Source organism: Hyperolius riggenbachi, chromosome 7 (assembly GCF_040937935.1).
Source record: "Hyperolius riggenbachi isolate aHypRig1 chromosome 7, aHypRig1.pri, whole genome shotgun sequence".
Classification (NCBI taxonomy): Eukaryota; Metazoa; Chordata; class Amphibia; order Anura; family Hyperoliidae; genus Hyperolius; species Hyperolius riggenbachi.
The window spans coordinates 111,437,100-111,581,278 of NC_090652.1; the positions used below are offsets into that span (position 1 = coordinate 111,437,100).

The following is a 144,179-nucleotide window of genomic DNA, read 5'->3' on the forward strand; positions in this document are numbered from 1 at the left end:
CGGGGCCCTAAACGTTGGATTTCAAGCACCATAGAGCGCTTCTCTTTCCTACCAAATCTTTCGCAATAGGTACTGTACCTGCATTAAGGGCCCATTCACACTTATGATTGCAAAACGCTAGCGATCAGCGCTAGCGTTTTGCGCTGAGATTTTTACACAATAAACGCGTATTTTTTCCTGTAATTTCACGATTTTTGAGCAATCGCGATTTAGCATTTTCTTAACATAATCACGAATCGCTGGTGATCGTGGCACTGAGATCACTGCTATATACTTTTATTGCACCAGTGCTTTAAAAAGCGCTAGTGATCGCCAGTGATTAGCAGTAACACCCGCTAATCACCCCACCCGAGTGTGAATGGGCCCTAACTTGTGATACCTATGCTTCCTGTGCAAACTGTTGCATGACAACTGCATGCAAATCCCTGCATATTGAGCGCTGTGCGTTTTGATCTAGCATAGACACTGTCGCTTGCTGAAACATTGAAAAGAAAAAAATGACTCCCAATTATTGACTGAATGAAGATACAATCATTTCACATATAATAAAACTTCTGATAAAGTCAACTTTGCCCAGTCCCTTAAAGAGTTTACTATAAATAGATTATACTGTACAAGCAGATTTCATTTAAAAACTTTTCCAAACACTGATTGTTACTTTTATTTACCGTATCCAGGAGCTCTGCTTTAAAGTGTACCCGAGGTGGGTTTAAATCTAAAAATAGGAACACATAGGCATGTCCCCATCTGAAGGACATGCCTCTGTGTGCCCTGCTCGCCACTCTCAGTCTCCCCTGCACCCCGCTAGCCCCCTCCCCCAAAATCTTCTGATTGTCAACTACCTAATGGGGAAGGGGCGTCCTTCTGCAGCAGAGGAACTCCTGCATAACACCCCTTCCCTGCCTATTAGAGCCGTCGAACTGTCTCTCTACTGTCTGCTCCCTGCCCCCTTCACGCCAATAAGCCCTCTGTGCTCTCAGAGGAGAGCACAGAGCTGCTTCTGCAATGTTGTGACCCCAAAGGTCACAAAAGTGAAGCTAAAAGATTGCAGGAGACAGGAGCGTCGGGGAGAGGAGGTAATGGACACTACCTGATCCAGCCACCCCCGGATCAGGTAGCATGTGCCCAAAATGGCTACTCACCTTGGGAGAGATAAACCTCTGGGTCCTCCACGGCCGCAATCAGAAATCCAACCAGTTCTTGTCGGATTTCTTTCAGGGGGTCCTTGTGTGGGGGCCAGAAAGATGTGGGGAGCCTCTGCATCATCCAAAGGCTTCCTCCTTCTTAGGTATGTATCTGTTTTATAACCCTAGGGTACACTTTAAGCTGTTGGTCACAGTCAGTGTGGCCTGACACTGGCCCTAATCAAGTAGCCTAATGTAATGCCTGGGCGAAGCACAGGATATTTAGGAATAATAATAATAATGTAATTTTTTTTGTTTTTAATGACCGAAGGGCTTATTAACAAAAGAAGTGTGAAGGGTAACGCCCTCCTATTTTACCCTTGCTAAATCCCACGACAAGCCACTGCAACCTTAACAGTAAAAAAAAACGGGCCCAACACCCACCATTCTGCTCATCTATGGCCAACATAAAGTGGCCCGCACACATCAGAAGGTGTTGGAGAACGCAAGCATAATTCAGAGCACTTTATGTACAAATTGTCATTTACGCATCAATCCACTACACAGAGAGCAGCACAAGTCTCAGCAGCACCACACTATGTTATTGCTTCCAACAGAATCTCACACAGGAGTTTGACCAGTTCCCAGAGACACGGAGAAAGGCTTAGGCTGTGGGTGTCCCAGTCTGGCAAACACGTGTGAAAGTTTCCCCGTAACTGTGTGATTACGACATCAGTGGGAGTGGAAGTCTGTCTGTGGTTGCAGCTGATGAAAGAGGTGTTTTAACAGAGCCATCTGAGCAACCGGAATTGAGTTTTAGGATTGATAACCCCTTTTAAGAATTACAGATTACCCAGCAAGCTCATGGTGAACCAGGAGTGTGTAAGGGGCTACAAAGGACCAAAAAGCCCTGTTACTACAATGCTATGCAAAACAAAAAAAATTGCGTTCTTAAAACAGAAGGTATTTGTCATTATTCAGGTTGAAGTAAGCATATAAGGGTCTCCCACGATGCACCACTGCTGAATATGCAAATCATTATTTGTTGTCCCTGTAACTTAACCACACCTCCAGAACAGATGGAGTTGCTGGATTATTGTGGCTCTGTACAATTAACAAGCTGACACATCATTGCATTCCAGCGGTTCTGGAGGTGTGGTTAGCTTACAGGGGCAACAAATGATGATTTGCATACTCAGCAGTGACGCATCATGGGAGACATCATATGCTCACTCCAGCCTGAATAATCACAAATATTTTGTGTTTTAAGAAGGCTAACTTTTCCTTTGCATCCCTTTTAAGAAACAATTCTTGTATGGTACAACCTATGTAGCACACCAATTCCAAGTCACATAAAAATATGTCCATGTTTGCTGCAAAAGGTAGCAGAACTGATCTGTTTAAAAAAAGGGTTTTGGTCTGAAATTCTGTGTATATATAAACAAAACACATATATATCATTTAAAAATTTGCATTATACACAAGGTCTGTTGCACATACAGTAAAAAGCTGGTCTTAAACAAACGTCTGCCTTCACATAAATGATTCTTATCCCCCCATTAGTCTGGCTCAGTAGGAAGATTGAGGCTATTTTCCTTTTCCAAGCACGTGTGTTCAGTCTACAGAGGCCGCAAAACGAACACGGCATCATCCAGGACGTAATAGTCATTGTACATGTCTCCTTCACATAAATAGGGGAGGCGGGTGAAAGTCTCTACAGCAAACCCAGCTTCCTTAAAGATGTCTGCAAGGCTGTTCACTTGCTCTTCCCAAGCCGTTCCAGTAACGTCCATAGCTTCTGCTGGCTTCTCCCACTTCCCACCTGTAAGGCAATAGGACAAAAATAAAAATCATCAAGAGTCAATTATGGGTGCTGGGATTTGTATTGCCCATTTTATTTAGTAATTAGGGATGATCAATGATATGCAAATTGATGTACATTTTTATGCATATCTATGCAGCTTGAAATTGGACCAATCAATTGAAACCTGGGTGGGATTTGATTGGTCCATTTTTAAGCTACATAGATTTGCATAAAAATGTACATATATTTGCATAAACTAAGAATTATTTGCACATGATTGATAATCCCTATTAGTAATGTATTTAACCTCCTGAGCGTTACGCCGCCGTTAAACAGACTGTACTGTTGGACAATGGTGCAGTGCATGATGGCATGTCTTCTGGTGGGCATAGTGAGGGCGGAAGCTTTCATTTGTTGCGGTTTAACCCAATGGCAGCATCAAATGAAATGCTTAGTTTGAAAGCTGCTTGTGCAGTGACAGCCTCTGTCGGCATAGCTCATGGGCTGCCTAGTAAAGCCAAACCAGTGTGCGGCAGTAAGCAGTTATACTTACCTGTTGCGGGCGGCATCTCCTCCTCCTCCACTGACGGCTCTGAAATTCCGGCAGGTCTTCTGGGTCCTGATCACATGTGACGTGAGACTGTGAGACTCATGAGACTGTGTCAGCATTACAGCGCCAGCCGGTCGTGGAAGAGTGGTGATGGAAGAGACTCATCACCCCTCTTCCACCACCGGATGGTGCTGTAACACTGACACGGTCTCCTGGATCCTGATCACGTAGTGATCTGAACCGAGTAGACCTGCAGGGAGTACGTCACTGTGTCTGCGGAGGAAGAAGCCGCCCGGACAGGTATGTATGAGAGGTCCCTGCCACCACCCCTATCGTGCCGCCACATACTCTGAGCCTCCAGAGAAGCAGCGGAGACTGCAAGCGCGTAGGGCTGTCTCCCTCTCCTCCCAACTTGGATACGGGTAACGTTCTTTTCTTATTCACACTAGCACCTTACTTTTTGCACGGCTGACACTTTACTGACTTGCACTAGCTCACTTTACTACAGGTTGCTACCGGCGAGCGCACGATTGTGGTTGATCATCAACAATTTTGATAGTGGTTATTATTGTTGTTGTTTTCTTTGTATTTTTTCATATTTCATATTGGGTAATTTTACAGATTTTGTATTGTGGATGTTTTTTCACAGTGTACCTATATCAGCACAATTTTTTTTTGTATTAGGGAACCCCCGTTATAGGCATCTATCATTGGCCATTTGTTGGGAGGGGATTGCTTATCAGCAACATTGGGGGGGGGGGGGGGGGGGATTTGTCTGGACAGATTATTGATGGATTCATTTGCACATAGGGTTGCTGAGACCCTCAAAGAGTGATAGGCAGTCTTTTGTTGTATGGTGTTCTGAATCTTGCCTAGGTTGTCTACCTTCCTACTTTCTTTGATGACAATAGTCTTGCTCTTTTTAGCCTTGTATATAAACATACTCTGCCGAGTCTGCCAGGATGGGAAAGGCACACTTCCCCAACGGCAGCAAAAATATGGCCCTGCAGCCATTTTTGGCTGTTAAAGGGTTGAAGATCCGGTGTGTTGGATATTTTTCAGAGGGCAGCTGTACACATCTTCATTATCAACACGGGATTATAAAAATACAGACATTAATACAAAATGTTGGTAGACAACATAATTGTTACAGTGGCTCATATATTGTGATGAACAAAACTTACAAGACAAGAGAGGGAGAGAGCCCTGCCCTTGTAAGCTTACTATCTCCAGTTAACTTCCATTTATGGGAATAAAATACCATTAAAATACTATGCAGTTGGCTAGTAGGCAGGTCGCAAGCTTACAGAACCAGTGTCCTTCCCAGTATATGTTTTTTCTGCTGTACTTCTAAGTTTCCAGCAGTACACATTGCACAGCATATCAGGCATAAGCAGGCAAGAGCAAGATTCAGTTTCACCTGCTATAAAACTGCATCAGTGCATTGGCGGGCACTGCCACAGCAGGGAGGGTCTACAAATCTTGCAGCCATTCGCCGATGCGTTGCACTCTGCTCTGCATCTTCCTGGTGATTCCGCCTTCACAGTCACAAGTTTGGCTATGAAAACAGACGTGCCGGGAAGGTGGAGAGTAGCATGCAGCACATTGGCGAGAGGTGGCAACACAAGTAAGCTGACCCTCTCTGCAGTGGCCTACACACTCTGGGACACTTCTACTTTTTGCAGAACTTTCTCACTCATCCTAAGTTTTTATGGCACAGATGAACTATGTATGTACCTTGTACTTTTGTTACTGGATGTTGGCTTGTACTATGTGTAAACTATTTATGCATCTATGGTCCCCACTATTGTCTGCTTTGTACCCTTACCCCACTATCTATTCCTGCAGTGAAAACAGCCTAGAAGGAGGTGATGTGCAGTCAATAGTTTAAAGCAAACCTGAGGCAGTTTTAAAATAATACGTTTGATACTTTGTCTAAGAAGAGGTTAGCCTCTGGATTCTACAGAGGCTTTCCACATCCTCCTTGAGACCACTGCTGGTGCTCGGGACCCTCAGAACATTCCTCTTCCTGCATGAGCGCGGGCGTGCTGTGTGAGTAGTGCCACGTCTGCGCAGTAGCACTGAGCAGCTTGGAGCCAGAGCTTCCTGTCATGCTGCTCCTACCCTGTGGAATGCCCTGCCAAACTTAATCAAGACAGCTCCAACCCTGGACACGTTTAAATCAAAACTGAAAAGCCACCTGTTTAGTCTGGCATTTATGATCACGTAATTTTCCCCCCTGCACACACCACTATATAATGATCTGAGACAAGCTTATGTGCTTTGGGTGCTACATGAGAAAAGCACTTTACAAATGTTTTGATGTTGTTGTCGAACAAGAAGATTCTGCTCTCTGCTCAGGCGTACTCATGCAGTACGGTCACACTCATACATGGAGGGAAGCATGGCCATGAGAACATATCCAACAAGAAGATTCTGCTCTCTGCTCAGGCGTACTCATGCAGTACGGTCACGCTCATACATGGAGGGAAGCATGGCCATGAGAACATATCCAACAAGATCTTGTCGAATATGCTCAGAGGGTCCATGCATGGCAATGGTGGGAGTGAGGAGGACACGGGAAACCACTGGTCTATCCAGAGGCTTTTCACCACCAAATTAACTTTTTTTTGTTTTGTTTTAAACCCTCTCAGGTTCAATTTCAAAACAGAAATCTTACACAGCACCAAAAGATGTTAATGTGGCAATAAAACAGTCACAGACCACATCACCATCGTAAAAGCATCGAATGCCTAAATCTGTTCACGTGTTTGCTATATATAAATACATATTCTTTTTATTCTATTTCAGTAGAAATACATTTCTATAGAACTAAAGTCTACTTATATTGAGATAATGCCTCAAATTCCGTCTCCCTGCCTACAACAGAGAAGTAGGACGTTAAAAATAACATTTAGGTTCTAAATGTAACCAGGAAGTTTCCCAACACCAAGACCAGGGTCTACTGTCCTGGCTGCTCTTCACATTTACTTCCCTTTCTAACAGAGAAGAATCAAGTCAGATGAGAAATGGACATGCAAGGCTTAGGAGCAGTCCTGTTCCTCCAGCTTGTGCTACACTACCAGGGTGGTGAGTACCATCAACATACAATAAACATCAAGAATTTGTTACCTTTTGTAATCTTAAATGTCTAAGACTGCTATGTGCTGATATCTTACAGTCTTTACACTTTGCATTTGATCACTCAGAATGCTATCTCTCCAGCAATCCGTTTGCTTTTTCCCATATTGCTCTGTAAGCACTACCAGGATATTTAGGTAGGTAGCCAAACAAGACTTCTGGAGACAACTGTCCAGTCTTCCATGTCCCCACCCTGCTATTTAAAAAGTGTAGCTGAGGATATGTGACGCGATGAGGTAAACATGTATGTACAATACAAAACCTATTAACCACTTGAAGACCGTGGGCTTACAACCCCCCCAGTGACCAGGCTATTTTTCAGTTATTAGGCCACTGCAGTTTTAAGGCCTCGCTGCAGGGCCGTACAACTCAGCACACAAGTGAGCCCCCCCCCTCTTCTGCCCACCAACAGAGCTTTCTGTTGGTGGGCTGTGATCGCTCCCAGGAGGTTTATTTTTTTATTTTTTATACAAATATTTAGTGTATTATTTTTTTTTAATAAAGATGTATTTTACTTTCATTTTTAAACCCCCCCCCCCCCCCCTGCCAGCCTACGATAGCGATCGGCCGTCATAGGCATCAGCCTATGACAGCGGATCGCTCCTGTCTCCGGCTGTCCCCAGTACAGCACTGCTACTGCAAAACCCTGCCCCAGGACTTGACACCAATAGGCGTTAGGCGGTCCTGGGCCATCGGCGTGACGCGGTCGTCCAGTAGTTAATAACCAGGCTGTTTTACTAGTTTTATTTTGCTGCCTGAAAGAGTTAGTTTCTACGCATAGAAGTGACAGCTTCTGGCTTGTCGGTGCCTTGTTAGGAGATTAGTAAACACTGCCATAAAAGTTTCCCTGGCAGAATACAACACATGAACTATTGACTTTTTTTCTAACTCTGGGACACTTAATAGGCTGCCACTGACTAGAGACAGTAAAATATTCAACCTACTTTGTAAATGTTTAAATATAATATAAAACCCTGGGATACTTGAAAATGTCATTTTTAGGAAGAGGAGAATAAATATAAATTGTTTATCTCATCAGTTTATTTTCACCTCGGGTTCACTTTAACTGCCCCATAGTAATTCCCCTTAGTTTATCTATTATTTTCTTCTCCCTCAACACTTGGGACCTATAATTGAGTTGATCTGGGACCTGAAGACAATATATTGTATACCGGAGGGCGGGACAAGACCATGGGCATTGGGAACAACTAAAGCAGACCATTGCAAAAAATTGGTTTCTTACACAAAGAGTTTTTGTTCTAATGATGGTTGCCTTAAATTTTAGCATCAGAATAGCTTATACAGTTATATACTATGTGGTAAAGGGCGTAAATAATGACTACTTTGTTTGCACTGTTACTACCATAAAAATGTTTTCCAGCATATGTCTACAGCTATGTCATTACTATGTTTCTTCCATTTATCCTCCATATACTGTAACTGTATGTGACAATATTTACCACCCCTCTGGTTGTTGATTAAGCTATACACTTTTACTGGACACAAGGAAAACATAACAAAAATGCTCCCTGTATGTAGTTAGAGTTTAGCCTGTGTAATTTCCACTAATTTGTGTCTAATCACTAGTTGTAATTTGATCTCCTCCCTGTGTCACATGACTGCCTATGGCAGATAAGGAGATAAGCCCATTTGAAAGTACAGGCTGTAAACAATATGTCTGCTTCTATGAATCAGGAAGTAGAAACTGTGCAGATTTAGTTTAGGATTTGTATCAGCTGTAACAAAGAAATGTTTTTTGTTTAAAGGTTATTATGCAGTTGTGTATCTTTTAGCGCAGAGAGGAATTCTGAGTTCAGGTCCACTTTAAAGGAGTTATCAGTAACTAGTAAGCAGGGGATTCTAGGAGACAGAAGTTTGTAACCTAGAACAGTGTCGGCCATATTCATGTGATGCAGGGACCAGGGCTGTGGAGTCAGTACAAAAATCCACCGACTCCTCTAATTTGCATATTACAATCTTGTTGATTGAAAGTATGTAACATGAAATGTGTCTCTTAACTGCCAACGCTTAGGAATTTTAAGACAACTGAAGCGAGAAGGATATGGAGACTGCCATATTTATTCCCTTTAGTCATAGACTAAAACTAGTCCTTGGTAAGAGTACTTGTAAAAAGGTACAGACCGGAAGAAAGAACATCTATCAGGCCCTAGGCAATGTGACTGTGGTTACATGTAAGAATGATGTGCAGGTACTCTGCAGGAGAATGAGGGGATTCTTTCTCTATTACACATTCTTCATGTACAATCTGAACAAGGTTTATGGGTGATAGACAACACCTCTGTGTTCAATGTGCACAACATTCTCAGTGGATTCCCTGCAGCTCTGCATATGTAGAGTACTACTGTGTAACAAAGTAAACCTGTGTAACGTCCTTAGCTTCCAGGGGCAGGTCCCGCGGCGTCTCCGGCGTGGTCCGGAGGCCAGAGATTGCATTCACTCACTGGCCTTGATACTAATCAGTTCGCTGGCTCTTGGCCTAGCTAGCTATTCTTGAGTTACATTAATATATTGTGTAGACGCACAATATATATGTACTCCAGTTAGTCAGTCGTTTATTAGTTTCGTATTTGATTATTATTATTATAATTCATTTGTAATATCCTCCTGATATTATTGAAGTACCATCTTACTGTATATTATTATGTGTACCAACCTCTCACTTGCATTTTGACCTTGCTCCTGTCTAATCCTTCTGTACCGCTGCCATCTGATTTACGTTACCGACACGGCCTGTCCCTGACTCTGCTACCGCTTAATCCTTGCAATACGACTGACATCTGATACATGTGTATGACCCTGCTTGAATTTGACTACGATTTTGTTTAAACGACTCTGTATTTTGACTTTTACTTGTGAACAAGTTTTGACTGATCTAGACGGTACCTTGTACTATTGTTGTGTATTATCCGTACTTTACCTCGTCACGCACTAGCGTGATAACCTGAGACAGATGAAATTAAAAAGTTTTATACATACCTGGGGCTTCCTCCAGCCCCCTTTAGGCTAATCAGTCCCTCGCTGTCCTCCTCCGCCACCTGGATTCTTCTGCTATGAATTCTTAATTACAGGGGCTCATAGCAGAAGATCCAGGTTGCGGAGGAGGACAGCGAGGGACTGATTGGCCTGAAGGAGGCTGGAGGAAGCCCCAGGTATGTATAAAACTTTTCTTTTTATCCGTCTCAGGTACACTTTAATTCGTGGTCACCAAACCAAATTTTAACAACATATCAAATTATTTGATTTAATGAGCATAGAGAAGGCATACATTTGCATAAATCAGCATCAACGCAGAATTATTTCCATCTCATTGACCATCTCTATTAGTGACACGGCTACACATCAGGCTTTATTCTTACAGCGTAGATGTTATTTAGTATATATAAGAGATTCCTGTGTACACATCATATATACTGTACAGTCACAATCAGACATGTATATCTGACTTTTAGGCTACTTGCACACCAAGACGTTGCGTTAGGTGCTACGTTAAGGTCGCATAACGTGCACCTAACGCAGGGCCTGGTGCTCTTCGATGTGGACGTCAGAGTGAGCCGCGTTGTGCAGCTCACTCTGCGTACGTGATGCGTACTCTTGGACGCGTGCGGCATCACGTGGTCCTGCCGGCCAATCGCCGCACAGAGCGGCCGCACCAGGAAGTAAACACTGCACGTCACAACATGCAGTGAATATTAATTAGCCATGTGCCTGGCCGCTCTCCGCTCCTCCCCAACATGACTGAGCATGTGCAAACAGTCTTAACGCGGCTTAAGCCGCTGTAACGCTATAGTATGCTGCACTTTCGGAAGAACGTGCAGCGTTACATGTAACGCAACGTGGGCAGTGTGAACAGCCCACTTGTGTTACATTGCTGTGCGTTGGGGGAGCGTTACAGGCTGCACTAACGTGCGCCTGTAACGTCCCTGTGTGTAAGCAGCCTAAAAATACGGGGACTGCTTTATTGAAGCAGCACAAGTAACTAATTTTGATTGGTTTATTTCATTTTTGTGGACTAAGCACAGCTATTGTTGTATATATACATTATTTATGATGATGACTATTATCTGAGAAATAGAGCATTTTATCATATTTTCTATTTTAATTACAGTTTAAATTCACCAGGAGTCGGAGTATTTTTCCCCGACTCCAGGCACCCAAAATTGCTCCGACTACACAGCCCTGGCAGGGACCACTACTTTAAGTATACAAAATCAATATTTGTGTGTCTTATAAAATCACCTGAACGTATCAGATTGAGCTAGAAAAAAAATAATTTAAATTCTTACGTCCGCAGTGGCAGCTGCTACAGCCGCAGGGATGCAATAGTCACGTCCCTGCAGCTTGGGGAGCTGTGTGTGCAATCGTGCGGGCAGATGCCCGCCATCGCAGTGTTGCCAGCAACAGAGGGGATTTGCTGCTGGGGACAAAAGTCCCATGATCAAATCCATACATGTCCGCCGAGAATGAACACTGTTTTAGTTGAAAACAGTGTTCATTCTTAAATAGACCCGCTTCCTCCCACTTGCCGATTTCCGCCACCGATCGTTAGATTTATGAATGGGAACAATGTTCCCATTCATTAAAGAGGAGCTGTTAGGTATAAGGTCTCAGAGAAAATAAACACATATATCAGTAGCTAAACATTGGCTGTACTTACATTACATATGCATTTCACTGTCCACGTTTGGATTTCACAGAATTTGTATATAGTATATGCAGAGATAGATGCTCCTGACAGCTCATGGCAGGCTTCATGTTTTTCTGTCAAATGTGTCGTCATGTCCTGCCTGCCTCCTGATCACAGATAAGCTGGTACTAAATAACACAGTGTGCAGTGAATATTAATGAGCCATGTGGCTAGGAACAATAGCTGACTCCTGCAGTGTACTCTGCCCGAGATTTATCAGTGCTACAGGATTACAAGTTGCTGTAACGTCTCATTAGCAGCCGAGGGGAGAGCCCCAGAATGCTTTGCAGTATGGTATGCGGCTTGCGTCTTCTTAAAAATAACAGACTTGCTGATAAGCACACATCAAAGGTAACTGAGATTTTTATCTTCACTAATTGCTTTTGGGCTTCCTTCTAAACTGTTTAACACAGGAGAATAGAGGTTTAAATTAGCTTCTGCAGCCTGACAGTTACTCTTTAATCTCCCCTCTAGGCCACCGTGAACGCAGGCATCGATTGATACCTGCGTCACTTCCCTAGTTACAATGTAGCAATATATTACTTCCTATAACGTACTTATTGTACGCGAATAGGAAGTACTGAGCAGGGACATCTTGTGGTCAAATAGTAAAATTACACCTACTGACTTTATGGAATTTATTTTTTAATATGTCAAGAGGGCATATTATTATTAAATTATGGGCTAAAAATTAGTAATGGATGTAAAACTGAAAAATGCACCTTTCCAAATAAAATATGGTCACCATAAATTATACTAGGGATATCATTTTAACGTTGCACTAACCGGGCCAAATGGCCGAATAAAATGTGTGGATTTTAATTACGGTAGCATGAATTATTTTAAAACTATAATGACTGAAAACTGAGAAATAATGTTTTTCCATTTTTTTCTTATTATTCCCATTAGAATGCATTTAGAATAAAATAATTCTTAGCATAATGTACCACCCAAAGAAAGCCTAATTGGTGGCGGAAAATATTACAGTTAGACTTACCGGTAACTGTATTTCTAGACGTCATACGGGACACTGGAGATGAGGCTCCGCCCATCCAATCAGTGGAAACCACCTGAAAGAGTAAAAAGAGTATTAATAGCCCCCACCCTCCCCTGGCTCCTCAGTGTAATGCAAGTAACTTCCAACTAAAACACAGAGAAGAGGAGAGGAAATAAGACACCTCAAAAGAAGTGTAACCCATAAACCCCCAATGCAATAGCCGTAAGAGAGTGCGACAGGAATAGAGGTGGGTTGGTGTCCCGTATGACGTCTAGAAATACAGTTACCGGTAAGTCTAACTGTAATATTCTCTAGCCGTCATACGGGACACTGGAGATGATAAACAAGTAGTCTGAAAAGACATAACTAGGGAGGGCCACAACCCTGGAGCACTACTCTGCCAAAACAACACCGTACTATGCATAGGTCCACAGAACCTTATGGGCAGTAAATTCCCATGCAGAACAGTTCTGCCACACAACCGCACTGGCCCTCAGAGCAGGATTGTCAACTCTGCTCTCCCTCTCTACAAGATTTTCAATCTCCACAGCCAGCATAGATAAAGTGCCGGCCTGTATATCAGACCAATTCGAAACAGGTTTGCAGACCAATTCGAAAGAGGCTCAAAGTTAAAATCAAACCAGACGAAGTCAAAACCGATAGTAAGTCATCCTCGAAAGACTGAAAGTCATAATCGAAAGACTGAAAGTCATAATCGAAAGACTGAAAGTCAAAATCGAAAGACTCGAAGTCATAATCGAAAGACTCGAAGTCATAATCGAAACAGACTCGAAGTCAAAATCGAAACAGACTCGAAGTCATAATCGAAAGACTGAAAGTCATAATCGAAAGACTGAAAGTCATAATCGAAAGACTGAAAGTCATAATCGAAAGACTGAAAGTCATAATCGAAAGACTGAAAGTCAAAATCGAAAGACTGAAAGTCAAAATCGAAAGACTGAAAGTCAAAATCGAAAGACTGAAAGTCAAAATCGAAAGACTGAAAGTCATAATCGAAAGACTGAAAGTCATAATCGAAAGACTGAAAGTCAAAATCGAAACAGAGTCGAAGTCAAAATCGAAACAGAGTCGAAGTCAAAATCGAAACAGACTCGAAGTCAAAATCGAAACAGACTCGAAGTCAAAATCGAAACAGACTCGAAGTCAAAATCGAAACAAGACTCGAAGTCAAAATCGAAACAGACTCGAAGTCAAAATCGAAACAGACTCGAAGTCAAAATCGAAACAGACTCGAAGTCAAAATCGAAACAGACTCGAAGTCAAAATCGAAACAGACTCGAAGTCAAAATCGAAACAGACTCGAAGTCAAAATCGAAACAGACTCGAAGTCAAAATCGAAACAGACTCGAAGTCAAAATCGAAACAGACTCGAAGTCAAAATCGAAACAGACTCGAAGTCAAAATCGAAACAGACTCGAAGTCAAAATCGAAACAGACTCGAAGTCAAAATCGAAACAGACTCGAAGTCAAAATCGAAACAGACTCGAAGTCAAAATCGAAAGACTCGAAGTCAAAATCGAAAGACTCGAAGTCAAAATCGAAAGACTCAAAGTCATAGTCGAAAGACTCGAAGTCATAGTCGAAAGACTCGAAGTCATAGTCGAAAGACTCGAAGTCATAGTCGAAAGACTCGATCGAAAGACTCGAAGTCATAGTCGAAAGACTCGAAGTCATAATCGAAAAAACTCGAAGTCATAATTGAAAGACTCGAAGTCATAATCGAAAGACTCGAAGTCATAATCGAAAGACTCGAAGTCATAATCGAAAGACTCGAAGTCATAATCGAAAGACTCGAAGTCATAATCGAAAGACTCGAAGTCATAATCGAAAGACTCGAAGTCATAATCGAAACATACTAAAAATCATAATCACAATATACTAAAAGTCATAATCGCAACATACTGAAAGTCATAACGTACTGACAGTTATAATCGAAACCGACTGAAAGTCGTAATCGCAACAGAATCGAAGTAAAATTCGAAACAAGGGACTCCCTGAAAACTAACCAGAGATTCATTTCTTGAAAGTTTCCATTACTCCTTAATTGTCAATCACCATCGCTTCAGTGCAGGTTTGACAAATCATCATGTTCTAATATTGGGGAAGCCAATTGCTGCCCCACCTGCTGCTTAACATTCACAGCTAGATCACATGGACACAGAGGATAGGAGAAAAGAAAAAAATATATACAGGGAAAATCACTCTCTAATACTAAACATATGAGTGCACATCCCTGTAAAATGTTAGTTTCTGCATCTAGCATAGGAAACAAATGATTCCTTAAAACTGCTCAGGGCTTTCCTTACTCATCTCGTTATAATACTGGGGAAGCTTAATGTTGCAATAGCAAATTTTCGTTTTTAGCTTCTCCAAACATTATCCTATACCTCCCCCGCTTTTACTTTCAGCTTGCTATGATATAGATAGCGGGAAAGGATAAAACACAGGTGAAATCACACTCTAAACTGCATAATATGAGTGTATATCCCTGCAAAAAAACACTATCAGTGCACACACCTCATCTGCTGGAACAGACAAGGAAGCCTCATGCCTGTTATCCCATCTCTCCAGCATGGTCAATGCACTCACCTCTGCTGCTGGAACAGACTGGGAAGCCTCTTGCCTGTGATCCCATCTTTCCAGCCTGGTTAATGCACTTACCTCTGCTGCTGGACAGACTGGGAAGCCTCTTGCCTGTGATCCCATCTTTCCAGCATGGGGGAGAACAACAGGAGCAGTTCCATTTCTTATGCTGCCTAGTTCTCCTATATTAGACTCCCCCACCAGCGCCAGCTTCCCAACCATCGCTTGTGGCCCAGGGATTTCCTGCATGCGCAGTGCTGCCAAGAGGATGCCAAGCAGCTGGGGGAGAGTCCCACGATCCTTGCCCGCACAAATGCATACGGAGGGCAGAGGGATCGACATCCGAACACCGCGTTCGGCAGAAAACCGGGTGCATAAAGAGACGCCACTTAGCGTTCACAACGATCACCCAACACCCGGTCTTCTCTTGGCCTCACCACCTAGTGAAGCTAAAAAATAATAAAAACTAAGGGAGCTATTCCTCTTCGGTGTTTCCGGGACGGAAACCAAATTAAACTGAGGAGCCAGGGGAGGGTGGGGGCTATTAATACTCTTTTTACTCTTTCAGGTGGTTTCCACTGATTGGATGGGCGGAGCCTCATCTCCAGTGTCCCGTATGACGGCTAGAGAAAACAAGGTATAGATCATTTCATTGTGATAAGTAGTAATAAAGTTATTGGGGAATGAAAGTGAGGAGCGCTGAAATGAGAACATTCCTCTTGTTCATAAGGTGAAAAATACCCGCGGGCTGACATGGTTAAAGTACTTATTAAAAGTTGAAAAAATGAATGAAAAAAATTGCAATTGTGATTAGATAGCACTTTGACAGGTGTGCTGGCAGTTGCTCATGCAGAACAACTGTCAGCACAGTACACCTGTCATTAGAAAGCTGTTGAAGCTAGATTCTGAGGCAGGGAACGCACTTGACAGTTTTCGTACGCGTTTTCTGCACAGAAAAACTGAGAACTCATGTTAATCAATGTGCTAGTTCACACTTACTGTGTTGGTCGTACGCAGAAAAAAAACTGACATTCTGCATGATGACTCTGCACATTTTGGCAGTTTTCTCTATCAATTACATTAGCTGCTGTGAAAAAACGCACACGTTTTCCTGCATGGAAACACACTTGGTGTGCAGAAAAAGTATGCAGAAAAACGCGCGCGGAAAACTGAAAGTCAAGTGTGTTCCCTGCCTGAAGAATACGCCATTATACTGACGAGGATCAGAACATACAGACAAGTACAGCAATACAGTAAATGTGCTGCATAAGGATTGACTTACTACAGGTTCACATAAAGAAGTACAGTAGTAAATAAGCCTGCTTAAATTTGCTTTTGTTCTATACAGCTCAGATTCAGTTCCCTTTACTCAGAACTGCACACGTAAAAAAAAAGCCAGTTTGTTAACGTGCTGGAAAAGGGAATTTTCCACCTTGCATCACCCTGGAATGGAGCACAGAAGATGGACTGCCGCTAATCATTCCGAATTCTGCTGTTCAACAAGTTTTATTTACCATTCTGCTGAATGACCATTTATGCAGCAAAAACTCCCGAGACTGCTCTGTTAAGGTTGTAAATGTCAAAACACAGATATAAAAATGCTACGATAGATAAAACTAAAGAAAATAGCAAAATAGTGTCCCTGCGTAACATTTTGAGATAAACGTGTTGAAAAACCTGATTCCACTGTAAACACCACTCCCCCGTGTGACATCATGCACGCGCCGCTTAGTCATCCCTCCGGCCCCCTGCATAGCAACAGTGCACAGCTATAGCTTTACAGCTGACTTTGAGTCTGTGCAGATCAGCCTATCAATGTCGCACGAAGCATTGGGGCCCGATCCCCGATGGGCAACATAAGTCACAGGTGTGAAGCAGTGTCCCCTTTTCAGAAGCTAAAGGAGCCATTGTTTAAAGTAAAGTGCTTTTGGTTTGGACGTTTCCCCCCAGATAAGCATGTATTTCTATACTCTAATGTCATTAGCCATTTCACTGCCACTTATGTAACAGCTAATCCATCGCTTTCCATTCTTAGATTTACAGATTACCCAGCAAGCTTATGGTGAACCTGAACTCCTAGGAGTGGGTAAAGGTGGCCATACACTTATAGATTTTCAGCAGATTTGACCATCAGATAAATTTCGGTCAGATGCCTGTCAAGTCTAATCTGACAGGAATCTGATGTGTGCCACACACTAGGAACAGATTTCCAATAGATTTCAGAATGAAATCTATTGGAAATCTGTCTAAATGCATTATTGGACCATTAGATCCAATGCAACTCTATGGGCCATCTTGCTACTGCCAGCAGCAGATAGACCTAGATTTTCCATCATGTCAGATAGATCAAAATCGGATGCAAATCGGTCAATCGATTTGATAGAATCGATCGCTGAAATCGGCCAGTGTATGGGCCCCTTTAGTGGCTGAAAGATTAAAAAGCCTCCTTACTAAAATGCTATGCAAAACAGAAGTTTGTCTTCTTAGAACAGAATTTATTCGTGATTGTTCAGAGTGGAGTGAGCTCTGAGGTGTCCCACAATGCATCACTGCTGAATATACAAATTATCTCTTTGTTGCCCCTGATAGCTAAGCACACCTCCAGGACCGCTGGAATGGACTGAGGTGTCAACTTGTTAATATTACAGAGCCAAACTAATCCAACATATACAGGGCCGAACAGAAAAAAAAAACTTTTAGAGGATGGCGCTGGTGTACAGATTAATGAACTTCTTTATTAAAAATTAAAATATAGGATATAAAATAGAAAATATATACTGTGTGACCCAGGTAGAGTATAGTCCAATATGGACATTAGATCATCTGTCTATCTTCAGTTGTCATAAGAACAGGAAGTGGAGAAGATGGATAGAAAGAGTTTACTGGAGAAGAGACAGAAGGGGGATGTGGGAGATTTCTCAATGAGACTAAAGCCCCATCTACACGAGGCGATCCGGCGACTCGATTAGCCGCTGGATCGCCTCTTCCGCATCCCCGCGCGTCGGATTCGATCCCCTGCTCGTACCCGCTTATTTTCCGCTCGATTCCCTGCCATTTTCCCCTCGTGGGGAACGAGCAGTGAATCGGCAGTGGCGAAATCCGACCTGATGGATCTTATCAATCGAGCCGCATCAGCGGCTCGATTGATAAATAACATTGCTGTAACATCGCTCCGTGTAGACGGAGCTTAAACCCGAGATATAATCATCAGGTGGGACGAGTGAAAGCAATTATTAGGAAGCATTGGGATATCTTAATGGGAGACAAAATACTCAGGGAGATTATCCCAGAATACCCCTCCTTTATACACAGGAAAGTGAGTAATATTGGGATGAAAATAGCGACAGCCACCAATGGGGTTGGACATCCCGGAAGAAGAACAGGGGGAGGTTTTGTGAGATGTGGGAAGTGTCACAATTGTCAAAGAACGAAAGGTTATAGTAAGATTATGTAGGTGAATGAAGGAAAATATATAAAATAAATGAACTGATAACATGTGATACCAGGGGTGTTATGTATAGCCTCATATGCCCATGTGGCAAGAGATGTGTGGGACGTACCAAGCGGGAACTGCGCAGACGAATAGGTGAACACCTGAATAATATTCTTAAGGGTTGGGAGGAACATCCCCTCTCCAGGCATTTTAAACGTAATCATGGGTGCAAGATAGAGAACGTCATATTTTGGACTTGAGGTTATTCGGAGAGATCCAAGGGGTGGGGATTACATAGCTAGAATGTCCAGGAAAGAGAGTCAATGGATTTTTAATTTAAACTCCATGGCACCAAAAGGTTTAGATGAAGAATGGGAGAGGTTTGGTTTTCTGAGAGATAGGTTGTATGGGAGCCACCTGACAGGGGGCCACCTGTATCCCTGAAAGTAAAGGTGATGAATAAGGAACGCTGATATAGGACGGAGGAGTAATGGAATTGATGGATTTTGGAATGACAAGATTAGTGAAGTTATGGAAAAGTCCTACCACTTGGTACTCTCCATTGGTTTTGTTATTCTTTATTTTTCTATCTATCTATCTATCTATCTATCTATCTATCTATCTATCTATCTATCTCCATCTTTATTATATTTATTTTCATTATATTTTTTATTTATTTTTATTTTAGTTTTCATTTATTTGTAATTTATTTTTACTTTTATATTTTTTCATATTCATGAACTAATTGAGGGGAGTAACCTTTGAGTAAAAAGAATAAGAACATTTTATGGAAGGAATAATAACAGTTCCCCTTTAAGAAAAGGGAGGCACTCCACAAACTGGATGGGTATATAAGGCAGGAAGTGGGGGCTAGTGGGAAACTTGATCCTGAGGAAGATAGCCGTCAGCTATCGAAACATGTCGGATCAAGAGGGGTTCCTGGCATGTTAACCGTTGTTCCCACCAACTATAGCACTGTGCGCAATCCACAGCTTTGCTGCACAGGCCTGGAGAAAAGCAGCTGTGTTGAGATGCAAGGTGGAACGCAGGAACGCCGTGGGAAGCGACGTCACTCCCAGCTAGTCACCTGCCCAAAAGCCATATACCCGAGGTGGATCAAGCCACCGTAACACTGCTGGAACTACAAGACAGACGCCGTAGAGGAAACGGCTCTAGTGCGCCCAGAGAGGGGATTCAATTGCGAGGCTACCGGCCAGAGCCTGCATAAAGGGATTTCCAACAGCGGATAGATCCGTGAGTGACTGTATGGAGGTCTGCATAGAAGGACTGTAAACAGCTGCAAGTTCCGTCAGTGACTTGTATGGAACTATAGAGATCTGATTATAGGAACGTTTTTTGCTATAATATATGGAAGCTATCTGCAAGTTTATTGCTGAACAACCATTTGAACTTCAGCACTTTATGAATTATGCAATTATGGAAAAAAAAAACCTTTTTAGTTTTTGAGGGATCGGGTGGCTCCATTGTGAGAGTGCTGTATGATGTTTGTGTGTATGTGACCAGGATAGGTATAGCCTACACATCCATATCCTAAGCGAGAGGAGACTACATCCTATACATTGAGCGCATTAGAAAGATTGTGTGTGATACAATTGGATAATATTTCTATATGCTACAATTTATATCGTGTGACAACTGAAGATAGAAAGATGATCTAATGTCCATATTGGACTATACTCTACCTGGGTCACACAGTATATTTTATATCCTAGATTTTAATTTTTAATAAAGAAGTTCATTAATCTGTACACCAGCTCCATCCTCAAAGTTTTTTCTGTTTGGCTCAATATTTGGTGGGGGTTAAGGAGATACCCCCGACCGTGAGGAATAGGCAGCGGGAAGCAACAGCAACGTAGTTACAATAGTAGCGCCCTTCAATAACTACCGTATTTTTCGGACCATAAGACGCTCCGGACCATAAGACGCACCAAGGTTTAGAGGACAAAAATCAGGAAAAACAAATTTACATACTTATCCTGGTGCATCCATGGCACAGGGGCGTCTTATGAACCTTTTCCTCTAATTCCCCTACATTTTTGTGTCTCCTTTGTACTGTCTGGGTCCCCCTTGTACCTTTTCTGTCCCTCTGTGTCCTCCTCAGTCCTTTCTATGTCTAGCGATGTCCATTCTGTGTCCCCATGTCCTTTCTTTGTTACTCCTGTGTCCCCCTCTCTCTGTCCAGGTCACCGTCCAGCGCATCACTTGCTCTTCTTCCACATGTCCCTTTCAGATGCCCGCCGGCCAATCACGTGATGGCGCTGTCAATCATGGCCGCTGCAGCAGCCAGACACGCTTTCCCCTGCTGTCCACTGCATCACTTTTCTGCCCAGCCTCTGCCTTCATATGTTTCATACAGATGCCTGCTGGTCAATCCACCTGGGGATGCTGTCAATCACAGCCGCTGCAGTGGCCAGACACGCTAACTCCCGCCGTCCATCGCATCATTTTACTGTTTTTGTTGGCCTCGATCTTCATATATTGCTATCAGATGTCTCCGCCCGCCGTCTAATAATGTGGGGACGCTGTCAATCATGGCCTCTGCACCGGCCAAGCACACTGATCCCTGCCGTCCATCACACCAGCACTCGCCGCTCTTCCTGTATATTCCCATTCAGACTCCCGCTGGTCAATCAGGCGGGGGCCGATGGTCTTGAGGGCGGGACAAGGCTCTGCCATATTAGCCAATCACTGCACTCGCTCTGAGATCAGCGAGTTCAGTGATTGGCTAATATGGCAGAGCCTTGTCCCGCCCTCAAGACCATCGGCCCCCGCCTGATTGGCCAGCGGGAGACTGAATGAAACATACAAAAAGAATGGCGAGTGCTGGTGTGATGGACGGCGGGGGTCAGTGTGTTTGGCTGGTGCAGCAGCCATGATTGACAGCGTCCCCATATTATTAGACGGCGGGCCGGGGCAACGGATCGCAATATATGAAGATCGAGGCCAACGAAAACAGTAAAATGATGCGGTGGATGGCGGGAGTTAGCGTGTCTGGCCACTGCAGCGGCTGTGATTGACAGCGTCCCCAGGTGGATTGGCAAGCAGGCATCTGATAGGGATCATTTGATGTATGGAGGAAGAGCAAGCTGCGGTGGATGCAGGGGTCAGCTGCTGGGTATGTGTGGGCTCCTGGTGCTGGTCTCATTTGTTACATTCGGACCATAAGACGCAGGTACTTCCCCCCCCCCCCCACTTTTGGGGGAGAAAAAGTGCCGGTTTATGGTCCGAAAAATACAGTACCTTTTGGCATATATACAGGGCCGGTTTTCTCATTAAAGCAGATCTGAGATGAAAAACTAACTATAACAAGTAACTTGTCTATATAACTTATCTAAAGTTTAGATAGTTTACACAGCATGTCTAGCTGCCAACTGCTTCAAGCGTATTATTATTTATTCCTGTGGTACAAGGGCAGCCATGTTCTGTTTGTCACATTGTCACAGGCTGAGGGCTGGATATGCTATCAGCTTGCCTGTGTGTAAATTCAGTTCTCTCTCCTCCTCCCCTCTGTAATCTCTGGCTAGTAACCTCTTCCTCTTCCTGCCCAGTCTGAGCTCCCATAAGCCCTTGCTACAGTGCCAAGGCACTGTGAAAAAGCTGTGGGTGAGGCTTGTTTAGTTTATAGGGAATTAGAGTATTAAAACAAAACAATTTGGCTTGAGGAATGCCCTATAAACTATATGAAAGTAACAATTAAAAGTTTGTCTGGGATCCACTTTAAGAAAGGTAAAACATTTGCATCAGGTGGCAAAGATTACAGGGGCAGCATGTTTGTACTGAGTTTACATTAACAGTAGGAGTAGGAGAAGAGCGAGGTGAAGAGGTCATCATTGTGGAAAAGCAGCTTGTTGCTGTGTGAGGAGTCTGACAGTGAGTGAGGAGGGGGGAGGCCAGAGAGCAGCAGTGTTTCATTTGACTTGCACAGCAGAAGGGAGGTGGTGGCACTGCTGTGCTGACTGTGGAGGAATGGAGTGGCTGAGGGTGAGCATTTTGTTTGTCACAGACTCACAGCCAGCCAGTGTGCCATTGTGTTGAGCTGCAGCACGTCATGTGAGAACATTAAATGAAGCAGAGTAAATTGTCGGGTGCTGTGCGATCATCCTTATAAGTTTGCCTCGGGCAGCAAAAAGTCTAGAACCGGCCCTGCATGCATACAGACAGACATATGTTTCGGATTGATGCTCAGAACTCACTCCATCCTGAATTATTGCAAATACCTTCTGTTTTAAGGAGGAAAACTCCTGTTTGGCATTCCTAGATTGTGATGCATGTACAATACATACAAGCTTATGCAATAACAATTTTAGCGGTTTTGCCCCTAAAAATATTACTATGATAAAAATCAAAGCTGCCCTCATGTAACATCAAAAATAAACAAGATATATATGGAAGTTTAGCTACTAAATACACAAAATAAAAGTCAGCCCCACCCCAGCAGCATATGAGTTAAAGGACATATGAAGCAAATACATCTACTTTTGCTTACTTGGGGCTTCTTCCAGCCCCTCGAAGTCACGTGTGTCCCACTGGCAGCCTCTTCAGTATCACCCACCTCCGATGGGTCAGAGACTTCTGTGCATGCGCCCATGTCACCAGGAGTGTACTGCCCCGATGAAGTGGGCACGTTCGCACGCCCACGCAGAAGACGGCATTGTTGATAATGCAGATGCTGCCAGCGGGAACCGGAGAAGGACGGAGCTGCGGTGAGGGACACGTGTGACTTCTAGGTGCTGGAAGAAGCCCCAGGTAAGTAAAAATAGATTTCTTTGCCTCGTATATGTGCTCTAAAGACAGATCGTTCAGAAATTATATCACCATCAAAAAGTTTTCTATGAAGAACACTTAACAGCATTATGTTTCTTTTGATTATCAGGTATCGAGGCCTGTGTGGTGACTGTAGAACAAGAACCTCAGCAAGTGGCAGTGTCCTCCAAAGCGACTAACATTTCATGTTCCTTTCATTCAAACTGCACGGAGCCTCCAAAGATTTTCTGGTTTCGATTCCTTGACAAGGATCGTGAAGTACTAAATCCTGACAGGGTCAAATTTGTTTTCAAAACAGAAGGGTCTAGCCCTACATTTCTGCAGATTGATAATCTAAACATCCAGGACAGTGGAGTATACATTTGCGGCATAGCATACAGCCGTCAGGAACCAACATCAAAGAGGACCGGAAGTGGAACCACCCTTGTGGTACGAGGTAACTGCTTTTAATGAGGGCACACTTTGGTTAAAATATAAGGGCCCGTTTCCACTAGTGCGGTGCGAATCGCTGGGATTCCACCGCTGACAAAATAACATGCGGATGCGATTCCGCATGCGATTTTTGCCGCGATTTCGCATAGGCAGGCTATCAGCGATTTTAACCATGTCACTGCCTGGCTCAATGTACATTAGTTTTAGTGCAAAAAACGCATGTGCGTTTTCCCCTATTAAATACATTGCCTGCGAATCGCCTGCATTCCACACGCAGGCGAATTCTGCAGGCCCTACCGTGCAGAAATATCCTGCACAGAAAAACGCACCAAAAAACTGACAAGTGGAAACAGTCTCATCCACTTGTATTAGTTATGCGAATCCGCATGCAGACAACGCATGCGGATTCGCTCTAGTGGAAACGGGCCCTTACAGACTTCCAGAAAAAAAAAAAAAAAAAAGAGCCATCACACATAGCCTTGAGAAAAGGGGGTTTGTTGGGTTAGCAAGCAAACTCCAGCTGTCATTTTAGCACAGAAATTTATAAAAAGGGAACGAAGTATCTTGTTCTTTGGACATGGAACAGCTCTTAACCTCATTTATTTTTCTTCCACAATCTCCACCCTTTACCAGAATACCTAGCACCAAGGAGGCCCCTGAACTTACATAAGCCCCCTGAAATTCCAGTACGGATATCACAGGAGAATTCATCTATGGCTCCTTTAGCTTCTGGAAATGGGTTACTGCTTCACCTTGCAGTTATTCAAAGGAATGAAGACAGGGCATGATCCTCAACCTATCTCCGCTTCTTTCGTACTCAAGGGATCAGCATGTTCCATGTTCCCCGCACTAGGGGACAGAGTATCATGGCAATCTACTCAGAGGGTAGGGTTATGTGATCCCTAAAAGAAAGTATCAAGGGGGGGGGGGGGGGGGGGGGGAGGGATGGGATTAATATCCATAAACTACATGGGAAGGAAGGACTAAAAAGTTGGATACTTAGCTCAGTAGTAGGAAGCCTCTGGATGGCTTCCCGATCCCTCCTACAACACAATGTTCCAGTGCATGGTTGCTTTATACTTATTTGACAAAAACTTGTTGAATATGTTTCTTCTAGCCAAGCTCCCAATTGTGGACAATTGCATCTGGACTGGGCATGCATGAGTAGTGTACAAATGCCCAGTCAAGATGTGCTCGTCTACAGCCAAAAGCATGTCCAGAAGATGCAGAAGGACCCTGCACTTTATCTCATACAAGATGGCGCCTGAGTAGGACGCCTCGGCACACAGGGCTCCGGCTCTTCTGGTTCTTTCCTCCCTTTCCCTTGGTGGCTCACCTGCGCCGGGAGGTCAGAGATGTCCCCCCTGCTCTCCTCATCCTGGGGAGTTTGGGCACGCTGCGCTCCGGAACATGGATCGCCAGGACCATCGATGCAATGGACAGCACATGGGGCCGCTCCATCGCCGGAGGTCAGACGCTAGTGCAGCCGCTCTGAGTTGTCGCTGCTGGCTGCTGCCGGGGAACAGGCCGCCTCGCTCCACTGCCAGCCGGGGCACGTTTGCGGCTCTTCTCCCACTACCAACACTCATGTGTCCACCACGTGGGTGGCCACACCGCCGCTGCCGGGGGAACCAAGAGACGCCGCCCGCTTTTGAGGGGATGGAGACTGTGCGGCACCACCGCGGATCCTGTCCTGCCCCATTCGGAGCCTGTGCGCTCTGCGACGGGGGGAGATGCTGCTGCGGATGGAGGGAGCTGGGACGTTCTCCGGGTCTGCCTTGCTGCTTGCTGCGGGGCCTCTGCCCATCCCCACCGACGCTGGTCCGCTCTCCCGGGCCCAGGGGTGACCTCCGGGCACTGCTGGCTGCTCCAACACCCGCTGCACTGCCACATATCTCTGCTCGGCCACCCACGTGGAGGAGATTCCCAGTGCGAGAGTGGCTCTGCTGGTCACTCCAGAGGCAGTCTCCGCCGACTCCAGCCTGGTAAGCCACCCACGTGGAGGAGCTCCTCTCCTCTGAGCTCTCCCGCAGGCCAGACCTCCCTTGATGAGGCCACTGCCAAGAAGATCACCCCCACATCCAGCCCTCAATTTGCGGCCATATCTGATCACCCCACCAGGTCCCCTCTGCCTGCAACCATCATCTAATGGACTCTGGACCTGACCAGCCCAGCACCAAGCCTTTTCCTTTACACTCTTTTACTTTACACAGCTCTCTCAGTTTCTTTCTCTCTACTTTCGCGGACAAATCGGTGCACCTGTCTAGTTGGGAGCGTGTCGCTGTGTAGCGTCCAGTGCCGAAAATGGCAGCGCTCATATCAGCTCTCAGGCTGCTCCTCCAGTCCCACTCTTTTCTGTTCCTGCTATCAATGTATGCTTTGCTGTGTTTGTATTTACGTTAAATGTACGTGTATGCTGTAATGCTCTGTTTTGCTTTTTATTTTTGCTTTTATATTTTATACGTATGACCCATGCTTGACTGCATGTGATGCTGCACTCTGCTTAATTGTACGCACAAGCTGTAATGTTTTTTTTGTCCTATGTATGCTTGTCCTATGTATGTGCCATGCTTAACTGTATGCTATTTCTTGTCTCTTCACCAATGACCCTGTATGTGCTAAAACCAATTCCGGGTACGATCCACCGGTTGTACTTGGCGATAATAAATTCTGATTCTGATTCACTGGAACACTGAGCTCTACAATGATATGGGAAGCCTCTGGGCCATCCTGAAGCAACCAACTTCATCCAAAATACTTATTAGTTCTTATCAGAGAAGTGAAAACCTCAGATTTATGTTGGTGTTTAAATTCTAGAGATAGAAAATCTTCACTTAAAGTGGATCTGAGATAAACTTTTACTCATTGCATAATTGTGTTCCCTTCATATAGTTTATAGGGCATTCCTCAAGCCAAATACGTTTTTGTTTTGTTTTAAACTAATTCCCTTTTAAACTAAACAAGCCTTGCCCACAGCTTTTCACAGTGCCTTGGCATTTTCAGACAGTAGCAAGGGCTTACAGGAGCTCAGTCTGGGCAGGAGGAGGTGTTACTAGCCATTGATTTCAGAGGCAGAGAGGAGAGGGGACTGAATTTACACAGAGGCAAGCTGATAGCATCTCCTGATAGCAGCCTGTAACAAACAGAACATGGCTGCCCTCATTGTATCACAGGAAGAAATAATCATTCTGTTGAAGCTGTTTACAGATAGATATGCTGTGCAAACTATCTAAACAAGTTACTTGTTATAGTTAGTTTTTCATCTCGGATCTGCTTTAAGAAAGGTTAGGTGAATCCTTCTGATGTACACAGAAAAAGCAAAGCATTTCTATGATGTAGAGTAGACTGTGGTGCTTGAAAGTTGTTGAAGACTGTTGAATTTCCTATAATTCCTGCATAAACAGAATCTAAGAAATGGGATTTTTCATTCTAGACGTTTTTAAAGGGACTCCAAGCTCTAAATATAAACAAAATTGGTACTTACCTGGGGCTTTCTGCAGCCCACCGTAGGTCGGGAGGTCCCCCAGCATGGTCCTGGCTCCTCTCCCGGTCCCCCTGCCGCATACCACCCCGCAGTTCTGATTTCCGATAACTTTCCGATAAATTTTCGACCGTTTTCCGTTTGCTTCAATAGGAAATCGATCAGAAAATGCTCAGAAATCAGATCGGACATGCTGGAAGTAATCGATCTGTCAGAAAATCTCATAGTGTGTACCTAGCATAAGACCCCCCGCTCCCGGTGGTGCCTAACACTAACCACCCACCCTGCACAAACATTCATCAAATATGTTACGGATCTTACATTTGTAAAACATGAAATCTGTAAATACAAACAAAATAATGTGACAAAACTATAAAACGTTGCAAGTTTCTAAAACGATAACATATTTCAAAAACGAATGTTGAAAATGAGATATATAGGGCTTTTGGAGCTGAATTATCGATAAATGCATTAGAGTCTATGGCAGCGCCCAAATCGTCCATTAGCCGCCGGCGCCCTTTTTTCCTGCTACCTTAGTAACTGGTGTTCCCCTCTAGGGCAGGATTAACTTATTCTGTTTATCCGCTTAGAGAACTTTGATCCCTTTTCGTACAGAATAGCCTCCACCCAGGAATGGAAATGGCCATAGGGCAGTTCATACAACATTTCTATGGCATTAGGGTTAAAGATCTTGGCTCAGCCATTTAAAAAAAAAAAAAGTGAGAGCCCTAGTTCAGCCTCCAATTTTTCAATGCATAAGATGGTGCAATGCAAATGTATTAAAGTGGCCCTGTTCTCTTGCACAGGACAGAAGGAAAACAGAAATAAATGCACTGTGTGTGTATTTAGAGAGTTTAGCCTGTCTAATTCCCCCTCATCTGTCATTAAGCACATTGTAATTTGATCCCTCGACTGTGTCAGCTGACTGCCACAGCAGAGAGCTAATTTGTAAACACATGATGTTAACAATATGTCTGCTTCCATGATAGCTGGAAGAACACACACTACAGATTTATTGCGGAGGGAAAAAAAGCAATCCAGTTTTTTCCATATATTCTTATTTTTTTGAGGTGCACTGAAGTGAAAGACCTGGATAGAAAAGCAGCACATGGTTGCCTTTCGTGGACTGATACTAGTGGACTGTGAGGCAGCGCATTTTTTTTGAAGTAACTACAGATTTATTGCCGGATTTGTATCAGCTGTAACAAATACATTTTTTAAAGGTTGTTATTCTGTTAACTTTTAGAGCAGAGAGGAAGTTCTGAATTCAGATCTGCTTTTGTGCATTGTATCCGGCTTTCTCCTTATAATTTCTCCGAAACATTAACAGTAAGGCTACATTCACAATGAGGATTTATATTTCTTGCAAAAGCAAGTTTGCAACGCAATGGATGGGAAAGTCGTATTGTGCGTTATATGTGCAGTGCAGCACACAGTACATAGAAAGAATGTTTCACTGCACCTGTTACACACGTGTTGTGGTACCGCACTACATTCACATTGTTATGCCATCGGCTCCCCCTGCAGCACGCTACTAACACGCCAATGTGAACGTACCATTACATCACAATTGCATTGCATTAGCAAAGCGATTGTATTGCCTGATACAATGCACTGCCCCACTGTGAACCTAGTCTAATGCTCGGTTTTGTATTGCAGATGAAAGTTACAAGATGGTTACCCCAGGAAATATAGCTCTGGCTGTCATTTGTTCCTTGCTCTTTATTTATTGTGCTGGAGTGTTTTCTTACTACGTATACAGGGTAAGTCATTCTCTTATTTACATTCTCCACCATCTGCTAGATTTATAAAGCAGTGTGATGTACTGCATCCCAGGAACTCTCAAGTCACCTCCACAATGACTGGAGCACTTGCCACAAAAATGCCCCTAGTGCTCAATATAAGATGGAAGAGTACAATGGCTGTAAACACACGTAAAAACGCACGCACGCACACACCTGGGGTGGCCAATAAAGACTGCCGCGGGCGATTATCTAGTATGAATCTAGCATTTGTACTGTACACACTACCTGATCCGTAGGGGCTGGTTGGATCAGGTAGCCACAATATCCACCAATCCTGTGGCTAGCAATCTTCTAGATTCGGTTTGTGTGACCCCTGGGGTCACAACGCTGCAAGATCTGCTCTGTGTCTCTCGTCGCAGAGTGCAGGTAGGTGGGGGAGCAATGTGGGAGAGGCCGTGCTGCCCCCGATTAGTGCCTGAGAAGGGGCATTAGGAATGCCCCCAGTGGGCATTTTGCAGGAGTGTCTCTCCTGCTAGGGACACCCCTTCCCCCTTGAGAGGCCGACAAGCTGCAGGTCGGCAATTTCAGCGGTTCACAGTGCGGGGTGGGGGCAGAGCGCGGTGCATAGGGGACACAGAGGCATGTCATGGAGCTGGGAACATGCCTCTGCGTCCCATCTGTCCCCCTGCGCTGCTTTAGGTACACTTTAAAGATCCAGCATAGCAGTCTTTAGCAAGATCTCAAATATCTCACTGCCAGAGCATTGTGCCTTGCCACTTCCTCATGTACCACGCATCATCACTCCTCATCCCTCCAACATATTGCTTTGCTAACCTGCAGGGTAGGGAGGAGTATGTACCGCTTCAATGTAGAAAAGATCATACATGTGGTAGAGTCCAAAGTGTGTGTGTGTGTGTCTGTGTGTGTTTCTATACTCTCTGCACTACTGCCGGCAGTAGTGCAGAACGACAGTGCTTGGATCCATCATTAGGAGAGTCGGTGGCTGCTGCATTTATTCCCCCCCCCCCCCCCCAAGTGCAGGGAGGAGGTGGAGGAGAGGGGGAAGGATCTAGCCAGACACAAGATGGCCCCTGCCAGCAACAGGAGCCTTCTAATATATACATATAGAAATCAAAACTTGGACACTACAATACATCTGTTATATAAGTAGAGCATGTATTCATCTACTTACACATGTGGTTTTTTTTTGGGGGGGGGGGGGGGGGGGGCATTTTGTAGCTAACAGTTACTCTTTAAGTAAGCAAAGGGTCTTATCTATTTGTCATAAAATTAGCAAGCATCCTCAGACCCTCCTGATGTTGTAATTAAGGCAGCTGCATGACATTTGTTTATATGTGCAAAAAAAGGTCTCTGTACTGCTTTTCAGTGTCCAAGGTATATTCTAAGCTGCACGTACTAACATCTTGTCAGTATATAGGAAACATATTGTCAGTATATAGGAATTGAGTCGGACGAAGACTTCTTAGCCGAAAGCTTCCCTTTTTTCTCTTAAAGCGGAATATAACCCTGCATTTCAACTTTGCTCTAAAACATTATTTAGAGTATATTATATGCAACCAGCATTTTTTTTTTACTAGACCAGCATTGGAAGGGTTACACAGGGCTTTAAAGTTCCTGGAGATTTCTGCAGACGCATCCGAAGCTGAAATAGATGCATTTTGTTTACATAAATGTATCTAAGTGTGGAATGTGACTCATCTCTCTGACTGAGAAGGAGCTTGGAGGACAACCAAAGAGTGTGTAACATTTATCAATAGATACATGTAATTAAATAGAATGCATCTATCTGAACTTCTGCATCTCTCTCCACGGACCTTTAAACCTCTGTGTTTAACCCTTCCAATGCTGGTCTAGTAAAAAAAAAATGCTTTTTGCATATAATATGCTGTAAATAATATTTTAGAGCAAAGTTGAAATGCAGGGTTATATTCCGCTTTAAGTTAGCCAGTAAATGGCATCATCCTGATTCAAGACTTCTTGCTTTTAGTGATGGCTAACATGGTAAAACACTCTACTGCTACTTGCATTTCTTGAATAACTAAATCATTTAATTTTCTAGTCAAAGTGGAAAATCTGTGCAACACCACAAGACAAAGATACAACAAACGTAAGTATGGTATGAAATGATATATTAAACATTATAATTATTTTATTGTTCTAATTAAAAACATGCATGTGTGTTACAGAAAAGAATCACAGCTAGAAGGATTTTCCAAACCGTTGCACAGGAATACCATAAGAGATATGATGGCAAACTACAGAAACAAGTAAGACAAATACATTGTCCCAGCATTCGTTCCATTTGCCAATCAGATGCCATTAATAAAGTTTTGAAATTAGCACAGTTCCCCAAGTGCTGATCATACATTTGCTGCTGCAGCAATACACAAGATTTACCGTATATACTCGCAAGCAAGCCGAATTTTTGACCCCCCAAAAGTGGGCAAAAAGTTGGGGGGTCGGCTTGCTTGCGAGTCTCGTTTTGGAAGGCCGCCTACCCCCCGCCCGCCGCTGCTATTATTAGCTTACTGTGCGGCTTCCTCTATTCCCCTCTCCGTCTCCCGGCATGTAAATAGTTCACAGCAGCTCGCTCCACGGCGGCTGCTGTGCGATGACAGGAAGCTGGAGGGAGAGCGGCTTCCTGTAACGGCGATGTGTATCGCCGTTACTATGGAAACCGCTCTGCCCTCAGCTTCCTGTCATCACACAGCAGCCGCCGTGGAGCGAGCTGCTGTGAACTATTTACATGCCGGGAGACGGAGAGGGGAATAGAGGAAGCCGCACAGTAAGCTAATAGCAGCGGCGGCCACGGGGCGGGGAGTTGGGTGAGGCGAGGGCACTATACTTGGGCACTAAACTGGCTATACCGAGCACTATACTAGCTATACTAGGGCACTAAACTGGCTATACTGAGCACTATACTAGCTATACCGAGCACTATACTACCTATACTGTGCACTATACTAGCTATACTGGGCACTACCTACCCATACTGGCCACTATACTAACTATACTGGGACACACTGGGGGGGGGGGGAAATCACACGGCCAGCATTTCCTACCCCCGGCTTATATGAGGGTCAATCATTTTTTCCTGTTTTTTTCAGGAAAAAGTTGGGGGGTCGGCTTATATGTGGGTCGGCTTGCTTGCGAGTATATACAGTAGATACAGCACACTGATTCTACACAGAAGTGCGCCGTTCTGCAGTTGTGCGTTTTTACTGCATTTGTGTTGTACTTTAACCCCTTCCCGACCACCTAATGCCGTCAGGAGTCGGGAAGGTGGCAGCCACAGGACCGCCGAATGTTGAAAGGCGTCAAGTTCTGGTGCGGAGCAGAGCTCCGTGATCAGCCAGCTTGCAGGCTGTTTAATATTTAACCACTTGAGGACCACAGTCTTTCTACCCCTTAAGGACCAGAGCCTTTTTCTCCATTCAGACCACTGCAGCTTTCACGGTTTATTGCTCGGTTATACAACCTACCACCTAAATGAATTTTAACTCCTTTTCTTGTCACTAATACAGCTTTCTTTTGGTGCCATTTGATTGCTGCTGCGAGTTTTAGTTTTTTATTATATTCATCAAAAAAAAGACATGAATTTTGTGAAAAAAAATGACTTTTTTTTTTACTTTCTGTGCTGACATTTTTCAAATAAAAGTAAAATTTCTATACATTTGAGCGCGAAAGTTATTCTGCTACATGTCTTTGATAAAAAAAAAAAAAAAATACCATTCAGTGTAGATTTATTGGATTGGGTAAAAGTTATAGCGTTTACAAACTATGGTGCCAAAAGTGAATTTTCCCATTTTGAAGCATCTCTGACTTTTCTGACCACTTGTCATGTTTCATGAGGTGCTAAAATTCCAGGATAGTATAAATACCCCCCAAATGACCCCATTTTGGAAAGAAGACATCCCAAAGTATTCACTGAGAGGCATGGTGAGTTAATAGAAGATTTTATTTTTTGTCACAAGTTAGCGGAAAATGACACTTTGTGACAAACAAAAAAAAAAAAGTAAAAAAAAAAAAAAAAAAAAAAAAAAAGTTTCCATTACTTCTAACTTGCGACAAAAAAAAAAAAAAAAAAATGAAATCTGTCACGGACTCACTGTGCTCCTCTCTGAATACCTTGAAGGGTCTACATTCCAAAATGGGGTCATTTGTGGGGTGTGTTTACTGTCCTGGCATTTTGGGGGGTGCTAAATTGTAAGCACCCCTATAAAGCCTAAAGGTGCTCATTGGACTTTGGGCCCCTTAGCGCAGTTAGGCTGCAAAAAAGTGCCACACATGTGGTATTGCCGTACTCAGGAGAAGTAGTATAATGTGTTTTGGGGTGTATTTTTACACATACCCATGCTGGGTGGGAGAAATATCTCTGTAAATGACAATTTTTTTTTTTTTTTTTTTTTTTACACACAATTGTCCATTTACAGAGATATTTCTCCCACCCAGCATGGGTATGTGTAAAAATACACCCCAAAACACCTTATACTACTTCTCCTGAGTATGGCGATACCACATTTGTGGCACTTTTATGCACCCTAACTGCGCTAAGGGGCCCAAAGTCCAATGAGTACCTTTAGGATTTCACAGGTCATTTTGCGACATTTGGTTTCAAGACTACTCCTCACGGTTTAGGGCCCCTAAAATGCCAGGGCAGTATAGGAACCCCACAAATGACCCCATTTTAAAAAGAAGACACCCCAAGGTATTCCGTTAGGAGTATGGTGAGTTCATAGAAGATTTTATTTTTTGTCACAAGTTAGTGAAAAATGACCTAGGGGCAGATAGGGGTCTAATCTGATGGGTAGCAGTGACAGGTGGTGACAGGGGGTGATTGATGGGTAATTAGTGGGTGTTTAGAGAAGAGAACAGATGCAATGCACTTGGGAGGTGATCTGAAGGCGGGTCTGCAGGCGATCGGATGGTGTGGGTGGGTGATCAGATTACCCGCAAGGGGCAGGTTAGGGGCTGATTGATGGGTGGCAGGGACAGGGGGTGATGGATGGGTGATGGACAGGTGATCAGTGGGTTATTACAGGGAAGAACAGATGTAAATAATGCACTGGCGAATTGATAAGGGGGGTGCGGGGTCTGAGGGCAATCTGAGCGTGTGGGTGGTTGATTGGGTGCCCGCAAGGGGCAGATTAGGGTCTGATCTGATAGGTAACAGCGACAGGTGGTGATTGATGGGTAATTAGTGGGTGTTTAGAGAAGAGAACAGATGTAAACAATACACTTGGGAGGTGATCTGACGGTGGGTTTGCGGGCGATCTAATGGTGTGGGTGGGTGATCAGATTGCCCGCAAGGGGCAGGTTAGGGGCTGATTGTTGGGTGGCAGTGACAGGGGGTGATTGACGGGTGATTGACAGGGGATCAGGGGGGATAGATGCATACAGTACACGGGGTTCTGGGGAGAATCTGAGGGGTGGGGGGGGGGGGGTGATCAGGAGCCCCCAGGGGGCAGTTTAGGGAATTAAAAAAAAAATAGCGTTGACAGATAGTGACAGGGAGTGATTGATGGGTTATTAGGGGGTTGATTGAGTGCAAACAGTGGTCTGGGGGGTGGGCAGGGGGGGTCTGAGGGGTGTTGTGGGCGATCAGGGGGCGGGAGGGGGGGCAGATCAGTGTGTTTGGGTGCAGACTAGGGTGGCTGCAGCCTGCCCTGGTGGTCCCTCGGACACTGGGACCACCAGGGCAGGAGGCAGCCTGTATAATACACTTTGTATACATTAGAAAGTGTATTATACACTTTGTAGTGGCGATCGCGGGGTTAACAACCCGCCGGCACTTCCGAATGGCCGGCGGGTTGTCGTCGCGGGTGGGCGGAGCCAGTTGCCGGGGGAAGCGCGCGTCATCAATGACGCAATCGCTCCCCCGGCATGCCGAAAGGACGCAACGCCCTTGGGCGTATTGCGGTCCTTTCGGCGTCCACTTTGCCGTCGCCCATCGGCTGTGGGCGGTCGGCAAGTGGTTAAAGAAAAAAAAAAAACTTGTTTGTTTGTTTGTTTACTTTTGTACAGCGCAGCGCTGTACAGGGGACAGTTAGCAGTCCCTCTCAGGCTAATGCCTATGAGGAGGAGAAAACATCCGATCACCGCCTGGTAACAAATGGGGGGGGGGGCGAAGGGAGAGTTAACTAGTACAACTAATGATCACAGTAGCAATCAGAGCCCACCAACAGAAAGTTCTGTTGGTGAGCAAAAAAGGGGGAGGGGAGGTGAATAATTTGTGTGCTCTGCAGCAAGCTTTTAAAGCTGCAGAACATTGAATTGTAAAAAATTGCCTAGTCCCTAGGGGGGTGTATGGCCTGTGGTCCTTAACCCCCTTGGCGGTATGAAAAATACCGCCAGGGGGCAGCGCAGCAGTTTTTTTTTAAATTATTTTTTTTTTAAATCATGTAGCGAGCCGAGGGCTCGCTACATGATAGCCGCTGCTCAGCGGCATCCCCCCAGCCCCGCCGATCGCCTCCGGCGATAGGCGATCAGGAAATCCCGTTCAAAGAACGGGATTTCCTGGAGGGCTTCCCCCGTCGCCATGGCGGAATGACGTCACTGACGTCAGCGACGTCGGGACGTCATTGGGAGACCCGATCCACCCCTCGGCGCTGCCTGGCACTGATTGGCCAGGCAGCGCTCGGGGTCTGGGGGGGGGGCCGCGCGCCGCACCGGATAGCGGCGATCGGGCGCGCGGCGGCGGCGATCGGGGTGCTGGCGCAGCTAGCAAAGTGCTAGCTGCGTCCAGCAAAAAAAAAAAAATTAAGTAAATCGGCCCAGCAGGGCCTGAGCGGCACCCTCCGGCGGCTTACCCCGTGTCACACACGGGGTTACCGCTAAGGAGGTTAAAGGTAACATCAGGCTAAAAACGTAAACTCAGCTTTACTCACCTGGGGCTTTCTCCAGCCCCTTGCAGTCGACTGTCCCACGATGATTGCTCTGCTCTCCACCGCCGTCCTGGGCTCCCCGCACGCTGTTCAGGCTGACCTTGAGTAGAACTGAGCCTGCGCAGTAAGTCACATACAACGTGGCCATGATTTACAGAGGTGCTTCACGTAGGCGCAGTATGGACAACCTCGAGGTCAGCCTGAACAGCACGTGGGGAGCCCGGGACGGCGGCGGAGCGATCATTGTGGGACAGTCGGCTGCAAGGGGCTGGAGAAAGCCCCAGGTGAGTAAAGCTGATTTTACGTTTTTTAGCCTGATGTTTCCTTTAAGTGGTTAAAGTGGGCAATGCGTTCTCTGCAGGAACGCAATGCAACAGATCAGGGAAGTGGTGCCGCACGTTATCAACATGTTGTGTCATATACAGTCAAGGAAAAGTATGCTTCACTCTCACTGCAGCGTTGGGATGCCGCATGCTGTTAAAGGAAACCTAAGATGGGCATAAAATACCAAAATATACAGTATATACTGTTGGATTGACGGCTTATCAGTCTTATCAGTTGTTTGAACAATAGCAAGCAACTTTGATTGTTCAACTTGCTTCACAACAAAAGTTCTTTGATAATTGTGCTGCATAAAAGAGTGTGTGTGTGTGTGTGTGTGTGTGTGTGTGTGTGTGTGTGTGTGTGTGTGTGTGTGTGTGTGTGTGTGTGTGTGTGTGTGTGTGTGTGTGTGTGTGTGTGTGTGTGTGTGTGTGTGTGTGTGTGTGTGTGTGTGTGTGTGTGTGTGTGTGTGTGTGTGTGTGTGTGTGTGTGTGTGTGTGTGTGTGTGTGTGTGTGTGTGTGTGTGTGTGTGTGTGTGTGTGTGTGTGTGTGTACTTAACCTTAACACCCCCACTCCACAGCCCTAACCCTCTTGATCTACACCTAACCCAACTGATGACCCGAAACAATGCTCACCTTCCATGGCCTGTTTTGACTTAGCGTCCGGTCCTCTATTCCTCACCATGCGGCTGATAATGTCCTGGTACTGACAACGGGGCACCAATAATTTCTGGAAGATATTTCCCAAACGTATCTGCAGATAATGTGCACGCAATCCACGCACAACATATAGGTGACATTGGACTCCAGGTACACAGGGTTCTCAGCTACTCCTGACAAAACCACCTGCTTTGTCCCTCTTACTCCAAAGTCCTCCTTAAAGGACAACTGAAGTGAAAGGTATACGGAGGGTGCCATATTTATTACCTTTTAAGCAATACCAGTTGCCTAGCTATCCTGATGATCCTCTACCTCTAATACATTTAGCCCTAGACACTGAACAAACATATGCAGGCGTTTCTAACATTTTTGTCAAAGCTTGCAACACTAGCTGCACGCTTGTTTCTGGTGTGTAAGTCAGACACTACTGCAGCCAAATAGACCAGCAGGGGCTTTCAGGTAACTGATGTTGTTTAAAAGAAAATAAATATGGCAGCCTCCATATACTTCTCACTTCAGGCTGCCTTTAACCACTTGCCGACCGCACGCTTATACCGTGCGTCGGCAAAGTGGCAGCTGCAGGACCAGCGACGCAGTACTGCGTCGCCAGCTGCAGGCTGATTAATCAGGAAGCAGCCGCTCGCGCGCGCGGCTGCTTCCTGTCAAATCACGGCGGGGGGCTCCGTGAATAGCCTGCGGGCCGCCGATGGCGGCTCGCAGGCTAATTGTAAACACAAGCGGAAATAATCCGCTTTGTTTACATTTGTACGGCGCTACTGCGCAGCAGCGCCGTAAGGCAGATCGGCGATCCCCGGCCAATCAGCGGCCGGGGATCGCCGCCATGTGACAGGAGACAGCCTGTCACTGGCTGCACAGGACGGATAGCGTCCTGTGCAGCCCGGATCTCCAGGGGGGGGCCAGGTAGGAGAGGGAGGGGGAGGATTTCGCCGCGGAGGGGGGCTTTGAGGTGCCCCCCCCCCGCAACACCCGGCAGGCAGGAGCGATCAGACCCCCCCAGCACATCATCCCCCTAGTGGGGAAAAAAGGGGGGTGATCTGGTCGCTCTGCCTGCACGCTGATCTGTGCTGGGGGCTGCAGAGCCCACCCAGCACAGATCAGCTAAAACAGCGCTGGTCCTTAAGGGGGGGTAAAGGGTGGGTCCTCAAGTGGTTAAAGTAGAAATCCAGTGTATATTATTCATTCAATAGGTCCAAGTTATAATTACTTGCTGTGTCTTTACTTCCCGAATCGCTCCTGTAGCCTCGGGGTCATTGGCTTCTGGGGCATAGCCCCGGCTATGCGAAAAAGATGCTATGGTCTTTCTCTATCTCAAGCAAAGAAAACACCATGGTGTTAATTGGGCGGGGTAATGGGCAATTGTAGGAAACCAGTGTCCCCAGGAGGGATTAGAGAGGTAAAGACATGCAAGTTCATAATTTATTCTCATGCAAGGTATTTTATTTTATATTGTTTTTCTTTTCGAACATCTATGCTCCACCTGCATGGGCAATGATGCATGACGGACCTTGTTGTTCATGTTTTGTAAGACTGAAAAAACACCTTGAAACTAAGCCACCGCAGGTAATTTGCTATAAGAAGAGAAACCACTGATTGTATAATATACTCCAGACATCCGCTTAAAAGACAAAATGCTGCTACATACCCTCTCTGCGTACAACTGTGTGGTGCAACCTAGTGTCCTGCAGGGTGTCTGCTTATTCAGGACAATTGGGGACATTGCCTCTGTCTACAGAAGTCAACAGAGATAAGATGGGGGATGCAGGGGAGAACAATGAGAAATGTTGGGCCAGATAAATATGACCAGAATGCTGTAGATGGGTGAGAAAGCTCCAGGGGCCAGATGGTTAACTGTACTCAGTGTTCTCCCCAGAAATTTTTCCCAGCAGGTGGCATGAAAAAGTAGCCAGTTGGGGCACGATGGGGGAATGCAGGGCCGGCGCAACTCTGCTTACAGCATAGGAGAAGGGTGAGGAGGCGAGTCGATGACAGCCGGGTGATCCCCAAACTTAGCCGAGTGGAGCACCCAGCTAGAAGAACCTGGGGAGAACACTGTGCACTTATACTTACCTTTCAGGCCAGAGTCAGCCAAAGGACCAAAAGGTAAAATATAGAAGTGCCTGGTCACCTTTATTAACCCCTATGGGACCGACTGCCTACCCCCCCCCCCCCTTAAGGACCAGGCATTTTACATGCGGGGGGGGGGGGGCGCATTTGGGAAGGGGGTCAGGAAGCTGGATCCCTACTGTGGGCACTTAGCTTTGGTCCCCCCTGGGTGGCCAGGTGTACCCCGTATTGACGACAGCCTTTGCTCACCTCCCAGGCTCCAGCGATGAGCTGCTGTGGACCCCTCCGCTCTCGCTGGCATCCCGGCTCGTACTGGCGCTAAGTCCTGGGTCGCGGCTTGATGACGTCATCAAGCCGGGACCCAGCACTTAGCGCTAATACAGCAGGGATGCCGACCAGAGTGGAGGGGAGCGCCGATCGTCGGGGCAACGGCAGGAAGGTGAGTGGATGCTCTTCCTCCCCCCCTACCGCTGCAGCTCTGTAAGTGATCACTATGATCCGCTGGTGATCATAGTGATCACGTGATCAGCAGCCATACGCGATAGCTGCTGATCACTGAGGGGAGATGTCAGCTGTCATATGACAGCTTAATCTCCCCTCTCCGGTGCGCACGATCGCATCTGGGCGGTTCTTTAGCGCGGACGTTGAATCAACGTCCAGTCAGGGTGGCAGCACCACCTGCTGGACGTAGATTCAACCTACGTCAGTCCCCAAAAGGCCTAGTCAACCAGCTCTAATAATAATAATAATAATAATAATAATAATAATAATAAGGCAAATAATGCTCACTCTCTATTTGATTTTTTAGAGGAACCAGGTCATTGAGGATGATGCAATCTATCAAAACACTCATCGTGTGCCCTGAAGCACACTTCCTCTAAGGACATGAACACCACACAAGGCTGTGGAGAAATCATTCTTCGCTGAACATTTCCCTTAACCTCTGGAAACTCCTTCTCAGAAAAACGGAACTATGCACAGGAAATATCTGTAATAAGTGAATGTACAAACCTTACTAAATTATTATTTTGCATTACAAAACAAAAGCTTTGCATTTATCGTCTCGGTCAAAGAACACCATCGTCACAACCGAAGCGTAAATTTGTGCTGTAGCCAAACGCTAAATACAGATCATGTGAATACTTGTCCCTCCTGACAAAAGATCTGTAAATCTGACTATAGTCCATCCTGCAATTGAAAGGACACTAGAAACAGTAAACGTACGCCAGGCAGTACAGTAAACGTAGATAAATCAGGTACGTCTGATTGGACGATGAAGATCAGGAACACACCAATCATTTTCTTCTGTGATTAAGTTCATCGTTTAAAACTGGCAGCACTTTGCTGGCCCTCGCCGACTCAGAATGTTGCTGTACGGTGGAAGCGAATACAAAGACAGCTTCAGGTGCATATGCTAGCTGTATATAAATGGAGACTATATTATGCTTTATGGACAACAACTAAAATAAATCTTTTTTATGTTTGCCTAATTCATTCATAACCCACGCACCTACATTAATAGTGTGTTCCAGTAACCCCCCTGCTCTTTGATGTGACCTTGCAATGGGATATTCCCAATTTGGCCCATTGCACTGCACTAAACATCCAGAGAACTTGCACGTGCCATCATGCTAGAGGGGCCCAGCCTGCTGGTGTAATATTTTTATTTTTCTCTTTTAAGTTAAAAAAAGGAAAAATGGCAGAAAAAAATGAAATTGGTGCAGAGGTACAAGGAATGAAATAGGAGGAAATAGGATCCATAATTGAGAGCTGGAAGTCAAGTAAAAGTGTCCCTGACTGACTGGCATGACTTAGCAGGAAAGCTATGGCAAATTTGGACAAGAAACTAAACTTACCTTACTAACAAACATCAGGATAGTTAAAGCTATGGTCTTACCAGTAATAACATATGGCTGTGAAAGTTGGACTATAATGCCATGCGTAGAAAAATCGATGCTTTAGAATTGGGGGTGTGGAGAAAGCTAGAGAGTTTACTGGACTGCTTGAAGATCTAACTAGTCAATACTTGAAGAAATGACGCCAGAGTGTTCACTAGAAGGGCTGATACTACTATTAAAACTCAAATACGTTGGTCACATTATGAGAAGAACAGATTCTTTGAAGAAATCCTTGATGGTTGGAAAAATTGACGGGGAAGGGGGGGGGGGGGGGGTTGACAGTAGAGGAAAATATGGATAGACAGCGTATGTGAATCTCTGAACATGCCTATGCAACAGCTGAAAGGTGCCGTGATCGACTGACACTTCAGGCGTGCAAAACTACATATGGTCACAAAGAGTGGGAGTAAACTAAATAAGGAGTAGGAGGCGGGCTGACATGAACGAATTGTGATTCAGGTGCAACTTTTTCTAGCGTACAAATTAGTATGCTACCGGTGCGCTGGGCGCAGGGTGAACACAATGACAGCTCACCCTTCTGCCACTGAAAATCCTACTGGCATTAAATACTATTCCCCTTCCGAGTCGTAGCAACTTGGAGGGAGAAGTAATTCCAGGTCCAGCGATCGTAGGAACCCCGATTTACCCTTATGCATGGGCTTCGGACTCTAGCATTGCTGCTACAGCGACGCCAAACTCAGGCGCTACGCGGACGGCTTGTGGTAACTAGATGACCTGCTTTGCAGTTTCTGTATTTGTTATGTGTGTATGTCAACAGGGTTAGTCGCCAAAGAGATGCAGTGGGTGAATATTAGATAGACTCTGCAGTGAGCCCAATACCTCATAACATACTGAATGTAGTCACAGCTAGTGCTATTCATGCCCTCATCTACATTAGTGCAATTGAGTATACTTCAGTGTCAAGCTTCATGCAAATCTGACCATCAACCAGGTTCCTTCAATAAAAGTAAAAACTGTCTAGTGTGTATAACTCAGGTTTCCTTTGTCTAATATTATTGCTTAGAGACACTGAAGCAAAAAAATAAATAAAAAAATGATATAAATGATTTGTATGTGTAGTACCGCTAAGAAATAAAACATTAGGAGCAGAGACCCAAGTATAATATTGTTTCCAGTACAGGTAGAGTTAGGGCTGGTTCACACGGGCGTCTGCTGAGCTTTTGCTTGGCATTGCGTTCAAACGCCAGCGTTTAAACGCCAGCGTTTAAAAGCTAGCTTTTGAAAGCTTTTGAAAAGCGTTCAAGGCTAGCAGTTCTGGTCTCTGCTATTGTTTCCTCGCGTTTACTGCCTCTGAAAGCAGCATGTTGCTTTTGAGACTAGACGCAACGCTGGGATCTACTGCCAGGCTTTCATGAAAGCCTGCAAAAGCCAGCTCTAAACGCTCCCATTCACTTGCATGGGATGGCAGTAGATCCCAAAAAACGCTGCGTCTGAAACGCTGCGTTAAACGCCACAAAAACGCCCGTCTGAACCAGCCCTTAAGAAACTCCAGTTATCTATGCAAAAGAGCTACTGAGCTCAACAACGTTCAACGTCGCAGAAAGCTCTGTCTTCTGAAGCTTATTATCTCAAGTGTCTGGCACTGTATTTTTTTTCTGCAGAGAACAGTGCAAAAGTTCACTAGCCTGCTCTGTAAAATCATTTAGAATGCAGAGTAGTGTGTAAACTGCAAATATTAGAGAATGATGCAAGGTTATTAAAGAGAACCCGAGGTGGGTTTGAAGAATATTATCTGCATACAGAGGCTGGATCTGCCTATACAGCCCAGCCTCTGTTGCTATCCCAAACCCCCCTAAGGTCCCCCCTGCAATCTGCAATCCCTCATAAATCACAGCCACGCTGCTGACAAACAGCTTGTCAGAGCTGGCTGTGTTTATCTCTATAGTGTCAGTCTGCTGCTCTCCCTGCCTCCTGCAGAACTCCAGTCCCCGCCTGCATCCCTTCCCTCCCTGCTGATTGGAGGGAAGGGAGGGGGGCAGGGACCGGAGCTATGCAGGAGGCGGAGGAGCAGCTGAGACTGACACCACAGATGTAAACACAGCCTCACAGCATGGCTGTGATTTATGAGGGATTGCAGAGTGCAGGGGGACCTTAGTGGGGTTTGGTATAGCAACAGAGGCTGGGCTGTATAGGCAGATCCAGCCTCTGTATGCAGATAACATTCTTTAAACACACCTCGGGTTCTCTTTAAAAAAAAACAACACAACTATATAACTGAAAATAAAAATATGAGACTATTTCTTTGCTACTAATGTTCTAGTAATTATCTGTACTACACATCCAATTCTATATATGATAAAAAAAAAAATTCCGCTTCAGTGTCTCTTTAAATGAAACCAGAAGTATTGGATGGGTGATAAGGATATTATACTGTATAATGTTATATGACTTTGTTCCTTGAATACATAAATTAAAGTCTGGGGTGTACAACTCAGGTTCCCTTTATTGTTTACATGAAACTAGAAGTGTGAGGTATGTGGAAGCTGCCATTGCCAACTTTAAAAAAATAAAAATAAAGAAAGTTTAGTTTAATTTTGAATAATGTGGTTAGAGGTTTACCTTATCTTAGGATTTTGTAATTTTATTATCCTTGGTCCAGTCAGGAAGTGGGGAATCTTCACAAGAGCAGTACAGACAGAGACCTATAAAATATTTTTACTGAAGAGTAAGGCCTCGTTCACATCTGCTGCGCTGAGAAACGTGTGAAAGCGCGTGGTAAAAAACGCATGTGCTTGTGCGCACTTTAGTCCACGTTTCTGTGCTTTGCAGTGCGCTTCTTTAACCATTTCAGCCTGCGGGGATTTTTCACCTTTTGCATCAGAGCAATTGTTACCTCCCATTCATTCGCTAATAACTTTATCACTTTTTATCACAATTTATTGATCTATATCTTGTTTTTTTCCGCCACTAATTAGGCGTTCTTTGGGTGGTACATTTTGCTAAGAATTATTTTTTTATAAATGCATTTTAACAGGATTAATAAGAAAAAATGGAAAAAATTCATTATTTCTCAGTTTTCGTCCATTATAGCTTTAAAATAATCCACGCTACTATAATTAAAACCCTATGTATTTTATTTGCCCGTTTGTCTCAGTTGAGACACCATTTAAATTTTGTCCCTACCACAACGTATGGCGCCAATATTTTATTTGGAAATAAAAGGTGCATTTTTTCCGTTTTGCGTCCATCACTACCGTATTTGTCGCCGTATAAGACGCACTTTTTCTCCCACAAAAATGGGGAGAAAAATTCCCTGCGTCTTATACGGCAAAGGCAGGGAATCCCCGACTTAATAACGCCCGCCGATACGAACCGCGACCCGCCGCCACGTCGGGGATTCCCTGCCTTTCTGTACCTGCCTGCGTCTCCTGGCCCCCCGGATGGAGTGTCAATAGCAGCGGCAACTTACCTTTGGCAGGCTCCCGCGCTGCTCCTAGATCATTGCGCTGCCCTCCGCTAGCCTCCTCTGCCTCCCCCATGTGCATCTGGCCCCCCCGGGTGTAGGAATAAGTATCGGTAGCTTACCTCCGCAGTGCGCCCGCGATGACTGCAGACATCCGTCTTCCAGGCACTTCTCGCTCTAGTGACCGGCTTTGAACTGCGCATCATCAGTTCAAGCCGGTCACTAGAGCGAGAAGTGCCTGGAAGACGGATGTCTGCAGTCATCGCGGGCGCACTGCGGAGGTAAGCTACCGATACTTATTTCTACACCCGGGGGGGCCAGATACACAGGGGGGAGGCAGAGGAGGCTAGCGGGGGGCAGCGCAATGATCTAGGATCAGCGCGGGAGCCTGCCAAAGGCAAGTTGCCGCTGCTATTGACACTCCATCCGGGGGGGGGGGGGGGGCCAGGAGACCCAGGCAGGGGGGTAAATGAGGACATATGGGGGGCACAGAAAGACACATGGGGGCACATGAGCACACACAGGACACATGGGGGCACAGGAGGACATATAGGGGCACAGGAGCACACAGGAGCGCACATGGGGGGCACAGAAGTGCAAAGGAGGACACAGGAGGACACGCGGGGGGCCCAGAAGGACACGCGGGGGGCCCAGAAGGACACGCGGGGGGCCCAGAAGGACACGCGGGGGGCCCAGAAGGACACGCGGGGGGCCCAGAAGGACACGCGAGGACACATGGGGGGGCACAGGACAACACATGGGGGCACAGAAGGACACATGGGGGCACAGGAGGACACATGGGGGCACAGGAGGACACATGGGGGCACAGGAGGACACATGGGGGCACAGGAGGACACATGGGGGCACAGGAGGACACACAGAGGGACACATGGGGATATGGGGGGCACAGGAGCACGAGGACACACAGAAGGACATGTACAAGACACTCTTGGAATATGGACGCACCAGGTTTAGTTTTTTTTTCCCCCTGGTTTTTGTCCTCTAAACCTGGGTGCGTCTTATATTCCGGAGCGTCTTATACGGCGCGAAATACGTAATTTACAAGCTTATAATTTAAAAAATGTTCGTAGTATAGCCCCTTCAAATGCATATTTTAAAAAAGTTCAGACCCTTAGGTAACGATTTATGTTTTTTTTTAAATTGTAATTTTTTTTTTCCATTAAAAATTTTATTTGGGTAATATTTTGGTGTGGGAAATAAACAGTTAATTTTTAATGTTATTATATGTGTAAATTGTAATGTAAAAAATATGTAGATGTAGTTTTACTATTTGGCCACCTTGAGTTTTTTTTTCTCCTTGTGCTTCTCACTTAGCAGAAAGACTGAAGCCTCTAGTAAGAGTGCTTCGGTTTTTCTGCTGGGGACACGGATTGGTGATCGGGAACCATGTTCCCGTTCACTGATCCCAGGGCTACCGGGGGACAGCACCGGGGCACGAGCGCACCGAAGTGCAGCACCACAGCAGAGCAGCCGCCTGGACGTGAGGATCACGTCTGGGTGGCTGAAATGGTTAAATAACATTTTGCTTATTGTAGCAGTAGCAGTTGTCAAAGCTTTGTTTTTATATATAAATGTATTTTTTTTTCCAAGTAGGGGTAAAAAAAACACAAAAAACAAACAAACAAACAAGCGCTTCTATGCGCTAAAAAAGCACACCAATTCACTTGCATTGATGTGCGCTTTACAGCTCAACGCACAGAAATGCATGCAACCCTACGTTTTTGTAACGCTGCTCGGCGCATAGATGTGAACCAGCTACATTACATGGGAAAGTCAATACCTTGCTGAACGCACAGGGCAGTGGGCTGTGAAAAGCGCACAGAAACGTCCCTGATGTGAACGAGGCCTAAGAATCCTTGACAAGTTTATTGCTGGTCCTCTTTACCAGCCCCCTCCAGCTTCCATATTAAAGCCACCTAGCTCCATGGAGATCCCAGGTACAGGAAGTGAGTAGAAATCTCTATGATAGTAAACATATGCAGCAATAAAACCTGGAGAAGTTTCTACACTATTCAGAACTAGATTAAAATTAAATTCTGGAATTTGACTTCAAAGCAGATCCGAGATTAAAAACGAATGATAACTATGTATAACAAGTAACTTGTCTATATAGCTTATCTAAAGTTTAGATAGTTTACACAGCAAATCTAGCTGCAAACAGCTTCAACAGTTTATGATTATTTATTCCTGTAATACAATGAGGGCACCCATGTTCTGTTTGTCACATTGTCACAGGCTGAGGGCTGGAGATGCTATCAGCTTGCCTGTGCGTACATTCAGTCCCCTATTCTCCTCCCTCCTCCCCTCTGCCTCTGAAATCAATGGCTAGTAACCTCCTCCTCCTGCTGCCCAGACTGAGCTCCCATAAGCCCTTGCTACAGTGCCAAGGCACAAAAGGAGCTGTGGGTGAGGCTTGTTTTGTTTTAATACCCTTTTTCCCTATAAACTAAACAAGTATTTGGCTTGAGGAATGCCCTATAAACTATATGAAAGGAACACAATTATGCAATGAGTAAAAGTTTATCTCGGATCCACTTCAACAGGTTACTCAGTGGTTTTGCGTAATTTAGTGACACGGACATTTTCCTAACCTTAAGACCTACTTATCTTCACTAAACAGTTGAAAACTTAAAGACCACCTCTGGTTAAAAAAAAAAAAAAGTTTGAATGGCAATACACATATGTAGTCTATGCACTGTGCACATGTGTTAGATGAACATATAAAGTTCAAATTATAGTTGATAGAACACACACACATACATACATTATATACATACATATCACCACCAACTTTCTCCTCATGCTGATGCCTTGCAAGTACACCCTCAGCATCCTCCCCTCCCCTCCAGCCTGGTGTCCTCCCCGCCCCTCTCTTTCCTGCCTGCCTGGCTCAAATTACATCTCTCTTCACAGTTTCTAGGAGAGAGGCAACACAGCAGAACAGCTGCAGCCTGTCTTATGTCCTTTCACTTTAATTCCTATTACAGATGTCTTGTCTGCCTGTCTGGCTTAGATTACATCTCTTTTTCATAGTGGGTGTTGGCTGGGAGCAGAAAAAAAAATTGCCTGGGCCCGATTTCAGAGTGCGGGGATTTCAAGACCATATGTGGAATACGGACCCTGGGAGTGAGAAAATCAAACTTTATTATGTGTAATTTAGTAGATCTTGTCAACTTATTAGGTTTAAAGCAAACTGTTATTTATAATTTAGGTACTCTTTAAGAATGTAGCTATAATCATCCTACTTACTTGCCATTCTGGAACGCATGCAGGGTGTTTATAGGAAAGAAAAAGTAAACGGGGGTGGGGGTAAGGGTGCACTATCATACTTTGCCTAATAAAGTTTATTATTCTGTTGTGTCTTTTGCCCCCATCCCCCTGCATTGATTCCACATGAGTGGCCCAACCTAAGTGTCATGCAGGCTTTGCCCTATCGCCACATATGACTATGTACCTGAGCCTCATCCCTCCCCCATGTGACCTGGGTTCTGTCCATCATACTGGTGTCACGTGCCCACAGCCTGGAAGCCTCAGAATGTGCCAAACACAATGACATTACTAAGGAGAGGTCTTTAAAGTCAGTGCTTTTGATTCGGGACCGGAGAAATCTTTCAGTAAGTATTGCCTTAAACAATCTTTACTAATCATTTAGGGCAGCAGTTTAGAAAAGAATGCTGTACAGACACACTCCCTTCTGACCAGCATGTTCTAGTCTATGACGAGAGGAAGGGGGATACATGCACGCTGAGTAATGCTTTTGGAACTTCCTTTGAAATTCCTGCATTAGGGCTTTAGGTGAGGCAATTTGTCCTAGCAGTTTGCTGTCCTGGAGGGCAGCAAAATCAAAGGACACCTGTACTGTACAATTGATCTCTTTGGCCAAGGAATATCTTGAAGCAAACTTGAACCAAAAACAAACGTATAAGATAGTTTATTGTATATGTAGTACTAAAGGTAAATAGAACATTAGTAATGGAGAACAGTCTCATATTTTTAGTTTAAGACTATATTCTAAAAAGCAGCCATGACCGTCTGGTGTAAAATCTGTGATTATAGGGAACCAGAGCGAAGGGTAGTTGAGAAATGAAAAAAGATTTTATACATACCTGGGGCTTCCTCCAGCCCCATAAGCCTGGATCGCTCCCACACCGCCATCCTCCACTGCCTCGATCGCCGGTCCCGGGTCCCGTCACTTCCGCCGGACGCGACCAGATGTACGCATGCGTCTGCGCTTCCGTTGACTGGCCGAAATTACGGGACCCAGTACCGGCGGACTGAGGCAGCGGAGGACGGCGGCGTGGAAGCGATTCAGGCTGATGGGGCTGGAGGAAGTCCCAGGTATGTATAAATTTAGTATCATCTTCGTCTCTGGGTCTCTTTAAGCACTTAACCTCCTGGGCGTTACGCACGCTGGAGGGTTTGCAGCCGACAGTCCCCCATTAGAATTTTAAGTGATTGTGTAGTTGCAATATGTTCAGCTAGCACTAGGCTAGCTAGCAATTGTGGCCGGCATCCCCCTGATTACTACTGATCCCCCCGATCGCCGCTAAACACATTACCCCCTCTGGATCCAGCGATCGGCGCAGCCTCCCCGGACAGCATGTCTCCCCGCTCTTCTCTATGTGGAGGATCGAACATGACGTCACGCGCAGACCCGATCCTTCCCATAGAGAGGACCAGAGATGTGCAGGGCGGGGTAATGTATTTAGCGGCGATCGGGGGGATCAGAAGTAATCAGGGGGATGCCGGCCACCATTGCTAGCTAGCCTAGTGCCAGCGGAACATATTACAACTACACGATCACTTAAAATTCTTATGGGGGACTCCTGGGGACCTCCAGCAGTATGCCTAACACAGTGTCAGCATACCGATAAGGAGGTTAAACGTTGTCTGTATGGTTTTCTCAGCTAAATTAAAGTATTTTGCCTTTTATTTACTTTTCATAACAGGCTGTATTTGACTGCCTCATTTGCATAAATAACAGCTCTTTTTTTTTTTTAACACTTGCAATGCAGGAAAATAGGAAGGGACTTCAGACAATTTCGTAGTAGTAGTACTGTAAGTACCTATATTTATCACATCAAGTCACATGTCAGTTTAAATACGCATGGTTACAATTCATGAAAGAATCCAGTGCGCAATGAAAATAGATAAAATCCACAATGTGAGTTTAGAACCGTTTTAACCTCCCTGGCGTTCAATTTCTGCGGCCGGGAAATTTTTATTACAAATTTGTTTTATATAGTGTAGCTAGTACTAGGCTAGCTACACATGTGCCCCAAGTCCCCCGGCACCGCTCTGATCCCCCCCGATCGCCGCCGGCTATATTTACCTAGCCGCGATCCTGCGAGAACCGCAACTTCCCCGAACAGCTTCTGTCGTCACTATGGTGACGATCGGACTTGACGTCATGCGCAGTCCTGATCCTCCCCATAGTGACGCCTGGAGGCTATTGGAGAGGCTGCGCCATCGTGGGTTCCGGGGGGAGGTATGTATAAGGGCGGCGATCGGGGGGATCAGAGGGTACCAGCGGCGATCGAAGGCAACATGTAGCTAGCCAAGTGCTAGCTACATGATCTAAAATAATTTTTATTAAAAAAAAAACAAAAAAAACCACCTGGGGCCATGCGATCCCCTGCGGCGGTATGGACGAGCTGAGCTGAGCTCCACCATACCGCTCAGGTGGTTAAAAGAAGACTAGAATAAGTGGAAGCTTCAATCAGTAGTGATTCCCATCAGATTTGCCATATATGTATCTTGTCTATTGTATTGTACATATTGGATGTATATGTTAGTGAAGGCACAAAGTGAGAGCTTACCATTCTCTACATAGGGGTGGAAAGGTAGGACCAGGGCCAATATAACTCGACCCCGGGTTGGCTCAAGGACGCTTCTCATTTCTTTCAGTAAAGTGACAGGCTGGTGGCATCTGTCAAGGAGGTTCAGACAGCTGATGATGTCATACTGCAATCCAGTCTTCTGCCATTCATCTATGTTAAGTACCCTGACGAAAGATAAATAAGAAATATTCTAGCCTCCCATGCACAAGCAAGAAAATAGGAGAAATTCATAAAGGATCAGTACATTCAGCATTTTAATAGAAATAATGTGTAATTTATAACCTTGACATTGTTTGCCATTCAAATGTTGTCAGCTGCGAAAGAATTAGGGTGCCCATCCATCAGGCCATGTATGGGCAGACTGACCATGAGACAGATCTAGTGGCATATGGGCAGGCAAGAGATCCCTCTCTGATCAGCTTCAATTAAAGAGAGATCTCTTGCCTGTCCATACACCACAGATTCCCAACATTTCAGAATGAAATGTATCTGAAATCAGCCTAGCGCCAGTGCCTTCCCATCTCCCATATGAAAATGTCCCCAAAAAGTGCCCTTGTTCCCTAAAATCTCACCTTTCTGCTGGGCACCACCATGTCCGCCTTTACGGCGAGTGCCTGTACCTCCAGCTGCCTGGTGCCACATGCTACAGGCACTCGCGGTAAAGGCATACATAGCGGTGACGACAAGAAGCCAGGAGGTGTACTGGCGGACAGGTGAGATTTTAGAACGCTGCACATGGGCACAGGGGGAAATCTTACACTTGGGGGGGGGGGGGGGGGGACACACGACACTGGCAGGGGGTCCATCGAGTAAGGTGGCCGAGACGATCGTCTGCTTGCGATCAAGATTTTGCAACATGTCCGACTGATGCTTTTGAGCAATTTCGGCACGAAATCATCGATTGAGCAGACATATTACAGCACTGATTTTCATCCAATTCGAGAAGATTACCCAATTGGTGGACTGAACTGCAAAATCGCTAGATGTATGGCCACCGTTAAAACCTCATCAGCCAGCTGGCCAACTGACTGGAGTCAGAAGATAAGAAAAGGACACCAGTGTGATCATTAAAGCTCAGTCTTCCATTAATGAAGAATGACAGTCCATATACCTTAATTAGCAATGCACTGAGCTCTGTACATTACTGGTCTGTCTGTACAAGAAATATTCTGCAAGCACCTAGCTGGTTCCTGCAACTTCTCTTGCCATTGACATAAGGCTTGGTTCACACTGATGCAAAACTGACAGGACAGGAGAGGACTGGACCGGAAAATGTACACCATTTATGGGCTCAGACACACTATAAGCGCTTTTAGAAACATTTTTTAGCCATTAGTGCTTTCTGAGAGCTTTTTAACCCCCCCACGAAAAGGTGGCAGCCTCAGGACCGTCTAATACCGATCGGTGTCAAGAGGGGTGGGCGAAGACTAGTGCAGATGCTGCTGAATGACGGAGCAGAGCTCTGACATCAACCTGCTAGCCCATGATCGCGGCTAGCAGGCTGTTAGAAATAAAAAAAAAAAAATGTAAATTTTTATAAATAAAATAAAAGAACATTTAAATTCATTAAAAAATTACAGCCTGCAGCAGAGATCAGAGAGTCATCTGGCTGCTAAGTTGTAGGGCCATGCAGCACACTGTTAAAGCTGCAGTGTGCAGAATTGTTAATCACTAGGGTGGGTGTAAGTGGTGGTCCTTGAGTGGAAAAAAAGAAAAAAAAAAAAAACACATTCCCATTGACTTACATTAACCACCTTAGCGGTATGGACGAGCTCAGCTCGTCCATTACCGCCAGAGGGTGCCGCTCAGGCCCTGCTGGGCCGATTTACATGAAATAAAGAGCAGCACACGCAGCCGGCACTTTGCCAGCCGCGTGTGCTGCCCGATCGCCGCCGCTCTGCGGCGATCCGCCGCGAGCAGCGGCGAAAGAGGGTCCCCCCAGCCGCCTGAGCCCTGCGCAGCCGGAACAAATAGTTCCGGCCAGCGCTAAGGGCTGGATCGGAGGCGGCAGACGTCAGGACGTCGGCTGACGTCCATGACGTCACTCCGCTCGTCGCTATGGCGACGATCTAAGCAAAACAAGGAAGGCCGCTCATTGCGGCCTTCCTTGTTTATTCTGGGCGCCGGAGGCGATCAGAAGAACGCCTCCGGAGCGCCATCTAGTGGGCTTTCATGCAGCCAACTTTCAGTTGGCTGCATGAAATATATTTTTTTTTATTTAAAAAAAACCCTCATGCAGCTGCCCTGGCGATCTTAATAGAACGCCAGGGTGGTTAAAAGGCTGTAAAATCGCACAATTTTGCACCGATTACAATTTTACAGTGATTTTAATGCAAGTCTATGGGACATTACCGACAGATTTTGGACTAGCCCATCCTCCCATTGGGGGGGGGGGGTTCTTAGGGTTTTCTTTATTTTTAAAAGCACTTAGTGAATTGCAGTTGCTCCATCCAACTGCCCAAAAAGTGTACGGTGAGCAGGGAGGCTGGCCAGAATATTTATAGAAATCTTTTTCAGGGAGTGTCTTTATAAAGAATAAAGGCCATGCTCAGAATCCCCCATGAAGACATGGACTAACCCAAAACGGTAATGTCAGATTTCTACTACTTACTTTATAAGAGGAACTCCAGTGAAAATAATGGAATAAAAAAAGTGCTTCATTTTTACAATAATTATGTATAAATGATTTAATCAGTGTTTGCCCATGATTTACATCAGGGGTCTCAAACTCAATTTACCTGGGGGCCGCAGGAGGCAAAGTCAGGATGAGGCTGACTTTGCCTCCTGCGGAGGAATTTCACAATTACGGCGCATCGCCGCCTCTGCCCGCCCCTCTCACTCTTCCTTCACAGGGAGGGGCGGGGAGAGGCAGCGATTGACGTCAGGAGGGGCAGAGCTGAAGCTGAAAGCTCTGCCCCTTCCAGGAAATGCCGGCGGATTGCCCCCCGGGCGATTTGGGGGCTCTGAAGCCCTCGTTTAGCGGCGGGGATGCAGCGGATTACTTGGGAGCACTGAAGCGAACTATAAGGAAGCTTTTGACGGCGAGGGCCGCAAATGGCCCGCGGGCCGCGAGTTTGAGACCCCCGATTTACATTCTGACATTTATTACATGGTGACATTTTTACTGTTGGCAGGTGATGTAGCTGCTGCATGCTTTTTTGGCAGTTGGAAACAGCTGTAAACAGCTATTTTCCACAATGCAGCAAGGTTCACATACAGGAAACTGCCAAGAGTACGTACTTTTCTTGTTTCTAGTGGGAGGGGATTCACCCCAATATCAGCCATACAGCGCCCCCCTGATGGTCTGTTTGTGAAAAGGAACAGATTTCTCATGTAAAAAGGGGGTATCAGCTACTAATTGGGATAAAGTTCAATTCTTGGTCGGAGTTTCTCTTTAAGTGACAGCAACATAGGAGAAAAGTAATTTTTGGCTCATTTTACTCTGGGAGGAATGTATTTTTTTTTTCTTTTTTATTTGCATGCATTGTAAATTTTAGGATTTTCGCGACAGTTCCTCTTTAAAGGAGACTCAGAGATGAGTAAAGTGGCCGTTTTTTTTTACTTACCCAGGGCTTCCTCCAGCCCCATAAGCATGTCTGAGATTAATGACGTCCTCCCACGGTCTACTGTTAAGCCACAATCAGCCCCTTTACAAGCGCAGTAGACCCAGAGTGACACGACGGAGCCAGTTACCAGGGATGACTGCGGCTGAACGGCAGACTGCGGGAGGATGTCGTGAAACTCAGACGTGCTTATGGGGCTGGAGGAAGCCCTGGGTAAGTAAAAAAAAAAAAAAAAAAAAAATCCAGCCACTCATATCTGAGTCTCTTTAAAGTGTAAGATAACCCCAACATATAGAAGTCTGCCATAAAAGTGCGTGAAGCTATATAGAACACTGGCTCTTGGGACAAATATTTCACATGCAAGTCATTCCAAGCATTTTAAAACCCATCGGCTAGGACAATCCAGGTTTTCTGAAAAATGTTATGGTGCTGACACCTAGTGGCAGCAGAGGTAGCTGCAGGCCACTTAAGGACAGCTCCTCAAAGTTAAAAAAACACAAACACTAGACAGATAGAAACTATTTGTGTCCGTTTTCCTGATAAGGAAAAATTCAAGAAATTGGTGAGATGCGGCTTATCTGTATTGCTGAAATGGACTACAGTTGCAGTGTCACTGGTCTTACTTTGTCCATTAAATCTAAAGGGTAATGTAAAACAAAGAACAGATACTTACACAAGTAAAGGGAAGGCTCTGGGTCCTAATGAATCTTTCATGTTCATCTCACGGTCCCCACGTTCCAGTGCTCGATCTCTGGTTAAAATCTTCTGCCGTGGAAGGCTTCAGGAGCCCAAGTGCTCCCGAAGATGGACTGCTCTGCACTGCGCATGCGAGCGAAACAGCATGCTCACACATGCACAGTATGGAGTGACCAGTCTTTGGGAGCACTCGGGCTCACAAAGACTTCAGAAGCCCCAGGAAGTGGGGGAGAGCAGTCTCTGACCCATCGGTCAGAGACTGCTAACAGGGGATTCAGCACTGGAACACAGGGACTGGAAGGAGAACGGGACCCACAACCTTTCTTCTCCCTAGGTGAGTATTTGTTTTTTGTTTTAAAATTTCGCTTCAGAATCCCTTTAATGAAAAAGGTTTAAGCTAGGCATACAATTTAAAGGACTATTGTAGGAGAAAAAAAAAAAAAAAAAAAAAAAGAGTTTAACTTACCTGGGGCTTCTAATGGTTCCCCGCAGACGTCCTGTGCCCGCGCAGCCACTCACCAATGTCCCCGCCTCCAGTTCACTTCTGGAATTTCTGACTTTAAAGTCGGAAATCCACTGCACCTGCGCCATGTCCTCATTATCGCTGACGTCACCAGGAGCATACTGTGCAGGCACCGTACTGGGCCTGCGCAATACACTCCTGGTGACGTCAGCGGAAGCAAGGGCATGGCCGCGCAGGCGTTTTTTGACTTTAAAGTCTGAAATTCCAGAAGTGAACCAGCGGCAGAGACCAGAGCATCAGTGAGTGGCTGCCCGGGTACAGGATGTCTGCGGGGGACCATTAGAAGCCCCAAGTAAGTTCAACTCTTTTTCCCCTACAGTGCTCCTTTAAAGATTTGGCAAACCACATACATGTGATAATCATTTACTACCTAGTGGTGTGCACTAACTTGACATTAGATCAGATTGTAGCAGAGATTTGATCTAATACGCCTTTCCCTGCTGCACTAACTAGCTTTGTATTGTTGATTACTGTATGAAGCTTCGGAACCAGACACTCCTGTCAATGCTCCCCAATCAATGCTCGATTAACAAGATGGTCGGGAGAATCCTTCAATATATTGTCATTATTTGACATTTATAACAGATCTATGGTCTACTAGAAATGTCTCAAGCTCTTAGCCTGCAGTGGTTAAAGGTCAATCTTACATTATAGGAATAAGGACATAGGGATGATGCCATAAATATTTTTTCACATGCTGCCAAAGTCCTGGTTGTGATGGTTCAGTGTATTTTTAGATCCATTGAAAAAGCTCGACATACCTGTACTTTTTCTTCTGTAGCTGCCATATCATAGTCTGTGACATCTCAGTAACATAAATCTCCTCAAAGTGGGGACTCATAACTCTGGTCACTTCCCCATCTCCTGCTCCTAAATCCAGCAGCCGGAGTGATTTCCAGTCTGGGCCGACTCTAAGAAGTCTCTGAAACTGTTCTTGAGAGAAGACGAACATGGAGCCCCTACCCAGCAGTCTAAGGAAGGAATGGGGGGAAAAAAAAAAAGTCAAAAATGATGAGAACGAAGAAAAACCTCCATTTAGATAATATAGAGAGAGATACACACACATATTCTTGAAGTTAATAAAGTTTACCACTATATTGGAACTAGAAACTATATTCCGAACGCCTTCAGTGTGATGAGAATCTAATGCTTTTTAAACAATTTGTACACCGTCTTAATGATTTCTAAGAGGATTCTGAGTTTAACAAGTTTAGGGCAGATGGGAAAAAGCTGGTTTCCAAGTCTGTTTGTTTGTATGGGGATGGAACTAAAATGTCTACCTGATGGAAGAAGCTGAAACAAGGCATTTCCGCTACCCTACAGTAGCAAAGATCTAACATTATGTCTTAATAAAGTCTATTTAACAGCAGGATAATTGTATACACTAAACTCCATAAAGAGAAAAAAAAAGGAGAATAAAGCTCCTTGGTCGCAAAATAGATGAGAACACCAGAGAAACCTGAAGGATCACATGAATAAATTCACATCCCACCTGTAATTGAGGCCCATGGGCCTGATTCAGTAAGCAGCGCAGCTTAATGAGCCATAGTGCACCCTATGCACACTTTACATAGCAGTGCTTGCTGCCATGTAAGGAGTGTGCCTTCCTTAGTTACGCGCATTGCTTCCTTAGCAATGTGTGTAACATTAACTGCGGGTGGCCCTGCTTCTGTGAAGTCTTGCTACCGCGATACTTCACTTGCGGCTCCTACTGTATTACTTTACATAGCAATGTAAATTAATACAGTAGCGGCCACGAGTGAAGTATTGCGGTAGCGATACTTCACAGAAGCAGGGCCACCCGCAGTTAATGTTACACACATTGCTAAGGAAGCAATGCGCGTAACTAAGGAAGGCACACTCCTTACATGGCAGTGCGCACTATGGCTCATTAAGCGCTGCTTGACGAATCGGGCTCCATGGGCTCTCTAGTGCCCATCCGGAATATCCAATGCACCTCGCATTCCAGAACTTATTTATATAAATCCCCACCCCTACTGTTAGGGTGAACCCTCTACAGTCCTTGAAAGTTAAAAAGATGCCATATCTCCATCATGGCAGCACCGGAAAGGTTAAGCTACACTAAAGGGGTTAAGGCACTTAGGTTTGGTACCTCCACAGAAATTCTCAGAGATTCTGGCCCTGAGAGGTCTATTAGTGCAACCCACATATTGTTTTTTATATAAACTGCAATTGATCAAATAGACCACTCCCTTAGTGCCACAGCTGCTATTGTTTAATAGGAAATGATTTACCATTGTTACATGACTCAGCTTTGGCACCTTTGAGGTGGACCCTGCAATATCTACAGTATTTTGTGCCACACCTTACAGGATTCCTACATAGTGCACAGGGAGCGCTCCCAGCCTCAGGCGCGCGATCAAGGACGTGCGTAGCCGGGCAGCACCTGCACAGTCTTTACTATCCCTCCCGAGCAAGAAGTAGCTTCTGAGGGTCGGTACACAATAACGGAGGGCGCCGGAGGAGAATGGGGGAGCGGTGGTACCACTTACAAAAAGCGATCACAGACTACTGTGGTGCCAAAGTCAAGTTACCGCCCCTGAGATGTTGCTTGCAATGGTATTTAAAGGACAACTGAAGGGAGAGGGATATGGAGGCTGCCATATTTATTTCTTTTTACAAAATACCAGTTGCCTGGCTGCTCCGCCTCTACTTTTAGCTATAGACCCAGAACAAGCATTCTGCAGATCAGATGCTTCTGACATTGCTGTCAGATCTGACAAGTTTAGCTGGATACTTGTTTCAGGTGTTTGATGCAGACACTACTGCAGCCAAGTAGATCAGCAGGGCTACCAGGCAACTGATATTGTTTAAAAGGCAATAAATATGGCAGCTTCCAGATTCTTATCACTTCAGTTGTCCTTAAACTATTCCATTATCTGTCATTCAGTTACCCAGCCGCAAGTGGCGATTAATCAGTAAGCAACTGTGCAATTTCCCCATCCATTCGAATGAAACCAAATGCCTGGTACACATGATGAGATTATCTGGAAGATCGATTAGTTCCAGCCTGTCCGATCTGATTTGCGAACTATTTTCCAATCGATTTTCAATAGAAGTGAAAGGAAAATGGATTGGAAAGTCGATTGGAAATCAGATCGTGTTGAAAACACGCAAGAGAAGTAGAAGCAGCGCGCTGAAAGCCAAGCACCCAAGATATTGCCTCACCTGTCTGGTGCTGCTTTCTTGAATGCAAGTTGCCAACCCCGGCATGTAAAGCATCCCAGCATTGAAGGTTCAGCAGCTTGACCAAAACAGGTCCAGAAGCTCCACCCACCTAAGAAATTCACACTGCCAATCCACGCATCCTCACACAGCAACACAGCCGTATATAAAACACTACAAGATACATACCATAACCATAGTTGATTTAAAGGAAAACAAAACGTTTTATACATACCTGGGGCTTCCTCCAGCCCCATACGCACGGATCGCTCCCACACCGCCGTCCTCCACTGCCTGCAGCTCCGGTACCGCGTCCCGTAACTTCCTTCAGTCACTGCCAGTCTGCGCAAGAGGAAGTGCGCCCTTTACTTATCTCTCTGGTGGCCGTATCTCACCGGCAACCCCAGGTATGTATAAAACTTTTTGTTTTCCCCGTCTCTGGTACACTTTAACCTGAACTCTAGCACAGGAAACAAGGCCAACAGAGAAATGTACCCTGTATGTAGAGCGTTTAGCCTGTCTAATTCCCCCTCAAATGTGACTAATCACAAGTGTAACTTCATCTCTCAGTGGTGTCAGCTGGCTGCCTCAGCAGAGGTGTAAACACAGGATGTTAACCCTGCTTCCATGGAAGCAGGAAGTAGACACACTGCAGATTTAATGCAGGATTCGTATCAGCTGTAACAAATAAATGTTTTTCTTTACAGGTTATTATGCTGTTGCTTATCTTTTAGAGCAGAGAGGAAGTTCTGAGTTTAGGTCTGTTTTATATGTACATGTTTTAAGGGCGTCACAGCCTATAACACTTGCCTGAGCCACATCAGTACATAGTGAGGTTGCCTGAAAAGTAATTCAGTTACCTCTTCCCACAAGCACTGTATCATCTCACTAGAACCTGCCTGAAAGATCAAGTCTGAACACTTGCAGTATAAAATACATGTTATAACTTTTGGTCATGCAGAGAACAGCTCTAGTGTAAATACTTTTCCAGACTGTTGTTGTGTATAGAGAGGAAGATATCTCTTACCCATTGATAGAGGTTCTGGACATGAACATGCTGAAGACGGAAGACATGAAGGAGTGATACAGTTGGATGGATAGCCAGCCAGATTTCTCAATACTCCTGTTCAGAAATGTCTGGGTCCCATCATCTAGATAGCTCTGGACAAACATCGGCCTCAGGGCTTCGCTTAATGTCTGTGTGTCGCATGCATACCACTGGAAAAATATCAAGAGAATGTCACAATACTGGAGAATAGAACAAAATGGGCATTATTCAATTAACTTTTTCTCCCAAGTTTTCTCCTAGGTATTTTTTCATTTTCACTTTCAATTAACTTTTTAGCATTTCGCAATAAAAAATAAAAAAGTACCAAAAGTAGTGGAAAAAAGTGCTATCAAAATTATTTTCTTGCTTGCTAGTGTTTTAAAGCAGTCGAGTGTTGTACCGTGTTAGCCATCAGTAAAAGCAAGAAGTTTTGAATTCGGATGATACCATTTATTGGCCAAGTTAGCCTATAAATGGTATGAAAATCCAAGAAAGATTGACTGCGCTTCTGCCACTCAGTTCACTCCCAAAATCCAATGCCATTAACAGTGCAGCTCCGTGAAGCTTGCGGGCAAAGCATATATATCTAATAAACAGAAATAAAGGGAGTGCTCTCTAGTGCAGTGGTTCCCAACCTTTTCCGGCCCGGGGAACACTTTCTGACCAAATTTTTCTCCGGGGAATGGCGGGGGTGGGGGGCGGGTGTTTGCGCGACCTAGTGGACAGTGCCGTCCGCAGCAGGCTATGGGGGGGGGGGGGGGGTGCTGGGGTGCGGCTGCATAGCTAGCATAGTTGCCCCAGTGTAGGAGGGAGTTTAGTTGCCTCAGTATAGCTAGTATAGTGCCCCAGTATAGCCAGTATAGTGCCCCCAGTATAGCCAGTATAGTGCCCCAGTATAGCCAGTATAGTGCCCCAGTATAGCCAGTATAGTGCCCCAGTATAGCCAGAATAGTGCCCCAGTATAGCCAGAATAGTGCCCCAGTATAGCCAGAATAGTGCCCCAGTATAGCCAGAATAGTGCCCCAGTATAGCCAGAATAGTGCCCCAGTATAGCCAGTATAGTGCCCCAGTATAGCTAGTATAGTGCCCCAGTATAGCCAGAATAGTGCCCCAGTATAGCTAGTATAGTGCCACAGTATAGCCAGTATAGTGCCCCCAGTATAGCCAGAATAGTGCCCCAGTATAGCCAGAATAGTGCCCCAGTATAGCCAGAATAGTGCCCCAGTATAGCCAGAATAGTGCCCCAGTATAGCCAGAATAGTGCCCCAGTATAGCCAGAATAGTGCCCCCAGTATAGCCAGAATAGTGCCCCCAGTATAGCCAGAATAGTGCCCCCAGTATAGCCAGTATAGTGCCCCCAGTATAGCCAGTATAGTGCCCCCAGTATAGCCAGTATAGTGCCCCCAGTATAGCCAGTATAGTGCCCCCAGTATAGCCAGTATAGTGCCCCCAGTATAGCCAGTATAGTGCCCCCAGTATAGCCAGAATAGTGCCGCAGTATAGCCAGTATAGTGCCCCAGTATAGCTAGTATAGTGCCCCAGAATAGTGCCCCAGTATGGGTAGGTGGTGCCCCCCGCCCGTCCCCGCCGCTGTTATTACCTTAACAGCTGCCGCTCTCCCCTCTCCAGTGCATGTGTTTATTCAAGGCAAGCAGCGTATCTCCCGGCTGCTCTGTGATGCGACAGGAAGCAGGGCAGCGGCTTCCTGTAGTGGCGATATGTATCGCCGTTACTATGGTAACCGAGCCCTGATTCCTGCGCATCACAGAGCAGCCGGGAGATACGCTGCTTGCCTTAAATAAACACATGCGCTGGAGAGGGGAGAGCGGCCGCTGCTAAGGTAATAGCAGCGGCGGCCGCGGGGACGTGCGTGGGGGGGGGGGGGGGGGGGAAGAGGACGGTACACCAGGCAACATGCCGCGGCACACTGGTTGAAAAACGCTGCTCTAGTGCATTGAAATGACATAATGACGCTAATGGCACGCTAGATCTCTGGGCTGCTGGCCACAGTGGAGGATACAAACCGTTGGTGTGTCAATCTAAGGAGGTCCTGGAGACTGCACATAGGTGCGATATGCTCTTATGACACTACACATCTTGTAAGTGTGATTCTTTTAAATCACAGTTTTATTAAAAGGTTTAATGCACAATAGAGCACTCTCCTTGTTTCTGTTTAATAAATCCGGATTTAAAACTTCTTGCTTTTGCTAGTGGTTTAAAAAGGCATTTTATTGACAATTTTTAAAACATCCTCTAGGAGTAAAAGTTAATTGCATATGGGTCAATGGGCATGATTCACAGCTTTTTCACCTGTTTGCCTCCATTCTCACCTTATCCATGTTACTTTTTAAAGCTTCCAAAGAACAAAAATATAATATAATTAAGGTAAGAAAAGTAATGTTGAAATGAAGTTAATAAGAAACAACTTACTTTGAGTGATTGTTTTGCTTGTAAATGCGCTGAAACATTTTTTATAGGATACCAGAAGTGACATGATGAGATAGACATGTGTATGTACAGTGCCTAGCACACACATAACTATGCTGTGTTCCTTTTTTTCTTTCTCTGTCTGAAATAGTTAAATATCAGGTATGCAAGTGGCTGACTCAGTCCTGACTCATACAGGAAGTGACTACAGTGTGACCCTCACTGATAAGAAATTCCAACTATAAAACACTTTCCTAGCAGAACATGGCTTTTGAGAGCAAGAAAGAGATAAAAAGGGGAATTTCTTATCAATGAGAGTCACACTGTAGTCACTTCCTGTCCGAGTCAGGACTGGGTCAGCCACTTATATACCTGATATTTAAATCTTTCTGGTAGAGAAAGAAAAAAAAAAAAAAAGGAACACTGCCTAGTTATTTGTGTGCTAGGCACTGTACATACACATGTCTATCTCATCATGTCACATGTCACTTCGGGTATCCTTTAACAATTAGGTGATAAATAAGACCTTTTTGAGAAGCATTGTGAATAGAGCCCATTGTGTTTCAATACCTTATACCAATCATATTCCTATGAATACATTTAGTTTCATCAGTTCAACATAGAGTCTATATTTTGAGTCAATTACAAATTTCACCAAAAATCTTTTTAGTTTTAGGCCTGAGTGAGTTAGGCCCAGTGCACACAGAGCGGATCCGCCGGCCGCACCTGCCTGAAAATCCGCTTGGCTAATGTATTTGAATAGGCTGGTGCACACCGCGGGTTTGAGGTTTTTTTGCAAACCGCAAACGTGCCTCCTGCTACACGTTTGCGGTTTGCTAAAAACCTTAAACCGGCGGTGTGCACCAGCCCACTCAAATACATTAGCCAAGCGGATTTTCAGGCGGATGCGGCCGGCGGATCGCATCCAAATCCGCTCGGTGTGCCCTAGGCCACATCTTGCACTCCGCACCAAAAACCACTAGCATTTTGTGGATCTGCTAGCGGTTTTGGTGTGCACTGGGCCTAAGGGCTGCTAAAACCTCTGACAAATTTTCACTTTTGCAGTCTGATGCTCACATCCTGTGCTGTGACAGACAGTAATAACAAGCTGACAGGTTCTTGCTTTACTTATTCATCTGGGGCTCCAATTTAAACAAGTAGAATGAGGAAGCAAAAAGTATAGAATATGCATATGAAGGAGAATGAGTAAGGAAAATCCAGTGTCGCCATACTCGCTTGGAACCTCTAAATGCTGCTACTGCTTTATTTCCTGATGAAGCAGGCTGAGTCCCACAAAACACATCACATGGGAGGGCAAGATTATGCTGAGTGCTACTGGAAAGGCGGGTGGGGGGTGGGGTTGTAAATAATGCTGAGTGCTAATGGGAAGGAGATCTCACCCTGGGCGATTCATCTATGGGGAGAAGAGTACCATTTACCCCATTTGTATTCATTTTAACCCAGATTTATCCTGATTGGCACCTCTGTTTTGTCATTGTTATCCATACTAAGTCCACCCACAGTGGAGGGGTCTATCCCCAATTTTCCTGTCTACAGAGAGTGACATCTTAACATACCCTTAGGGGACAGGGTAAAGTTCCCTTAATGCTTATGAAGTGGTGGCCTAATGGTAACCCACGCTTGTGAGTACAACTATTGTTCTTCTCCATTTTCACACCATTGTAAACATACTACTGTGGGCTCTCAATTTCTCCTTTTATATTTGACACATAAGATAGTACAGTCAGACATAAATGTAGAAGTTGTATCTGACTTGTTTCACCTAGGATACAGTCACAAGCAATGAGGGTCCTTTTACACTTACCGCAGTGAGTCATGTCCCGTTACTCATCGCAGTGACTATTAAAGTTAATGAGACATGACACACTGCCTGCGGTGCGATGCGACGGAGGTGCTCCCGGTAAGGCACTAGCTGCAGTGCGTTACTGTGCCACTTCTGCTGCAATCCCGGAAGTGCACCTAAATCGCATGGGTTTTTTGTGTCCACATCGGTCGCACTGTGGCTATAACACATGGTGTAACTTTCAGCTGCAATACGATTAGTCCAAATCGCACAGCATTTCACTAAGTGTAAAAAGGAGGACCCTGATAAGAACCCTCGTATTTTTTCATCCTTACCAATGCTTTAGGTATTGATGCACAAATATTGCGACTGCAGTCACTACTATACAGGATGAGAATTATTACCTATACAGCAGGAGCGTTGCTAGCCCTAAAGATCAGTGGCAAGTCCCCCGGATCTATTCTGGGGTGCCCCGGATGTTCCCCAGGCAGAGGTGTGGTGTCTCAATGGCAGGCATGCTGGGAGATGTGGTGCATCAATCGGGGGTATGCTGATTAAAGATGCGAGCGAACCGTTCGCCAGCGAATCTCTATGGGCCTGCACTACTTCCGGGTCGCTATGCCCGACAACAGGCGCGCGATCAAGGACGCGCACCGCTGGCCCAGCGCAGCCGTAAAACTCCGGGTCATAGCAACCGGGAAGTAGTACAGGGTGAGGGGTTCCCGAACCGTTGGCCGACATCTCTAGTGCGGATTGCTGTGGTGCCTCTATGTGGACATACTGGGTGCCATGCTGGATGCTTTAATGGGGGCATGCTGGGAGCTGTGGTTCTTCTATGGGGGCATGCTGAGAATTGTGGTACCTCAATGGGAGATCCGTGGGAGCATGGAAAGGGGTCCACTAGAAGGTCAGGGAATGGTATGAGGGGACTGCCAGACAACCTGGCAGCAGGCCAGCCTGCCCAGCAGAAAGCCAGGTAACTCTGCCTAGTTAGGTTTAAGTGACACTGCCTATTTATGTGATCTGCTGCATTTTTTTTTCTTTAATTAATGGAGAGGGGGGCTTCATCCAACATTTTCTGGGCAGGCCTACTTAGACTGCTGTTAAGTTTATGTAAATTTGACTCCACCCACGACCACACCCACATTCTGGTGCATGGCCACACCCATTTTCCAGCTGGAGTGCCCAAAAGTGCCCCGGATCTCTTAGGATCCTAGCAATGCCCCTGCTGTACAGTCAGGCCTTGTTCACATTGCGTTTCGCTCGCGTGTCCGTTCGCCGTGGGCTTATTTTGAGGCTTTTTTTTGGTTTCCAATTCCCGACGCTTGGGTGGGTGATTTTTTGTGGTTAGTGGTTTCCGACGCGTTTTTCCCAAGCATTTTGGTAATTCACTACCTGGCGCAAGTCAGGAAGTGAACTCTTTAATCCGGAAAAGAATAAATACAATGATTTATTCTTAAAAAAAAAAAAAAAAAAAAAAAAAGCCAACGCAATCGCTCCACAAAGCGGTTTTGTTAGCGTTTTTCTTTTTTCCTATACCTTCCATTGAGGCACAATCGCCTCAAAAATGGCTCAAGCACCGCTTATCTAAACAGATCGGAAACAAACCGCTTAGATATTAACTATCTCAGAGAATAATAGTGTAAGCGCTTTCAGGGCGATTTTGAAAAACCGCCCACGCTTAAGAAATAACAGAAACGCCTCTAGTGTGAACAAGCCCTAAAAGAATACTTCTTAAAGGGAAAATGAGGTGAGGAGTACATGGAGGCTGCCATATTTATTTTCTTTAAATCAGTAATAGTTGCCTGGCAGTCCTCCTGATCCTCAGCCTCTAATACTTTTAGCCATAAACACTGAACAAAGCATACATCAGATCAGGTACACTGACTCAGGTTTTACTGGATTACCACATTCATGTTCCAGGGTTTGAACTCAGACACTACGTATGCCAGAAGGTCAACAGGACTGCCCGGCAACTGGCATTGTTTACAGGGCAATAAACACGGTAGCCTACAAATCCCTCTCACTTCAGTTGTCCTTTAAATTCTGAGTATTGTTTTTAGTAGAAATCTAGGATTTCATGACTCATGCAAGACAGACTGTACAAAGACTCAGGTCCTCCCACCTGATACAACAGAGGGGAAAAAAGACCTACAGTACACACAAGACTTTCAAAAAGAAGGACAAGATAGACACCAATTTGAGCATACAGAACAATGCAGACAACGGGTAGAATGAAGAAAGAGGACACTCGGCGAGAGGGAGGACAGCTATAGAAAGAAGGATTAGACCGTTAGGTCACACGGGGAGTACAATCAGAGAGCACAGCATTGCGGTGGTGAATAGACAAGACACTCTGACCAGACAATGAGTAGCAGGAAGTGCTTTCTCCGAACAATATCCTGATGAACAATGGCTTCTTACTGACTTGTGAAGTCTACGAAGCCTGCGCTGTTACAACTCACATCATTCTCTCCTCTCCAGACTGTCATTTATGTACCACATTCCAACGCACATAGCATTATGGTCATGAAGAACTGGATGCTCAGGGTGCAGAAAAAAAACTCACTGTCTACAAGATCACATGAAGTCTAGGGTGACTCAAGGCCCCTACTCACCTCACAATATCTCTGACGTTGTTTTGAGTGACAAGTGGTCATTCCCACGATCTCACAACATAGGTACAGAAGCTCGAATGTCAATGCATAACGATAGCGACCGTCTCAGCAAATCAAATCTTTAAGCTCACCGACGACTCTTACGCAAAGTACCGCAATCACTTGAAGTCTCGTTCGTGCTCGTTGTGTGCCTTTGCATTACGTCGGGAACACCCGCCGCCAGGAAGATGGTTCAGGGAGCACTCATCAGGGAGATGTCGCTGGTTCCATCTTCCTCTATCGCTAGGAGAGTACTCAGCTTCAGTCACTGCTCAAACATTCAGGGCCTGATTTCGCCACAGGCCACTGCTATGCCAATGAAAGTGTATCGGGCATTTCATACTGGCGTAGTGCAAGTGATGTTTTCACTGCATCCCTGACGCAAACGCATACCTACGTTACCGTGTGACTTCATCGATTTGGCCACATGCTTGGCCTACTGCCAGACAGGGATTACCATGTACTAACGCGGTAAACCCTGAAGGCTGTTTTCACCAGTGCCGTGCAGCCCCCAGGCCGCACCGCAACCACAGATATTAAGTGTGAAATTGGCCTCAGGCTAACAAAGTCACTGCTTGTACACCCAAAGTGAGGGCTTGTTTACACATAGAGCGTTTTCAGGTTTTTTTTAAGTGCTGGCGATTTTGAAAATCGCCCTAAATGATTCCTTATGAGAGTGTTCACATGAGCGGTTCAATTGCGATCCGCTCCCCAAAGCGCTGCCCGTACCATTTTCAGGGCGATTTGGCTATAATGGAAGGTATAGGGAAATCACAAAGCACTTAAAAAAGCTCTTTGTATAGCGATTTCCCCAGCGCTTTCATAAATAAATACACTGTATTTATTCATTTTCGAGTGAAAGAGTACACTTAACTGACGTCAGGAAGTGGAAAAAAAAAATTGCTCTGCAAAAGTGCTTATAAAAAACGTAATTGCTCAGCGCTTGAAATAACGCTGGCGGTTTATAATGTGAACATAGCCTAACAGTCACTACTTGTAAACACAGGGTAACAGTCAATGCTCCTAAACACAGGGCAAAAAAAATTCACAAGCTAATAAAGTCACTGCTCGTACATCTAGTGCAATAAAATCACTTATCGTACACACAGGGTACAGTTTGGGCTGACTAGTTTACTGTGGACTACAATTTTGAGTATGTTGCAACAGCATTTGGAATAAGTGGGCTTATTTTCAGGGGATGTCTTTTTCCCCCCATAAACAATCTACATTTTATTCTTGACCCCCCCCCCAAAAAAAAATAAACAAATATTTATTCAAATATAGTCATGTCATCACATTCTGGAACTTCTTTATAAGACTCCAAACCCTGAATTCCATCATTCATTTCTTGTGACTCCTTTTTTCATATACAAAAATCTTTTTTTTTTTCATGTACAACCGTTCAGGGTCCCTTTAAAATAGCCTGAGATGGAGTAGAGAGCTTTCCTGTATTGCAGCCCACATCACACAGAGACTACTTGCCTGTAATAGGTCTCCTGTCCCTGCAAGTCTCTCACACAAACTGCAAACAGCCCTCCTAGACGGAGCAGTGCTTTTCAGCGCTGCTAGATTTGGGCGCAGCCTGCGCCTCCATAGACTACAATAGGAATCATTCCTATTGCAGTGCTCAGTGAGTAACGTCGGCTCCGTCAGAGGACAGAGCCGAGGTTGCTTAAAAACATAATAATTCGGCCTCCAGCAATCGCTGGAAGCCGAATTATTTCATTCCCCCACTATCCATGGCGGCCTGGAGGGGAAATAGTAATTAAATCGACCCGGACTTGTGCAGAAGCAGGCTCAGCCATATAACAGCTGGATCCTGCGCCCAAGTCTACCGGCGCCAATTTCAAATGTACTCCTGCTAGAGTCTAGGGACTGTCAAAAACTTTTCAACCTGTATAATACCTTATCTAGCTGTCCACATGCAGTCCTTACAATGGTGAGAGAGCAGAGGGTTTTTTTTTTCCCTACAGACCCTGCAGGAGGAAAGCCTCTACTATGCATCATGCTGTGTGCATTTATCAAGCTTGCTCACCCTCTAATTGCACTTTTATTTTCCTCTGCCAGCCAGGTGGTTTGCATTGCCTTACACAAAAACCTGAATACACCAGGCACTGCAACACCATCGGCCTTAAACTGAGAGACAGTCTGGGGGGAAATCTCCCCCCTTCCCAGTCAGGGCCTGCCATTGTCTAACTTCTTCTGTCAGGACTCAGAGGAGATGTTAAATGTATGCAGACTAACACAATAGAATGGAGGCATGTAGATAAAATGATACAATGGAGGGCACATGCCACAGATGCCCCTGGGCATCACAGTGTCGCCAGAATACAGCCCTTGGCTGCCATCACCCACCTTATGGCTGCAATCCCAGTAGGGGGCCTCCTGGCTGTGGCTCAGCATGTTCATGTAGAGAGATCTGCTCAGGTGACTCCTCAGGTAGCGACTGCTCCACATCTTCCTCAGCACGGCCAGGAAGACCACATAGATGAGCACCCAAGACAGGAAGAGCCTCATCTAAGCAGCCCCCAGCAATGATGTGGCCCAGCCATGGTACACATCAGCCCAGGGAACACAGCAAGGTGGGAGGGGAGGAGAGCTGGCAAGGAGGAGGGGGGAAGTGGGATCAGACAACAAGCGGAACCTCAGCTCCGAGCAATGTATCTGCACGGAATGCTTTTTTAGCGCCACTCTACGTCATCTAGCCGGTGTTCTATCACTTTAGCTCCCCGTCGGAAATAGCTACTTGTTGGCGCATGCGTACATCCATGCGCGGCAAATAAAGGAGGGGAGTCCGAGTCAGTCCTGGCTAGCAGAGAGAAACGAGGGAGCTTCTCTTTCTCCTTGTTGGCTGGCCAGTAGTCATTCACTTCCCAGTCCCCACCTCACACAGCAGCATTTCCCTGAGCTGGACTGTTGTCTGCTATTCATGCATTCCTAATGCCTGCCTGGCTGCTCTCCTCCGGGGGATGGGGTACTTAACCCCTTCAGCCACCTGCAGCCCTTCCAGCATTAGATTTGCCATCAAGTGTATTATGCAGATCAGGATGTATACACTATTTTTGTAATACACACATTTTCTTGCCCAAGGCTTATTTTATTATTATTTAGCATTTATACAGTATAACGCTGGTATCTTCCGCATTGCTATATAGATTATATATAGTCATGTCACTACTGTACTGTCCATCAGAGGAGCTCACGATCTAATCCCTACCATAGCCATATATCTATCTATTGTAGTCTAGGACTGACCTGGGGCTTATTCTGAAGAGGTAGTTTTTTCAGACACTGCTGTGTGACTAGAAGGCGGGGAGAGGAACTTTGTGGGCTAAGTGGCAGTTCCATGTGATCAGCTGCGCAATGGATGATGCCTGGCATTGCTGTATAGCTTATGGGTTGGGCAAGGAGATAACATTTTATGAAAATGATATGGAGACACTGCTGCCAATAAAGATAATTACCATACATTGGTCCATTTACCATACCGAACCCGTTTGTTGCTAAGCAATTGCTAGACAGTAGTTTACAAATTCTATTACTGTTCTTGCCTTTGTAAAACGTAGTTCAGGTGACCCACTGTGAGGGCCCATTCACACTTGTGCATTTTCAGAGCGATTTCAGCATTGCTGAATTCGCTAGCTGTTTGAAAAACGTGTGTACAATGAAAGTATTCGGAAGTGTTCTCATCTAAGCAAATTGTGATTTTCTGAAACGCTCTCGTTGCCTGCAGCGTTTTCTGAGCGATTCTGGAGCGATTCTGCAAGGCTATATTGAACTAGAAATCGCAAAAATGCTAATCACTGAAAAAAAGCTTTTTATACAGTGAAAAATCAATGGGAAATCACTAGGAAAAACCGACAGGAAATCACTCAGCATTTGCGTTTAGCAATTTCTAGTGTGAATGGGCCCTGAAACCTCATATACAACTGCTGCTGCTTCCTGCAATAAATCGCCACTCAGGGTGGGCGCACACATAACATAATATGAAAGGCTGCATTTTATGTCATGTTTTCATTTTATGTTGTGTGCGTTTTTGGTGCGTAAATTCATATAGACTTTTACCTCATGCAGTGTTTAAAAAAAAAAATCATTTACAGTGGTTTGCAAAAGTATTCGGCACCCTTGAAGTTTTCCACATTTTTTCATATTACTGCCAAAAACATGAATCAATTGTATTGGAATTCCACATGAAAGACCAATACAAAGTGGTGTACACATGAGAAGTGGAACAAAAATCATACATGATTCCAAACATTTAAAAAACAATAACTGCAAAGTGGGGTGTGCGTATATTAAGCCCCCTGAGTCAATACTTTGTAGAACCACCTTTGCTGCAATTACAGCTGCCATTCTTTTAGGGTATGGCTCTCTCTACCAGCTGTGCACATCTAGAGATTGAAATCTTTTCCCATTCTTTGCAAAACAGCTCCAGCTCCTTTAAATTTCTCAATAACTTGATCCCTGACCTGTCTGGTGTGTTCTATGGACTTCATGGTGTTGTTGCTCCCAATATTCTCTTAGACAACCTCTGAGGTCGTCACAGAGCAGCTGAATTTGTACTGACATTAGATTACACACAGGTGCACTCTATTTAGTCATTAGCACTCATCAGGCAATGTCTATGGGCAACTGACTGCACTCAGACAAAAGGGGGCTGAATAATTACGCACACCCCACTTTGCAGTTATTTATTTGTAAAAAATGTTTGGAATCGTATGATTTTCGTTCCACTTCTCACGTGTACACCACTTTGTGTTGGTATTTCAGGTGGAATTCCAATAAAATTGATTCATGTTTGTGGCAGTAATATGACAAAATGTGAAAAAACGTAAAGGGGGCCGAATACTTTTGCAAACCACTGTATATAGCGCTGACATCTACCGCAGCACTTTACAGAGTCGGAGATTGTCTTATATGCCGAGTGTCAGGGTGTCAGGCCTGGTCAGGATGTCAGTGCCAGGTGTCAGGCAGAGCTCTAATTACCTAATGCTGCAGTCATCCGGTGAAAAGAAAGATCACGCTCTCCGTTTACAAAAATAACTTGTAATAGCTTCTTGCGAGCAGCCGCTCGCACGGACAGCACCGCAGCTTCCGGAGTCATCTGACTGCTGACGTGTGTGCTCCACAATACAGCCCAGAAATCTTCCTGCTTGAGCTTCATTAGTGGAGCGCACACGTCACCAGTCAGGTGATGCCGGAAGCTGCACTGCTACCCGTACGAGCGGCTGCCTGCAAGAAGTTATTGCAAGTTATTTTTTTAAACGGAGAGCGCAATCTATCTTTCTTTTTACCAGATGACTGCAGCATTAGGTAATTACAGCTCTGCCTGACACCCAGCACTAAGGCCTGGAACCCACTACAAATCGCTAGTACAATCGCTAGCGTTTTTAACCTATTTTGGTTCCTGGACGTAGTTTCTACGTCCAGGAACCATGCGCGCTACCGCACGCTCCCGCGCCCGATCGCGCGCGTGCACGCACACTCCCGGCCGCGGATTCGGTAGCCAGGGAATCAATGTATCGGGCTACGGTGCCCGATCATTGATTCCTCTCCCCCGCTGAAAAAGCGGCAGCTTCTCTCGGAAGCTGCGCCTTTTCTGGCCGTTCCCTTCCCGATGAGTCACTGTAAGCGTATGTTACGCTTAGAGTGACGTCATGTAAACAAACTCATGGCCGCCATCTTGTGGCCAAAAAGTAATACTACACCTGTAAAAAAAATAAATTAAAATTAACACACATTTACATTATAAACCTATTGTTTACCTCCCACCCTCCCAAAATTACCCAAATAAAATGTTTACTATAAAAAAAACAAAAACATTACAATAAAAAAAAAAAAAGTAAATATTTACCTAAGGGTCTAAACTTTTTAAATATCAATGTTAAGGTGAAATATTTCTATATTTTTTTTATTTTAAACTTGTAAATAGTGATAGATGCAAAACGGAAAAAATGCACCTTTATTTCCAAATAAAATATTGTCGCCATACATTGTGATAGGGACATAATTTTAACGGTGTAATAACCGGGACATATGGGCAAATACAATACATGAGTTTTAATTATGGAGTCATGTATTATTTTAAAACTATAATGGCTGAAAACTGAGAAATAATGAATTTTTTCCGTTTTTTCTTATTCTTCCTGTTAAAATGAATTTACAGTAAAGTGGCTCTTAGCAAAATGTACCCCCCAAAGAAAGCCTAATTGGTGGCGTAAAAAACAAGATATAGATCAGTGCATTGTGATAAGTAGTGATAAAGTTATAGGCTAATGAATGGGAGGTGAACATTTCTCATGTGAAAACGACGGAACCTGAATGGGTTAATAAGCGATTTGTAAGCGATTTCATGAGCGTTTTCCGGCGCTTTTGGGATTGATTTTAAAAAGTGTAAGCTTTTTGCCAGCGATTGTATAGCGATTTGCGATTAGTGATTTTAATTCTGATTGGTCCTTTCGATGTATCGTAATTTTATTTACAGTTTGCAATCGCGCTCAAATCGCTATGTGTAGCGATTCATGAGCAATTTGCCAGCGCTTCAGTACATTACATTGAAGTGCAAATACTTTCAAAATGCTCCATGTCCTGCGATTGCCATTTAGCTAATCGCAATCGCTACTGTGGAATTTGTTACATTTATTTACATTGGCAGAGCGTTTAGGGAAAGCACTACCGATTTAAAGCGCTCCCCAAACGCTCAAAAAATCGCTCTAGTGGGTTCCAGCCCTCACTGTGGGGTGGTAGTCTTATACAGCGAGTATACCCCAACCACTACATTTTAACTAGAAAAGTTGGGGGTCGTCTTATACGCCCAGTCCCCTTATACGCCAGTATATACGGTATGCACCCCTTTTAAAACCCTGTACTCACCAAGTACCCCCTAGCATAGTAAACATTATCGCAAGTACCCCTTTGAGTAATACAGTGGGATGCGAAAGTTTGGGCAACCTTTTTAATCGTCGTGATTTTCCTGTATAAATCGTTGGTTGTTACGATAAAAAATGTCAGTTAACTATATCATATATTATACACACACAATGATATTTGAGAAGTGAAATTAAGTTTATTGGATTTACAAAAAGTTTGCAATTATTGTTTAAATAAAATTAGGCAGGTGCATAAATTTGTCATTTTTTGATTCCAAAACCTTTAGAACTAATTATTGCTACTCAAATTGGCTGGATCTTTCAACAAGACAACGACCCTAAACACTGCTCAAAATCCACTAAGGCATTCATGCAGATTGCAGAGGAACAAGTACAACGTTCTGGAATGGCCATCTCAGTCCCCAGACCTGAATATGATTGAAAATCTGTAGTATGAGTTAAGACCTGTCCATGCTTGGAAGCCATCAAACCTGAATGAACTACAAATGTTTTGTAAAGAGGAATGGTTCAAAATACTTTCAGCCAGAATCGAGACTCTCATTGGAACCTACAGGAAGTGTTTAGAGGCTGTAATTTCTGCAAAAGGAGGATCTACTAAATATTGATTTCATTTCTTTGTTGTGGTGCCCAAATGTATGCACCTGCCTAATTTTGTTTAAACAATTATTGCACACTTTCTGTAAATCCAATAAACTTAATTTCACTTCTCAAATATCACAGTGTGTGTCTCCTATATGATATATTTAACTGACATTTTTTAATCGTAACAACCAACAATTTATACAGGAAAATCATGATGATTAACAAGGTTGCTCAAACTTTTGCATCACACTGTATATATATATATATATATATATATATATATATATATATATATATATATATATATAACCACTGTATCCACAAGTCAGTAGATATACGTCCTCTGTGACTTCATCTAAGCCACATGTCAGTAGATCTACTGACTTGTACAGAAGCAGTGCTGTGCAGGATTGGGCTTGCTCCTGTGCACATTTCTGGCACTATCTGATGCAGCACTAATTGGTGAATGGGAATATATGTTTCCTGAGCTAATGAGATTGATTTTTACTGTTAAAAATACTTTTATTTTCTCATTTCATAGTGAAAATTACACTCTGTAGCATTATTTAAAAATCAAATATCTTCACCATAAATTGTGACTGGAACATAATCTAAGTTTTGTGATAAGCAGTAAGAATAGCCAAACAAAATTTGTGTTTTTTTATCTACAGTAGCACTTTTTATTTTTAAACTGGAATTGGTAAAACTGAGAAATGTTTTTTCTATTTTTTTTCTTTGTTTTCCCATTAAAATTCATAGAAAACAAAATTGTTCGAGGGGAAAAAATGGCATACAATAAAAGCCTAGTTTGTCTTGAAAAAAAAAACAATATATATTTCATTTCTGTGTCCTAAGTAGGGATAAAGTTATTTTTGATTAAATAAGGACATAGCTAAACTGTCAAAACTGCTCTGGTCAATAAGTGAGAAAAATGGTCTGGATGCGAAGTGGTTAAACATGTTTTATTGAGTTTTTCAAAAATAAACATAGTATGAAGCCAATTTTCAAGTAGAAATATGAAATGCTTTCAAACATCCTATCCCACCTCCCCTACCCCTCACCCTTCCCCCTTCCCCATCACTCTTTCTTCATATATACTAAATTAGTAGTGGTTACTCCTAGTGCGGGCAATAAAGTTTGTGTCCTCCACTCTATCAGATAATGGGTTTGCCAGTCAGTTTGCTTCCAATTCCAGTCGTCCAAGGGTGCCTTTACGTTGTTCTGTTGCATACCAAGATGTATATTTAAAGGGTAAAACTAGTTTCTGCAAATCTTGACGAGACATATAAAGAAGATATGGCTTCCAGTGCTTGAAAAAAAATTTGGTAGATTTTTCCTTGTGGATATAAGCTTCTAGGCTGTCCAGTAGCATTATATGCCTTAGCTCTTCCCTCAAATCCCAGATAGTGGGTGCAGTTGGGTAAACCCATCTGTTGTAAATTGCTTTCCGAGCTGCTAGCAGACACAGATGAGCTAAATCAGTTATATGTTTTGGGGGCTAGATTCTTCCTGTGAGTTAAATAGAAGCAACATGGGTCTTTCAATACTTGGCATTTACTCTGTTGATGAATTGAACAACTGTCTCCCAGTATAACTGGATCATTGGGCAGAACCATAAACAATGGATCATATTAGCTTTAGGATGCGAACATTTTGGACAATGATTTACATATCCCGGCCTTTGATCTTTATATACCACATTAAATGCATACTTGGCTTGATATATCATGAGCAGGTGGGGCTCTATCCACCTTTCGCTTATCATCACTTTACTAATTTGGTTATTACCCTCAATGATTCTCTTTTTGATATCTGGTACTGTGAAATATTTGTTCCAGCTAGACATATTATTTTCCACCTTACCCTGCAATCTCATATTTCCCAGGCCTTGTTGGATGTCTGATAAAGATATTCTACAACCTTTTGGTTTTAAAAATAGATCAAAGGGCAGGATGTTGGCTATGGCAGATAAGTTCTTTAGATGTGCATGTACAAAAGACTGGATCTGCGCATAGACCAGAAAATCAGAGCCTGGAACACCATATAGCCGTCTAATTTCTCTGAATGGTAGCCATTTTATATTCTTTAACCTCCTGAGCGGTATGGACGAGCTCAGCTCGTCCATCACCGCTGGAGGCTGCCGCTCAGGCCCTGCTGGGCCGATTTGCTTCAAATAAAAAGCAGCACACGCAGCCGGCACTTTGCCAGCCGCGTGTGCTGCCTGATCGCCGCCGCTCTGCGGCGATCCGCCGCGAGCAGCGGCGAAAGAGGGTCCCCCCAGCCGCCCGAGCCCTGCGCAGCCGGACCAATCAGTTCCGGCCAGCGCTAAGGGCTGGATCGGAGGCGGCTGACGTCAGGACGTCGGCTAACGTCCATGACGTCACTCCGCTCGTCGCCATGGCGACGAGGAAAGCCAAACAAGGAAGGCTGCTCATTGCGGCCTTCCTTGTTTGTTCTGGGCGCCGGAGGCGATCGGAAGAACGCCTCCGGAGCGCCCTCTAGTGGGCTTTCATGCAGCCAACTTTCAGTTGGCTGCATGAAATAGTTTTCTTTTAATTGAAAAAAAACCCTCCCGCAGCCTCCCTGGCGATCTCAATAGAACGCCGGGGAGGTTAAATCAAGTAAGTTTCCAAGTTTTGTGATACCCTTTTCTTTTCTTATTAAAAGCTTTATTAAACAAATAGTCAAATACAAAAATAGCGAGTCAAATAACTCATCAAATACAATAGGATGATTTTCATATATAATCCTATTAACACACACTACTAAACAAACAAGAAAAACAAAAAAGAAACACCTAGAGAGCATGATCCAGATAGCTGGACCGTTCCACCTGGGAAATGGGGCACGATGTGATACCCTTTTCTGCCCATTTTCTATAGTTGTCATGTATGTTTCCTGGTGTAAAACTTGGGTTGCCCTCTAATGGTAAATAATTGGAGATTTTCCACAGGAGGCGAAAAATCTTCTGGACTTCCCTCCATGCTATTATTGTGTCCCTATATATCACAAGGGATGCTCATCCGGATTCTGGATATCCGGGTAACCCGAATATCCGAACTCTTTTCAGCTATCCGACCGGATTCAGATTCGAGATAGTTGGGCCCAAATCCGGATAGCTATCTGCGGATATTTGGCCGCATAACCCGGATATCCGCGGATATCCGGATCCGAAATACTGTAACTAAGGTGATGCCATCCTGGAGCCAATCAGAGGGCTCCCAGCAGAAGCCCTAGCAACCAATCACAGAGGGGAACCCTGGTCAGCCCCACCTGACCTTATTGAGCCAATCAGAGGCCTCCCAGTCTAAGCCCTGGCACCCAATCACAGAAAGGAACACTGGCCAACCGCCCCTGTATAATAAGGAGGGCTGCCATGATGAGACAGATCGTCCTAGCTTGCTGAATGCTCACTGAGAGACATGCTCCAGTGCTGGTGGTGGCCTAGCAAAGCAAGGGGGCTGTACACAGTTATAAACTAGCTGTTCAGTGATTAACCCCTTCACTACTATCACTACTCTATTGTTAAATTGTTAATTAGCTTGATTGATGTCTCATAGTGTGACAGTTAGAGTGTGTGCTCCAGTGCTGCTGGGCCAAGGGCTGTACACAGTGATAAGCTGTTCAGTGATTAACCCCTTCACTACTATCACTACACTTTTTAAATCGTTAATTAGCTTGATTGATGTCATAGTGTGACAGTTAGAATGTGTGCTCCAGTGCTGCTAGCCTAGCAAGGGCTGTACACACACAGTGATAAACCGAAAGTTGTTCAGTGATTAACCCCTTCACTACACTATTGTTAAATCATTAATTAGCTTGATATCATTTGTGAGACAGTCAGTGTGTGCTGCATGCAGCTGCTATGTGTCTGTCTGTGTGTGTGCTGTGCACAGACCAGGCCAGCTGCTGTCTGCTGGCCAGGTATTAGCCTTAGGTATAGGTTAGGTTAGGGATTAGGGGATAGGATTGCGGTGTTATTGTGTAGTTAGTACTGTAGTACAGCAGTCAGTGCTAGTAGTTGTTAGAGTAGTAGTACCACTGTGTTAGCTTTCTACAGAACTGCTGTGCTGTGAGCAGTGCCAGTGTGACAGTTAGTGTGCACTAGTGTCTTCTCCTCTGCTGTCTGACTGTCACTCGGCACTTGCCACGTGGCACTTGCCAAGTCACTTGGCAAGTGGCGCTTGCCACGTGTCACATGGCACGTGGCGCTTGCCACGTGTCACATGGCACTTGTCACATGGTACTTTCCACGTAGCACTTGGCACGTGGCACTTTCCATGTGGCAAGTGACACGTGCCAAGTGCCACTTGGCAAGTGACACGTGCCACATGCCACTTGGCAAGTGACACGTGCCAAGTGCTTGGCAAGTGCCATGTGCCAAGTTGGCAAGTGACAGGTGCTACACTTGGCAAGTGCCACGTGACACTTGGCAAGTGCCACGTGACATTTGGCAAGTGACACGTGACACTTGGCAAGTGCTACTTGCCAAGTGACTCGCGCTAAGTGCCAATTGCCACGTCCGGCATGCTCCTGGCACACGTTACACCTGCTGCTGCCGCATTGCCCTGCTCCTGCTGCCTGTGCAGCTCCCACCGCCAGGCCAGGGTGCCACAGGTCAATGATACCACCTATATTTAACCCAAAACACAATTGCTGCGTAATTTTTTGGAGGTGTCTTGGCTGAAAACTGTCATTACCTAGTTGTGCGGTTGGACTCTGGACACAATGTGGGCTGCACGACCGCTGTCTGGAACCAAGGCCTAATGTTGATTGACAGCCATTTAACTTTTTTTCGGGGGGGGGAGTTAAGTCCCCACATCATCAACTAGTGTTCCCCTGTAAAAAATAACGATGCTACATGCCTCATTTACCCTTAAAAACGTTTTTAAAGCAATTTAAAGGGCACTTTTGTTTTTTTCTATCCGGATATCCAAATCCGTCCGGATAGCCCGGATAATGCATTTGGATATCCGCATGAACGCAGATATCTGAACGTTCGGATTCGGATATCTGGGTATCCGGATCAATTCGGATTTTAAAAAGTGCTATCCGAGCACCCCTGTATATCACATTATGTTTTAATTGTACTTGCATATTTGACCAACTGGCATGAAGAAGGCCTGTCAGGTCCCATGGCTCAGCTATATGGCGCTCCAGGTCCATATTTGAGAATTCCCACAATCCAGTACCTCGCATGCCTAAGCAGGCATGATATGTTATATCTACGGATGTTTGGAAAATTAAGGCTCCCCATCTCTTTTGGTAACTGCAAACAGGAAAGTTTGATTCGCGCTCTTCTGTCGCTCCAAACGTACTAATTGCTTTATGGAGTTCGGCTACATTTATGTTTTAAAAGAACAGGCAAGACCTGCATCGGGTAGAGTAATTGGCCAAAAGTGATCATTGTGACCAAGGCGATACGCTCCATATACTATCGAGGCTTCCCCCATCCTCCTCCATCCCACGGCGGCAGCGGTAGAGCTCCCCGACTGGCGGTAGTGTTAATATTTACCTTCTCTGTTCCAGCGCAGTATCGGCTCTCCGTTCAGAAATAAACGGAAATAGCCGATCTTAGTCGGGCCTACTCTACAGGAGACTTGCGCTTGCACAGTGGAGCGGACCCGACTGGGATCATCTATTTCCGACTATTTCCAAGCCGAATGCCGCTACTGCGCTGGAGCAGAGAAGGTAAATATTAACATTCCCGCCATTTATGGAGCTCTATCGCTGCCGCCGTGGGATGGAGGAGGATGGTGGAAGCCTCAATAGGATCCAGAGGCTTCCCCTTCCTGAGGTGAGTTCTCCTCAGGAGCATTTTTTTCCAATACAGATCCTCTTTAAATAAGATTTATAATTTTCGAAAACTCTAAATTTGTTATTCTTGGTTAGGTATATCAAGCCCAAGTACCCCCTGGAACCATCAGAAGTATCCCCTGGGTTACACGTACCACACGTTAAGAACCTAGGATGTAGAGAAACCATCCTCCAGTATAGTCACCAGTAATTTTTATACACCGGCCTAAAGCTCATGCAAAGAATACAACACACTTTCCAAAAAAAAGCTAGCACGCTTACATTTTATGATAGCTGTCAGGGCAGCTATCACAGAGTATGAGTTTGCTATCAAATTTTTGAACAGGACTCTTTCCACAAGGTGAATCCCGATGATCCGAGAAAAAAAAATCACTGGTTGTTAGTGGACCCCCTCCAATCTTATTACAACAGTCTGCACTATGTTTTTTTGTTTGTTTGTTTTACATGAAAACTGGATAAAATATAAGAAATGATCGTATATAGTCTAAGGAGAACATTATAAACAGGATTTACTTCATTTAATTGGGATATAATCAATGAATGGACATTTGTGCAAATGCACTCTGAACCTTTTTTTTCTTGTGTGTGTAATGTAATACCATTGTTGGTGCAGCAAGTCAGCATTACAGCTTGATGGATAGATAGGAGCTAAGAGATTGCATCGATTATGAGCAATATCTTTTGATTTTCTTCAAATTTCTTGTTTAAAGCGGTATGAAATCCAGCATTTCTTCTTTGTTCTAAAAGATTATTTACAGCATATTTTATACGAACACAATTTTTTTTTTACTAGAACTGCATTCAACTAGTTAAACACAGGACTTAAAGCGGATCCGAGATGAAAAACTAACTATAACAAGTAACTTGTCTATATATCTTATCTAAAGTTTAGATAGTTTACACAGCAGATCTAGCTGCCAAAAGCTTCAATCGAATATGATTATTTCTTCCTGTGATACAATGACAGCAGCCACGTTGTTTGTAAACATTACAAACAGGCAAGCTTATCTGCATCTTGTGCACTCAGCCTGTGAAAAAACCTAATCCCTCCTACTCCTCCCCCCTCCTCCCCTCTGCCTCAGAAATCTCTGGCTAGAAATACGTCCCCCTCCTCCTGCCCAGACTGACATGCTCAAAAAAAGTCGTTTAAATGCACAATTATCAAACAACTTGAAGTTGGACAACTTTTGTCAAGGCATTATCACTGATAAGAGGCAACCAATGACTTATAAGATGCAGCTCAAGTCAATCCAACTGTTGGATTGACTTCACAAACAACTGAAAGAAGTTGTATCCAACATGGCAATGTGTACAGTAGTCTGCTATGACTTTTCAATGACTTCCATTAAAGGGGTTCTCTTGCACCTTTTAAAAAACAAAAAACGCCATTCACCTGGGGCTTCTATCGGCCCCCTGTTGCTGGAATGTCCCGCACCGTCCTCCTCCAATGCTCCATTCCCCACCGCCGGCACCGGTGTAATTATTCATCTAAAGTTTTCCTGTACTGCGCCTGCGCAGTAAGCTCCCGATGACGCGAGCGGGAACAAGTACGGCTGCGCAGCTGCAGCTCCATACGTCTAGTTAGACAAATAATTACACCAGTGCCGGCAGCGAAGAACAGAGCATGGGAGGAAGATGGTGCGGGACATTCCAGCTGCAGGGGGCCGATAGAAGTCCCAGGTAAGTGGCAGTTTTTTTTTTAAAGGTGCAAGAGAACCCCTTTAATAACTAGAACATATTAGTCATTCACCAGTTGAGTAACAATAAGTAAATTTGTAGTTGTTCGTCAAGTTGTCCGTCAAGTCGTTCTGTGTGTAGAATAGTTGTTTGCATGCAAAGACGTATCTTTCCAAATTTTTTCATCATAGTTGTTTGTAAAGTTGTTTTTAGTAAAAGACTTTTGTTGAGTGTGTGTATGTGGCTTTACTTAAGCTCCCTGCAGGGACAGGCGCATCCTAAATGGTGATAGCATTATCTTATCTTTACTTAATTATATCATGTGAGGAATGTATACATTCTCTGGCAATGCAGACACTCCAGAACACAGACAGCTACTCAGAAATCATTACTAGGTACATTACAACATAAATACACCAGTTATGAATAAAATGCAATGGCAGCTCTCAGAGCAAAAAAATTGTACTTTGGGAACTTGTAATTTCTAAATGAATAATAATACTTAAGCACAAAAGCAAATATGATAACTGTATGGGATATAAAAAGTAGGAAAACATGTTTTTATTGAATATTATGTCAGAGTTTTATACTGCTTTAAACATGTAAAATATGGAAAAACTTTCAAAATAATGCCTATTTCCACAAATTATATATCATTATATGTGTCAAAGGCCTATGCAGAATCATTGGGTTCTAAAATGCAATACTTTTTTTTTATTTTATTTTGGTCAATTACATGTGGTTCACTATTATATAACAATAATGTATTATGCATATGTCTGTGTACTTTTATTAACAAATTTGTTATTTCACTTGTAACAATTGTTCATTAATAATAAAACATTTTGCTATGCAAGAATTTCTTTATTAAAGTATTCCTTGTTCTGGATTAGTGAAACGTTGAAATTGTTAATGTTGTTGTATTATATTGGTAATATAAATAGATCTAAAATTTTTTTAATTTTGCTATTATCTAGTTACATAATGTTATAAACAATATAAGTTTGCATACATGTGTTTTTTTAAGGACCAATATAATAAAAAATGATATAATATAACATACATTTGTATGCTTATTTATAAGACAAAAAAATGTTGAATACATAAAATACCGTAGATATAGATTTTTCGGTCAAAGTCACAGGTACAAAAAATATGTAGTAAAAGTCTGAATTGTAATAGTTTTTGTAATAGTACATCTTTTAATGGGAGATACTATGTATTTTTATATACTAAATACCTGCATATAAATTGTACAAAGATTCCAGACTCTCTACACACTTATTTTTGGTAGCTGGACTGAACTTCTGGCGTTACATTTTGGGTTGTTTTTTTTTCAAACAAAATAATATCATAAGAATCAGTAATGAAGAGTTGGTGTAGTCTAAACACTGACTTTTCTGTCAGATGCATTCTGCTCACTATAAACAACAGGAATATATAAAAACAAGAATTTATATTGCAGTAAAAAAAAAAGTAGAAAAAATTTGCCTTATAAATGTGTATTTTATATTGAACAATTTTCCACAATAGTGGTCCTTAAAATTTCAATGTTGAAAGGGAATATTTTTATCCTATTACCATTGTAAAATACATTTTCTCTTAGTCAAAATATGTTTGATACAAATATCTCATTAGAGTTATTTTATTCAATTCTTTTTATCAACCTTTATGGAGGAAAGAATAAAAAAATTAAATCACAGTGTGGCACAAAACTATTATAAAATCTTATATACATTTGTAGCATAAGACTACAAAACTATAACATACAGTAACAAATTTTGGATATGTAGCGTTCATACTGCACCTTTTTTTTTAAATAGTTAACTGACATACTACAAGTAAAGTAAAGTTGCTTAAAAATAAACTACAAAGAAAACAATAGCACTATTTTTACAATTTATTCCTCATAATGTACCAAACCTAGAAACATATTGTGTTACCATGAACTCTTTACAAGGTTTCTGAGTCAGTGCTATATTCTTTTGAACATTGTGGGGTTTTTTTTGTTGCCAAGTGCTTGCAATTTGACCAGTAGAAAATTTGAAGATGTCCTCTTTAATTCTGTGCAGGAAGTAATCAGATGTGGGATCATATATCTTGACTATCCAGTTTTTTAAAGACTTAGAGAACACTAAATTAAAACAGAAACTTCTAATGTGTTCCCTTCCCAGTCCTAAAACTTTCACGGTAGCTTGTTTTCTACCAACATTCCAGTTGTTGTCACGAGTGGCCAGCTGTGCTCACGCAGTCATTCCATCTATAAAATAATGTATTCTCTTGGACCTGTACTTCAGTACGGAACTGTGAAAAACTTCTAATCCCCCAGTGTGACAAACATTTGAAAGGCGTTTTAAGTCTTTCAAGAATCTGGGATTCAGAACAATGTCTCGAAAAGTACAAAATGACTGATTTTTTTTGTCCATCCAATTTTCCCTTACACATTGATCTAAGCTAAGTTCCTCATGATTGCATTTGTGGTACTAAACACCATAATCCCAGCTATGAACATTCGACACATGATTGACAAATGACTTCCATTTTTAAAGAAGCATCTCAACATTTCCTTCACAGGATCTCACACACCAGCACAAATGTTTAACAGCTGAACATATCCAAGCTGAGATGTCTTTGCAGTTTCTCCATCTACTCACGCTGATTAATTTTGTCCGTAGGCTTTTAGCAAAGTGCCACACATCATATTGGTGTATAATGTTTGGGTAATCAGTTGCAATCATTTTTTTGATACTAACATGTATATCAGCACACTTTATTTTTAGATCGACATTTTGTTAGCAAAGAAAATCAATGGACTTTTTGCATCCCCTTTTCTCCAATGATATAGAGGAACAATTTTTGGCAAGTTGTTTAACATTGAAATGTAAATTGTTTTTCGTAGTTGATTCCATCATACTGTATGTACAATATTTTGCGGAAAAAACAGGGCTATCACACTACCCATCTGTTAATACACATATAGATTGTGAGTCCCTCTGAGGGACAGTTAGTGACTCTGTACAGCGCTGCATAATATGTTGGCGCTATATAAATACTAAAATAAATACAACTCTTCTTGAAAAATCTTCTAGTAATTTCTGATGATTTTTCCAATGATAATCAATAGCAGGGAACAATGTGCTCTATTGAATCCTGTAAAAAGTTGCTGATGTCATTTGATGCATGCCAAATAACTTAAAGGAAACCCAAGGTGATGTACCAGAATAAAAAAAAAGCATACTACCTAATGCAGGTGGTCTTCCTGATCCTAACAAGCCGATTTTTGCCGTTCTGTGCTGCTCCGTTCGTCCACCTGCAGGAAAAGAAAAAAAATCAAGATGGCCACGACTCGGAAGTACTTCGATGTTGTCACAGGACGTCACAGAGAGTATTGCAGGAGAGGGCCTGAGCTCCGAGCATGCACTTTTTTTTTCATGTGAATCTAAGAAGGCGAGGTAGAGGCAGGAGGAGAAAGGAGAGAGCTGTGTGTGATGTACTGCTTAATACCAAAGCCAGTGACAAGCTCCTTGTCGACAGCTGCTCGGAGGGAATTGCAGGAGCCAAGGGGCATACAAGAAAACTAAGGAAAGACACACAGGTTAGTAAATGAGAAACAAATCTGTCTCTGTGTCCCAATAAGTGGAACTTTTCCACCTCGGGTACTCTTTAAATAAGAGATAAACTTTCTCAAAGCTAGACCCAATGAGAAGGATAGCAGATGCTAAATTAATATTTCCTAAGTATTTTTCTTTCCTTGGCTGACTGTCCCACAACTTACATATCTGTCTTTTTCACATACACAAGTGACAGATAAGAATGTGCCCTTTATGGGTTTTTTCACTAATTGAATTGAGGCACCACACTTTTTTTTTCTAGGACACTTGATCATTGCTATCAACTGAACCTGCTAGTATCGATAATGTCAGCAAGTATTTCATATCCAGGTTTCTCTTGACATGTGTTCTTATTCACGTCCAGAATCACTATCTGACTCTGAGGGGGACATTTATCAAGAGTGTCTGAGACAAAATATTAGTAGGTTTTTAGAAGTTGGTAAATTATCAAACAACTTTTACCTCATGCAGTATTTAAAAAAAAATCACTACAGCCCAGCAATCTTCCTGCGTGAGCGTCATTAGTGGAGTGCACACGTCACCAGTCAGGTGACGCCGGAAGCTGCACTGCTACCGGCACGAGCGGCTGCCTGCAAGAAGTTATTACAAGTTATTTTTTTAAACGGAGAGCGCAATCTATCTTTCTTTTCACCAGATGACTGCAGCATTAGGTAATTACAGCTCTGCCTGACACCCGGCACTTACTGTGGGGTGGCAGTCTTATACAGCGAGTATACCCCAACCTCTACATTTTTACTAGAAAAGTTTGGGGGGTCGCCTTATATGCCAGTATATACGGTATGTACCCTTTTTAAAACCCTGTACTCACCAAGTACCCCCTAGCACAGTGTTCTCCCCAGAATTTTTTTCCAGCCGGGTGGCATGAAATAGTAGCCGGGTGGGGCGAGATGAAGGAATGCAGGGCTGGTGCTTCTGTGCGTAACTTTGCCTAAAGCATAGGCGGAAGTGAGCCGATGACAGCCGGGTGCTCACCAAAACTAGCCGGGTGGAGCACCCGGCTAAAAGAGCCTGGGGAGAACACATAGTAAACATTATCGCAAGTACCCCTTGACAAATACAGTGGGATGCAAAAGTTTGGGCAACCTTTTTAATCCTCGTGATTTTCCTGTATAAATCATTGGTTGTTACGATAAAAAATGTCAGATAAATATATCATATACGAGACACACACAGTGATATTTGAGAAGTGAAATTAAGTTTATTGGATTTACAGAAAGTTTGCAATAATTGTTTAAATAAAATTAGGCAGGTGCATACATTTGGACACTGTTATCATTTTATTGCTTCCAAAACCTTTAGAACTAATTATTTCAACTCAAATTGGCTGGATCTTTCAGCAAGACAACGACCCTAAATACTGCTCAAAATCCACTAAGGCATTCATGCAGAGGACAAGTACAACGTTCTGGAATGGCCATCTCAGTCCCCAGACCTGAATATGATTGAAAATCTGTGGTATGAGTTAAAGAGCTGTCCATGCTTGGAAGCCATCAAACCTGAATGAACTACGAATGTTTTGTAAAGAGGAATGGTCCAAAATACCTTCAGCCAGAATCAAGACTCTCATTGGAACCTACAGGAAGTGTTTAGAGGCTGTAATTTCTGCAAAAGGCGGATCTACTAAATATTGATTTCATTTCTTTTTTGTGGTGCCCAAATGTTTGCACCTGATAATTTTGTTCAAACAATTATTGCACAATTTCTGTAAATTCAATAAAATTCATTTCTCAAATATTACAGTGTGTGTCTCCTATATGATATATTTAACTGACATTTTTTATCGTAACAACCAACGATTTATACAGGAAAATCATGACGATTAACCCTCCTGGCGGTTTAAAAAAATCCGCCAGGGGCAGCAAAGTAGTGTTTTTTAATTTTTTTTTTTTCATGTAGCGAGACAAAGTCTCGGCGATCGGAGATCAGGAGATCCCGTTCAAAGAACGGGATCTCCTGGAGGGCTTCCCCCATCGCCATGGCGACGGGCGGGATGACGTCACCTATGTCATCGACGTCGTGACGTCAAAGGGGACTCCCATCCACCCCACAGCGCTGATTGGCCAGGCAGCGCACGGGGTCTGGGGGGGGCGGCCGCGGCACAAGGAATAGCGGCGGATCGGCGGGTAGCGGCGGCGATCGGATGCTACACGCAGCTAGCAAAGTGCTAGCTGCGTGTAGCAAAAAAACAATTATGCAAATCGGCCCAGCGGGGCCTGAGCGGTGGGCTTACCGCCAGGGAGGTTAACAAGGTTGCCCAAACTTTCACATGCCACTGTATATATTTAATCATAGTACATGATAATTGGTTCTAAACAATTTCCAAGCATTTACTATTGATTTTAATTAGCTAAAACACTAATGTGGTGTTGTTTAAAGAGGCTGTATTAAAAAAAAATGCACCTGGGGGTACTCACCTCGGGGGGGAGCCTCTGGATCCTATCGAGGCTTCCCCCATCCTCCTCCGTCCCACAGCGGTCCCGCTGCAGCCCACGGAATGCAGAGCCTACAATTTGTCAGGTTGTGCAATAATTACCTTTCCCTGTTCCAGTGGGGATGCTGTTGCGGCTCTCCGCTCGGAAATAGGCTGAAATAGCCGATCTTAGTCGGGACCACTCTACAGGAGACTTGCGCTTGCGCAGTAGAGCGGACCCAACAGGGATCGGCTATTTCCGCTTATTTCCAAGCCAAATGCCGCTACTGCGCAGGAAATATTAACATTCCCGCCGTTCGGGGAGCTCTATCGCTGCCGCCGTGGGATGGAGGAGGATGGGGGAAGCCTCGATAGGATCCAGAGACTTCCCCCTCCTGAGGTGAGTACCCTCCAGGAGCATTTGTTTCCAATACAGATCCTCTTTAAATAAGATTTATACTTTTCGAAAACTAAATTTGTTATTCTTGGTTAGGTATTTCAAGCCCAAGTACCCCCTGGAACCATCAGAAGTACCCCCTGGGTTACACGTACCACACGTTAAGAACCTAGGATGTAGAGAAACCATCCTCCAGTATAATCACCAGTAATTTTTTATACACTGGCCTACACCTCGTGCAAAGAATACAACACACTTTCCGAAAAAAAGCTAGCACGCTTACGGTACATTTTATGATAGCTGTCAGGGCAGCTATCACAGAATATGAGTTTGCTATTAAATTTTTGAACAGGACTCTTTCCACAAGGTGAAACCAGGTGATCCGAGAAAAAAAATCACTGGTGGTTAGACTTATGAGTGGACTACCTCCAATACTATTACAACAGTCTGCACTATGTTTTTTTGTTTGTTTGTTTTACATGAAAACTGGATGTAAAAAAATATAAGAAATGATCGCATATAGTCTAAGGAGAAACTGGACTTACTTCATTTAATTGTGATATAATCAATGAATGGACATTTGTGCAAATGCACTCTGAACCTTTTTTTTCTGTGTGTAATGTAATACCATTGTTGTTGCAGATAGGAGCTAAGAGATTGCATCGATTATGAGCAATATCTTTTGATTTTCTTCAAAGTTCTTGTTTAAAGCTGTATGAAACCCAGCATTTCTTCTTTGTTCTCAAAAAGATTATTTATTTTATATTACCACAATTTTTTTTTCGCTAGAACAGCATTCAACTAGTTAAACACAGGACTTAAGGCTCATACACACGCTCAACAATAGTCGTTTAATTGCACAATTATCAAACATCTTGAAGACATTGGACAACTTTTGTCAAGGCGTTATCACTGATAAGAGGCAACCAACGACTTATAAGACGCAGCTCAAGTCAATCCAACTGTTGGATTGACTTGACGAACAACTGAGAGAAGTTGTGTCCAACATAGCAATGTGTACAGAAGTCTGCTATGACTTTTCAATGACTTCCATTAAAGGGGTTCTCTTGCACCTTTTGCCACTTACCTGGGGCTTCTATCACCCCCCTTTAACTGGAATGTCTTGCGCCGTCCTCCTCCGATGCTCCGTTCCCCGGCACCGGTGTAATTATTGGTCTAACTACACAAATAGAACTGCGGCTGCGCAGCCGCGGGTCATCGGGAGCTTACTGCGCAGTACAAAGTTTTCATGTACTGCGCCTGCGCAGTAAGCTCCCGATGTTCCCGCACGCTGCTATGGCCGCACAGGTGCAGTTCTATTCGTCTAGTTAGACAAATAATTACACCGGTGCTGGCAGTGGGGAACAGAGCATCAGAGCAAGACGGCGCAGGACATTCCAGCTGCAGGGGGCCGATAGAAGCCCCAGGTAAGTGGCAGTTTTTGTTTATAAAAGGTGCAAGAGAACCCCTTTATTAACTAGAACATATTAGTCATTTACCAGTTGAGTAACAATATGTAAATTTGTAGTTGTTCGTCAAGTTGTCCGTCAAGTCGTTCTGTGTGTAGAATAGTTGTTTGCACGCGAAGACGTATCTTTCCAACTTTTTTTAATCCATATAAATACACCAGTTATGAATAAAATGCAATGGCAGATCTCAGAGCCAAAAAAATGTACTTTGGGAACTTGTAATTTGTAAATGAATTAATAATACTTAAGCACAAAAGCAAATATGATAATTGTATGGGATATAAAAAGTAGGAACACATGTTTTTATTGAATATTATGTCAGTTTTATACTGCTTTAAAAATGTAAAATTTGGAAAAACTTTCCAAATAATGCCTACTTCCACAAATTATATATATATTTATATGTTTCAAAAGCCTATGTAGAATCATTGGGTTTTAAAATGCAATAATTTTTTTTATTTTATTTTGGTCAATTACATGTGGTTCACTATTATAACAATAGTGTATTATGCATATGTCTATATACTTTTATTAACAAATTTGTTATTTCACTTGTAACAATTGTTCATTAATAATAAAACATTTTGCTATGCAAGAATTTCTTTATTAAAGTATACCTTCTTTTGGTTTAGTGAAACGTTGAAATTGTGTTGCTTATATCAATTATAATGTAAATAAACTTTGAGATAAGGTAAAGGAGGGGTGTGACCTGATTGAGCACAAACACTTATAATTCAAAAAGGGGTACAAAACTTTATTGATTACTTATCAAAAAATTGTAAAAACATATACAGCATAAAACAACTCCCGCCAAAGACCACCATCCACATAAACCCACCCGCTCCCCCCAATCACCCAGAAAGGAGAAAAAAGGGGAGATCGAGAGCCCCCAATAGTGTATTATCGTTTAGTTGGTTGGCACAATCGTAAGAAAAATTAGTTTATACTCACAAGTATGGGTTGCCGATAGGGGCAACCACTTCAATCGCGGACGAGGAGATTAGACCTGTCCTCGCTCAGGTTAAAAAAGTCGCTCTCCGTAGAAGAAAAAAAGAGGGGTGTCAACACCCATCCACCAGGTGGATCAATATGTAATCAGTATAAGGAGGCGCCAGAAGAGTAAAAAGTCAGATTAAAACCATAAGATTGTGGGTAGCAATGGTGGACTTGCTCACCTCACAAAAACACAAGCACTAATTTTGGTGTAATAAAACCATATAATTTAATTATTACTCCTTATATAAAAAACAATTTTTGCAACGCGTTTCACGGATCCCAAGTCCGCTTCCTCAGGCAAAGAAGGTACACACAGGCAGGAGCAACTGAACATAAGAGACAAAATAAAAATAAAATTAAAAATAAAAATAAAATAAAATAAAATAAAGACCACGGTAAAAATAAAAAAACACACAATAAAAAATACGTGAGAAGTAAAAACAGCAGCATGAAATTAAAAAATTATTATGTCCTATTCTGCAAAAAATTACATTAATATATATATATCTCTCTTTGATCCAAAAACTACCACGTTCAATTCTATAATCATATTTCCATAAAAAACATATATATATATATATACCTTTATAAAATTCCAAGAAGCACTTCAAAAAGATCTCAACAAACACATATCAGTAATAAAATGTATATACATCCACATATATACCCATATATGTACACATACATATGCATGCGGGGTATAAAAAAGGGGGGTTTGAGGTTATAGAGGTTTGTGCAGTATGTCCCCATCCTACCCTGCATGAGACATGATTATATTTGATATACCACATGGGGATATAGGGATGTCAGCCTATGACATATATATACATAAAACTACACACATGTGTACAAGTACATGCATACGCATACGCACCCGCATACACAGGCACACATGCGTGTAACATAAGCGTGAGTAGTGATGGGGCCTTATTCCTGGGAATAGTTATCACCCCTGTGTGTGTGGGTCTATACTGTAACGACTTATCAAATGCATGCGCTCCCACCTGCAGTGACAGGAAATTCAACTACATGTCCCAGGTGTATGATGAGCCCTTTGTGATCGGTGTATACCTGTCCTCAAAAGATGGAGCCTGGGGGTGTAGAGACGGAGGTGGTCTATGGTGGTGATGGCCCGTTAGGGGGTGGGGGAGAGGACTTACCAGTGATGCTGTGTAATCACGAGTGGCGCCTCCGCTGTAAATTGGCGCCGTTTCCGTGTTTGGATATATACCTCCTGAGGAGGGGACGAGATGACGTCCTCCTGAGGGGCGGGGTATTGCCGGCTAAGGCCTGCGCTCCGTGGTCTGCTGGGTGAGCGCACGTCCAAACGGAAGTGCGTAATATATGGGCAAGAGGTCAGTTTCTCCATCTCCACTGTGGGCAAAAAACGCTTGTCACTTACACAGTGTGAGTTGGGGGCGCTCGTGAGGAGACAATACTATATGGCCACCTTGTTGGCCTTGCTTAAAACAGTATTAGATGTGGCAAGGAAAAGGTATGCGCTATGCATACCTGTAATAAAAGATGGTATCAGCATGATTGTATACCCATATAGGTGACCAACCACAGTATATATCTTTCACTATACTTGTGTGTATATATCATAAGTAAGTGTTATTTGTTATCCACACATGCTATTCCAGCATGTGTATAGCCGGTATCATTATATATGCATATAAAATCTATGTCGGTATAAGGAGCTCTATACTCCCTCTTGTGGCTGACCCAATGCATGGTCTAAATATAACACTAGTGGTATTGTCTGTAATTCCGGCCCCACAAGTGACAAGGCATATAAGGCTATAGGTGATAGTGTATACAGGAAAAAGTAATATTGGAAAAACAACTTTGGATAAACCTAAGCCTCAAGAAATAAAAAACATAAAAAGTATATGCACATAAAAAGCAAATGCATATCTATACATATACATGCGCACACACATGCATACACATACATATACATACACTTCCATATAACTCTCCATAAGGGGCGGGGGAAGAGAGTAAATTCTACACATATATATACATATACCTACACATACGTGCATACATGCGTATCCACGCGCGTGCATCAGAATTGTTAATAAAACATTATTAATAAGAAACAGAAAACATAAAAAGGAAAGATAAAAAAGATAAAAAAGAGCGACTTGTGGAGTATCTAAATTGTGTATATATCTGATGATATTTAGGGTATAATGGAAAAATTGAGGGGGGGAGGGGGGGGGGGAAGGGATTGGAGGAGGGTTATTTTGGGGGGGGGTGGGTTTTGTTGTTGGGAGAAGGGGGGGTTTTAATTAAGGGTATTGTATTCTTGTGTTGGTTATAGATGGGCTTGGGTGTGTAGGGTACATATTTAGAACGTCTTTTCAAGTTGTTCGTTCAGTCCCAGGGGTGTGAGTGTTTTGAGTGTCTGAATCCAGTACATTTCTCTGTTTTTTAGTGTTTGAATGGCATTAGGGGCCATAGGATTTATGGACTCCAGTGCTATGAAGGATACTTCAGATACATTTCTGTTGTGACACTGATCAAAGTGTCTGGATAAGCTGTGGGTGGCTAGTCCGTTTTGGATGTTCCTTCTATGTTGACCTATTCTGTCCTTTAGATGTTGGCTGGTGCGGCCCACGTATTGGACCAGACATGGACAGGTGGCCACGTAAATAACATATCTGGTGTCACAGTTTATATGCTTATATATAGGGTATACTAATTTGTTGCTATGGGATATGACATGATCAGTGGTGGTGATAAAATTACAGGCTAGGCATCGTTTTTTAAAACATGCAGAGGACCCTACAGGTGAGACCTCCTTTCTGTCATGGGATTTTAGTTTACTTGGAGCCAATAGGTTTCGGAGATTGGGTGCTCTTCGATAAGTCATTATAGGTCTGTTGGGAATGTGTTCGCATAGAAAAGGGTCCTGTTTTAAAATCTCCCATCTGTGAGCGAGTATGTCTCTAATGGCTGTGTGTTGGACATTATATTTAGTAATAAACCGTAATGTAGTGTCTGTCTTGGATTTGTCCTGAGTAGTGTGTGGTTCTTGATTGCACTTTGCTTTGTGTTTGGCATTTTGAATAAGTTTTTTCGGGTATTTTCTTTCTTTGAACTTGTTGACTAATATTTTTGACTGTATTTCGTAGTCTTGAACATCTGTGCAGTTTTTGTAGATTCGTTTAAATTGGTTGTAGGGGGTGTTGGTGGTCCATGGTTTGTGGTGAAAGCTGTTAAAGTGAATGTAACTATTGGAATCTACCTTTTTGAAATGGGTTTTTGTTTTGATAGTGTTATTTTCATGGAATAAGACCAAATCCAGGAATTCCAGGGATGTATTGCTGTGTTGGAAGGTGAATGAGAGTTGGGCCCTGTTGGAATTAAGATATTGAACAAAAGGTGGAATGTGGGTTGTGTCACCCTGCCAAATAAATACTAAGTCATCTATGTAGCGCCTATATAACACGATGTGATCTCTGAATGGGTTATTATTCAGGATGTAAATGGTTTCAAGGAGGCCCATAGCTAAATTGGCGTAGCTTGGCGCGAAGCTGCTACCCATCGCCGTACCCCCTATTTGTTGGTATGTAGTATCCAAAAAGGTAAAATAATTGTGCGTGAGTATAAACTCTACGCACTGTAGCAAAAAGATTTTTTGTTTCTGCGGCATGTCCGGATCGGATTGGAGATAGAATTGTGTTGCCTCCATACCAAATTCGTGTGTTATGTTAGTGTAGAGTGCAGAGACGTCACATGTTAGCCAGGTGTAGTTTGGTTTCCATTCATGATCCTTTAATATTTCGATAAGGTGTTGGGAGTCCCTCGTGTACGAGTCCAATTTGCGTACATGTTTTTGCAAGTGCTGATCTATAAATTTGGATAGGTTGCTCGTGATGGCATTAATGCCGGATATAATGGGTCTACCAGGAGGGTTGTGTAAGCATTTATGAATCTTGGGCAATTGGTAAAAAAATTTTTTACCAATTGCCCAAGATTCATAAATGCTTACACAACCCCCCTGGTAGACCCATTATATCCGGCATTAATGCCATCACGAGCAACCTATCCAAATTTATAGATCAGCACTTGCAAAAACATGTACGCAAATTGGACTCGTACACGAGGGACTCCCAACACCTCATCGAAATATTAAAGGATCATGAATGGAAACCAAACTACACCTGGCTAACATGTGACGTCTCTGCACTCTACACTAACATAACACACGAATTTGGTATGGAGGCAACACAATTCTATCTCCAATCCGATCCGGACATGCCGCAGAAACAAAAAATCTTTTTGCTACAGTGCGTAGAGTTTATACTCACGCACAATTATTTTACCTTTTTGGATACTACATACCAACAAATAGGGGGTACGGCGATGGGTAGCAGCTTCGCGCCAAGCTACGCCAATTTAGCTATGGGCCTCCTTGAAACCATTTACATCCTGAATAATAACCCATTCAGAGATCACATCGTGTTATATAGGCGCTACATAGATGACTTAGTATTTATTTGGCAGGGTGACACAACCCACATTCCACCTTTTGTTCAATATCTTAATTCCAACAGGGCCCAACTCTCATTCACCTTCCAACACAGCAATACATCCCTGGAATTCCTGGATTTGGTCTTATTCCATGAAAATAACACTATCAAAACAAAAACCCATTTCAAAAAGGTAGATTCCAATAGTTACATTCACTTTAACAGCTTTCACCACAAACCATGGACCACCAACACCCCCTACAACCAATTTAAACGAATCTACAAAAACTGCACAGATGTTCAAGACTACGAAATACAGTCAAAAATATTAGTCAACAAGTTCAAAGAAAGAAAATACCCGAAAAAACTTATTCAAAATGCCAAACACAAAGCAAAGTGCAATCAAGAACCACACACTACTCAGGACAAATCCAAGACAGACACTACATTACGGTTTATTACTAAATATAATGTCCAACACACAGCCATTAGAGACATACTCGCTCACAGATGGGAGATTTTAAAACAGGACCCTTTTCTATGCGAACACATTCCCAACAGACCTATAATGACTTATCGAAGAGCACCCAATCTCCGAAACCTATTGGCTCCAAGTAAACTAAAATCCCATGATAGAAAGGAGGTCTCACCTGTAGGGTCCTCTGCATGTTTTAAAAAACGATGCCTAGCCTGTAATTTTATCACCACCACTGATCATGTCATATCCCATAGCAACAAATTAGTATACCCTATATATAAGCATATAAACTGTGACACCAGATATGTTATTTACGTGGCCACCTGTCCATGTCTGGTCCAATACGTGGGCCGCACCAGCCAACATCTAAAGGACAGAATAGGTCAACATAGAAGGAACATCCAAAACGGACTAGCCACCCACAGCTTATCCAGACACTTTGATCAGTGTCACAACAGAAATGTATCTGAAGTATCCTTCATAGCACTGGAGTCCATAAATCCTATGGCCCCTAATGCCATTCAAACACTAAAAAACAGAGAAATGTACTGGATTCAGACACTCAAAACACTCACACCCCTGGGACTGAACGAACAACTTGAAAAGACGTTCTAAATATGTACCCTACACACCCAAGCCCATCTATAACCAACACAAGAATACAATACCCTTAATTAAACCCCCCCCTTCTCCCAACAACAAAACCCACCCCCCCCAAAATAACCCTCCTCCAATCCCTTCCCCCCCCCCCCCTCCCCCCCTCAATTTTTCCATTATACCCTAAATATCATCAGATATATACACAATTTAGATACTCCACAAGTCGCTCTTTTTTATCTTTTTTATCTTTCCTTTTTATGTTTTCTGTTTCTTATTAATAATGTTTTATTAACAATTCTGATGCACGCGCGTGGATACGCATGTATGCACGTATGTGTAGGTATATGTATATATATGTGTAGAATTTACTCTCTTCCCCCGCCCCTTATGGAGAGTTATATGGAAGTGTATGTATATGTATGTGTATGCATGTGTGTGCGCATGTATATGTATAGATATGCATTTGCTTTTTATGTGCATATACTTTTTATGTTTTTTATTTCTTGAGGCTTAGGTTTATCCAAAGTTGTTTTTCCAATATTACTTTTTCCTGTATACACTATCACCTATAGCCTTATATGCCTTGTCACTTGTGGGGCCGGAATTACAGACAATACCACTAGTGTTATATTTAGACCATGCATTGGGTCAGCCACAAGAGGGAGTATAGAGCTCCTTATACCGACATAGATTTTATATGCATATATAATGATACCGGCTATACACATGCTGGAATAGCATGTGTGGATAACAAATAACACTTACTTATGATATATACACACAAGTATAGTGAAAGATATATACTGTGGTTGGTCACCTATATGGGTATACAATCATGCTGATACCATCTTTTATTACAGGTATGCATAGCGCATACCTTTTCCTTGCCACATCAAATACTGTTTTAAGCAAGGCCAACAAGGTGGCCATATAGTATTGTCTCCTCACGAGCGCCCCCAACTCACACTGTGTAAGTGACAAGCGTTTTTTGCCCACAGTGGAGATGGAGAAACTGACCTCTTGCCCATATATTACGCACTTCCGTTTGGACGTGCGCTCACCCAGCAGACCACGGAGCGCAGGCCTTAGCCGGCAATACCCCGCCCCTCAGGAGGACGTCATCTCGTCCCCTCCTCAGGAGGTATATATCCAAACACGGAAACGGCGCCAATTTACAGCGGAGGCGCCACTCGTGATTACACAGCATCACTGGTAAGTCCTCTCCCCCACCCCCTAACGGGCCATCACCACCATAGACCACCTCCGTCTCTACACCCCCAGGCTCCATCTTTTGAGGACAGGTATACACCGATCACAAAGGGCTCATCATACACCTGGGACATGTAGTTGAATTTCCTGTCACTGCAGGTGGGAGCGCATGCATTTGATAAGTCGTTACAGTATAGACCCACACACACAGGGGTGATAACTATTCCCAGGAATAAGGCCCCATCACTACTCACGCTTATGTTACACGCATGTGTGCCTGTGTATGCGGGTGCGTATGCGTATGCATGTACTTGTACACATGTGTGTAGTTTCATGTATATATATTTCATAGGCTGACATCCCTATATCCCCATGTGGTATATCAAATATAATCATGTCTCATGCAGGGTAGGATGGGGACATACTGCACAAACCTCTATAACCTCAATCCCCCCTTTTTTATACCCCGCATGCATATGTATGTGTACATATATGGGTATATATGTGGATGTATATACATTTTATTACTGATATGTGTTTGTTGAGATCTTTTTGAAGTGCTTCTTGGAATTTTATAAAGGTATATATATATATATATGTTTTTTATGGAAATATGATTATAGAATTGAACGTGGTAGTTTTTGGATCAAAGAGAGATATATATATATTAATGTAATTTTTTGCAGAATAGGACATAATAATTTTTTAATTTCATGCTGCTGTTTTTACTTCTCACGTATTTTTTATTGTGTGTTTTTTTATTTTTACCGTGGTCTTTATTTTATTTTATTTTATTTTTATTTTTAATTTTATTTTTATTTTGTCTCTTATGTTCAGTTGCTCCTGCCTGTGTGTACCTTCTTTGCCTGAGGAAGCGGACTTGGGATCCGTGAAACGCGTTGCAAAAATTGTTTTTTATATAAGGAGTAATAATTAAATTATATGGTTTTATTACACCAAAATTAGTGCTTGTGTTTTTGTGAGGTGAGCAAGTCCACCATTGCTACCCACAATCTTATGGTTTTAATCTGACTTTTTACTCTTCTGGCGCCTCCTTATACTGATTACCCCCAATCACCCAGATTCCCCCTGGAATTCTCGCTAAGATAGCTCAAGCATGCATATGGTACAGAACCAGTTTAATAACTGCGCAGTTAGGATGCAAACTAGGTCATAAGATGTAGGTTGTTTTGTGAATTCACAATGGACTCGGATCCACCGAGCCAGTCCAGAATTTCCACTAGATAAATTTGTGTATACTGCCTGCAGGCAGATAGTGAATACAAAAAAGGATCCAAAAATTGCAACAGCATATCAGAACAATCAATTATAATGTAATATAAATAGATATAATCTTTTTTATTTTGCTATTATCTAGTTACATAATATTATAAAGAATAGACGTTTGCATACATGTGTTTTTTTAAGGACCAATATAATAAAAAAATGATATAATATAACATACATTTGTATGCTTTTTTATAAGACAAAAATGTTGAATACATAAAATACTGTACATATAGATTTTAGGGTCAAAGTCACAGGTACAAAATATATTTAGTAAAAGTCTGAGTTGTAATAGTTTTTCTAATAGTACATCTTTTAATGGGAGATGCTATGTATTTTTATATACTAAATACCTGCATATAAATTGTACAAAGATTCCAGACTCTCTACACACTTATTTTGGTAGCTGGACTGAACTTCTGGCGTTACATTTTGGGTGTTTTTTTTTTAACAAAATATCATAAGAATCAGTAATAAAGAGTTGGTGTAGTCTAAACATTGACTTTTCTGTCAGATGCATTCTGCTCACTATAAACAACAGGAATATATAAAAACAAGTAACAAAAGTTGAAAAAAAATGCCTTATACATCTGTATTTTATATTGAACAATTTTCCACAATAGTGGTCCTTAAAATTTCAATGTTGAAAGGGAATGTTTTTTATCCTATTACCATTGTAAAATAAATGTTCTCTTAGTCAAAATATGTTTGATAAAAATATCTCATTAGAGTTATTTTATTCAATTCTTTTTCTCAACCTTTATGGAGGAAAGACTGACAAATTTAAATTACAGTGTAGCACAAAACTATTATAAAATCTAATATACATTTGTAGCATAAGTCTACAAAACTATAACATACAGTAACAAATTTTGAATACATAGCATTCACACTGCACCTTTTTTAAAAATAGTTAACTGACATACTACAAGTAAAGTAAAGTTGCTTAAAAATAAACTACATTGTTTTTTAAAACAAAAAAAAAATAGCACTATTTTTTTTACAATTTATTCCTCATATAATGTACCAAACCTAGAAACCAAATATTGTGCTACCATGAACTCTTTACAAGGTTTCTGAGTCAGTGCCATATTCTTTTGAACATTGTGGGTTTTTTTCCCAAGTGCTTGCAATTTGACCAGTAGCACATTTGAAGATGTTCTCTTTAATTCTGTACAGGAAGTAATCAGATTTAGGATCGTATGTCTTCTTGTCTATCCAGTTTTTTAAAGACTTAGAGAACACTAAATTAAAATGGAAACTTCCAATGTGTTCCCTTCCCAGTCCTAAAACTTTCACTGTAGCTTGTTTTCTACCAACATTCCAGTTGTTGTCAAGAGCGGCCAGCTGTGCTCACGCAATCATTCCATTTATAAAATAATGTATCCTTTTGGACTTGTACTTCAGTACGTTACTGTGGAAAACTTCTAATTCCCAAGTTTGACAAAAATTTGAAAGGTGTTCTAAGTCTTTCAACAATTTGGGATTCAGAACAATGTCATCGAAAAGTACAAAATGCCTTTGATTTTATTGTCCATCCATTTTTTTCTTTCACATTGATCTAAGCTAAGTTCCTCATGATTGCATTTGTGGTACTAAACACCATAGTCCCAAATATGAACATTCGACACATGATTGACAATTGACTTCCATTTTTCAAGAAGCATCTCAACATTTCCTTCACAGGATCTCGCACACCAGCACAAATGTTTAACAGCCGAACATATCCAAGCTGAAATTTCTTTGCAGTTTCTCCATCTACTCGCATTGATTAATTTTGTCCATAGGCTTTTAGAAAAGTGCCACACATCATACTGGTGTATAATGTCTGGTTAATCAGTTGCAATCATTTTTTTCATACTAACTTGTCTATCAGTACACATCATTTTTAAATCTACATTTTGTGAGCAAATGGACTTTTTGCATCCCTTTTTCTCCAATGATACAGAGGAACAATTTTTGTTCAACATTGAAATGTAAAATTTTCTCCGTAGTTGATTCCATCACACTGTATGTACAATATTTTGCGGAAAAACCCGGGCTATCGCACTACCCGTCTGCTGATACAGATACAGATTGTGAATAGATTGTGAGCCCCTCTGAGGGACAGTTAGTGACAAGACAAAATACTCTGTACAGCCAGGCGCAATATAAATACTAAAATAAATAAATAAAAAAGAAATACAATCCTTCCTGAAAAATCGTCTAGTAATTTCTGTTGATGGATTTTCCAATGATAATCAATGGCAGAGAACAATGTGCGCTATTGAATCCTGTAAAAAGTTGCTGATGTCATTTGATGCCTTCCAAGTAACTTAAAGAAAACCCGAGGTGATGTGCCAGAATAAAAAAAATATATACTACCCAATGCAGGTGGTCTTCCTGATCCTAACAAGCCGATTTTTGCCATTCTGCGCTGCTCGGTTCGTCCACCGGCAGGAAAATAAAAAAATAATTTTCAAGATGGCTGCGACCCAAAAGTACTTTGGTATTGTCACAGGACATCGCAGAGAGTAGTGCACGAGAGGGCCTGAGCTCCGAGCATGCTCAGTAGCTCCTCTCATGCACTTTTTTTTCCATGTGAATCTAAGCAGGCGGGGGAAGGGCGGGGTAGAGGCAGGAGGAGAAAGGAGAGAGCTGTGTGTGACCTACTGCTTAATAACAAAGCCAGTGACAAGCTCCTTGTCGACAGCTTCTCAAAGGGAAGGAGCCAAGGGGCATACAGGAAAACAAAGGAAAGACACACAGGTTAGTAATTGAAAAACTAATCTGTCTCTGTGTCCCAATAAGTGGGAATTTTCCTCCTTGGGTACTTAAATAAGTGATAAACTTTCTCAAAGCTAGACCCGCTGAGAAGGATAGAAGATGCTAAATTAATATTTCCTAAGTATTTTTTTCCTTGGCTGACTGTCCCACAACTTACTTATGTGTCCATTTTCACATACACCAGTGACAGATAAGAATGTCCCCTTTATGTTTGTTTTTTTTCACTAATTGAATTGCGGCACCACACTTTTTTATTTCTAGGACACTTTATCATTGATATCAACTGACATAGGCAAGTTTCCTACACAAAGAGAGTAGATTCCAAGGGACTGCTAGTATCAATAATGTCAGCAAGTATTTCATATCCAGGTTTCTCTTTGTGTGACACGGGTTCTTATTCACTTCCAGAATCACTATCTGACTCTGAGACTCTAGAAGGTTCAAAATCAGGATCTTTTTACCTTTTTTGAGATGAAGGAGGTATTTTACTTTTTTATTAGAGCATCCTTCTATATGTTCAATTTGAAAGCTGCTTGATGAAGATTCACTTGGTGATAAAGGAATATTCGTTACTCCTGTATTCAAATCTACTTCCATGCACGTTTCAAGATCAGGTGAAGAAATATTAGCCAAATCAGTAACAGAAATGCAATGAGGACATTGAATGGTTCGCAAGACATTCACAATCTGTCTGTGTAATTACATTTGTAAATGGTTTCTTTGTTTTTCTAATTTTTTTCTTAATTTTTGGAGAGTGTTGTGCTTGACTTTCTGCCCCTTCAGCAGTTTCTTTCAATACATTCTCTGGTTCTCCCAAATCATCTTTCTGTAGAGTAGAAGAATTGTGAAGTATATTTCTCAACACTAGAGAGATTTCTTCAGTAGTGTTGTCCTCAAGTGTCTTCTTATTCTTCTATTCATCTTTTCTTTATCATCTACCTTTCCTTCTATTTGAATTCTTGGCAGGGCATGTGAATGTAAATTTTGCCTTCCTCCTTTCTGCTGGTAATCACTTGGTTCAAAGTGTTCAGAACATATACAGTATTTGTCATGTTTTTTGCCTTGAAAGATTTCACCAACATATTCATCTATTTGTCTGATGTTGGGATCTAACATCATTACAGTATTTTTCCTTGATTTAGACTAGAGGAATAAATGTTAATCTTTAAGGCTACTTTCACAGTGGAAGCTTCATTGCATTCCCTGTAAAACCAGAAATGGAATAAAAAAGTCGCACGATGTGTTAGGCGGCGTTTAGGTTCCATACAGTGAAGTGGCTGGATAGTGTACTGGTTAAGGGCTCTGCCTTTGACGTGGGAGACCAGGGTTCGAATCCTGGCTAGGGTCAGTACCTATTCAGTAAGGAGTTCAAGGCAAGACTCCCTAACACTGCAGGGTGGCCTCCTGAGCGCGCCCCTGTGGCTGCAGCTCTTGAGCGCTTTGAGTCCGCCAGGAGAAAAGCGCTATATAAATGTTCGGATTATTATTATTATTAAATATACTGTCAATGAAATGTATGCTTTCTATTCTGAACCCTTGTTATGTGGTGGCGGAGAAGTCACGCAGCGTGTGTAGAGAAAATACAGCTGTGTGGTGATTGATGTATAAGACTTCCGGCAGGCAGTAACGTGCCTGGATCCACGCCTCATTCTTCTTAATAAAGTTCTGGTAATCAGCACTTTAATGATCTCTGCGATTTCTCTTGTCAGTGACAAAATCTCCTGCTGCGCTGAAGGTCCTTTTTGATAGAACGCTTGAGATGGAGCAATACAGAAGTTAGATGGCAAATTTTGACAGCTGAGGCCACAGGTCAAGCTTGCGCACCTAGTAGTCCAGAGGTTCATCGCTCCTCAGAGTGTCAATATCCGCAGTTAAGGCCAGGTGGTCCGCTGCCTGTCGGTCGCGACGTTCTCTGAGGGTGGATCCCGAAGGGCTGTCTCACTGCATTGGACTAAAGAAAGTGCACCTGTCTGACATCACCATCACATCGAAAGAGCGCCCTGTCCTTACTGGCGTGGCCATGGAAGGAGGAGGATTACCGGCACCTCTTTTTTGTCGTGCTGTGACATCACTCTTAAATGCAGTGTACAGCATACTTTGCAGACTGTGGTATAACTGCTGCATCCTTTCCGAATTCTGGTATTTTGATAACATATCCGCCACTATGTGCTTAACAGAGGGTCTACTCGCGTTGCTACACAGTACAGGTCGTTCCCCTTGAGCCTTTTTATACGGGGGTCCATAAACAGGCAGGACAGCATGAAAGACCCCATTTGCAGAAGGTTGGATGCCGAGGTAACCATCTCCTGTTCCATTTCCTCACTGATGTCAAGGAAGGTCTCCTCCTCCCCACAGCCGTGTACAACACCACGGGTACCCGAAAGTTGACCGCAAACCCACTGGGATGCCTGCTGCAGTTCTTCCACCTCTTCCTCAAAGCCACTTTCCTCCACTGGCTCCTCTGACTCCTCTCTCTGCATTGCCGCAGGAACATCAGGTGTTAATGATAAGTCTGGTTCTGGTGGGGATGATGGTGCCCAAAACTCTTACTCTTCCTATTCACGCTCCTTTACAACCTGATCCAGCACTCTTTGCAGGGCACGCTACAGGAAGAACATGTATGAGATAAGGTTGCTGATGGTGCCTTAACTGCAACTCACCAGCCATAGCAGTCATAGCATCTGCTATGGGGCCCTGGAGCATAGTGTGTCCAGGTGGTACTTAATGTATTCACCATTAACTTTCTAGTGTTACTCCACCCTCAGACTTTGTCTCAATGCCCATGAGTTCATGGGCACTGCTAATTGCATGAGAATGTAAATTTCCAGTTAATTCATATCCATTGGGTATGGGCAGGTGGCATTGCTCTAGAGCGAGGCTTTTCAACCTTATTACAGATTGTACCACTTTTATCATATCAAAGATGGAGAGACAATAGCCCAAGAGCCCAATATGGTGTAGTATGTCAGGAACAAAATGTAAATGATGAAAAGTGAGACAAATATACTCACAAACAAGGGTTACCCCATAGGCAACCACTGTATAGGCAGGTGAGGAGAATAAGCCTGTCCTCACTCATGATTAAGAAGTCACACTCTGTAGATCGGAAAGAAAGGGGTAGGGCACCCCTCCACCTAGGGGTGGACTCGGTATAACAGTAGGAACACAGGTGCCAGCAGAATAAAAGTAAATAAAACCTTTAAAATTTGCTAGGAGGAAGTGGTGGACTTACCTCCATAAAGTGGTGGACTTACCTCCATAAAGCAGACACGAAAATCTGTCTGAAGTTAAACACATACATTTATTGTTAAGTACCCCAGGGTTGCAACGCGTTTCACAGGATTAAACTCGCTTCATCAGGCATTAAAGTGGGGACAACAACTGTAGATAAGAGACAACAAAAGCTTGCTATAAACATTGCCACAGGAAAAAGTTTCATAAAACGGGTAATAAAAAGGATATTGGGGGGGGTCCCGTGTAGTATAAATGGTGTTTGATATTATGAAAGCTGTATATAAGGCATATACAGCTAAAAGTGGAGGTGCTGTGAACAAGGGGGATATGAGAAATGAGTTCTGAACTAGATTAAGAAATAGGAACATTGTGCTGGATATTGGGATGGTAGTAGACAATAGACATTAATTGGTGATGTGTGGAACGAAAATATTGGAAAAATATAATAATGGTGGACGCAGTGACGAAATGGGCATAATGGGAGGGAGGGGTATAATAATGGTGAAAGTAGTGAAGAAAAAGGCATAATGGGAGGGATATAAGGGCCAACTAATATTGAGATATAAACCGTATTGCAATGTGGTAGGAGAAAGAAAAAGGAGAAACAATCGGCCCTGCTGCTTTTGCTATTTATTCCAGAGTGCAATAAAATCCATGTACATTTCTCATGGTAAATAAGTCTTCAATAAGTGACATCACAAACTTCATTCAAAATGACTTGTGTAACATACCGTTCCTAGAGGTGGTGTGGTGATGGTGGGTGCTGGGCACAGATAACCTTACGGCCGTTTCACGCCAAAATGCGCTTCTACGGAGGCTGCAGTGTGAGCTGGCAATGGCCAGGCTTTAAAACCTTCAAAGCTCGGCGTGAGGCGAAGTTCCGCTGTTCTGGACCGCCCACTCTTCCCTCTATGTGACCAATACAGCGCTGGGGCGCATATGTGCTCCAGCTGGGATTGGATGGACGGGAGGGGAGGTTGGACACTCCCTCTCTCGACGAAGGCCTGTGCAGTTCTCACTGTATTAGGTGACTGCTTTTGCTCATTGCTAATCAGGTCGTACATTTGGGGATATGCGCCATCTTGTGGCCGAAAACTATATTGCAGCATTTAAATGTAATGGTAAAATTGTGTAAAGTGCTGTAGTGCTCATTTTTACATAAGAAACTATAAAATATAGTTAATATGTTCCACTTGGGAAAAATTAAGCAATAATATTGTGACTAAACAGTGTTAATCATAGGATGACTACAACACGACTATGTGCTAAAATATAGTTAGTGACAGAAGAGTGAGCTAAAAACCGCATGAATTATACATGTATGCTGGGGAGGCTAAGGGAAAACAGGCCTGCCTGTCGGGATAGTATCTTACAAATTATTTTATTTATTTATTGGGTACTCTTATATTTAAAAAATAATAAATCTTTATATGAAAGATATATGCAAAGGGGGAAAGCCCCATCCTTATTGGGATGGATACTGAGTGCATGGAAAAGTGGGTAGGCTCTAGGGGAGGAGAAAAAAAGGGGGGAGAGGGAAAAAGGGGGGGGGGGGGGTTGGGAAAGGAAAAGGAGCAAAATGGTTGGGGAGGGGGGAGGGAAAAGGAGGAAGGAGCCTAAAATTGAGGAGTTGGAAAGGCAGAAGCTGCATGATGCCTATTTCATCCTCAAGACACATTACTAGAATTCAAGTTATGTTCCAGTTCCATTATTTAAGGCTCCAGAAAGCATGAAAAGTCTGTGTAATCATTCAGTCCCAAAGGGCCCATGGCATCTGTTCTTAAGATGAGCAATACCTCTTCCCTTTTTAGTTTTTTCTCTCTGTCCTCCCCTCTTCTCATTGGGGGTACTTGGATTATTCCAGTAAATTTGATTACATCTGAATTGCCTCCATGGGTTTCTCGTATATGATTGATCTCCCGGGGAGACCCATGCCCCGATTTGATCGAGTTGTAATGCTCTCTGAACATTCTATTGATGGATCTCGTGATCTCGCCTAGATAAAATCTACCACAAGGGCACCACAATGCGTATACTACGTATTCCGATTGGCAAGTGAAAAAGGTTTTTATTACACGCCGCATGGGTCCCAGCTGAAATTCAGTATCAACTTTCATTTGTACGCACGACACACAGTGGCCGCATCTGTGGTTCCCCCGTGGTTTCAATTGCTCCAACCAATTAGTCTTGGAAGGGGATAAGAATTCACTCCTGCTGATACAGGCACCTAACGTGGGTGCCCGCCTAAAGGAAAATAAAGGGCCTTCTAACACTAAAGGTTTTAGAATAGGGTCCCCAAGTAGGATGTCCCAGTTCTTTTTTATGGTGGACTTTATTTGATCGACCATTGCCGTGTAGTCGAAAGAGAAGGGGATTTTCTTGGAGGTTTTGACATCTTTTTTCGTAGTTTTCCTTAGGAGAAATTCCCTATTACATTTGCTTTCTTTCTTAAAGGCTTGCTGTATTGCATTCTGATCATATCCCCTGGTCACCAACCTCCTGCCCAGCTCCTCCGGCTGCCGAAAAAAGTCATCGAAAAGTGCGTTGTTGCCACGCAGTCGGAGGAACTGGGCATAAGGCAGCGTGCGTGCGACATGACTCGGATGGAAACTTTCTTTGTGCAGTAATGCATTGGATGCTGAGGGTTTTCGAAAGCCCATTGGAATTAATTTGTCATCTTGTATTTTCAGTTCCAGGTCAAGGAAAGCCATTTTATCATTTGATATGCTTGATGTAAAAGCCATATTAACTGTATTAGCATTAATATAATGCATAAATTCCTCAAAGGTAGCATGAGTCCGGGACCAAAATACAAGGACATCGTCCACATATCTGGACCATGCCCTGAGTTGGTCACGGAATCGTTTTTTGGGGGAGTGTATACTTTCCTCCTCCCACCATGCAAGGAATACATTTGCGTATGTGCAGGAAACTGCTGTGCCCATGGCAGTACCCGACGTTTGCCAATACCAAGCGCCATTGAACATGAACGAGTTGTGCGTTAGGACAAACTCCAGGCTATCGCATACAACATTTTTGAAATTTTCGTTTTTGTCGGTGTGATCCAAGAATGTTCTAATTGCTTTCAGGCCCAGATCATGTGGGATCCGGCTGTACAAGCTTTCCACGTCGATAGCCCCTATCAAGTCACCCTTGTGCCAGGGAAATTCTTCCAAATCCCTTAGGACATCCATTGTGTCCACTAAGTGGGATGGAACGTGATCTAGGAGTGGCCTCAGGACGTGGTCCAGATATCTGGATAGTCTCTCCGTGATCAACCCCATTCCAGAGACGATGGAGCGACCCAGAGGGTTGGTCTGGGACTTGTGCACCTTTGGTATGTGATACCAGATTGGTTTCATTGGAAAATCTGGCAATAATGAATTTGCCATCTATGGTGTTAGTACTCCTTGTTCTACTCCTTTTCTTAAAAGGTTTCTCAGAAGGTTTTAATAAGATCGTAACTTTTGATATGTTCTGGTGTCCTGGAGCTGTCTTAGGGCTTCTTCTCGGTATTGGTCCGCTAACATCAGGACTATTGCCCCACCTTTATCTGCCCGTCTGATTTGTAGGTCTGTACGTCCTTGCAACCATTTTATCGTTCTTTGTTCCCTCGGGGACAGATTCTTGTTAGCCTTTGGGTATTTTTCGGCTTTTAATTCCCTTTCTATAACTTTGAAAAAGGTCCAGACTTGAACCAGCTTGCACTGGAAATGGAGCTGTGGATTTGCATGGTGTAAAGTTTAGCTCAGTGCTATAGAGATCTTTCGTTGCTTCTGACTCAAGTGCTCTAAGTATATTATAGTTTTCCTGATCCTGATGGTCCATTCAACTGTGGGACTGAAGCCTAATGGGCTAACTTTAGCATCTCCCCAGCACATCCTGTTCTGTTGCTGTATTGCAAAGTCTTTTTTCAAAAATAACTGGGTTTACCGTTTCTTTGCCAAGAGAAATATGTCTTGCGATGGTAGTCGTCTTTATCTCTTTGAAATTTGCGTAACTTTCGCTCCTTAATTGAATCCTGAATACCTGTTAGCTTGCGATCAATCTTTTTAATAGTTTTCTGATACTGTGTTCATTCTACCAATTCCTGATATCGGGGTTTGGTTTTCTCGATTTCTTTAGCCGTTTTTGCGTGTTCCAGCTTTGTACGTTCTAGTACTATATCCTGCAGTCTTGCTGTGTGATCTAAGTAGGCAGTCTTTCACTTCTTTACAAAGTCCTCATCGTCCTGATACTCTGAAGGTTCCACGTATCTTCTGAAACCCCTTGCAGTAATTTGATCGTCTTTATATTGCTGTATGGTTGTTACAGTCCAAAACAGTTTGACCTTTTTCTCACTCAGCCTCTGTAGATTGGTCTCAGCAATCCTAGCACCCACCGTTTTGCTGGATTTGCTTGTTATAGCGGTGCTTTTGAAAAAATCTTTAGCATCGCTTCTGCCATTAGCAACTGCTAATCCTTCTGAATCATCAGTGCTGTCAGTATTATCTTCTTCAGAATCTGTGTGCAACTCACGATCACAGGCTGAATTGGTGGACATACTGTGTGCTCAGACTTTAGTATACAGTTACTGTAGCAGGAGTAGTGGAGAGTCGGCCCTACTGTATTCGTGCTGCACTGTCAGTGTTAAGGATATAGCAGGATGCACACACCCCTCCTCTGCATCTCTGTTGCTATTAGCGTGCTCTGATCTGTAGATGCTTGCAATGTGGTAGGAGAAAGAAAAAGGAGAAACAATCGCCATTGCTGCTTTTGCTATTTATTCCAGAGTGCAATAAAATCCATTTACATGTCTCATGGTAAATAAGTCTTCAATAAGTGACATCACAAACTTCATTCAAAATGACTTGTGTAACATACCGTTCCTAGAGGTGGTGTGGTGATGGTGAGTGCTGGGCACAGATAGCCTTACGCCGTTTCACGCCAAAATGCGCTTTTACGGAGGCTGCAGTGTGAGCTGGCAATGGCCGTGCTTTAAAACCTTAAAAGTTTTTGAAGTCGTGGCTGGAGACAGCTTAATGATAGAGTTAAGTCAGGTTCCAGTTGAAGACAATTTCTTTGCTTTTGCATGTCAGTGATGAGAACGCCTTCTCACACAAGTATGTGGAGCCAAATAGCACTAATGCAACAATTGCCTTTTCCCCAACTTGCGGATGCAGTTTAACTGTTTGGCTCCAAAATTCGGTTGTGTTTTCATTAAAAAGTTCCTTCAATCTACGGTCTGATGACAATTCCAGAAGTGCTTCTTGCTCTTGGGAGGAAAGGGCAGAGTTCACAGCATTGTCCATGATAAATGGTGATACAACCCATTGAATTCCTGCATCACATCTGCTTGACACAAATGGGAAATATAATTCTGTTTCAATATTTTTATTGAATTTTGTCATGAAAGTTTAACAAGCAGGATTGCATTTTCGATGCAAATCATCAGACAGTGAGACAAGGGGGATATTAACAGTAAAAGCAAGAATAAATACAGTATGGATTTGAGTAGTCTTGCCAATGGCTTCACAAATAACACGTTATATCAACAAATGAACCCATAATCCAATACCGCCCTTATCTCAAGATTCTTATCAGCTCTTGGTGGGCCAGAGCACAGTCCCCACTTTTGTGGAGAGTAGGACTGGCCCATAGATAAAGAGGAATCAAGAAGATAGGGAGAAGAACGAAGAGGGAAGAAAGAAAGAAGGAAGAAAAAGGGAAAGAAGGGAATCTGATCATCCATTGGGGTCTATAATCTATTTTTGACAATTATCTGTCAGGGTAGACCAATAAACAATCTCCAGGGGTCCCATATTTTAGAAAATTGTTTGGCCTTGTCTTCAAGTTGGCTAGCCATCTGTTCTTAAATCAGAAAGGCTGTCACCCTATTCTTGACTTCCTCAAAGGACACAAATTGCGTCCTCCATGCTTTACCAATCGTCTGGGAAGCTGCCACAAAAATAAAATGGGCTAGAATGTTCTGAGTTTTGGTAAGGGAGTCTACTTTGTGATGTAATAAAGCTGACCAGGGGTCCCTGGAGATTGTTTTGCCAAATAGTGCAGATAAAAGTCTGTACACCCTTCCCCAGAATCTAGATAACATGGGGCACGACCAAAAAGTGTGCAGCATATCTCCTCTCGCTTCACATCCTCGGAAGCACCTGCCTGAGTTTGAGGTGGCTAAATGTGAAAGTCTGGCAGGGACCCAATACCACCTAAATAGGACTTTGTAGGCTGATTCAATCATCATCAAGTTTAGAGAAAGTTTTGGGACAATAGCCCATACTTTTCCCCATTCCTCTTTGGTTTTGTTATTTTTCAGGTCTAGTTCCCATCTAGTCACATATTTATGCTGAAAGGATTGTGGCGGATCATTCAGCAACGCGTATAATTCAGAAATTATACCCTTCGAGAAGGGGTTCTTATCACAGAGGCGTTCAAAACCAGTGAGAGGGAGGGGGAATTGTGTTTGAGCAGGGAGGAGGGTTTGCAACCAATGTCTCAGTTGTGTGTACCGGAACCATTCTCCCGCTGGAATATGATATTTTATTTGAAGATCTTCCCATGTTAGAATCCCTGCCCCTCCTATCAAAGATTGTATTTGTTCTAGACCATTGTTTCTCCACCATTTAAAGCTGAGTGGATTTTTATGCCCAGGGGGAAATCTGGGATTATTGATAATTGATAGAAGTGGCAAAGTAGGTGACATCAATTTTCGGGAGTACCTAACATTGTCCCATATGGCCAGGCAGTGCTGCAATATTTTACTTAAGTTTCGTGGACGCAGAGGTTTATGAAGCCACATTGGGGTTTGAACCGATTGGGGAGCTGAGGCCAGTATATCAAAGATAATCCATGTCGGCATTCTAGTTCCCTTATAGAGATCAATCAAGTGTACTAATTGAGCTGCATAGTAGTAATTACATAAATTTGGAACCCCCAGACCCCCATCTCGTTTATGTGCATATAAAGTTAACCTAGGGATTTGAGGGCGTGATCCGGCCCAGATAAACTTAGATAATCTTCCCTGAACAAATGGGAAATACTATTCAAACGCTGTTTTCAATTTTTCAAGATGAGTTTTGATGGTAGTTGTTATGTCTTCCGTTGGAACAGAATTAATTTCAATAAAGTCAGACAGATTTGGAAAATATGCTATATTTCCTTTCATAACTTGAGCTAGCCACAAGGAGATTGTATTGTAGAATGCACAAATGTTATCTTCCATGATAAAAATGTTATGACCATGGCCCTGCAGGGACCGATTAACCTCCCTAGCGTTCTGGACGAGCTTTTGTCTTGCTCTTGCTATCACACCAGAAGCCCTTCCTGTAATTGCTGCTGCACCATGAGAGCAAATAGCTACACACCATGTCCATAATATTCCATGTTCATTGAAAAAATTGTCAATTATTTTGAAGATTTCTTCTCCAGTAGTTCTGCCAAGTAGTGGGCAGCAAAATAATACATGTTCCAGTATATCATCACAACCTGGAACACGCACAAAAACAATTAACTGCGTTTCACCAGCAATGTCAGTGCTTTCGTCCAATTGAAATTAATTTTTTCTGCTGCTTTGATCTTTTCCAGCACTTGTTTAATAACATCTGTGGCCATATCTTGGATTCTTCTTTAAACTGTGTTATCCGAACATGAAATATTACAAATGGCATCAGCCATTTTTTTATCAAACAGAATTGTAGCAATTGCAATGGCAGATGGAAGAGCAACTTCTACAATTGTGTGAGGTTTATTTCTTTTAGCTATTAACGATAATTCACAGGATGCTTTCAAACACTTTTTCGACACTGTTGTTGCTTTCAAAAGCAGCACGGCATTTAACATATTCATCTTTTTTTCTTTTAAAAAAAAGCTACTTGTTTTCCAACGTGCTCTTTTTGTTTTGTTGTGAAATGTCGTTGGAGCACAGAAGGCTTCATAGAATGTTTTGATAGTACTTCACAGCAGATAAGGCAAACAGGAATCTGGTGTTCATTTTCTTCTACAAAATAAAAGCCACATTTTAAGTATTTATCACTGTATTTTCGATTGGGTGCAAGTTTTAGTTTCTTCAGTGCAGGCTTCTTTGCTGACGGACATATGAGGAACTTATCCATATTTGTTAGCAGCATCACCACTTTCGTTTTAAGGGCACTGTAATCCCACTTTTGAGGGGTTTTAAACTGTACTGCAAAAAAAAGGGTGCCCCTTTAAAACGTTACTTTATTTACGTAATGCATATATACCAATATTAAGTTTTACCGCATTAAAATAAGTAAATTGTACTGCCAGAGATGAGTGATACAGGGGTAATACGTGGAGGAGCACTCAACAACGTCTGGCTCCTAAAGACAGTTGCTGACATGATGGCTTACCTAGCGCCTATTTCAGTAGCTGGTAGTGGCATGAATAAGATTGTGTTCTCCTCGGAGGACAGCTATTAACGTGATGGGCTGTGAGTTGCAGGGATAAGATCGTGAGCCCCTTTGAGGATAGCCATTAACACAATGGGCTTGCAGTGGCAGGGATAAGATTGAGAGCCCCGCTGAGGATAGCTAATAACATGATGGTCTGACAGGGATTAGATTGCAAGATCACTTACCTAATGAAGTGCTTCTGATGTGAACAGCTCTGGCTGGTCGGCTTACTTTGGCCGGCTGGTCGGCTGGCTGACAAATCTGTAACAGATAAGTTTGTAAGCTTCAAAGATGAAGATGCAACATAAGAAAAGAGTGCTACATTAATACATGATATGGTGCCAAGGATTAGCGTGTGAGACCATCTGAGGATAGCCATGAACATGATGGGCTTCCAGGGATTTGCTTGTGAGACCATCTGAGGATAGCCATGAACATGATAGGCTGTTAGGAATTAGCTTGTGAGACCATCTGAGGATAGCCATTAACATGATGAGCAGGTAGGGATTAGCTTGTGAGACCATCTAAAGATAGCAGTGAACATGATGGGCTTGCAGGGATTATCTTGTGAGACCATCTGAGGATAGCCGTGAACATGATGGGCTGACAGGGATTATATTGCAAGATCACTTATATAAGGAAGGGATTCTGGTGGGATAAACAGCTCCTGGGTGTCTCTGACTGGCAGGTCTCGACTTGCTGGTCAGCTTGCTTGTTTTGACTGGCTGGTCGGCTTACTTTGGCTGGCTGGCTTGTCGGTTGGCTGACAAATCTGTAACAGATAAGTTTGTAAGCTCCAAAGATGAAGATGCAACATAAGAAAAGAGTGCTACATTAATACATAATATGGTGTCAGGGATTAGCTTGTGAGGATAGCCATGAACATGATGGGGTGGTAGGGATCAGCTTGTGAGACCATCTGAGGAGAGCAATGTACAGTACATGATGGGCTGGCAGGGTTTAGATTGCAAGATCACTTACATAAGGAAGGGTTTCCGGTGGGATAAACAGCTCCTGGGTGTCTCTGGCTGGCTGGTCTCGGCTTGATGGTCAGTTTGCTTATTCTGGCTGGCTGGTCGGCTTGCTTGTTCTGGCTGGCTGGTTGGCTTGCTCAGGCAGGCTGGCTGGTCGGCTTGCTTGTTCTGGCTGGCTGGTTGGCTTGCTCGTTCTGGCTGGCTGGTTGGCTTGCTCGTTCTGGCTGGCGGGTTGGCTTGCTCGTTCTGGCTGGCTGGTTGGCTTGCTCAGGCAGGCTGGCTGGTCGGCTTGCTTTGGCTGGCAAATATGCAACAGATAAGGTTGTAAACTCCAAAGATGAAGATGCAACATGAGAAAAGAGTGCTACATTATTATTACACAATATGGTGCCAGGGATTAGCTGGTGAGACCCTATGAGAGGAATGTCATTAACATGAGGGGCTGGCAGTGGCAGGGATTAGGCCTCTTGCACACTAAATGCAATTCCGATTTTTTTTTTTTATACAATCCAATTTTTGAATTCGATTAAAAAACTTAGCAGCATTCAGTCGTTTTTTTAATCGGAATCAAAAATCGGATCGTATAAATCAGAATCGCATGTAGTGTGCAAGAGGCCTCAGATTGTGAAATGCTCTGAGGATAGCAATGAAACACTTTTGTTATACTGTTTTTATATTGGATTCAATACAGATGTTTGTATTGAATCCAATACAGTTTGAATTTGCCGACAGCTGTAACATCGCTGCGTGCAGCACGCAGAGACATTACAACAGATTGCCGGGGGTATGCCACCGTCGAAGGATGCCAAAGGACAACAGAAGAACCTAGATCGCCATGGGTGGATGAAGGTGATCACTGCCGCAGGGAAAAAGAAAAGATGCCAGGGTGGACAGCGAGGACCGTGGCAAATCCTAAAACCCCAGTGACGCCATTGGTAAGTGGAGGAACTGATTGGCAAGTCTGGCTTGTCAATACCATTTTTAGCTTATTTTTCCTTGATGAGCCAGGCTAGTCAATACTGGCATCCACAGGTGATTACCCCCTTTCCTCAGGTCAAAATAAAAGCCTTCCCCCTCATGGTCAATGGACCTGTGGTTAAAAATAAAAGCTATATATGCCATTTTCACCCAGCCCTTTGGGCAATCTTAGGCTCTTCGGTACTTAGCAGCAAGAAAAGTGATCCCTCAGCTCTACCGCAAAGTAATAGATATACCAGGGAGTCAACCAGTCCACACCTGGATCCCTCTTAGGTGTGTAACATTCACAGCAGCAAAGACAAAATGACTGGGTCTCCACCTGGATTTGTGTAAAAATGCTGGTTTATTGTACTATAGTAATAGAAAAAACACACAACGTTTCGGCCAGCGGCCTTTATCAAGTGTTACACACACTGAGTGAAAACTCACATATAAATCACAAATTGTGTCTTAAAACACACCCCTAGGGGCGGGCACCTACTTAATTAGATTTAAAGCAACAGCACATGGAATACAGTAGGTCACAAAAAACATCTTAAATTCCAATCATCTGGGACCAAAGTGTTTAACCTACTGATCCATCTACTTTCCCTTCTTAGGAGGGTTGTTTCATTGTCCATTCCTTCTCCAGCTTTGACTTTCTCCAATACACACCATCTTAATTCGGTCACCATGTGGTTGCAATCATAAAAATGTCTACCTACAGGGGAATAAAAATTCTTTTCAGGGTCATTGATGTACTTCCTGTACAATCTTATGTCACTCCTATGCTCATTGATCCTTACTCTGATGGGTCTGGATGTTTGTCCAACATAGCCCATCCCACACGGGCACTTGAGAAAATAAATAACACTTGGAGTCACACAGGAAAAATTTCCATTAACCTTAACCTATTTTGGTTCCTGGACGTAGTTTCTACGTCCAGGAACCATGCGCGCTACCGCGCGCGTGCACGCGCACTCCCGGCCGCGGATTCGGTAGCCAGGGAATCAATGTATCGGGCTATGGTGCCCGATCATTGATTCCTCTCCCCCGCTGAAAAAGCGACAGCTTCTCTCGGAAGCTGCGCCTTTTCTGGCCGTCCCCTTCCCGATGCGTCACTGTAAGCGTATGTTACGCTTAGAGTGACGTCATGTAAACAAACTCATGGCCGCCATCTTGTGGCCAAAAAGTAATACTACACCTGTAAAAAAATTAAAATTAACACACATTTACATTATAAATCTATTGTTTACCTCTCACCCTCCCAAAACTACCCAAATAAAATGTTTACTATAAAAAAAAAACCATTACAATAAAAAAACAAACAAACATGTAAATATTTACCTAAGGGTCTAAACTTTTTAAATATCAATGTAAAGATGAAATATTTCTATATTTTTTTATTTTAAACTTGTAAATAGTGATAGATGCAAAACGGAAAAAATGCACCTTTATTTCCAAATAAAATATTGTCGCCATACATTGTGATAGGGACATAATTTTAACGGTGTAATAACCGGGACATATGGGCAAATACAATACGTGCGTTTAAATTATGGAGGCATGTATTATTTTAAAACTATAATGGCTGAAAACTGAGAAATAATGAATTTTTTCAGTTTTTTCTTACTTTTCCTGTTAAAATGCATTTACAGTAAAGTGGCTCTTAGCAAAATGTACCCCCCAAAGAAAGCCTAATTGGTGGCGGAAAAAACAAGATATAGATCAGTGCATTGTGATAAGTAGTGATAAAGTTATAGGCTAATGAATGGGAGGTGAACATTTCTCACGTGAAAACGACGGAACCTGAATGGGTTAATGAGCTAATGCTACTCCCACAATTTTGACAACTCAAACATGGGAATGTACCGTTTTTCTTAGGTAAAAACGTCAATGTCTGTTTCGGATTCCTTTTTATATCCGCACGGACCAGCATGTCGCGGATACTTTTACCTCTTCTGTATACAAATCTAGGGGGAGAATGAAATACTTTAGACAATAATGGGTTAGCCTCTATCAATGACCAGTTGTCGAGTATACTTTTTCTTACTAACTGGGCATGATTATCGAATGTCGATATGAACTGTACATCCCCCTGCATTTTTTCTTTCTGCTGTCTCTGTCTCAAAATCCTTCTATCCATTTTTGCCACCGTTAATGCTGTATTTACTACTTCTTTTCTTTCATAACCCCTTGCAACAAAATTTTCAACCAATCGATCTGCCTGTGTATGATAGGCCTCATCATCAGATGTGATGCGCCTGGCTCTAATAAATTGGCTTTTGGGGAGACCCTTTATTAGGGGGCAAGGGTGACAACTGCTCGCTAGCAAGGCGTTATTCCTGTCAGTCTTTTTCCTGAATAAATTTGTGCGAAAACTTTTTCCATCAAATAAAATATCAACATCCAAAAAATGCAAATTTTGCAGATGGAATTCCAGCGTGAATTTAATGGTTTCATGACACAGATTCAAACCCTCAAAAAACTCTTTTAAACTCTCCTCAGGGCCTGTCCAACAAAAAAATAAATCATCAATAAAACAGCAGTATCCCTTACCGAATTTCTTAAAAATGTTCTTCGGTACTTAGCCCCACCCCCCTCAGACTCAGTTCCTTGGCTGTTACCAGGAAGAATACTGCAGCTGCCATGGCTGCATGTATCATCAGTGGGGAGCGGGGCTAAGTACCAATCTGCCCCAGAATGTCAGCCATTACAGGTGGACAATTTGTTCCTACCCCCAGCAATCAGATAGTGGTGTGCTGCTTGGTTAGATGGGACAGGGTTTTGCTGCAATTTTAGCCCTGCTATAGAGGGTTCCTGGTTTATTCAGAAAAATGGGATGATTCCTGGTGGTTGAGATTCCAACCGCCAAGGTTCTGTAATGAGACCAGGAGCCCGATGGTGCAATATTGTTAGGTAAAATTGATATGAGTAAGATAGTAAAATATACTCACAAAGGTGGGTTGCACACCTGCAACCACCGACAGAGCTTACAGGAAATTTACCATTCCCGTTTGGTATCCCAGATCCACTTGGCAGGTGCTGGTCGGTCTCTCTCCTTAGGTATTTGGACACGTGGTGTACCATATACTACCCCGAAGGGTTGGACTACAACTGAAAAAACTTGTTGGAGGCACCCAGAATATAATTATCTTAAATCGTAAGGTATAGGAGTAATTCAGTCTTACCTCCATGAACGGACAAACCACATGAGTAAAAGTTTTTTATGATGCACAAAAACGACAACGCATTTCACGGATACTGGCCCGCTACCTCAGGTCAATAACAAAGTGCCTAAGTCTGTAGCAGTCACAGCTGTGGTTTATTCCTCCTTCAGCAATTTCTGCCCACGACCATCCAGTAGATAATGCTCTTCGAGCAAAGCCTTGCTGTACCTGTACTAGCTCGGCTATGCCTGCAGTTGTATACGGGTTGTTCCTGTTTTCCTCTTAGGGAAGCACGTAATGACAGAGACGCAGTATAACCATGCTTGTGCAACTAGAAAACATTTATGTTGGTCAGGTTTTCAACAAGCCCTTGTAGGAAATATTTGGGCGATTCACAAGCTGTAATGGGGGTATTGTGGACCCAGGGAGCATTTATAGGATTCAGAGGCTTACCTCTTTTTAGGTAACTGTAATAAATCTTAAATATTCTTTGTTTTCAATAATTTTAATGAGTTTTTTTTTTTTAAAGAAAAGGTGTACAGCTTGAAACTTAAAGTGAATGTTTACCACTTTAACCTCCCTGGCGGTAAGCCCGAGCTGAGCTCGGGCTATGCCGCCGGGAGGCACCGCTCGGGCCCCGCTTGGCCGATTTGCATAATTTTTTTTGTTACACGCAGCTAGCACTTTGCTAGCTGCGTGTAACCTCCGATCGCCGCCGATCCGCCGCTATACCCGTCGCCGCAGCCGCCCCCCCCCCCAGACCCCGTGCGCTGCCTGGCCAATCAGTTGGCAGTTGGTGTAATGGTTAAGGGCTCTGCCTCTGACACAGGAGACCAGGGTTCGAATCTCGGCTCTGCCTGTTCAGTAAGCCAGCACTAATTCAGTAGGAGACCTTTGGCAAGTCTCCCTTACACTGCTACTGCCAATAGAGCGCGCCCTAGTGGCTGCTGCTCTGCTCTGGCGCTTTGAGTCCGCAAGGAGAAAAGCGCAATATAACTGTTATTTGTCTTGTCTTGTCAATCAGTGCCAGGCAGCACTGTGGGGTGGATCGGATTCCCCTTTGACGTCACGACGTCGATGACGTCGGTGACGTCATCCCGCCCCGTCGCCCTCCAAGAGATCCCGTTCTTTGAACGGGATCTCTTGATCTCCGTTCGCCAAAGGCGATCGGAGGGGCTGGGGGGATGCCGCTCAGCAGCGGCTATCATGTAAAAAAATCACGTAAAAAAATTAAAAAAGAGGTATTTGCTGCCCCCTGGCGGATTTTAACAAACCGCCAGGTAGGTTAAAAATCAAAAAGTCAGATACTCACCTAAGGAGAGGGAAGGCTCGGTTCTAATGAGCCTTCCCTCTCCTCTCCCGGTGCCCGGTACCGCGCACGATCCCTCGTAGCAGTATTCGACCAGTTCGGTCAAATACTGCCACTTCCGCAGCCGAAGGGAGCTTTCGGAAGCCTTCGGGAGCACTCGCGCTCCCGAAGACGGGCCGCTCCATACTACGCATGTGCGAGCACCCTCTATGACGCACTCGCGCGTGCGTAGTATGGAGCGGCCCGTCTTCGGAAGCCCGAGTGCTCCTGAGGACCTCCGAAGTCCCTGCGGCGGCGGACGCTAACGGGGGAGCCAGAGCAGCACCGAGGGCACCGGGAGAGGACAGGGAAGGCTCATCAGGACCGAGCCTTCCCTCTCCTTAGGTGAGTATCTGACTTTTTTTTATTTTTAAAGTGGTACCCATTGGCTTTAATTCAAGATACATGAAAGTACGGGTACAGTAATGGAATTTAACAATAAACATAGTCCGTAGACTAAAAAGATAATACGCATTTATACTTAAAGGGGTTCTTTCACGAAAAAAGTAGGCAGTTAAAAAATGTGACAGATGACAGGTTTTGGGCCAGTCCATCTTTTTAAGGGGGATTCTCAGGGCTTTCTCTGTTTTCAACAGCATTTCCTGAATAGTGTTAGAAAAAACACTATATACCTGAAAATAAAAGTATGAGAATATTTTCTTTGCTGCTAATCTTCTAGTAATTATTCATAGTACACAACCAATTCACTATATCATATTTTTTTTTCGCTTCAGTGTCTCTTTAAGGTAGGTAGCATTGGTACAGCTTATACGTCAAGAATACACGTATAAAAATATCACAAAATCTTTGCAAATTACATCAATCATAGAAAAGTGCATAATCATTGAGAATAAGAAGCATAATAACTATTATTCGTATAGAACAGGATCAGCACAAAACGGTGTGTACAAACTTGAATAATTAACAACTATCCGAGCCGTATCAATGCTTAAGAAGAAGCGTTTGAGAAGGAAGAGGAGGAAAGAGCAAGAGGAAAAGAAAGAGAGAGGAGCCTCCGATGCCTGACTCTGTCGGCTAAAGTAGCTGAAGGGTTATCACATTGGTTCTTGTGTAGAAGTATATGGGATGCGAAGAGGGATTTGTAGTTAAAGCAGAATATAACCCTGCATTTCAACTTTGCTCTAAAACATTATTTACAGTATATTATATGCAACCAGCATTTTTTTTTTTACTAGACCAGCATTGGAAGGGTTACACAGGGCTTTAAAGTTCCTGGAGATTTCTGCAGACGCATCCGAAGCTGACATAGATACATTTATGTAAATGTATCTAAGTGTGGCATGTGACTCATCTCTCTGACTGAGAAGGAGCTGGAGGACAGCCAAAGAGTGTGTAACATTTATCAATAGATACATTCAACTAAATAGAATGTAACAATCTGAACTTCTGCATATCTCTCCACGGAACTTTAAAACTCTGTGCTTAACCCTTCCAATGCTGGTCTAGTAAAAAAAAATGCTTTTTGCATATAATATGCTGCAAATAATGTTTTAGAGCAAAGTTGAAATGCAGGGTTGTATTCCGCTTTAATCTTCTGGACTAGATGGAAGGGCTTCTACATTATTGTACCAAGGGGCCCATATTTTATCTAATCTTTGAGGGCAATTGTGACTCTTATATGTTAAACGATAGAGTGGCAAGGCCTTCATAATAGTAGATTTCCAGAAGTTGAAAGAGGGAGGTCTGTCTGACTTTCAAGTACGTAAGATTTTTCTTTGCGTGCATAAAAGCACAGTATTCTGATTAGGTATTGAGAATGCTTGCTTGGTGGGGTGCCATCTAGTAGTCACGCTAACTTTAAATGAATCAACCGGACAGTTACTAACTCATGTCACATTGCCAACCCCTAACCTGTCCAGTTCACGTTAAACCTGCTTAGTGCTGCTGTATGTATGCGTCAAGGCTGGCTGCCAGTGCCTGCACGCCACACACAAATTACTCTCTGTTGTCCAATCTCTGTCCGTCTACATCTACTTACTCAAGCACAGCTGCCCCCCTGCCCTGCATTTACTCTGATTGTAATTGCATCTGCATCTGCCTAATGGCTTGCTCGAGTGTCTATGTGTGCAGTGCAGTCAGTGATGTAAGGGATAGAATGTCCATGGGGCATATATAGGCTGGTGCTTGTTTGCCTTACTTGTAAGGTGGGGGAGGGGAGTTAAAGGTGGTGCAACCCGATCACACGAGGTAAACTCTTAACCCGTGTGGCTGCTGAGACAAGAGACAAAGTGCTCGGCTTTAGAGGAGGAGCTGGGTGGAGGCGAGCAGTGTTGACTGCTCTATTTGTGGGGCCGCAAGACGAGGAAAAAGGTTCTACTAAGGAGGAGGCCCTTTTACATATTCATGCATAACTCGTGACTTAGAAAGTATATATACACACATATATATATATATAGAGAGAGAGAGAGAGTCCGGTAGTTGCAGCAGGTGGCTGCGCCTTTTCCTCAGCACGAGACACTTCAGACAACCGCTTGTAGTGTCTGGTGGATGTAACGTCCATGAGGATTTCCAATGTATAAGTAACTTCTTTTAAACATGGTTTGATTTCTAAATAAAACATTTCCTACACTCAGCTCATGAAAAGGAATTCATGTGTTAAAAAATAGTGTTATTTTTATTATGTGGGACATCAGATTGTTGTGGCTTTTTTTAGGTGTTGCATTTGGGTGGGTGCGTTAGGTGTGAGTAAACGTTAAGAATAGCGGAAGAAACTATGACTGCAGTAAGAAATAGATCTCTATGCTATATTAAAAGTAAATAAGAGCCTTACGATTGTTTGAAAAATGTATTTAATGTTATATTAATGGAATAGTGGGGTACTCTGAAAACTATAGGCTCTCGGCTAATATATAGTATAACAAAAAGAACCATCCTTAAATGCCGCTGTGACTCCTACTATTTCGCTTTTGATAACATTTGCTTGCACCTATCACGCCAACTTACTTCAAATATAGAACACTCAAAACATCCTGATATGTGCTAAGTATGTGAAAAATTTAAATTCTGTAATCAAACCTTGATTCAAATAGCTTTTTACAATTGGGAATTACACACTTTAAATGTTCTAATTTTGAGAAATGTGTTTTCAATATTTTACTGCTTGTTAATCATGAAAGATCTCATACTGATAGTAATGAAGGTTTACTATTAGTATTATGAAAATTGCACAAAAGTGACAATTCATGATTTAACTGAAAATTCAGATTTTCAAGTAATTTAGTTCTTACTCAGAGTTAGAATACTTACTCAGACAGATTTAATTAATCTACAGCCACTTTCACTTTTTCAAAAATGAAAAAACACTTTGCACTGTTTAAAATCAATATTAACAAAAGATACTTTAGTAATTACTATTATATAATAATAGAACTATAAAGAATTACTGCATGGACACGGTTGATCAACGATGTGATCAAGAGATGGCCAATAATTTTTTTTTAAAATAAATCAGGCTCAAAATTAATTTACTTTATTAATGGGTAGTGGAATAAATTAAAGATAGTGCTCAAGGAGCTTTATCTCTTTTAGACGGTCTCAAAAATTAAGTCAGAATTGTACATTTAGAAACAACTACATGCTCATGATATTTCTTTTTTAATGGTTTACTGCACTGCTGGACTGGTACTACTCCCCCCACACACACTAAACACAGTTGCCCTTAATAAAAAAAAATTAAGAATAAGAAATATACTTTTTTTTATACTTCATCCTAAATAATATAAAATACTTTTTCTCAAATAAATTATCAAACAAACAAAAATTTGTTTCCAATAACATATTTAGTAAATATGAAATTTAAAATTTACAATGAAGAAAGAATACCAAGTTAAACTTACAATCAGTACAGTATATAAAGCATTTGATACTTTTCTTTCTTGAAAATATTTTTATACATTTTTTTTTTCAAAAAAATGTAAATGTAATAAAACATTTTTTTAACTTACAAAGTGCTTCCTTTATACCCCCATAACCCAATGTTGTCCCTATTTGTGAACTGGGTTCCCCCCCTTTTTCCCAATTCCAACATTGCATAACTTCACCAATTGTACATGTCCTTAAAGTTCATATGTCCATTTCTTTCCTCACACGTTGACATGATAATTATGTGTAAGTGCAGATTATTATTTTGAGATTCATGCACGTACATAACTTTAACTATGACTCTTAAATGATTGAGCATGGATATTCTAAAGGGTAGTACCTATTCTGCTATGTATGATTCTTGATTAAACTGAACGTTTTAAAAACTACTAGCAGGAGAGCATTATGTTCCAAAAGTACAACAAGGGACTTTGTGATTTACAAGGTGGTTAGAGGAAGCAACAAAGAGGTTAAGATTCTATTTTTATAATTTGTTCATTGTCTCATTGACCTCCCTGGTATTCAAATTCCTCGGTATGGTTTTTGTCCATTAGGTAGTGCAATAAAAATCATACATTACTAAAAAATTTTAAAATTGAATTCTATACATTTTATTATATTAAACTCAATGTAATTAAAAAAAATGTTTACCACCAGAATTTTATGACGCTGCTTCACTCTGACATTATCCACACCAATCGCCACATAATATATCATCACCAAGTAAAGGCTCGTGCCGTACTAAAGGCAACGACGGGTCCGTCGTCACCTCTGGCTGGGCGGGTTTTCAGCAAACAGTACAGCGTGTGTACAGTCTGTTGGCGGACTGATAAGGCTGTTCCTGAACGATCGTTCAGAAACAGCCTTATCAGTCCACCGACAAACTGTACACACGCTGTACTGTCTGCTGAAAACCCGCCCAGCGGGAGGTGACGACGGACCCGTCGTTGCCTTTAGTACAGCATGTGCATGAGCCTTAAGATGCAAATCCAAGGCACATTCAAGAAGACACAGGGAAAGCTATTAGAGGTAAACGACTAGGAATCAGCATGTCAATGAAGAGTTTTAGCCCATGCATTGTTTAACTACTTGCTGCATGCCGTGCAGTATATTCACGGCCCTGCAAAAAAGACAGGATGCACTACGAGACGCCGGCATTCATTGTATCTTTCTGCGTTACACAGCCACGGATTACTTCCGATTCACGTGCTTACGTACGTGAATCAGAAATAACGATTGAGGACATCTTGTGGCCAAATAGTATATTGCACCAAAATTGCTTTTTTTTTAATAAAAATTCCCACACTGACTGATATAATTAACTAGGGATGGGACGGCGAATCCACGAATCCCACGAATATTAGGTAATATTCGAGATTCGTGGGACTCGAATCATGACGCCATTTTCCGCTCGCCGAATTCGCCAAATCCCGACGCTGCATCGCCGCGCATCCGCCGCTTAACCCGCTCGCAAGTGTCCTCCTCCCGCTCCCCGCAGCCTCCTCCGCTCGCCCCCCGCATAAATAAGAGGAAGCAGCCTCTCACCTCCAGCGTGGAGCCCGGAGCGGCAGACCTCCTACAGACTTCCTTATTCTCCCTAGTGACCGGCTCTTACTACGCGTCATCAGTAAGAGCCGGTCCAGTGGCCACAAGGGGGAACTAGGAAGTGAAGGAAGAAGTCTGCCGCTCTGGGCTCCACGCTGATGCTGGAGGTGAGAGGCTGCTTCTCCTTATTTATGCAGGGGGGCGAGCGGAGGAGGCTGCGGGGGGAGGGAGGAGGATATGCTACCTACACTGCAGCCCCTCATAGCCTGCTACTTATACCGAAGCCCCCCATAGCCTGCTACCTATACCAAATCCCCCCATAGCCTGCTACCTATACCAATTCCCCTATACTGAAGCCCCCTATAGCCTGCTACCTATATTGAAGCCCCCCATAGCCTGCTACCTACACTGCAGCCCCTCATAGCCTGCTACCTATACCGAAGCCCCCCATAGCCTGCTACCTATACCAAATCCCCCCATAGCCAGTTACCTATACCAAATACCCCCATAGCCTGCTACCTATATTGAAGCCCCCCATAGCCTGCTACCTACACTGCAGCCCCTCATAGCCTGCTACCTATACCGAAGCCCCCCATAGCCTGCTACCTATACCGAAGCCCCCCATAGCCTGCTACCTATACCAAATCCCCCCATAGCCTGCTACCTATACCAAATCCCCCCATAGCCGGCTACCTATACCAAATCCCCCCATAGCCTGCTACCTATACCAAATCCCCCCATAGCCTGCTACCTATATCAAATCCCCCCATAGCCAGCTACCTATACCAAATCCCCTCATAGCCTGCTACCTATATTGAAGCCCCCCATAGCCTGCTACCTATACTGAAGCCCCCCATAGCCTGCTAACTATACTGAAGCCCCCCATACTGAAGGCCCCTATACCCTGCTGCCTATACTGAAGGCCTCTATACCCTGCTACCTATAATGAAGGCCCCCTATACCCTGCTACCTATACTGAAGGTCCCTATACCCTGCTGCCTATACTGAAGACCCCTATACCCTGCTGCCTATACTAAAGGCCTCTATACCCTCCTGCCTATACTGAAGGCCTCTATACCCTCCTAGGTATAATGAACGCCCCTATACTCTGCTACCTATACTGAAGGCCCCTATACCCTGCTGCCTATAATGAAGGCCACTATACCCTGCAACCTATACTGAAGGTCCCTATACCTTGCTAGCTATACTGAAGACACCTTTACTTAGCTACCTATAGTGCGGGCATCTATGCCTGGGTACCTATACTGCGGGCAACTATACCATGGATCACACAATTCTTATGTGCAGGATTCGTTAGATTCGAGATTCGAAAGGTTCGAGATATTCGAGAACCTTTTTAGATTCGGATTCGAAGAAATTGTGGATTCGTCCCATCCCTAAATTAACTATTTCCCTCCCACACCACCCAAACTTTTTTTTTTATTTATAAAAGGGGGGGGGGGGGAATTTACATAAAAAAAATATATATATAAGTAGTTACCTTAGGGACTGAACTTTTTAAAAATGTATGTCAAGGCAGTATATTACTATTATTTTTTAATTTATGGCCTTGTAATTAGTGATGGACACAAAATTGAAAAAATGCACCTTTATTTCCAAATGAAATATTTGCACCATACATTGTACTAGGGAAATTTTTTAAACGTTGCAATAACCGGGACAAAAGGGCAAATAAAATGTGTGGCTTTTATCCACAGTAGAATGTTTTATTTTAACACTATAATTGTCAAAAATTTAAAAATAATGCATTTTTTCATTTTTCTTTTTTATTACTCATGTTAAAATGCATTTAGGATAAAATAATTCTTGGCATACTGTAACTCCCAAAGAAAGCCTAATTGGTCGCAAGAAAAACAAGATATAGATCATTACACTGTGATTAGTAGTAATTAAGTTATTGGCAAAAGAAAGGGCGCAGAGCTGGCAGGTGAAAATTGCTCTGGTCCACAAGGGGAAAAATGCCTCAGTTGTCAAGTGGTTAACCAGCTAAAGGTGTCCCAGTAAAGGCAAACCAGTATAGTTAAGCCAGTTTTTCAGTGTCGCAGTATAGGTAAGCCAGTATAGTTACCAGTAATCGGTCTCCCAATGTAGGTAAATTAGTTATTGGTGTCCCAGTATAGGTAAACAAGTTTATGTAAGCCAGTTATCGGTGTCACAGTATAGGTAAGCAAATATAGTTAGGTCAGTTATCGCTGTCCCAGTATAGATAAACCAGTATTCAATTTCCAAGTATATGTAAGCAAGTAAAGGAATACCATTTATCAGTGTCCCAGTTTATGTAAGTCAGTTATCGGTACCAGTATAGGTAAGCCAGTATAGGTAAATTAGTTATCGCTGTCCCAGTATCTACAGTATAAGTAAAGGAAAACCATTTATCGGTATCCCAGTGTAGGGAAACTAGTTATCGGTTTCCCAGTATATGTAAGCAAATAAAAGAAAACCATTTATCAGTGTCCCAGTTTAGACAAGCCAGTTATCAATGTTCCAGTATAGTTAAGCCAGTATAGGTTAACCAGTTATCAGTTTCCCAGTATATGTAAGCAAGAAAAAACATTTATTGTCCCAGTTTAGGTAAGCCAGTTATCAGTGTCATAGTATAGGTAAGCCAGTAATCGGTGTCCCAGTATAGGAAAACCATTTTTTGTTGACACAGTATAGGTAAGCCAGTATAGGTAAACCAATTATTGGTTTCCAAGTATATATAAGCAAATAAAGGAAAACCATTTATCTGTGTCCCAGTTTAGGTAAGCCAGTTATTGGTGTCGCAGTATAGGTAAGGCAATTTAGGTAAGCCAGTTATTGATGTCCCAGTATAGGTAAGCCAGTTTTGGATGTTTCAGTGTAGATAAACCAGTTATCGGTTTCCAAGTATATTTAAGCAAGTAAAGAAAAAACATTTATCTATGTCCCAGTTTAGATGAGCCAATTATCAGTGTCCAAGTATAGACAAGCTAGTATAGGTAAACGGTTATCGGTTTCCAATTATATGTAAGCAAATAAAGGAAAACCATTAATCGGTTTCCAAGTTTATGTAAGCCAGTTGTCGGTGTTCCAGAATAGGTAAGCCAGTATAGGTAATCCAGTTATCGGTTTCCAAGTATTTGTAAGCAAGTAAAGGAAAACCATTTATCTGTGTTCCACTCTAGGTAAGCCAGTTATCCGTTTTCAAGTATATGTAAGCAAGTAAAGGATAACCAATTATTGGTGTCCCAGTTTAGGTAGGTCAGTTGTTCCAGTATCGGAATCAAGGTGGAAGACGCCATTCCCACGCCACTAGAAGCCAACGATGGCGGTGCACACAGCGGGCAGAGTGAGGCCCGGCGGCACAGAAAACTAAGGGGACCAGCATGGCGAGATGCTCCTCTGATGAGACCCGCAGGAGATAAGGGCGAAACGGCTGTTAGGGCAGCCAACCTGGATCCACCTCAGCACCTCAGTGTACCATGCCTCCACCCAGTCCACACCAGCCTGCACTAGGTCACGCAAGTATCCTGCACTGCATGGCTCCTCGCATGCTTTCTATGCTTTGCTCTGAGCTAGCTTATACAGATGTACATTTAGTCTGCTTATAAGGCTTCGCATTCTAATGCTAACACATGTTGCTAGATTGGCTCAGATGCATTTCATGAGACTTTTAAACCTAGTGTGCCTGCCAGTTTGTTCTCTCTATGGTGGAGTATCGGAATCTAACCTAAACGCCAAGCTTGCCCCATAGAGGCAACACAGCACCCACCATGCACCATTTTAAAAACTTAAATTTTGTCTAAAAATACAAATGTATATTATATATTTAGATAGAATTAAGAAATAATTGATATTAAGTATTGAAATAAAAAAAAATGGAAAAGATTTGGGAAAACATTCCCATCCATCGCTATTGTTTTCTCAAACAGAATCTGCCCAATATTTAAATAATTACAGTTGACTAGCTTTTTTTTTTTTTTTTTAATAAAAAATTAAAACAAATTTAGGAAGTAGTTTACTGAGTTGTGTGATTGAGACCATTTACACTTTTGATAAATTGTAATGTAAAATATTTTTTAAGAAAAAAATATACTTTTAACACAACTGTGAGCTTTTAAAATGTAATAATTAATAATTGTTCTAAGTATGTTACAGCTAGTTATAAACCAAAATATAATTATATTTTGGCTTATAAAATTTAATATCAGATTATGTTTTTTTTTCTCCTTAGAAAAAAAATATTTTCCAAACAAAAATATACAATAATATCCTTACATATTTATTTTAATACAAAATACTGTATGTATATACATTTGTAAATAAATAAATAACCAATTGGTCAAAACTAAGAACATAAAAAAGTAAGAATATCTTATACAAATTTCAAAAAAAGGTAATTTTGCTTTACATACTTTTCTATACTATTTTACAGAAATCGTGAGGTGTATTTTGCAAGTAAAACTTCTTTTGATGGTTTTTGAATTAACGCAATATTTTATGGAACATCTTCAGCATGAGACACAATAGGCATTTCAAGGTTTCCATTAAGAACATTCATTATTTCTACAAGTATATCCTTGGCAAATTGATTGCTGGTTGGTTCATATATTGGTTTCACTATCTACTCTTTAGAAATTTTAGAATACGGTATTCACTGCGGAATCTCTCATCTCCTACAGCTCCTCTCCCAACTCCTCCTTTTTGTTACGTAGCTATTGGTCGATTGTAATTAGAGTTGAGGTCTAAAACTGCCAACTGTGTTTGGGCATGCATATCGTTCATAGAGTAATGCAATCTTTTAATTCGAGATTTTAGCACATTTTACTGGAACACTTCCAGCTGTCCGGTGTGTTTGAACTGATTTAGGTGTTCTATGTCTGTTAGAAACCTTTATTTAAGACTGTTTCTTTAAATTTGTCATAAGCCGTAGATTTGGAGTCTAGCTACTTGATTTCCTCAACATCAGAATCAGTCAATGGATTATGTTCACTTTTGTGGTGTACACCTTCATCTTCCCATTCATGAATGTTGACTACATGATTCGAAATTGACATCCATTTTTCAATCATTAATGTTTTACTCTTGCCACGTCTTTGATGACCACCAAAGATGTATATTTGCAGGTTTAAGCCACAGTAAAATTTCATAGCTGTGCTTGCTGTGACTTGCTTTTGTCAGGTTTTTTTTTTGCAGAGATGTACCAAGATGCCAAAGATCGTATTGATGATCTATTGATTCATATTTTTCCTTTAGCAATTTTTTGATTCCAGTATGTCGATCTGTACACAGTTTCCACATTAAAATTGTCAATTATCCAATCTAAGGAAATTTTGCATGCCTTTTTTTTCCAACTCAACTGATACTTGCTAAATGTCGAAATACAATATTTTGTGTGTGGATTCTTCCATTATTAAATATGTATTGTACTTTGCAGAGAAACCAGGAGAATCACACTGTCCATCACCTAGAATAACAAGACTTTTGTCTTTTAATAGGGCTTGTTGCTGAAGCCAGCAATTTTCAATTGTAGGGAAAATAAATTTACGTTGTACCTGATATGTGGTAGATGAGATGTTATACATTCCTAGTACTTGGAAAAAAATATGTATTTTCTCAAAACTAGAGCCACTAAGAAGAACTCCAGCAGCAATTGTTACATTACCAAAATAATTTCTGTTTTGTCTTGGCTGACTCACATGCTCCCATAACTGACATACATGACCCTATTATATTTTTTTTGACATAAACTACTGGTTTTAAGCAATGTTGGGATCCTTGACACTTAACTTTTGTAAACAAACTAAGTATGCATTCTTCCTAAACAAATAGCGTTTTATTCTTCTGAGTATCACAGCCATCTATTAATGCCTGTATTTTTTGAAAACTAGCCAGAATCTCTGTGTTATCTTCTATTTCTTCCTCTGATGTTTCAGAATCTTTTTCAGGTACATATTCAGGATCTTTTAAATTCTTTGTTTTCATCATCATGGTGTCATCATAGCTGTTTTCAAGCTGCATGTCCTCCAGACTATCTGAAACAAAATCATTCTGTAGATTTTGTACTGTTGGTGTAATGGTAAAAGATATGTCATCTTCGATGTATTTTTCCCACATGCTATTACTAGTTGTTGGAAAATGTTGATGTAATGGCGAAGTAAAAAATGTCTGTGTAGATGTTGATTTACGTTCTTTTATCAAAGATGAACAATTTGACATCCTCAACAGTGACCGATTTGAATTTTTGGAATGAACTTCAGATGGATTTTCTCCAAAATCAGACACATTATCCATTTCATTCTGTACACTTTGTATATCGTCTTTATTTTGAAGTTTTTCAAAGCCAATACTGGTGTTTTGTACAGGCAGATCAGTATTTTCAGTTCTGTAAATGTCTTTTTTTTTGGTCGTTTTTCATTGTCTTTGGATGGTATTTGGATAAGTAATGTTGGTATAGCTCAATTTACTAGTTTTTTCTTAACATTTGTTACTTCATAACTGAAATATCCTCAGAATTATATCCAATGCAATGTAGCCATCTCTTAATTTCTTTAATTTCCTTTGGTAAAACATGTAAGATGTAGTTATCTCCATTGTTTTCTTCCACTATAACATCCGTAAACCATGTAGTTATCTCTATTGTTTTCTTCCACTATAACATCCGTAAACCATGCAGGTTGGCGTCTTACCTGTTTAGTTAAAAAAAAAATATAAATAATGTTTTAAAAAAACATAAATACTCAAATTCTACTATTAACATATTATTAACATTAATAACAAAATAAATGTAAGCCTTAATAAAGAAACAACATATAGGCGCCAATGTGGTGTATATATATAATAATCTAAATATGATAACAATCTGAACATCTATATAGCGCTTTTCTCCTGTTGGACTCAAAACTGCTAACTGTGGTTGGGCATGCATATTGTTCATAGAGTAGTGCAATCTTTTAATTTGATATTTAAGCACATTCGACTGGAAAACTTTCAGCTGTCCGGTGTGTTTGAACTGATTTAGGTGTTCTATGACTGTTAGAAACCTTTTATTTAAGACTGTTTCTTTAAATTTGTCATAAGCCGTAGATTTGGAGTCTAGCCACTTGATTTCATCAACATCAAAATCAGTCAATGGATTATGTTCACATTTGTGGTGTAAACCTTCATCTTCCCATTCATGAATGTTGACTACATGATTCGAAATTGACATCCATTTTTCAATCATGAATGTTTTACTCTTGCCACATGTCTTTGATGACCACCACAGATGTCTAATTGCAGGTTTAATTCACAGTAAAATGTCATAGCAGTGCTTGCTTTGAATTGCTTTTGGGCTCATTCACACCAATGTGCTTCTGTCCGCTTCTGTGCACTTTTTTTCAGCAACATGTATCTGCTTACATTATGTGCTGAAAAAAAGCGGACAGAAGCGCACGAAGTGTGAATGAGGCCTAAGTCATTTTTTTTTGCAGAGATTTACCAAGATGCCAAAAATCATATCGATGATCTATTGATTCATAGTTTTCCTTTAGTAATTTTTTGATTCCAGTATGTCGATCTGTACACAGTTTCCACATTAAGATTGTCAATTATATAATCTAAGGAAATTTTACATGCTTTTTTTTTTCCTACCCAACTGATGAAACACCGGACATTACTTGCTGAATGTCGAAATACAATATTTTGTTTGTGGATTCTTCCATTATTGAATATGTACGGTACTTTGCAGAGAAACCAGGAGAATCACACTGTCCATCACCTAGAATAACAAGACTTTTGTCTTTTAATAGGGCTTGTTGCTGAAGTCAGCAATTTTCTATTGTAGGGAAAAGAAATTTACGTTGCACCTGATAATATGTGGTAGATGAGATGTTATACATTCCTAGTACTTGGAAAAAATTATGTATTTTCTCAATACTAGAGCCACTAAGAAGAACTCCAGCAGCAATTATTACATTACCAAAATAATTTCTGTTTTGTCTTGGCTGACTCACATGCTCCCATAACTGACATACATGACCCTATTATATTTTTTTTGACATAAACTACTGGTTTTATCAATGTTGGGATCCTTGACACTTTACTTTTGTAAACAAACTAAGTATGCATTCTTCCTAAACAAATAGCATTTTATTCTTCTGAGTATCACAACCATCTATTAATGCCTATATTTTTTGAAAACTATCCGGAATCTCTGTGTTATCTTCTATTTTTTCCTCTGATGTCTCATAATCTTTTTCAGGTACATAAATAATGTTTTAAAAAAACATAAATACTCAAATTCTACTATTAACATAGTATTAGCATTAATAACAAAATAAATGCAAGCCTTAATAAAGAAAACAAAATATAGGCGCCAATGTGGTGTATATACTGTAGTTTTTGGACTATAAGACTCACTTTTTCTCCCCCAACAGTGGGGTAAAAAAGTCACTGCGCCTTACAGTCCAAACGCAGGGAGTTCCTGACTTGTGAATGCCTACCAATACGAACCTCCAATGTGCTGCAATTTCAGGGACTCCCTGTATTGTGCCCATGCAGAGGAGGACACAGGGACAAAAAGAGGACACAAAGGGGCATAGAGGACATGAGGGAGACACAAAGGGGCATAGAGGCGAACACAGTAGGAGACAGAGGAGGACACAGGGAAACAAGAGGTACAAAGGGGGCATAACCCACAAGATGCCCCTTCTCCATGGATGCACCAGGTTTAGTATATATTTTTTCCCATGGTTTTGTCCTCTAAACCTAGGTGCGTCTTTTGGTCAGAAGCGTCTTATAGTCCGAAAAATACGGTATATATAGTAATCTGAATATGATAATAATCTGAACATCTATATAGCGCTTTTCTCCTGTTGGGACTCAAAACTGCCAACTGTGTTTGGACATGCATATCATTCATAGAGTAGTGCAATCTTTTAATTCGATATTTAAGCACATTCGACTGGAACACTTTCAGCTGTCTGGTGTGTTTGAACTGATTTAGGTGTTCTATGACTGTTAGAAACCTTTTATTTAAGACTATTCCTTTAAATTTGTCATAAGCCGTAGATTTGGAGTCAAGCCACTTGATTTCCACATCAGAATCAGTCAATGGATTATGTTCACATGTGTGGTGTACACCTTCATCTTCCCATTCATGAATGTTGACTACATGATTCGAAATTGACATCCATTTTTCAATCATTAATGTTTTACTCTTGCCACATGTCTTTGAAGCCCACCACAGATGTCTAATTGCAGGTTTAATCCACAGTAAAATGTCATAGCAGTGCTTGCTGTGACTTGCTTTTGTCAGGTCTTTTTCAGAGATTTACCAAGATGCCAAAAATCATATCGATGATCTATTGATTCATAGTTTTCCTTTAGTAATTTTTTGATTCCAGTATGTCGATCTGTACACATAGTTTCCACACTAAAATTGTCCATTATCCAATCTAAGGAAATTTTACATGCTTTTTTTCCAACTCAACTGATGAAACACAAAGACATTACTTGCTGAATGTCGAAATACAATATTTTGTTTGTGGATTCTTCCATTATTAAATATGTACGGTACTTTGCAGAGAAACCAGGAGAATCACACTGTCCATCACCTAGAACAACAAGACTTTTGTCTTTTAATAGGGCTTGTTGCTGAAGTCAGCAATTTTCAATTGTAGGGAAAAGAAATTTACGTTGCACCTGATAATATGTGTGTAGATGTTATACATTCCTAGTATTTGGAAAAAATGATGTATTTTCTCAAAACTAGAGCCACTAAGAAGAACTCCAGCAGCAATTATTACATTACCAAAATAATTTCTGTTTTGTCTTGGCTGACTCACATGTTCCCATAACTGACATACATGACCCTATTATATTTTTTTTAACATAAACTACTGGTTTGAAGCAATGTTGGGATCCTTGACACTTTACTTTTGTAAACAAACTAAGTATGCATTCTTCATAAACAAATAGCATTTTATTCTTCTGAGTATCACAACCATCTATTAATGCCTGTATTTTTTGAAAACTAGCCAGAATCTCTGTGTTATCTTCTATTTCTTCCACTGATGTTTCAGAATCTTTTTCAGGTACATATTCAGGATCTTTTACATTCTTTGTTTTCATCATAATGGTGTCGTCATAGCTGTTTTCAAGCTGCATGTCCTCCAGACTATCTGAAACAAAATCATTCTGTAGATCTTGTACTGTTGGTGTAATGGTAAAAGATATGCTCCGGCACAAACCAGACCTTATATGTTTGCAGGAGACACATTTCACTGCCACCTCGTGCCCACGTTACTTTCATAAACATTACCTGACCTTTTACCACTCCCAGGCCACTAAAAAGCATAGAGGAACCTCGATTTTTATAAGGAACACACTCCCTCTAGTTGTGGAATCTGTTGACTCAGATCCAGAGGGGCGCTTCGTCTCCATTAAAGGTACCCTAAACAACAAAAATCTCTACCTGATTAACTGCTACTTGCCACCTGAAAAGGCTTTTCGTACCTTCTGTGACCTGCAAAAAAAACTAGAGATTGGTCCCAACACTATTTTTGTTTGGTGTGGGGACTTCAACTTCACACTGAATGAAAAACTAGACAAGTCCAAGCCTTCCACTGACAAACTCTCCAAAAAGCAACGCATTGCTCTCTCCAGGCTATTAGAAAATAATTTCCTTGTCGACACCTGGCGGGAGCTCTACGACAAAAAAAGGGGATACACTCATTTTTCTGAAATCCACAACACTTATGCTAAAATAGACCATGTACTAGTGACTTCATCCCTAGTTCCCTCATTACAGTACTTAAGGCATATACCCACTAGCCTTTCAGACCATGATATTCTCCTCCTTAGCATAGATCTTCACACCAAACCTCTTAAGTGGCCTTGGTGGAGACTTAATGAGTCCTTGGTTGTTAATCAATCCACCAGACAAGACATAGCAGAACATCTAAATCAATATTTCTCCTCTAATGATGTGAATGATATCTCCCCTGTAACCCTCTGGATGGCCCACAAAGCTGTTATAAGGGGCTTCTTGATAAAAACAGCCTGTACCATAAAGAAACGTTCACTTGAGGAGCTTGACAACCTTCGTTTTAAGCTTCTTCGCCTCCAAAATATCCACCAACAAAATCCTACCCTTTTTACTCTTAAACAAATAAGAGATACCAGGGCCCAGTTAGATGTCCTTCTGGCAAAATCAGCAGAGAAAATGTTAAGATTCACTAAAGCAAGCTATTATAGATATGTTAACAAGCCGGACTCATGGCTTGCTAGAAAATTAAGAAATCAGCAAAGAATAAATACCATATATAAAATCAGGACACCATCAGGCACAATCACAAGCAACCCAGACTCAATCTATGAAGCTTTTCATAAATATTACGCTAATCTTTACAGCAATAAACCTACAGCTTCGAGGGGTGACATTCAAGAATTCCTAGCCTCTTTGAATCTACCCACCCTTACCTCAGATGCCTCTAAGTCCCTAAATAAAGCCTTCTCAGAGAAGGAAGTTGAGGATGTTATTAAAAAGCTTAAACTCCATAAATCTCCAGGCCCAGACGGCCTTAGTGCCTTGTACTACAAAAAGTTCTCAGCTACTCTAATCCCCTACCTAACGAAATGTTTTAATACACTAAGAGTTAAACCCCTAAGCTATCCCGAGTTTCTCGACGCCCACATCTCTATCATTCCTAAGGAAGGTCGGGATCCTTTAAACACCAAAAACTATCGGCCCATAGCCCTCCTCAACCAAGATTATAAAATTCTAACTAGTATTTTAGCTGTCCGACTTAATGCTTTTTTACCATCCTTAATCCAGCGAGACCAGGTGGGCTTTATACCACACAGGCAAGCCTCAGATAACGTCCGTAAAACTCTTAATATACTTCACCATGTATCTCAATCGGGCCAGCAATTGGTCACCCTTGCCTTAGATATCGAAAAGGCCTTTGATACTATATCTTGGACATTTCTGCTGGAGGTCTTGGCTAGGGCAGGTATTTCTGGACCCTTTGCTCACCTGATCAGACAACTTTATTCGTCCCCCCAAGCCCGCCTAAAGCTACCCAGCACTTCATCTACTCCTATAAACATCCAAAGGGGTACACGTCAAGGTTGTCCCCTGTCACCAGCCATTTTCGCCTTGGTCATGGAGCCTTTGGCAGTAGCGATACGCCACAATCCTGACATTCAAGGTTGCAAAATTGGCAAATCAGAATATAAACTAAGCCTATTTGCTGACGATGTGCTATTAACCCTTACCAATCATGCCGTTTCTATCCCAAATTTGCTAAAGCTGCTTAAGCAGTTTGAAGCGCTGTCAGGCTTGGCATTGAACTATGACAAATCTGAGGCAATGTTTAGCAACTTCCCCAGGGGTATGGGCGACTTTATTAGTAGTATTTTCAAATTTAAATATCAACCCCATTACATCAAATACCTAGGGGTTCATATCCCGCATGACACGTTACAAATCTTTAAGTGGAACTATCATCCCTTACTTAAGACTCTCCATAATCTCCTTCTTTCCTGGGCCAGTCATAATATTTCTTGGGCAGGTAGAGTTACTGCTGTAAAGATGACCCTTCTACCCAAAATTATGTACTACTTCCGTACTCTTCCCATCGATGTTCCCAAAAGATCCCTGGCTCCCCTCCAGAACCAGATTTTTAAATTTATATGGGCCAACAAGAAACCCAGAATTAAACAAAACATGATGCTGCTTCATAAAAAAGAGGGGGGTCTTTCAGTCCCAAATCTCCACAAATATTATCTCGCAGCACAATTGGCAATGTTCCCCTCGATTTATGCAGGGGCTCACACCCCTCGTTGGGTAGACTTGGAAAACAGCCTGTTATATCCCATAAGCTGGAGAGGGGCCTTGTGGTCAAATACCGTGGGTTCCACATTAGGCAGCTCAGTGTCTCCTTACACCCAACATTCTCTGAGGCTCTGGAAGAGAGTCAGATTTAAATATCCTCTTCAATCAAGACCCTCCCGGCTGATAGAGTTCCTGGGCAACCCAGACTTTCCAGCAGGGCAGGACGCAGCACAATTCAAATGGTGGGCTCAGAGGGAACTAACATGTCTGCACAAGACACTCATGAAAGGTATAGTCCCTACAAAACGAGTACTTAGTGAGCTGCACAACTTACCGGCTGCTGAACTCTTTAGGGCGCACCAGCTCTATCATTTTATTGCATCATTAGCCAGACCTGGGCAAGAAATCAAGGCAACCTCCTTTGAACTCTTATGCCTCACTGACCCATTACGTAAGGGCACTTTATCTCTACTATATACTATTTTCAACACTAACCCTTCAAGTGCTAAATTTCGCTTTCAAGAAGACTGGGAAGCAGACATTGGCACACCGTTTTCTGATGACCAATGGGTTCAATGCTTCGATACATTATCAAAAGGCAGTCTATGTGTAACTGATATGGAGGTTGCCTTGAGAGTATTGCACAGGTCTTACCTTGTTCCTCAGAGATTGCATGCGTTCAACCCAGACAGATCAGCTTTATGCTTCAGAGGTTGTGCCAATACAGGCTCAACCTACCATGTATGGTGGTCCTGTCCCATAGTGGCTAAACTATGGAGGAGAGTAATAAGCAAAATCAATTCAACACTCTCACTCCACCTACGAACTGATCCAGCTATATGCCTTCTGGGCTTACAACCTGAAAAGATGCCCCATTCCCAACACAAACTCATACAGTTCATTATGAATGCTACCAAGACCTATATTGCCTCGCAATGGCTCAAGCAGACCTTATCCTTTCAATGTGTACTTGCCCGTATCCATACCACAATGATTAACGAAAAGATTAAAGCCAATCTTTGGGACAGGACTCACCACTTTGAAAAAATCTGGCATCCATGGACCCAGCTGAACTCACCCTTAGGGGTCCAGAGCGCTCTACAGGCATTATAATCCTTCCTACTATTGAGCAGAACCTTGTAGACAAAAAAAAAATCCCCCCGAGTCCCAACGTGAGCAGTCAAACTTCTCCCCTGTTAAAATTCTTTTTTTTTTTTTTCTTTTTGGTTTTTTCTATGCTTTGATTTGCACACCACATAGTCAATAATGCCAGACCTTCTAGTTGCACAGGCTGGGATCCCGACAGGTTCACTTTTTTGTTAAAAGGACTCCACTGGCCTTCTACTGCTATGTTTCTTAGCTACAACTCCGCTCAGTTCGGTCACAATAGACATTATGTACCATTTGAAGTGTCCCAGCCTGCCTCCCTTAAGGACTATCTCTGCCTTTGGCACATCTGGAAACTGTTAACCCTGATTCTGCTAATTGTGATTCTATGTGATGTATGATAACGTTATCTATTGTTATTTGATGGTTCTTTATTTCTGCCTATGACTTTTATTGCTACTCAATAAAAAAGTTTTGAAACTAAAATTACTAATACAATATAAAATTGATCAGATGGAAAAGTCCTGGAACCTGATTAAAGTGGACCCAAATTAAAAATACAAGATTTCTAAATTATAATAATAAATAGCAGCCTTTTTCAGATGCATGATGATAAATATAAAGTATTTTGCATTTATTAGAGGGCCCTTCCTTTCATATTGCCGGGACAGAATCTGGCAAACTGGTGGAGTAGGTAGTGTCTGGCAAAGGAGGATTTGCTAATGGCTGCCACCTGTATAACCCTAGTTATGAAAAGAGAATGGTGAAAAGCATGTACTAAAATGCTCATAGGCTTGAAGGAGTGTTTATTTATCTTTGTATGTGTCAGAGTGGTGCAACTAAATATTTTGAATTAAAAAAATGTTTGGTTTGGGTCCGCTTTAAGACATGGTGGATGCCCATTTACTCTAAATGTCCTGTGCAGTAAATAAAGAAGGTATACTTTCCGCACAATCACACAATCGTTACTGTACTCCTTAAACCCAACAATGATCTGTAGAGATTGTGCTCCTACAGGCTAATCTTACTATTACATTCTGATTATAAAATATTTACCTCTTCCTATCATTTCTTATTTTGCTGTAGTTTACCATATAAACGTGTACCAACTTTAGTGATATCTTAATCCACACATTAACTATGTATGTATTTGTACATGTACTGGATGTCATGACTGTACTTTGTCTTGAACTTCTCATGCATAAATGATCCCCAATATTTGTTTTGTACTATTTACAGTGGTATGGAAGATGTTACTGCTTTATAAATTAAAAAAATAATAATCATCATAATAATAATAAATATTAATAAGCTATGCTTCTGTGAAAAAAAAAAAAAAAAAAAAAAAAAAAAAAAAGATATGTCATCTTTGATGTATTTTTCCTACATGCTATTACTAGTTGTTGGAAAATTTTGATGTAATGGCCATGTAAAACATTTCCTTGTAGATGTTGATTTACATTCTTTTATCAAAGATGAACAATTTGACATCCTCAACAATTACTGATTTGAATTTTTTGAATGGATTTCAGATGGATTTCCTCCAAAATGAGACACATTATCCATTTCATTCTATACACTTTGTCAGAGCCGGGACAAGGTCCTCCAGCACCCAAGGCTGAGACACCAAAGTGCGCCCCTCCATCCCTCCCTCCCCAGCTGTCACACACTGATTGCTATTAGACTAAGAGGCGCCACAGGGCCCACAACCTCCCCAACACCTTAATATCTAGTTATATGGCTTGCAGTCACTGCCATGTATCCCCTTTTCTTATTTCTTTCTGCTTCAAACACAATTAGGAATGACAGCTGAATGAATTCTGCGCCCCCTCCTACACTGCGCCCTGAGGCTGGAGCCTCTCCAGCCTATGCCTCGGCCCGGCCCTGCACTTTGTATATCTTTATTTTGAAGTTTTTCAAAGCCAATACTGGTGTTTTGTACGGGCAGATCAGTATTTTCAGTTCTGTAAATGTCTCTTTTTCAGTTGTTTTTCATTGTCTTTGGATGGTATTTAGATAAGTAACATTGGTATAGCTCCATTTACTAGTTTTTTCTTAACATTTGTTACTTCATAACTGTCTTTGGAAAAATGTTTAGAACAAATTCGATGTCGGTCACTTCCCCTTTTTTTCTGAATTTTATCTATTAGTGTATCAATATCCTCAGAATTATATCCAATGCAATGTAGCCATCTAATGTCTTCAATTTTCTTTGGTAAAACATGTAAGATGTAGTTATCTCCATTGTTTTCTTCAAGTCGAACATCCTTAAACCATGCAGGTTGGCGTCTTACCTGTTTAGTTAAAATAAATATATAAATAACTTTTTAAAAAACATAAATACTCAAATTCTACTATTAACATATTATTAACAAAATAAATGCAAGCCTTAATAAAGAAAACAAAATATAGGCGCCAATGTGGTGTATATATATAATAATCTGAATATGATAATAATCTGAACATCTATATAGCGCTTTTCTCCTGTTGGGACTCAAAACTGCCAACTGTGTTTGGGCATGCATATCGTTCATAGAGTAGTGCAATCTTTTAATTCAATATTACGGCACATTCGACTGGAACACTTTCAGCTGTCCGGTGTGTTTGAACTGATTTAGGTGTTCTATGACTGTTAGAAACCTTTTATTTAAGACTGTTTCTTTAAATTTGTCATAAGCCGTAGATTTGGAGTCTAGCCACTTGATTTCATCAACATCAAAATCAGTCAATGGATTATGTTCACATGTGTGGTGTACACCTTCATCTTCCCATTCATGAATGTTGACTACATGATTCGAAATTGACATCCATTTTTCAATCATTAATGTTTTACTCTTGCCCACATGTCTTTGAAGCCCACCACAGATGTCTAATTGCAGGTTTAATCCACAGTAAAATGTCATAGCAGTGCTTGCTGTGACTTGCTTTTGTCAGGTCTTTTTCAGAGATTTACCAAGATGCCAAAAATCATATCGATGATCTATTGATTCATAGTTTTCCTTTAGTAATTTTTTGATTCCAGTATGTCGATCTGTACACAGTTTCCACATTAAGATTGTCAATTATATAATCTAAGGAAATTTTACATGCTTTTTTTTTTCCTACCCAACTGATGAAACACCGGACATTACTTGCTGAATGTCGAAATACAATATTTTGTTTGTGGATTCTTCCATTATTGAATATGTACGGTACTTTGCAGAGAAACCAGGAGAATCACACTGTCCATCACCTAGAATAACAAGACTTTTGTCTTTTAATAGGGCTTGTTGCTGAAGTCAGCAATTTTCTATTGTAGGGAAAAGAAATTTACGTTGCACCTGATAATATGTGGTAGATGAGATGTTATACATTCCTAGTACTTGGAAAAAATTATGTATTTTCTCAATACTAGAGCCACTAAGAAGAACTCCAGCAGCAATTATTACATTACCAAAATAATTTCTGTTTTGTCTTGGCTGACTCACATGCTCCCATAACTGACATACATGACCCTATTATATTTTTTTTGACATAAACTACTGGTTTTATCAATGTTGGGATCCTTGACACTTTACTTTTGTAAACAAACTAAGTATGCATTCTTCATAAACAAATAGCATTTTATTCTTCTGAGTATCACAACCATCTATTAATGCCTATATTTTTTGAAAACTATCCGGAATCTCTGTGTTATCTTCTATTTCTTCCTCTGATGTCTCATAATCTTTTTCAGGTACATAAATAATGTTTTAAAAAAACATAAATACTCAAATTCTACTATTAACATATTATTAACATTAATAACAAAATAAATGCAAGCCTTAATAAAGAAAACAAAATATAGGCGCCAATGTGGTGTATATACTGTAGTTTTTGGACTATAAGACTCACTTTTTCTCCCCCAACAGTGGGGTAAAAAAGTCACTGCGCCTTACAGTCCAAACGCAGGGAGTTCCTGACTTGTGAATGCCTACCAATACGAACCTCCAATGTGCTGCAATTTCAGGGACTCCCTGTATTGTGCCCATGCAGAGGAGGACACAGGGACAAAAAGAGGACACAAAGGGGCATAGAGGACATGAGGGAGACACAAAGGGGCATAGAGGCGAACACAGTAGGAGACAGAGGAGGACACAGGGAAACAAGAGGTACAAAGGGGGCATAACCCACAAGATGCCCCTTCTCCATGGATGCACCAGGTTTAGTATATATTTTTTCCCATGGTTTTGTCCTCTAAACCTAGGTGCGTCTTTTGGTCAGGAGCGTCTTATAGTCCGAAAAATACGGTATATATAGTAATCTGAATATGATAATAATCTGAACATCTATATAGCGCTTTTCTCCTGTTGGGACTCAAAACTGCCAACTGTGTTTGGACATGCATATCATTCATAGAGTAGTGCAATCTTTTAATTCGATATTTAAGCACATTCGACTGGAACACTTTCAGCTGTCTGGTGTGTTTGAACTGATTTAGGTGTTCTATGACTGTTAGAAACCTTTTATTTAAGACTATTCCTTTAAATTTGTCATAAGCCGTAGATTTGGAGTCAAGCCACTTGATTTCCACATCAGAATCAGTCAATGGATTATGTTCACATGTGTGGTGTACACCTTCATCTTCCCATTCATGAATGTTGACTACATGATTCGAAATTGACATCCATTTTTCAATCATTAATGTTTTACTCTTGCCACATGTCTTTGAAGCCCACCACAGATGTCTAATTGCAGGTTTAATCCACAGTAAAATGTCATAGCAGTGCTTGCTGTGACTTGCTTTTGTCAGGTCTTTTTCAGAGATTTACCAAGATGCCAAAAATCATATCGATGATCTATTGATTCATAGTTTTCCTTTAGTAATTTTTTGATTCCAGTATGTCGATCTGTACACAGTTTCCACATTAAGATTGTCAATTATATAATCTAAGGAAATTTTACATGCTTTTTTTTTTCCTACCCAACTGATGAAACACCGGACATTACTTGCTGAATGTCGAAATACAATATTTTGTTTGTGGATTCTTCCATTATTGAATATGTACGGTACTTTGCAGAGAAACCAGGAGAATCACACTGTCCATCACCTAGAATAACAAGACTTTTGTCTTTTAATAGGGCTTGTTGCTGAAGTCAGCAATTTTCTATTGTAGGGAAAAGAAATTTACGTTGCACCTGATAATATGTGGTAGATGAGATGTTATACATTCCTAGTACTTGGAAAAAATTATGTATTTTCTCAATACTAGAGCCACTAAGAAGAACTCCAGCAGCAATTATTACATTACCAAAATAATTTCTGTTTTGTCTTGGCTGACTCACATGCTCCCATAACTGACATACATGACCCTATTATATTTTTTTTGACATAAACTACTGGTTTTATCAATGTTGGGATCCTTGACACTTTACTTTTGTAAACAAACTAAGTATGCATTCTTCATAAACAAATAGCATTTTATTCTTCTGAGTATCACAACCATCTATTAATGCCTATATTTTTTGAAAACTATCCGGAATCTCTGTGTTATCTTCTATTTCTTCCTCTGATGTCTCATAATCTTTTTCAGGTACATAAATAATGTTTTAAAAAAACATAAATACTCAAATTCTACTATTAACATATTATTAACATTAATAACAAAATAAATGCAAGCCTTAATAAAGAAAACAAAATATAGGCGCCAATGTGGTGTATATACTGTAGTTTTTGGACTATAAGACTCACTTTTTCTCCCCCAACAGTGGGGTAAAAAAGTCACTGCGCCTTACAGTCCAAACGCAGGGAGTTCCTGACTTGTGAATGCCTACCAATACGAACCTCCAATGTGCTGCAATTTCAGGGACTCCCTGTATTGTGCCCATGCAGAGGAGGACACAGGGACAAAAAGAGGACACAAAGGGGCATAGAGGACATGAGGGAGACACAAAGGGGCATAGAGGCGAACACAGTAGGAGACAGAGGAGGACACAGGGAAACAAGAGGTACAAAGGGGGCATAACCCACAAGATGCCCCTTCTCCATGGATGCACCAGGTTTAGTATATATTTTTTCCCATGGTTTTGTCCTCTAAACCTAGGTGCGTCTTTTGGTCAGGAGCGTCTTATAGTCCGAAAAATACGGTATATATAGTAATCTGAATATGATAATAATCTGAACATCTATATAGCGCTTTTCTCCTGTTGGGACTCAAAACTGCCAACTGTGTTTGGACATGCA

At 42.4% G+C, this 144,179-nt stretch overlaps 2 protein-coding genes across 2 annotated transcripts; one reads left to right on the forward strand and one right to left on the reverse strand.

The window, feature by feature from the left end:
* Positions 1-2,579: 2,579 nt before the first annotated feature.
* Positions 2,580-68,518, reverse strand: METTL9 (methyltransferase 9, His-X-His N1(pi)-histidine). Its single transcript, XM_068244507.1, has 5 exons — positions 68,215-68,518; positions 58,951-59,141; positions 55,499-55,708; positions 49,935-50,119; positions 2,580-2,946 (listed from the first exon to the last, which is right to left on the reverse strand). The coding sequence occupies exons 1-5, from the start codon at positions 68,374-68,376 to the stop codon at positions 2,744-2,746; spliced, it is 951 nt and encodes a 316-aa protein (XP_068100608.1). The 5' UTR covers positions 68,377-68,518; the 3' UTR covers positions 2,580-2,743.
* IGSF6 (immunoglobulin superfamily member 6) lies at positions 6,480-40,903 on the forward strand. Its single transcript, XM_068246773.1, has 6 exons — positions 6,480-6,568; positions 23,253-23,579; positions 28,716-28,819; positions 30,882-30,929; positions 31,009-31,089; positions 39,581-40,903. The coding sequence occupies exons 1-6, from the start codon at positions 6,508-6,510 to the stop codon at positions 39,635-39,637; spliced, it is 678 nt and encodes a 225-aa protein (XP_068102874.1). The 5' UTR covers positions 6,480-6,507; the 3' UTR covers positions 39,638-40,903.
* Positions 68,519-144,179: the final 75,661 nt, after the last annotated feature.

Coding starts and splice junctions, on each gene's coding strand:
- METTL9 (XM_068244507.1), bottom strand. CDS start 68,376: ATGAGGCTCTTCCTGTCTTGGGTGCTCATCTATGTGGTCTTCCTGGCC. Junction 59,142..68,214: donor ACTGGGATTGCAGCCATAAG/GTGGGTGATGGC, acceptor ATATTTTTCCAG/TGGTATGCATGCGACACACA. Junction 50,120..55,498: donor CTACAGAAGAAAAAGTACAG/GTATGTCGAGCT, acceptor ATCTTTCGTCAG/GGTACTTAACATAGATGAAT.
- IGSF6 (XM_068246773.1), top strand. CDS start 6,508: ATGGACATGCAAGGCTTAGGAGCAGTCCTGTTCCTCCAGCTTGTGCTA. Junction 23,580..28,715: donor AACCACCCTTGTGGTACGAG/GTAACTGCTTTT, acceptor TTTGTATTGCAG/ATGAAAGTTACAAGATGGTT. Junction 31,090..39,580: donor ATGGCAAACTACAGAAACAA/GTAAGACAAATA, acceptor TTGATTTTTTAG/AGGAACCAGGTCATTGAGGA.